Consider the following 144,179-nt stretch of genomic DNA (forward strand, 5'->3'; position numbering starts at 1 on the left):
GGGAAAATGTCCAGGCAGGAGCTCTACATCACTCAAAAAGGCTGAATTGATAGCAAGAGAGGGACAAGCAGACACCCTTGTCCTTGGACATCATGACCTTGATTCGACTGTGTCAATGGCAGCACGGTAACCTGCTCAGCGGCCAAGGCAGGCTCCCTACTCTCCTGACCTGAGTCCTGCAAGGTCCACACACCACAGACACAGACCCAGAACACCATGACCCAGCTCTTGGCTGTGTGCAGCACTGTTGGCGTTTAGTCTCCCAAAGCAATGAGCAGCTCTGACTTTGCACCATGGCACTCCGTACACCCTTTCCCACTTTTCCTGGGTGCTCAACTCTGTTCCTTCCATCATTCCTCTCCCACAAATTACTTCTGGATACTTCCAGGCAGCAGAGGGCAATGGTTAAGCATCCAGGCTGTGGAGTTCCACTGCCTAGGTCATAACTCGGCCTCCCTTCTGCCTGGGTGTAGTGGACACTGTGGGGTGCCCTTGGACATCCCCTCAGGATCAAGCCACTCTGTTCCCCAGCTGCAGGGAATGCCATGCCAACCACACTGCAGCCCATGGCAAAAGGAAACATCAGTACTACTGCTCCTGTTTTACTTAAAAATTTGGGAAATGTTTGTTTGTGGGGGGTTGCATTAATTTTAATATTTTAATAATTTTGGATCAAAATATTACTTATCTTGATTGCTGAGGCTTGGCAGCCCCTGAAATTTATTTTGCACCTGAGTGAGTGCCTTACTTCTCCTATCCTGGTCTCAGCCCTGGCAGGGAGTGTTGGCTGCTGCTGACGCACAGCTGAGCACCTCTCCAGGAATAACCCCGGACCAGAGGAAGCTTCTTTACCCCAGCTTATGCCCCTCGGATGTGAGGGGCTGCCCACATCCAGTGACTGGTCAATGAGGAGGTTCAATGACCCAGCCCCAGCACTCCACTGCAACAACCCTAAAGGGCCATCCCAGCCCTAGAGCTCCCCATGGGCTTGTGTGTGTTGGTTTCATTGCCTGCCACAACAAAGTACCACAAACTGGGTGATTCAGAACAACATGCATTTATTGTCTCACAGTTCTGAGGCCCAGAAGTTGGAAATCAAGGTGTGAGTAGAGCCATCCTCCCTCTGCAGGCTCTAGGAAAGGGTGTGTTCCAGGCCTCTCTCCTTGCTCCTGGTAGTTCTTTGACTTGAGGCAGCATCAGTCCTATCTTCACAAGGTGTTCTTTTTATAAGGGCACCACTCATACTGGAGTAGGGGCTCATCCTACTCCCGAATCACCTCATCTAAACTAATTACCTCTGCAACAACCCTGTTTCTAAATAAGGTCACATTGAGAGGTTCTGGAGGTTAGGACTTTGACATAAGTTTGAGGGGACACAATTCAGCCCATGACGTCAGCTGAACTGCACCACAGCCAACCTCTCCCTCTGCCCAGCCCTGTCCCGCCTTTCCTCACTCCCTTACAGGTGTGAACCCCAGGGTAGCTTGCCAATTACTTTCAGTTATTTAAAAAGACCCACCTACTCCAAAGTTAATCCAGCTTGAAACTTCAACCTCATGTCCAATTTAACACTCACATGACCTCCTCCACCCAGTATTTTGGACTTGGACAGGAGGGATCACGGTTTCTTATTCTTCCCCTTACTTCAGCCCTTACCCTGCCTTTTTCTTCTTTTGCCCTTGATCTTTGACCCTGTCCTCCCTCAGGCATCAGGGTGGGGAGAAGCAGCTCTCACCTTCCTGAAGCTGCCGAGGTCTTCTCTTTACTAACAATGACCTGCCATGCATAGCCCTTTGTGACAGGCCTCTTGGGCACACGTGGGAGTTGTCGAGGGAGTTTTGGGTAAGGGAAGTGGGTTCCTGGCCTGGGCACCCACCCCAGCCAGCTCTTGCCTCTGGGTGGGTATCAACCCAGCTACCTCCCATCATCTCTGCTTGGCCCCCAGGGAGCTTCCCACCGCCTTGCTCCCCAAACCGCGGGAGTGCAGGGCACAGCGTCAACTCCTCTCTCTGCCCACCTGCATCTCTCCTCGAGACTCTTCTCCCCTCCTGAGTGACACCCAGGGAGGAGATCAGCGGGTCTGCAGCATGAGCATGAGCAATCAGAAAACGAGATGTCAGGCCCCCTTCCAGCAGCCATGCCCAATCTCCACGAGGGCTTCTTTAAAAGCCCCAAGGGAATCGCAGCAGTCTCCACTGAACCAACAAACCTCAAATTCTTGCTGGTTCCTTTCCCTCCCCTGCCTTTCGTACCCAGTTGATTCCTCGTGTTGCCTGGGCTGGAGCGGGATTGGGGGAGAGGTGAGGAGAGTCTCTGGGGTGAGGAGGGGCATCTCTTGGTGGACCGCAGAGGCACCTGACAGCCAACTGTGCACATCTCTCTTCAGGACCTCTGTCTTCACCTGTGTTGCAGGCCTAGTTGCTGATCCCAATGTTACAGAAAAGGACCACTCAACATTCCATTCTAGGATTCTCCAAGGGATCTGAGTCCTGTGGCCCAGGAGACAGTCTCTAAGGTAGTGTGTCAACAGCCAGAGTCTCTCTCCATGAGGACAGGCTGCCGTTGTTGTCACTGTTGCCCTGACCTCAACAGGAAAGTGGTCTGTACTTTACTCATCCAGGGAGATGCATCACCCCTGTCATTTCAGCATGGCTTCCAGTAGCACACCTGGCTAATGACTCTCAAGAGCACTGAGTCTGCACAAGCTCAGTTTTCTGCAGACTCCATGCACTTTCTGAGTCTAAAGTGGCTGCTTTAAAGTTAGCACTTCCTAACCTGATCAGGGATTGGTGACTGCCAGGCTGGTACCAGAGGCATCCCACCTCCTGCACCCACCCAGGAACTCACATTGGCTTGTTGTCTAGGACCATCTTCAGTGCAAAACCCCAACGCAGGCACCATCCCCAGCTTTGCCTCACTGAGGCCATCATAATAAGAGTCACTTCAGGAAACATCATTTATTGAGCCCTCGCTGTGTGCCAAGAACTTTGTATGCACTATCTCATTTTGTTCTCATAAAAAACTGAAGAAGGAGGTATTATGATTTTTCTCATCTCACAGACGGGGAAACTGAGTCTGGACAAAGTTAAATCACTCGCCGCGAGTCATACATCCAACAGCGGTGGCGTCTGGATTTGAATTCGGTTCTCTCCGACATTAAAGTCAATGCTTCGTCCTTCTGCTTCCCTGGGGCTTTGTGCAGGTGCGCCGTCTCCCAGAAGGAGGAAGAGGAGCGTGGCAGTGCTGCAGCCCTCAGCTCCCCCAGCTTCAGCACCTGCCCTTGCAGAAGTGCAGTGACGCTGGGACGTCCTGAAGGACGTTCTCAGTGGGTGGTGTTTCCCTGGGCCCAGGGTCCTCAGTCAGATACTCTTGGATCTCCTCTCCTTTTCCAGTCTTCAAACAGTGAGAAATCAATGCCCCACGGATTCTGTTTCCTTTGAATTCCAAGCACATAGGTAGACAAGGAATTGGTATTGCAGGGTGAGCACTGAGGACTCCGGCAGCTGGTCCATGTGAGAGGGCCGAGCAGATGATGCCCCTTGGAATGAAGGGCTGCTCTGTCACACACGTAAATCTGCAGGCACTGCTTGGACGCTCACACCTAGTAACTCCCACATTTTTTGAACATGACAAGTGGAAATAAGGAAAATTAGAGACTGGATTAATATTTTATCTCATTTATTCCTTAGGAAAAAACCTGTGTGAAGATCAAGAAGATGAATTTGACCTTGAAATTAGCATGCAGATCCTTCTCATCTGATAGATCCCAAAGTGTCCCAACCTCTACTCCCTGGCGTAATTCTTCTTGTTGCTTGTTCTAGGTTTGGTACAGTTGTGGTACCTTCTCCCCTGCCTCAACTTCAAGTTAAGCTCTTTGTTGAGTGGCTTTCTCTCCTTGGCATCTGTTCAAACATTAGCCCAAGGTTAGAAACTTTGGGTTTCATAGGAACTCACTCTTTCTGTGGAGAAAATATTGTTCCTGGAGCCCTTTGCAAATGGTGCTCTCTGTCTGTGTTGCCTTTTCAGGAAATTTTAAAACCCAAGAGAGAAGGAGGAATTCGGGAGCCAATCCCAGGTTGGGCCTCCAGATGGCTAGTTCTCTCTGGGAACAAAGTGAGTTTGAATAAAGAACAAATATTATCCCTTCTAGGAGAAAAACAGATTCCTCCAATTCCCACCCCACCTTCTCCCCAGATTCCAGGAGCTTAGTCCTAGAGCTTGGGGTGGGATGGGACACTTAATCTCCCCTTGACCCAGTGGCAAATTACGAACAATAACCATGGAGTTTGGAGTCAGTTAGGCCGGGACTCAATGACTACAGTCCAGCTCTGTCATGTACTAACTGTGAGCTTGAGGAAGGAACTTGGTCCCTCTGTTCCTATGGTCGGGACAATGCAGGGGCATTTGCAATTTTATCAGCATTGGATTCTAAAGTCAATGTCTAAGGAAGGAATCCCTATGGGTTGGAGCTACCCTTGAAACTCCCTTAAACCAGTCACAGTTCAGTAATAGAATCTCCCTTCTCACTGGAGATCAACACAGCATCTCTTACTACACAGATCGGGTTTCTTCAGCTCATCAAGAGGGGATATGGTTGCTTTGTCTTTGTGACAAATATCCTTCTTAAAATATTTTAATCAAATTCTACACAGTGAGATGCTCACCTTTTTGAAGGCACGTGGGAACTGAACCTAAGTGGGGAGAAAAGAAAGTTTGTCTCCTGTCTCACCCTTTCTCTCTGCAGGCATCTTCCAGTGGAAAGACAGTGGAATAGCCTTCACTGCATGTGTCTCTCTCTTTACTGAGTGTATGCACTTAGTTATGGGTTGAATTGTGTCCTCCCAAAAAATATATCTCAAAGTTGTAACCTCTATTACCTCAGAATATGACATTATTTGGAGATAGGGCCTTTACAGAGGTAATCAGCTTTAAATGAAGTCATTAGGGTGGGCCCTAATCCAATACGACCAATGTCATTATAAAAAGGGGAAATCTGGACACAGAGACGTACAAAGGGAAGGTGATATGGAGACACAGGGGAAAGAGGGCCATCTACAAGCCAAGGATTGCCCAAGGCTACCAAGCTGGGAGAGAGGCATAGCACACATTCCCCCTCACGGCCCTCAGAATGAACCAAGCTTGCAAAACCTTGATTTCAGACTGCCAGCCCCCAGAACCACAAGATAATACATTTCTGATTAAGCCACCCAGTTTGTGGTACTTTGTTATGGCAGCCCCCAGGAAGCTAATACACTGCTGTATTTGCAAAAGTCAAATGTGCTTTTGATGAGAACCCCCTGAAATACCTACTTTGTAGGAAGTTTGTGAGGATCCAATGAGCTAATATATATGCAGTTCTTAGTTCTGAACCTAGGACATATGAAATATAGAGTCTGAGCTCTCTATTATTACCCCCTTTAATTCAGGTAAAGAGCACTGGCCAAGGAGCCGTGAGTCCTTTGGTGTTGGTGATCAGAAGTGAGTAAGTGAGGGACATCTCCGAGCTCAGTTTCCTCCTGGGCAAAATGGAAGTTTGGACATGTGCATCTCCTTCCAGCACCAACACTCTGGAGCTCCATAACACAAGCCACAGGACATCAAGCAAGATGCTGTGTTCAACTTCAGGGTCTGCTTGACCATGAATGGGGCACCAGGGCAATCACACTGTAAATATTTCAAGGTCATTCTTGTCCAGAAATTGCTGGCCAGAAGCTGACATACATTGACCTCCTTGGGCTTGTTGTACAGAAATGAAAAATTCAAAAGGACAAAATTCTGTGTCTTGAGATTGAAGCCTGTAATACCTCTCCCTTTCCCATCTGTTAACTGCTATTGCTTCGCTTCTCTGGTTTGTGATGTTTGTAGAGAAAAGTTGCTTTTTCTACTGATTTGCATTTTTTTTTCCAGACAGAAAATATGGATTCCACTGTATTCTAAAAAGTCTTCAGCTGGGTGAGGCCAAAGCATTGGAATCCCTTCACCTAAGACAGTCCTTACCCCATTTCCCCCAATCATCACCATGTTCTATTTCCTAATAAATACAGTTGTTCCCATCAATCTAAGAACCTAAACAGAGCCAGCTTCCTCATCAGCTGGGCTCAGGGCAAGATGAAAATGCTGTGCCCTGGCCATGGGCAGGGAGGTCAATCTCCCCTTCCCATAGGCCTTGGCTCCCCAACCCCCCACAGACAAGCTACCCCCAAAGGGTCACAATTTCTGCACCTGCATGAGCTCAGCATCTGAACTGAGGACAAAAGAGAGGCCCCAGCTGAGCCATCTGCCAAATACAACCATGGCCTTGCTAGCCAGGATGGGATAGCAGCCACCAACTTCAGATGCTGATGGGCACACAACTGACATTTGTCCTCTCTGTGCCCATACTGGGGCCCTGCCAGAGGCAATAGCAGGACACAGCCCTCCCTGTCAACACCCAGGGGGAGAGTGGCAGTGGTTGACAGGGGGACAGGGAGAAGGAGAGGGAGGCTGGGCAGGGCTTGAGATGCAAGGCGACTGAGAAGTGGGCAGCTGACAACCTGTCCAGAGGAGGCAGGGAGGCCATGAGAGGTGGCACTGTGCTGGCCCAAGGCTCCAAGTCCCCAGCACATGTGCCATTGTCCCATTGGTCTTCACTTACAAAACACAGACCCAAAGACCAAACAACTAAGGAATTTAAGACTCAGCAACCACAGATCATCAAACCCCACATACGAGGCCTTTCTGGGCTGGCCTGTGGGACACATGGCTGAATGCCCCAACATACCCATTGTTCAAAACAAAGGCGATTGAGCTCATTGCTTGATAGCTACAGAGCCTGGCAGAGAGGCGAAGGCCTGAGCTTTGGACGGGGCCAGGCATCAGTTCAAACTCTGGTTCTCCCCCTTTTTCCTGGGTGATCTGAAGATGGAAACCAATTGCACAGCACAGAGGCTGCACTAGTGAGGGCTCAGTAAGTGGTAGCTGTCCCTGGTGGAGTGATGGGGTCCTACAACAGTGCTTCAGAAGCTGAGTCCAGTCCTACAAGGTGCTCCTGTGAGTCTGGTAGGAATCCAGGAAACGGAGAGAAGAGGATATAGTCACACAGAAAAGACTGCGCAGAGACCAGCTTATAAGGGCCTGGGAGAAAGTAAGAGAACATCATCCTTCTATTTAGCGAGCAGTGAAGTCACAAAGCTGTGACTGGTTGCCTTGGACTGAGTGTCCCTCCAAAACTTGACCCCCACCGTGACAATGTTAAGAGGGTAGGAAATTCTATTATGGTAATTGAAGAGGTGATTAGATTGTAGGACCATGCCATAGTGAATGGATTAAAAACAGTGGGCATGGGCGTGGTTCTGAGGGCTTTATCAGGAGTGTGAATAAGGAAATTAGTCTCTCTTTCTCTGCCCCATAATTTTCTGCCATGTGAGACCCCTGGGTCACTGTTGCCACCACCAAGACCTTCACCAGCTGTGTTCCCTGGACTTTGGATTTCCCAGCCTCTGAAACTGTAAGCGATAAATTTTGTTTTCTTTATAAATCACCCAGTTCTGTATACACAGGTCAAAAAAGACACTCATGGTAGTCTCTAAAAATGAAAAAATAGACATCCAGTGGGGGGTGGGGGTGAGGGGTAGGGACAATGACAAGAAATAATCAGTCATTTGGGGAAAATTAAGCTTGTTGTCTGTGAATTTAAATATCCTTTTGAATATAGCCAAAATGCTTTGGAATCCAGTGCTTGAAAGTAATTATGGTGATGGATTTTGCATTTTGTCACACAATGCAATTAAGGGGTAGGATTCGGCCAGATTCTTAGGTCTATTAAGAGGTCGGGATGGAAGCTGTCTATGTTCTCAGTGACTCGAATGAGACCGTGTCTTATTTGTGGTGCTCTCCTGCAAAATGGGCCATCCAGCCGTGATCTGGGCCTGGGCACCCAGCTCGGCCACACACCACAGAAAGCAGCCGACAGCAGAGCTACAACTGTCCAGCCTGTTCCCCCGTGACTCTGCAGCACTTTAATACATCACTATTGTGGCCCCTGTCACCTTTGACAGCAAATATGATTTTAGCTGTCAGGCAGCTGACAGAAAACAAAACATTATTTACAGCCGAATTCGGCCTATAGAAGCGCACACCTGGCTCCCAGCGGCAAGAGCTCTAGAAACACACCCAAGGGCAGAATTTGGCTGGGCTGGCTGAGATTGGGTGAGCCCCACTCCCAGGGCTTGCTGCTGGAGGGAGGGGAAAATGGGGATGTACTACTATAATTTCTGAAATACACTTGAGAATTTTATTATTAATAATATGTTCTGCCATAATTATACTGCTAGCAATAAATTGCTTACTGAAATGAGGCTTTTTGTTGTTGTTGCTAATTCCAAGGGGAAAATTTCTTTCTAGTGTCTGCTTTGCAGATTGAGTCTTCTAAAGTGACATGGGGGACACGATTTGAAAGTCTCAAATTCTGGGCTGACCCCATGGCTCACTCGGGAGAGTGCGGCGCTGGGAGTGCAGCAGCGCTCCCGCCGCGGGTTCCGATCCTATATAGGGATGGCCGGTTCGCTCGCTGGCTGAGAGCAGTCACAAAAAAAGGACCAAAAAAAAAAAAAAAGAAAGTCTCAAATTCTCACACTGGCTGCTTGAGGTTGGAGGGCATAGAAAGTGGTTGGAAGAAACATCTGGGAAAAGATTGAAACTCAGAGGCATCAATATCCATTTTCCAGCTTGGCAATGCGCTCTCAGAATTGAACGGTGTCAGTGTATATGTGTATGTGTTTGTATGTGTCCTAAAGGACACAAATTTGCAACCAAAATAAATAGAATGAGCTGTTTGCGAAACTGGAAAATGTTGGCTGTTTTTTTTTTTTTTTTTTTTACTTTTATTTGCATTTATTTCATGCTGAATTTATTCTCACACCATAAGTTTGTGTTTCTTAAGTTTCTTCTGGGGTATCTTTTTCATCTGTGCAACATCCTCTTCTGGTTTGGGAACAATTTGTTCCTTTTCAGTGAGGATCATCTCAATGTGGCAGGGGAAGCTCGTGTATGGGTTGATCCAATCATGAGCTCTGTAAGTGCGGCAGCACATCTTGGGTGCTTTGTTCACCTGGCTATGCTCAATAACCAGAGAATCTACATCTAAACCCTTAAGTTTGGCATTAAACTCTGCATTTTTAAGCATGTGCAGCAAAAATATAGCACTCTTTTTGGGCCACCGACCCTGCGTCCAACCCCACTATTTGGCCTGGGCACACCTACCAACTCCACCGTTGTAATGCCTGAATGGTACACATTGTTTCTGTAAGGTGACATCCTTCAGATACTTGGTGGCTTTATGGATATGCATACCCTTGATGGCCTGAGCAGTTTCACGAGTGTTCTTAAAGTGAACATGAAGATTTGAACCTCTTGATTTGCATGATTTTGTGGGGTTTTCTGGGTCAAGCAAATCGCAAACCATTTTCAAAGATCACCTTAGGCCGCTTACTCGACTGTGGATTTTTTTAAAGGATGCTCATCAGCTGCACCAGGGCTCTGGGCCCTGACCCCAGGGCAAGAAAATCTGGCTTCTACTCTGGTTTGCTCTTAATTCCTTGTGCAACCACTATTCTATATAGGGTGGTAATAAAGCACTGTCAGTAGCTGGACCAGTTAGGCCTACCTGGGTTCAAATCCTGGTTTCTTCATTTACCAGCTTTCTGACCTTGGGCAAGTCACCTAATCTTGGTAAGCCTCAGCTCTCTCATCTGTAAATGCACATGGTAAGTATACCTACTGCAGAAGGTGCCAAATTCAATGAGATAAAGTATGTTAAGGTGCAAAACACAGTGACAAGCATAAAGTAGCTACTCAATAAATGGTGCTATACATGCCAAATATTGGTTCGTTCAATAAGCAATCATTGAGCACCTCTTATGAGCAGGCACATCGAATTATACAGAGGTTAAGAGTACGGGCCCTGCTTTCAAGGAGCTTAGCAGGGAAACAGATTACAAGGTGAGAAGAGGTAAGACCTAGGAGAGTAACATCTGGACAAAGTGCTGCGGAGTTGGGAAGATGAGGAAGGAAAACAAGTCAGGGAAGTGTGCCTATCGCTTAATCTTTTTTTTTTTTTTTTGGTTGTTTAATTCTATTTTTAGTTGTATGTCTACTTGGTGTTCACTTAATCTACTTATTATCTCCCCATCTATACAAGGGAATAAGGACCCTCTCTGTCCTTACCTTTTGGAGTTGGTATGAGACCCCAATCAAATTATAGATATAAACCAATATTGGAAAATGCAACACACTCTAAAATCCAGTGAGTACGATGAGGGTGATGATGACAGTGTCATTAGGAAGAGTGAGAAGGATTCCTGGAAACGTTGTAAATTGGCAGTTTGGGAAAACCATAGGCAGTTAGTCCCCAAGTGCTCCAACTTCACAGAAGATCACCTGGGGCTCTAGAATTGAGTCAGTATTTCAAATTCCCAACTTCACTGTAGTGCAGGCCTTCAATAGAAACATTCAACTGCATACACACTTATAAATGAGAAGCGGAAAAATTGCATGGAAAACGTGGTATAGAACAAAAACTTGTCTCTCCCCAGAAGCTTCCCACTGCTGAAAGAGCTGCTTACTGAACCTCCCAGGGAGTTCAAGAACATGGGTCGATTAGAAACCCAAGTGCAGTCTATGCAGCCACCAGACCTTGTGATGACTCTGGCTTGAATCACAAGTTTGATCATTAATAGCCTCAATTTTATTTAAAAATATATCCTCCCATTTGTGTATTATCCAATACAGCTTCCACACCTATTTATATGTGCCTGGAAGGGATAAAGAGGGAAAGTGTTCATTAATAAATAAGCCACAGACACAGATTGCTATCTTCCTATTTCATCCATTTAATCCTTAACAAGCATTTATTGAAGGGTGTTAGGAATTGAATTGTGTCCTCCAAAATTCATACATTCAAGTCCTAACCCCTAGTACCTTAGAATGTGACTGCATTTGGAGATAGGGTCTTTAAAGAGGTAATTAAATGAGGTCACTGAGCAAGCCCTAATCCAATCTGATTGGTGTGCTTATAAGAAGAGAACATTTGGACAGAGATGGGTACAGAGGGAAGATGCTGTGAAGACACAGGGAGAAGACGGCCACCTGCAAGCCAAGGAGAGAGGCATCAGGAGAAACCAGCCCTGTGGACACCTTGATCTCGGGCTTCCACCCTCCAGAACTGTGAGACGATAAATGTCTGTTGTTTAAGCCACCCAGCCTGTGTTATCTTGTTATGGCAGCCCTAGCAGACTAATTACAGGGCTCTTATGTGCCAGGCACATTGCCAGGCATTGGAGAGACAAGGAAGAATGGAACATACACACCTCAGAGAATTCATAATCTAGTGAGGGCGGCAAAAACTTACAAACACGGTGTGGCTGAGGCTGGGCTTGAACCCCACCAGGAAGGAACAGGGGCAAAAAGAAGAGCATGACTGCTCTGTATTGGGGTGGTGGGGCAGGGCGGAGGGCTGGAATGCCAGCATAAAGGGCTCCAAACTGTGCCATGCCTGGCTCGTTCCTCAGTCCCAGTTTTGTGTGGGACAATCTTTAATTAAGGAAACAATTCTTGGTGTAGCAGCTAGGTTATTTACCTCCTGGACTTGTCCTTTGGGGCAGTAAATAAGCATTGAATTCATGGGACTGCAAGGTCTCTTAGAGTTTTCTGATTCCATTGGGGAGCCTGCTGAGAGGCAAAGTCACTGCCATTCCAGATGGCCAATCAATGGGATCAGGAACATCTGCCTAGGGACAGCCTCAAGGCAGAAGGAAGGAGGGAAGGAGGGAAGGAGGGAGGATCTGTGTTCACATTTCATACAACTCTGAAGATAAAGGCTGTGTCCACCCCAAACATCCATACACCATGTGGGTAAAGTCAATTGTTAGAATGTTTGATCTATAAGCAGCCAAGTAAATATCAGAGGGTTGCTTTTATTTTCTCTGTCGCCCTCCCTTTCCATCTCCTGTCTGTTCCACAGCGGATGTGCAACCGTGACATACTTGTATGTTGTGTGTGTGGTTGTTGGGAGCAACAAAAGGCTGGTCCAAGACAAATAGTCAAAGAGCTAAATAAATTTCAAGATTCAAATTCAATTGGAAACTGGAGTTTTAGCCCAAATTAATACCTGTGTAATTACTTGTGCTTCTATCAACTTCTATTTATGACCGGTAGTACCATAAGCTTTAGCTCACAACAGACCATTTTATTCATATCCATTTAGGGTTAAGAAAATTATCTTTTTAAGATTATCAGAGGAATCCAAGGAGGAGGTGATTTCCCCCTCCTGTGCTTGAACTTGGGAAGACTTTCAACATAATGGTTGACATATAAAAGACATTTATAATAATTACTTAGGCACTAATGGCAGTTTGGACAATAAGAAGCCTGGTTCCAAACTTCCTTGATAGCAGTGTTTGCTGTGACTAAGGGCCATGTAGACGGTAGGCACTGACTTTGACTAACCTTTGCACTTGTAATAAAAATGCAATAAAGTAATTGGTTAAAATAGAGACATGTCTGATAAACAATATTTGCTTTTTAAGGTAACTGGCTAAAATAGGAGCATATCTGATAAATGACTTTATGGGGGAGCAGAAGGCCATGCCTTACTAATTAGTCAAGATTCTGTTTCCTACATGGCTTCTTTCTTTACAATGGAAGCAATGGAATGATGAAAACGTTCTATAGTACTAAAAAACATATAACACAGGTACTCATCAAAGAACAGACAGTCGTTTACATGTTATAACACATATTTTTAGATTCTCTTGCTTCACAACACTGGAAGATCAGCATTCTACAGCATATTTAATCACAAAACTGTGATTCTCATCAGGACACCGATATACTTTGACCTTCTTTGCCATAAAGCAGAAGACACTGACATGTAGGAAGAGACTATAAATCCTCCCATTTCTTTATTCATTGTGATCAACACCAGAGTTGGAAAACCATGAATGTCTTGATCAATTTTATTTTTCTCGAGAATTTACATTTGGTCCCTTTTAAAAAGTTCCAATTTTTAACTAGAATTTTATTTTTTAACAATTAAATATATAAGGATGACATTTAGTATAATTATAGGTAGACCAGAATACATTTAACATCACAAAAGTCATAAGAATAAGAACAAGGGCATTATAAATAAGCATGCACTGATCATTCACCTTTTTGTGTCCCCCAGTAGCAATCAATGAACCTAGAAGGCAGCCATATTGGCTCTGGACACTGGATAAAAGGAAGGCCCCAAGCGTCCAGGAATTGTGCTCACTAAGCTGCTCTGGGCTTGTCCGCCGTCATTAACTTCACTGCAGATACTTGAGATTACGATCTTTTCCTGCTGAGATAAACTATCTCTTCCGAAGAGGCTCCCAACCTTGGGCTGACTTGTGGGGAGCTGCAGCAAGTGAAATAATCTTTGGGGACCTGCTCTTACAGCAAAGGAGCCGTTCTTTACAGAACCCAGAAAAGGGAGATAAAATTCCCAAGTCATGGTACAACCTGATCTCGAACCGAACCTGAGAACCTCAAATATGAGTAACAGCCGAGACAAGGTAAGCCCTCTCCTTCACAATCAATTGCAACTTAGGGAGTGTCTGCATAGATATAACACTCTTCTTGGAAGTGTGCCACCCAGATGAAACCTTTTAGATGCCTGATCCTTCCAACCATGTCACGTGCTCTCTTTCTCTCATAGCTAGAAACAGACGTATTTTTCAAGACTTGATCATTTAATGAGGACTCTCAATGAACCAGAACTCACTTATTTAGAATCTTTGGTTAACTGGACAGTCTCCCCTTGAATAAAAACTTTTAATAATTTGCGTAGTACCTACCACGTGCCAGGCACCACACGAAGCACTCTACATTTAAGCTGCATGATAACTATACGAGACATGCTCTGTAATTATCTCAGTTTCATAGATGACAAGGCTGAAGCTCAGAGATGTCACTACATGCACCCCTGCAGGACTAGAGGGTGAGCATTAGCCTCAGAACAGATCTTCTTTTTAAGTTCGAAACATCCTCAATTAGTAAAGGTGTAATTCTGGTCCCCAAAGTGGGCTTTTCAAAGGCCAGAGAAAACTTGGAGGCTTGAGGAAGTTTTAAAAACATCAAGTGTGCAAATTGAATGATGAATCTTTAGTTCTCCCAGAAGTGAAATTATCTTATGTTTTCCATTAATTATCTGGTTCTCGACATTCCCTCTACATAGCCCTCCCTGACCCTGTGGTTCAGCCATCTGAGGACTAAAGTGGCCCCACATCCAAAATGACTTCCCATTTTCAGGCACTAGAAGATTTGGGACGCCAGCATCAACACAGAACACTCCAGACTCCCACTCCAGCTCTCAGCGTTATTTAAGCATCATACTGATGCCAAGCTGGACTGAAAGGAAGTCTCAAAGATTACTTTCATAGATGCCCAAATGATTAAGGCTGGTTTCTACTGTCTCCACTTCTAGCCTTAAAAGGAGTAGTCTGACCCCTGTGGGGTCTTTTAAAGCATCCTCAGGCCCTGAAAGAAATAATGGAACTATTTTATCAGCAAGGAGAATAACTAAAGCTGTGAGGGGGACTGGTGACATTGTCAAGTTAAAGGAAGTGAAGTCATTCTCTACTCCTTCCCCACTCACCACGCCCATCCATAATCTGTAGTAGTAATATACACTACTAATGCATTTATTGAGCATTTACTGTCTTCCAGGCTTTATTCAAAGTCCTATACCTGTATTATGCCATTTGATCCTCATAACAACCGTATGAGGTGGATTCTAGTATCACCCCACTTTACAGATCGAAAAACTGGGGTCAATATGTTAAGTAACTTATCTACAGTTAATAGCTGAAGAAAGATTCAGTCTCAGACAAGCTGACCCCAGAACACCTAGGACAAAAGTATGTGCTTGATAAATGACTATAGATTTATTAACTGAGAGATTACTGTGCTTTGGTTATTCTTGTACCATAGGTGCAAAGAACTGAATGTTTGTGTACTCCCGTTCAACAAATTCACATGTTTAAATTCTAACCCTGAATATGATGGTATTAGGTGGTCAAACCTTTGGGAGGTAATTAGGTCTTGAGGGTAGAGCCTTCATAATGGGATCAGAGCCCCTTTGAAATGACCCTCTTTTCTACCATGTGAGGACACATATGGGAAAGTAGTAGTCTGCAACCCAGAACAGGGCACTCACCAGAACACTCGATCTTGACTTGCAGCTTCCAGAACTGTGAGAAATCAATTTCTGTTGTTACAAGCCACTCAGTCTGTGGCACTTTTTTACAGCAGCCCAAACAGACTAAGACAATAAGTAAATGTTAAGTTCATAAAAGACAAACATTTGGCCTGCTCTCTGATAAGGCTGGAATGTCCAGTTACGAAAACACGAGGCCGACCTCTTCTGAGAGAAATGAAGGAAATGATTAGAAGGAGTTGCCAGAGGCTGAAGGGCAGAGCGCGGCACTGTGATGACGCCTGTACCAAACGTTTGGCGGTGTCCCAGGGGCCTGGCTGGTGTCAAACTCCATTTCAAAGACCCCTGGTCTGGGGAAAGTCCACACCTTCTCTACAAATGTCCTCTGAGGGCTGAGGAGAGCTGTCCTCTCACCCTACTGGTTGTATCTGAAGCCAGGAAATTTGGGGACTGGAAAAAGCCCTGGTCCCTCCTCATGTTTTTCCCTTTAGCAGGCCACAGGATGCACATGTGGGAAGCACATCTCAGAAACAGTCATGCTCTCCTAAAGTTCTTAAGAGCTGATAGGCAAGTTAAATAACAGTGCAGTGGCTCATATTCACTGGGGACTGGAAACCCACTCCATACAAATCCACCTCGAGATGTCCCCAGACTGCCTGATGTCCTCCTGAAATGTCTCTCCCTCCTATGGCATATTATGTGCCAATATAATACCAATGTTTCGGACTCTGTGGGATGACTCAATGCTGCTCTGGGCATGCTCAGTGTAAGCCACATTCCTCTTGTCTGCAAATCTGAAAGCGGAGGGGAAAGCTGCCCGGGGGCAGTGCCCCAGACATGGGCTCCTTTCTTTGGGTCTCCACACACTACCCTCCAATTCAGGTACTCTATGGAAGACTCTGGAGGAAAACTCAGCAACGGCAACTTGCTTGTGCTGCCGCCCCCTTTACACTTTCCTACATTTGAATTGTGATAATCGAGCTAAGCTTTCAAAGTTGACATTTTAGTTAAATGTCAATTTCCTAAATCATAAGTTTGCACAAATGGTTAAAACCAAAAGGCAGTAAATACACTAAAGATGGACTTACTCTGCCTAAGTGGTTAATTCTATGGGAGTTCCCTAAGAAAACATTCTTTTCAACACCTGATGAAGCTGACACTTTAGGGAATGTTTACCTTGGGTGATGCACCCAATTCGGAGATTTTTCAAGAGAGATTTTGGGGTCTATGAGCCGCAGACAATGCATATCTCTCTTGTTATCTTCTCAGTGGTCCATTTTTGCCATTATGCCAATTCTCTGACCTCTTCTTCCCTGAGTGTACAGTTAACAACTGAGGATAAAGATACAAAAGCTTACAGGTGACCCCTATATGAGTCTAACTCAATGTGGTGAGAAGCAAGAATTGAGTCATCCAGGTCTCTGATTTGCCCCTACACCATGGAATTGCCAATTTGGTTGATGCTATTTACTAAATTAAATTGTTTTTTCACACTGAATTGACCAGCTCTAGCAACAGCCAGGGCATGAAGACTGTATTAGGAATATTTCTTGTGGTTAACTAGGTTAGGTTCCCCTATGAATTTTCAGACCTTAGGATAGAACAGTCCCTGCTGTAAAATATTTAACCCGACTTCTCACAACCACGTCCCTCTGCAACTGCTGTGAGTTTGGGAGCCTCTCAACCACTCGTCTGTTCCACTGACCTATTTATTTCTGCTTTTGGCTCCTTTTGCAGCAAGGGAAGGAAGAAGGTGTTCTAGCAACCGTAGCTTCATAATCCTAAATCCTTTCTAAAAGGGAAGCAGTAATAAGAAAAATGCAGTTTCATGAATGTTAATCTATTCATGTACACAGGAATCAGCTTGTTAGACAGTTAGTGGCAACCCACAAAGAAACATCAGATTCTTTTTTCCTAGGCCCCTCAGTTTTTGGCTGGTCTCCTGGGATTGTCCAGGTTCTAAATGAGCCATGTGCAGGTTCCCAGAGGCTTCCTGGAATGCAGAAGCAGGTGGAGAACCACAATTAAGGCTCCACTTAAGGCACAAGCACAAAGACAGTTCAAAGTACTTCCCCACCCAGGCAGTTGCTCAGGTGGCAGTGATTGAGGACAAAGAAAAGTGACAGGTGCTAGATACCAGCCTAATGAGAACACGCTAAGACTTTGGGGATCTGCAGGGCAGGAGAGCACTGCTCATCCTCTTGTGCACAGCTAAGTGTGCTCTTGAAGTAAAGTGAATTGCTGATGCACCTGGAGGTGGGCTTCAGAGCAGAAAACCAGGGTGTAGGCCAAACAGACCTACCTCCTCCAACCCCTCTCAGTTCCCCAGCAACACTCAACAGGCTGATTTGGAAAAATGATTTCCCTTACCCTGTGCCCAATGTCCTTATATATCAAAGGACATTGCCATATCTGGGCATTTAGACGAGGTTGGGAGAATAACACCAAAGCAATCTCTCTTACACCTATAACCCACCTAGCCTGGGAATTTGCCTCATGGGAATTATGCTCCTCATTTAAACTGAGCCATCAGGAGGCCATGAAACTAGCCTTTGCTCATCCAGGCACTATGAACTCCAAAGCTGATCCAAGACCAAGAGGCATCTGGGGCTACAAAGTTACTCTTTACCTCCCTTTGTAAAGAAGAAAAGAATTGAACTGCTCACATTAACCCCCTCTTCTCTGGCTGGTAGACCTTGAGGAGGAAGAATCACAGAGTTCAGAAGGGCATGACCCCACCTTTCCTAACTTCTACTGTCCCGCCTCTTCCTCTTTACCTCAGCATCCCACGCATTTATCTTTCAAACTAAGGGAATGGCACTGTTAGCCTATTAGGAGTCCTTGACGAATTGATTCAGGAAAATTAATTTCATTGAAATAAGCTCAACCTCCAGAACCCAAACTTTAGCAGCTGGATCCTTGGAAGCCAGTAACTGCTCCATCCCATGGAACCTTCAGTGACATGTGCATGCAAACGGTCAGACACTTTCCTTCCATGTTGGGCATATGAATTGAATCGGATCATTAGTACCACCCTTCCTCACTCTCCACAGCTCAAAAGCTCCCCTAGGAGAAGAACAATCTGAGTTTTCTTGGTTGGTAACAGAACCTGTGGACATTGGCAAGCTGCCTTGTAAGAATTTGAATTGAAAGAGCCTGTAAAGAAGGAAGGAGCCAGAAGAGAGATTTATAAAGCCCTTTCCAGTTTGGCATTCCTTAATTCCATGGCACTCTCTAAAGGAATGACCATTTAAAGTCTCCCGAGGATTTAGGACTTGGGGATATGGATGCTTCTTCTTAGAAACTGGATTTAGAACCAAGATCCAGGCTTCCAAAACTGGCCAACGAACAGAAGAATTAAGGGGAATTGACAGCAACATCTTTTAGAATAATTTGAAGCAATTCTCATATAATTTCTGATTCAGTGGGGATCCAGCCCACCAATAAGACTTTTAAAAAGAATTTAGACTATTTTGCTGTTTAACATGAAATCAAAGAGAGAAATCAGTGTCACGGTCTATGTCTCTGCTACTGCAAATTAGCAGGTACCCTTCTCTCAAGATATCCAAAGGCTTTTGTTGTGCAGCCAAAATTGATCAAAGGTTACTGCAATCTAAAAACAAAAGAAAGAAAGGGAGAGAGAATTCTCCAGTTGCCTGGTTGCTAAGCAACCATAGTCTGTTCTGGTAACTGGGTCCAGGGGGTCTTTGCTTTCGTTTGCCGCTGACTTTCATTCCATATATAATATATACCAGCATGTTTATTCTCCTGTAAATGCCCAGCAAATAAAAAGCGATAAAGCCCTTTCACTGAAATTATTCATGTGCTAAAAGCTTTTATCCACATCACTGGTGTGACTGACAATATCATACCAGCAAGCTTCCCGAATTAGTTCTTGTTCTGGTATTGTACTCCTGGGCTTTCTTTCTTTAATAAAAGGAAAAGAGCTACAGTTTTATTTAAGCTTTCTGTAGTCTGACATTACAGCTCCTCAGTACCAATGATTAAGATGTCATGTCTATTCCAGGCACGTTTATTCTTCTAGTTGCTGTCAACTTTCTAGAGAAACTACCTCTCACATGATTCTCCCCCTTGCCCCCCTTAAAAACTTTGGTCTGCCTTTAGAACCAATCTGTCGAAGAGAACGTGAATGAGTTATTTGTCCATTCTGGGATATTTTAAGGAAACCCAAATGGTATACAATATCCCTAACACTGTTTCTCAAAGCATGTTCCAAGAATAGCTTATATCAATATCAAAATTCAGGGGCTGGACTCAGGAATCTGCATTTTATCAATCATCATGCCCTCCTCCTTACCTGGTAACTGACGCACACTGAAGTTTGAGCACCACTCCTGAGAGAACCCGAATGGTTTATTCATCATTCCTGGGCAAACCTGTATTTTAGAATCAGAGATGAGAAGTCTCTATTTGGGCAAAGACTTCAGGGCCCTTTGGAAATGATTGATTCCTATAACTAATGGCTGTGGTCACTGACTGGCAAGCAGGCTGGTCACCCTCCTGCCAGGGGAGTATGGCATGTTACTAGACAGGAGCCTTCGCGGTGGAGATGGCCACACACGCTGGCCTGGCTTCAGACCACAGCACAGAAGGGGGGAGCTTGTTGGGGAGCTGTGTTGCTGGTCAACCCCTTTCCCCTTTTTCCTTTAACTAAAGATTTTACCTTGACACTAAAGATTGGTCAAAGAGTGTATGTAGTGGGTACAAATCTCTTAAGTCAAAAACTCAAGGGTAAGAAAGTATAACTTTTTTTTTTTTTTTTTTTTTTTTAACCATCTTAACAGGATTTAATTTCTCTATCAATACCCCATTTCTACCTGATGGCCAGAAATGCAATCTTTTAAGTCCAGGAAAACAGTCATATTCGGTGAAGTCTCAAACCATTTCTGGTTTAAAACTTAGTCACATTCAGAATTTCTTGCCCTCCCTTGTGCCCTCCTGGGGCTGATCCTAAGCTCCAGGGGAGGAGGGAGTGGGGTTTGTGTGACATTGCTGTGGCCCATGGGGATGACTCTCTCAGCCTTGATCCATCTCTACCCTCTGCCCCTATGTGGCTATCGTAGGTGGTCTCCTCATCCTCCCTCGTTCTGGCTGCAAGAAGACCTCTTGTGGGCCAGCCAGCCCTCATGCTCCCCAGAGATTGAGCTGGTCCTCACCCCTCCACATGCCTCACCCCATTCGTGTCTACCCTTCCACACCTGCCCTGATGATTTGGAGAACTTGTCAATGAGCATCGCTGGGTCGCTGGGCTTCGTGCTGGATGTGAGTCACATGAGTCCTCTCCACCCTCAGATTTCCAAATTTTAAAAGAGATTCCAAGAAGAGGGAAAGGTCAGACTCCCTACCCTGAACCTAACTCCTATCATCTTTCTCATCAATTTCTCCTCCCTCCAACCTAGAAGCTTCCACTTCCTTGTCTGGGTGAACACAGGGGAGATACATGGCTCATATCAGAACTTGGGCCCTTAGAAGTTTAAATCTAAGAGAAAATAAGGAAGGAAATGAGTAAGGGGCAAGTAAAAGAACTGCAAGGATAACAACCACCACCCACAGAGGATAATCCTTCCATCTCGTCACAACACACATATTCTGGGTCCCTGGCACTACATTTTTTTAAAATATAAACTTATTTATCTGTTTTTTAATTATACTTTTTTATGGGGTACAGTTTGTTGTTTCAATACATGCATTATGGTGCCCAATGAAAATATACACATAGTGTGAATGAAAACATCTTTAAGTGTACTATGACTTCTGGTTATGACAGAGCTCTTTGGTTAAATATCCGGTAAAGTGTCTCTGTAGCAGATGTCAAAGTCTTTCTTATCTTGCTGTCAAGTTGTGGAAGTCAAGGAGGCTTTTGTGATAGTCTCCTAATTGACTGTACTAGTCAGGACTGCCATGACGACATGGGACAAAGCTCTACCTCCAGGCAATTTAAGCTAAAGGGGTGGGGGGTGGGGAACTTATTGACTTGCATAATGTAGACTTGTAGCAGTTTCAGGCACAGCTGGATCCAGCACAAGTGATGTTGTCAGGGCTCAATTCCTCCATCTCTCAGCTCTGCCTATCACTGCCTGTCAGTCTGCCTGCTGTGTTATGTCAGATGGTTGCTGGTAGCTCCAAACTCACATCCCCCTTGCTGAACAATCCCCGTGGAAATAGGGGTTGACATATCTCTGGCAGAAAAGTGCCAAGGAAGGTTCTCATTGCCTTAGCTTGAGGTATGCTCCCAACTCTGCACTAAGCACTGAGCCAGAGGGATGGGTATTTGGACAAAAATTAACAGATTCTGTTCAAGAAGAAGGAGTTCTGTGGCCAGATGAGAAGGAATGTTCTGAACAAATGCCCACCACCCCAGAGACCTCACTGATCTTCTGTCACCCCTCGGCATCAATAGTTCACTCTTCTAAAGCATGAATAAAACCTCATGACTCCTCACCTCAATAGTCATTCCTACATGTAATAAGTATTTGTGGAACACCCACAATGTGCCAGGTGGATCTTGAAAACATCAGCGAGCAAACAGACAAGGTCCTTTTACTTCTACAAGGGCATTTACTTCTGCTCAAGATGCCCCTCCAAGCCCTGCTCCCTGCCCCTCTCTCCAGCCTGGCTTCCTTCTCTGTCCCACCAATCACCAGCTCCAGCCACAGGGGACTCGCCCCCCGCGTCTGTTTCCTTGTGGTTCCATGTTACACTGTCAGTCTGGACCAGGTCTTCTTGTCCACACGTACATTTAAACACTTCCTACCTGCTCTCCCTTTCACACCTGACTCATCCTTCTAGGCCAGAACGAGTGTGTCCTCTTTGTGGAGCCCTCCCCCATCAGCCTTATGAACTAATCGTTCCTCCCTCTGCATGTCCACGACCCCAGAGTTCATCCCCAGGTTTCATACCTCTCTCATCCTGTCCCATATTCTGGTTAGTTGCACATCTGCTTTCTCCAGTGGATTAGTGTCCAGGAGGTAATCCTGTCTTTTTAGTCCTTGATTCTCTCCCCATCCTCTACACCAAGCTCAGCTCAGTTCTGTGCGTAAAAAGTGCTGCATAGTGTCAGCTATGAAGACCAGGTGTCCGCTAAATATTAGTTATATGATATAACAAAGGCTAAGCAAAATATATTTCAGTGGTGTCTGCCCTCACCTTGACCACTGGCTGGTGTTGAGCCAGGCCACCGTGTGATGTACACGTGGTTATAATACATCCCGAGCTTCTCTGGTGAAACAAAGTTGAATGCCATCTTCATCCCCACTTGTAAACATGATGTCCCATAACCTGGTGGTAGAGCCATGTGGCAGAATGTGGGGTAAGGTTTCTCCTGTTGTCCCAGAATTCCAGCAAGGATCCAAGGTTGGGGACAAAAGGTGATAAAATAGCCCACATTTTCAGCTCAGAAAACCCCTGGTAGTTGGAATCCTTCTTCCAGGGTGGACTGAGGGGCATTATTTTGAAATCAGCCCCAATCAGTACACAAAGAGCATTGAACTATAGGAAAGGCTCAGCATTTGGAGAAGGGCATCCTTTTTAAGGATGGGGGAAGGAAAATGTCATGCTTCCCCTCCCTGATCCAAGGGAAGCAGCTCCATGAAACTTTATGAAAATTGGGGTGTCTGTAGGAAGGACTCTCTTTATGTAACTCAGGTCTCAAAAACAATCTGCAAAACCTCATAAAAACAAGATCCTAAACAACCCATGACCTCCCCACCTCTCTGTTTCCCAGGCATTTTGTGAACTTGAGTGGATTTGAGCATGTTTTGGCCTTTCTCAAGACATCTGTGAGGCCAAACTGGTGAAGGCATTCTTCGCAGTCAACACATATGCAGCACTTTATACTTTTCAAAGGCGTCCACACATAATTGCTCATTTAATTCTCAGGGAAAGTGTAACTTACCCTAGCTTAGACACCAGTTTAAGGTGACCAACTGGAACCTGGTCATCCTAACTCCTGGATCTGCGAGTGCTCCTTACAATGGAAAATGCAGATATGTTCCTGGTTCTATCTTTGGGCTGTGCTCATGCAGCCAATAGACACATGACCAGTGCTTAGGCCTGAGTACAACTGTCTGGTGCAGAGCCAGTGGTGGCCACCTTCCCGTCACTACTGCTCCTTCAACCAAATCTGGAGAATTTTTGTAAAACATGGTATTTCTGCAAGTAGGATCAGTGGCCTATGCAATCACAAAAACTTGTATCTAAGCCATATCTACTTTGTTCCAGGCACTGGGCTGAGCCCATGGCATCCACTCTTTCTTATTCTTTGAAACCCTGGGAAGTAGATATCATAATCTGTCCTTCACAGATGAAGAAACCAAGGCTCAGAGAGGTTAAGCAACATGTCCAAGAGCTCCCAGATAAGAAGTGGTAGGACCTTCCACACTGGCCCAACATTGCTCTACCTCAAATCCAACACTCTGTGAATAGAGGACATGCTTGTCCGGCGTCTAAAATTCCTCCCCATATGCCACTTGAATCAGTTCGTTTCTGTTGATTATGATGGAATACCCAAAACTGGGTGATTTATAAATAAAAAAAATTTATTTCCTACAGTTTCAGAGGCTGGGAAGTCCAAGGTCCCGGGAACACATCTGGTGAGGGCCTTCTTCTGGGTGGTGACTCTCTATAGCAACTCAGGGTGTCACATGGTGACAGAAAACAGCATGAGCAAGAGAGCATCTCCTCCCTGTCCTTATAAAGCCATCAGAACTATGTCCATGACAACTTATTAAACCATCAACCCATTACTCCATGAATGGATTGATCCAATCATGAGGGCATGGTCCTCATGATCCTATCACTCTTAAAGGCCCCACTTTCCACCACCATATTGGGGGTTAAGTTACAACATGAGCTTGGGGGGACATTCAAACCACAGCACCACAACTTTGGGTTGCACTGTTACCTACAAAAGGTCACTGGTCAAATAAAAAGCAGTTGATGTAGAGGTAATACGTAACATGGACAAGTAGGTAAGGAAGGTCTTGAGAGGATGGGACATTGGACAGATGCTCCATGATGGAGAGAAGAAGATTGAGGAAGGTGTGGTGGCTCGGTCAGGTCTAAATAAGATTTCACAGTGGGGCCAGGACCCCAGGGGGTAACAGGAGTGTATTTGAAAACAGCACATAGCAGGATAGCCTGGGAAGGCACAGATGCAAGAAGCTTCCACTGGTTCAGGTTTGGCCCGGGCCAGCCTTCTTTCCCAGAATCAACCTTTGGACAAGCTCAACTCTGTGACTTCCATCTTGCTTCTTCCCCTTCTAACAGGCTGTCATGGCCACTAGCTCAGGAGTAACAGGAATCCTCTCCCCTAGCAGGTCACCATAACCAGCATCCCCAAAGAAAGTGTTAGACACTTTGCAAGCATTGGGTGGTTTAAATAGTCACTGTCTTCACACATAACCCTCTTTTATCACCATCTTTTATAAGGCATTAATTATTTTTCCTTTTCTTTCATTGAAAAAGCTTTCAACCAGAGAGAATCCTAATTAATTTGAAGCAAGAATAATTTTTCCTACATCTTGCTGCTTCCAGTCTGTGATTAAAAGGAGCAATTTCAAAGTGGGCATATTCAAACCTCGCATGTAGTATTGAGTGGCTCTGCTAAATAGCTTTTAGATGTGCTGCTCATGTGTAATTTTGATAAGAGCTGGTGATGGTCTTAATTTCCGATAGAATGCTACAGAATGCTCTTTCTGACTAATAGATATCTTTGTGCAAAAGAAGGACTCAACACCTCATTTAGTCAGATCCAGTTATTTTTGCCATGACATCGCCTGTGATCCTTCTTCTGTAAACTCCCTCACAGGCTGCCTTGGGATGTTATTTCTTTTACACATATCTATTTTGCCTTTTCACCCGGATTATAGTCTTCAGGGTGGGGCCAAGTTTTTTCCTAACACAATACATTGGATTGTCTTGATTAAAAGTACCATGTCAATTCTGCCAGCTTGAATAGAAAATAGAGACCACTTAATTTATACAGAGTCATGTATGTTTTGTGGCCTTTTTGGGGGGCCTGGCACGAGAAGTGGAAAGCCATTCTGACCACAACAGGTGGGTATGCAGGCCTGGTGGGGGTTCGAATCTGGATCTCATTGGCAGTTAGAAGGTTATGGAAGTGAAGGGTACGAATGAAATCGCCTAGGGAAGGAGTGTAATGTGAGACAGGAGTGACAGCTTAGGGATAGTTTCTGAGCAATACTATTTAGTGGCTAGATAGAGGGAATGTGCCCCCAAAGGGACAGAGGAGAATGGCTAAGACAAAGAGAAAGAATAGTACAGCCTACTATGATGGGGAAAGGTGTGGTTTGACACAGGTCAACTGTGTTCAATGCTGTAAGAGAAGGAAAGATGTCCTGTTGGACTTCGCTACGTGGAGTCTTCAGTGAGAAATGCTTTTGTGGAATGGAAGTGAAAGCCAGGAGTGGGTGACATATTAGAGTGAGGTAAAGAAATAGATGCAGCAAATATGAACAAGACTTTCAAGAAGTTTGCCTACGAAGAGGAGGAAAGAACAAAGGAGGTAGATGAAGGGAACCAGGATCAGGGGAAGCTTTTCTCCCACTTTTGGAATGATCACATCATAAAAAAGGAAGGGTTCCAGAGAAATGATAACAGAGAGCATCCTCTTTAAATATTCACCTTCCCCATCTTCCCCCACTCCCAACACACACACATATACACACAGTTATGTAGCACACCAGTTCTTGGTCTTTCTAACAGGAAAATTCTCCAGATAAAAAAGTAAATTCCAAAGCTATTGCTTTGGCATCAACATCCCGCCCAGCTATTGTGATTGGTGGGCCACTTGCATAATGATGTTAGAAATGCCCCTCCTGAGAAGCATAGGGGCCTCCCTCCATGTGGAATGATGGACCCAATCCTTGATGCAAGGACTCCTAATGTTTACATGGCCCTTGTCCCATGAAATCACAGAGGTCTATTTCCACCAGTTTCCCAAACCGTGTGCTTTTTGCCTCTTACAAAAGAACCCCATAGTACATTTTTAAGCAGAAGTTTGCACCGTCTATTTTTAAGTGAGATGACAGAATTGGGCCTGGGCCCCACATACCCCAAGGCAGGCCGGGGTCCTCCCACAAAACAGACAGGCTGCTTCATTCTTCTCCTCTCTTGGTGACGCCAGCTTCATCCCTGACTCACAGAGAATTTTAAATTGAAAAGCTCTGATAGGTTACTTTTCCAGCCACTGCCACGCCCATCATTTACAGATGAGGAAAACTGAGGCCCAGAGACAGTAAATAATTTAGCTAAGTGTGCCCGGTTAGAGCTAAATCCAAGTCCTCCCATTCTCAAACCATCATGCTTCTGTCTGCAACATGTGTCAACACATAGAATAGATGGTCCTGAGTGCATCCTAGCAGCTCAGCAGAAAAGAGTAAAGACCTTCTTTTCTTCAAATCCTCAGACCCCTCCAGAGGCTTGACATTACCCAACTGACTCCCTCTGGAAGAGCCTTAGGTTTCCTAAGCTGTAAATACTGAGTCCTGAGAGGTTTCCTCCCAGAGCTGAGGCACAGCTAATGAAGTCTCACATCTGTGCTGTGTTTGACCTGGAAGAATGAGTTTGCACATTCAGACCCATCAAAATGAGAAGCTTCTTCTTGCCTCAATCTTAATGAGCCAACAAGGCCTCCCAAAAAAGAAATTCCCACAGTGGCAACTGTTGAGGCATGAGTGGTTACTTCTGAAGCCCACGGGCACGTCCAATCCTCTGCCCTCCTGCTGCCAGGCAGAAGGGCTGCCTAACCTTCTTACCCCATCTCTTCCAAAGATGAGAGGCCCTTTTATTGGCTACCAGGCACTCAAAGTCTATCCCCTCCACTTTCAGCCCCACTTGGTCCCTTCACTGGCCAAGACCCATATCTCACCACTCTGGAAGGTTTCAGTGACTTATATTCCTCCTCCAATCCCATCTTCCCAATGGCCTACAGCCCTCTGTTCCCTGCCATGATCCCAGTGAGCTTCATCTCAAAGTCCTGCAGCTCCTTCTTGGTTTCTGTAGCACTCTGCAGGCTTCGCTCCTGGCCTCTCCCCCTCCTCATTCTCCAAGGGCACTCCTGTTTCTAAGATCTTTGTCTAAAGCTTTCAGAGAAATTAAAGAAAGGGGACAGCTAGGTAAAGCAATGTTCCTTTTGCCCTTTAGGCCCCCTGCTACGCTGCCTCTTCTCCTCTAAGTCTTTGCAACCTGATCAACCTGATTGTTACCATCGCATTCACTGAAACTGTGTTCTTTAAGGTCAAATCTCAAGTGCTTTGTCTAACCACCCTGCTGTCATTTCTGTACAGCATTAAACAGTTGACAACACCCCCACGCTGCCATGCTTGCCCCCCACACATACACACAGGCACACAGACACACACAGGTGAGTGCACACACACAGGTGCACAGGTGAGCGCACACACTTTCTTGAAATTCTCTCTCCCTGCTTTCTGTGGCTTTCTCAGCACCTTTCTACCACCTCTCTCTTCTGCAGTCTGATGACTTTCAAACCCGTCCTCTTGAATGTTCTCAACCTCAGCATATCTAAAACCAAACTTGTGGTCTTCCCTTCAAATCTGTTCTCCGCTGTCTTGAATGTTGTTAACATCCCCCAGCTTGCCAGACTGGATACCAAGGAGTCGTCTTTGACACCTCCCTCTTCTCAGCCCATATATCAGTCTCCAGATCCTATTTATCCTTTTTTCACAATGTCCCCCAGACTCATGCTATCCTTTTCATTATCACTCTGTTCTCTCCTTTCTAATCCATCTTGCCCAGCATTGATGGATTAACCTTAACACATTCCTCAAGCCTCACCACCAGTGACTCCCAGTTCTCATATGAAACTGAAGTTGTTGGTCTAAACTTAAAATCCCTAAACATGCTGGCCCTATCCTACTAAATCACCTAGATTTCCCAGTACTCTACAGTAAGAATTCTTTGCTGCAAACTCTACTTCTTGTATTTCTACCCTCATGCAAGTGAACAGGATTTGCTAACTCCCACTACCAATGGGTTAAGATGCTTCTCTCTGCACAGGGGACACCCTGACCCTCCACTCCACTTTGCCTCATTTTACTCATCTTTCAATGCCCTGTTCCAGCCTCACTTCTCCCTCAAAGCACTTGGTCACCATGATCTCATCTCTAATTCTTCTTGCTCTTATTTCTGATGCTTCTTCTATCAGCACGCTGTACTAATTATTTTATGGTGGATGTAACTACCCAATTCAGCATATGTTAAGTTTATTCTGACCAAGTCATCAAACTAAGGAATACAAAAGGTGGGGAGGGGATACAAAGACTGTTTCTAATAGTCTATATCAGTGGCAGGGTTGTAGGTAAGGAGAAGGGTTTTGGTTTTCTCATAATCCCCCTCAGCCACCCTTTCCACTCTTAAACATGAATTATTGATATTTTTTTTCAATTTTAGGTAAAAGCTATGGAACTAATAAAGGTGCAGCATTCTCTTCCACCCAGATGGAAATTCTTGAACCTCCCTTGTTGTCTGTAGACTGAAATGGAAAGGTGGTTCTCATGTAGAGTATACTCACTGACCACAACATAATACAGTTGGAAATCTACATCAAAAAGAAACTACAAAAAATATCCACACCTGAAAACTCTCAAGCAGATTTTCAAATAACTCTCAAGCTTGAGCAGAGATACAAGCAAATTCCAAACTATTTATAACTCGACAAGAGCACTACATGACAAAACTTATGGGAAGCAGCCAAAATGGTACTCAAAGGCCAATGAATAGCAATAAAAAAGTTTGTTAGCACAAAAGATAGATTGACGCAATGAAGTCAACTTTCAAATCAGAAAGTGCAAAAACAACAAAATAATCCAGGAAAGTAGAAGAAAGGAAGTAAAAAAGAATTTTAAGAGAAATTAATTATTATTAATCAATAAAAACAAAACTGTTCCTTTAATGAGACTGATCTTCAGCAAATTCAACTAAGACAGAAAGCACACAATAACATGACACCTGAGAAAGGCAAGAAGCTAAATTTCAGCCTGAATTTCATTTATAAAGCAAAGAACTATGCAGCCTTAGGCAAGTTTCTTAACTTCTCTCAGCACAGGCCCACCATCTACAAAATGCAGATACAAAAATCTAGGCTCACAAGTTGTTGTCATAATTAGACAAGATAGCATATGCAAAGGACTTAGCACAATGCCTGTCTCACCAAAGCAGACAAAAACAGTTGCTATCATAATGTCATGGACTTAAACAAATAGAATAGTGGGTCTTATTCCTGGCTTTGCAACAGGATTATCTGCGGTAATTTTTAAAATTCTTGTTGATTGACAATTTTTATGGCCATCTGATTTTCTCATCAGAAGGATCATTTTTATAATTCTTCAAAATCTATTGTTAACATAACTGTGCATCCTAAATGCTCCTAAACTTGGGGATGTCTGATTCTGTAATCTTTTTCCCCCAGGTGTTTCTTTTTCTGGTTTCTTCCCATACAAGCTTTAAGATTGGGAAAGTCTAAAATTGGAAATTTTTCAGCTTTTTCTTATTCCTTATAAATAAGACTCTATTCAATGGTTAGTTTGGGCAACAAAATAAATAAAATCACTCCAAAAAAAAAAAAGCTGTCTTAGTTTGGATTCCCCTAGAAGCAGTCCTTGACAATAATTTTGTACAAGTAGTTTATTTGGGAGGTGTTCCCAGAAAGCATCAGTAGGAGAGTGATAAACTGAGCAATGGAAGAGAAGAAGGCCAATAAAGTGCATTAATGCCCAGGTTGTCACTGTGGGAAATTAGGGCTCAACATCTTTGAGGACCTCTGGGACAGTGCATAGAACACATGTCAGAATAGTCCTACTCAAGGAGTAAAAAGCTTACCCACCAGCTCCCATTTGGCCTAAGTCGAGGAGGCCTCTTGAATAATTCACTCCAGTGGCAGAGAAAACTATTGAGCATAATCATGTTTTCTTGCAGTAGGCAGCCATTGGCATTTAGGAGACCAGGAGTGCCAACGGGCTATGGGCATCTGCTATTGAAGCCAAGTAGTATTAAGCCAACACTCATGCATGGGATGGCCTGTCTGTGCCCTCAGGTTTAGAAACAAGTAAGAGGTGAGCAACATGCTCCCGAAGTTCTTTCGCACTTCCACTCCACTCTACATAAGTCTTTATTGAGCCACCCTAGTCTTTAGGAAGCTCTTCACAAAAACGAAAAAAAAAAAAAAAAAAAAAAAACCTGTTTTTAAATAAAAGTAATTGGAATTTAATACAAGTACTCTACAGGGTGCTTTGTGGCATACATGCTATTAATTGTTCCCTTACCTTTTATGTTTGTCTGCTGCAAAAATATTCTTTCTTGAATGAAAATCTGATCACAGGGTATCTGTGTGATTGGAACGTATACAGGATCAGGATGCTGTGAAAGATTAATGATATAGGCAGGGTCCAGCATATTTAGCAATTAATACAACAATCTAGAAACACCATGCTCAGAGGTATTCAAGAGAATTTGCTGCCTTTTTAAAGTTAGTTTTTTCACAACTTAACAGCAAAAATAATACTCACATATTTCTTTCTTTCAAGAATCTCTCAGAAATCTCTCATCACCCTTAATTTTTTTCTCATAGTTTCTGCTATGGTTTAAATGTGTCTCCTCTAAAATTCAGGCATTACCAATATGACAGTATTAAGAGGTGGGGCATGTAAGCAGTGATTAGGTCATGAGGGCTTCTACTTCACAACTGGGATTAAGGCCTTTGTAAAAGAGGCTTCACCTGAGGGCCGGCCCGTGGCTCACTCGGGAGAGTGCAGTGCTGATAACACCAAGGCCCCGGTTCGGATCCCATATAGGGATGGCCGGTTCGCTCACTGGCTGAGCGTGGTGCTCACAAAAGAGGCTTCACCTGGCATTTGGCCTCTCTTGCCTTTCTGACTTCTGACATACAGATTCAGCCAGAAGGCCCTCACCAGATGCCAATGCCTTGGCCTTGAACTTCCAGTCTCCAGAACTGTGAGAAATAAATTTCTGCTGTTATATAAGCCACTCAGCCTATAGTACTTTGTAATAGCAGCACAAACAAACTAAGAAATTGGTACCAGAGGAGTGAGATATTGCTATAACAAATACCTAAAGATGTGGAAGTGGTTTTGAAAGTGGGTAATGAGTAGAGGCTGGAACATTTTTAAAGTGAGTGCTGGAAAAGCCTGTGTTACCATGAATGTAGTATTAAGGGTGATTCTAATGAGAATTCAGAAGAGAAGAGCTGTAGGGAAAGCCTAATTCTTTTTAGAGATTACATAAGTGGTCTTGAACATATGGTTGGTAAAAATACAAACAGTGAAGACCATTCATTCTGATGAGATGGAAATCAGGAATGTCTTATTAGAAACTTGGGGACAGGCCATCCTTGTTACAAAATGGCAAAACACTTGGCTGAACTATGTCCATGACTTAGGACTTTGTAGAAGACAGAATATAAGAGTAATGACTAGGATATTTGGCAGAAGAAATCTCTAAGAAGCAAAGTGTTCAGGATGCTACATGGCTTCTCTTAACTGCTTACAGGAAAATGTGAGAAGATAGAAATGATTTACAGATGGAATTAATAATTAAAAGGGAAGCAGAACATGAATATTTGGAAAATTCTCAGCCTGGCCATGTAAGTAATATAAAAGCATGTTGAGGAGAGAAAACCAAGGGTGGGACAAGTGGCCATTTGATAAGGAGATTAATATGGATAGAATGAAGCCAGGTTCTATTCATCAAGACAATGGAAGAATGACTCCAAAGGCATATAGAGATGTTTCAGGCTGTCATACCCATCACAGCCCACACTGCTAGAGTCTTGGGGGAAGAATGGCTTGGGGAAAGGGCCAAGGCCACCTACGGGACCTTACAGCTTGCCACCCAGGCCTTCCCTGAGTCTCTGCTACCCAAATTCCAGCACAGTGCTCCTCAACCACTCCAGCTATGGTTCAAGGGCCCAAATGTGGTTAAGGCTGCTACTCCAAAGGGCACAAATGGTGAGCCTTAGCAGCATCCATATGGTGATAATTCTGTAGGCATGCAGAGCACAAGAGCTGTGGAGACATGATTTCTTCCACCTAGATTTCAGAGGATATCCTGAATAGCCTTGGGGCTGAGGCAGAGTCCTGCCATAGGGTTGGAGCCAGCATAGAGTCCCCACTAGGGCAATGCTTACTGGAGCCATGGGGGCAATGTTGCCTCCAAGATCACAGACCTATAGAGCCACCAGTATGCAACACCAACTGTGGAGAGCTGTAGTCACCTAACCCTAACCTGTGAAAGTCACGGAGGCAGAGCCCCCTGGAGCCTTGGGGACCCAGTCCCCTCCCCAGTGCATCTAAAAGGTAAGACATGAAGTCAAAGAAGGTTATTCTTCAGTCTTAAGATCTAATGCTGTTTTCCCTATTAGGTTTGAAACTTGGGGGCTGTTACTCCTTTCTTCTCATTTTTCTCCCTTTTAGAATGGAAATGTCTATCCTATGCCTGTTCCACAATTGTACTTTGTAAGCACATAACCTGTTTGATTTCACAGGCTTGGAACTGGAAAGGAATTTGCCTCAAGATGAATTGTGCCTTGAGTCTCACTGTATCTGATTTAGATAAGACTCTGGACTTTAGACTTTTGAGTTGATGTTGGAACAAGTTAAGACTCTTGGAGCCACTGAGATGGAATGAATGTATTTTGTATATGAGAAGGACATGAATTTTGGGGTCTGTGGGTGAAATGTTATAGTTTAAATGTGTTCTCTCAAAAATTCAGGTATTTCCAATATGATGGTATTAAGAGGTAAGGCTTTTAAAAGGTGATTAGGTCATGAGGGCTCCTCCTTCATGAAAGGGATATATAAAAGAGGTTTCATCCAGCATTTGACTCCTCTTGCCCTTTTAGCTTCTGCCATGTGAGGATACAATAAAAAGGCCCTTGCCAGATGCTCGTGTCTTGATCTTGGACTTCCTTGCCTCCAGAACTGTGATAAAATAAATTTCTATTCTTTATAAATTATGCAGTCTCAGTTATTTTGTTACAGTAGCACAAATGAACTAAGACCATTTCTTTATAGGAAAAAGAATAAAGATGTCCCCATTTTTGGACTGAAATATATAGGCATTTAGAGCTAAAATAAGTTGCAAGAGGTGGCAAAAGATCTCTCTATAATCACCTTCACTTAATAGGAACATCCTCAACAGTTTCCTCTGCTGAAGAGCTGACTTTGGCTGAATTCTCACCAGCTTTGAACACTGGTCAGATGTGAGCATAATGGCCCATCCTGATAGAAAGAAGGCCACACCTTGTCATGGAAACAGGGCAAGTTCTAAGCTTCATCAGAAAGCCTTAGGACATGGGATGTGACTTGGGGTAAACTGGACTGACTCTATAGATAATGATATATTTTAGATATGTTTGTCCCCCAAAGCTTATGTTGAAATCCCCAATGTGGCTGTGTTGGGAGGTGTTTGGGTCATGGGGACAGATACTTCATGAAAAGATTAATGCCCTCCATGGAGGGGAGCTTTCACTAGAATGGATTAGTTCCCATCAGGGTTGGTTGTTAAAGGGAGCTTGGCACCTGCCCCCACCCATGTCCTCTTGCCATGTGATCTTTGCACCTGCTGGCAGCCCTGTCATTTTCTACCATAAATAGAAGTAGCCTGAGACCCATTCCAGATGCAGCTGCCACAGAATCATGAGCCAAATAGACCTTTTTTATTTATAAATTACGCAGTCTCAGGTATTCTGTTATAACAGCACAAAAAGAAACTAATACAGATAAAGATGTAAGAACTTCTATTTCTCAATGAGAATTTTACTCCAAGGAGCTAGACACTCTCAGTTGCTTAAACCATATCCAGAGGTTCCCATGGAAAGTGCCTTCACAGCACAATAGAATACCATCTAGCAAAGAAAATAAACAAGCTCAACTTTAAGCAACAGTATGAATGAATCTCACAACTGTATTGTTGTGCAAAAGTCACCAGACTCAAGAGCAGGTATGCTGCATGATTCTATGTATATAAAGTTCAAAAACAGGAAAATTAAAAATGCTGTTAAAAGTCAGCATAGTGATTACTCTTGCAGAGAGTTGTCAATGACTGAAAGTATTTGAGGACTTTTAGGGATACTGGTGGTTTTCTGTTTCTTGATCTAGACGCTGGTTCCATAGGCGTATTCAATTTGTGAAAATGTATCAACCTATATGTGCATAATTTTTTCACTTTCTGTATTTATGTTGTATTTTTTAAATTGAGTTTATCTTTTTAGTTTTAGAGTCACAGCAAAATTGAGCAGAAGGTACAGTTTCCATATACCGCCCCCCCATAAGCCCACAACCTCCCCCATTCTCAAAACCCCACCAGAGTGGTACACTAGTTAACAATTGATGAATCTACATTGACACATCATTATCACTCAAAGCCCATAGTTTACATTAGGCTTCACTCTTGTGTTGTACATTCTACAGGTTTTGAAAAATGTATAATGACATATTCACCATTACAGTATCATACAGAATAGTTTCACTGCCCTAAAAATCCTCTGTGCGCTTCCTATTTATCCCTCCCCTGCCCCCAACCCTTGACAGCCACTAAATTTTTACTATCTCCATAGTTTTGCCTTTTCCAGAATGTCATATGGTTGGAATCATACAACACGTAGCCTTTTCAGATTGGCTTCTTTCACTTAGCAACATGCATGTAAGGTTCCTCCATGTCTGTTCATGGCTTGTTAGCTCATTCCTTTTTAGTGCTAAATAATATTTCATTGTCATTGTACCACAGTTTATCTATCCATTCACCACTGAAGGACATCTTGGTTGCTTCCAAGTTTTGGTAATTACGACTAAAGCTGCTATAAACATTCATGTGCAGGTTTTTATGTGGACATAAGTTTCCAACTCATTTGAATAAATACCAAGGAATGCAATTGCTGGATCGTATGGTAAGAATATGCTTAATTTTGTAAAAAAACTGCCAAACTGTCTTCCAGAATACCTGTACCATTTTCCATTCCCATCAGCAATGAATTGTATATTATATTTTAATGAAAAGTTAAAAAAAAAAAAAAAGCTAGTTGAGGGGGCTGGACGATTGGTTCAGTTGGTTAAAGTGCTGTGTTGGTAACACCAAGGTCAAGGGTTCGGATCTCCTCACAGCCAGCTGCCAAAAAAAAAATAAAAACAAAAGCCTAACCCAAATCTAAACAAACTAGATTATTTAAAGGAATGTAACACAGATTCTGAATGTAAATCTAAAAAGAGTTTTCAAAAGTATTCTGATCAAAAGCACTATTTTTAGAATAAGTACATAGTCTCCTTCCTTTGAGCCTCATTGGAGTGGGTGTTCCACCAGTCTTGTTAAAACCACAGTAAGAGCTGGTATGGCTTTTTTAAAGTTTTTTTTAATTTAATTTTATTTTGTTTTACTTCTCAAAATACATTGTACTTGATTATCATGCTCCTTTACCCGTTCCTCTCCACCCCTCCCCTCCCCGCCCCCCACATTGTAACTGTGCACTTGGCTTAAATAGTTCAAGGAATTTTTGTGGTTATTCTGTCTTCTTCCCCCCACCCTTTATTTGTTTGTGTGTTTATTTATTTATTAATGTTTAGCTCCCACAAATAAGTGAGAACATGTGGTATTTTTCTTTCTGTGCCTGACTTGTTTCACTTAATATAATTTTCTCTAAGTCCATCCATGTTGTTGCAAATGGTAGTATTTCATTCTTTTTATAGCAGAGTAGTATTCCATTGTGTAGACGTACCACAGTTTCCTTATCTGCTCATCAGTTCATGGACATTTGGGCTGGTTCCAGCTCTTGGCTATTGTATATAGAGCTGCAATAAACATTGGAATACAGGTATCCCTGCGGCATGATGATTTCCATTCCTCTGGGTATATTCCCAGCAGTGGGATTGCAGGGTCATATGGTATATCTATCTGTAATTATTTGAGAAACCTTCATATCATTTTCCATAAAGGCTGCACTATTTTGCAGCCCCACCAACAGCGGATGAGAGTTCCCTTTTCTCCGCAACCTCTCCAGCATTTATCATTCGCAGTCTTTTGGATATTAGCCATCCTAACTGGAGTGAGATGGTATCTCAGTGTGGTTTTGATTTGCATTTCCCAGATGTTGAGTGATATTGAGCACTTTTTCATGTGTCTGTCAGCCATGTTTTAAAATCACAATAGGGCAGTCTCCCAAATCCAAATGCAGCCTTCAGTTCCTAGTAGACTCTTGAGACCTGTGTAGACACAGCTGTTAGCCAAAATGGTTTGTCTTCTCAGTCTAAGGCAAGTGAGGGCCTGAAGTCCTCTCATTTCAGACCATGTATTTAGATGTCAGACTCTCACTATTTGCTATTCAGGAAGTCTATAATGCTCCCAACCCCCATCTTTAAAAAATAAAAGATATTATTTTCTGTTCATGACAATGAACTAACCAACAAGGAGAGAGAAGCAATCAATAACGAAACCAGCAAGATGTAAACTTCTAATGAGCATCTTGGGGTTGAAAGGTTATTCTCCTTGGATTCAGAGAGGAGGTATCTATTTCTTGAAATATAGTAAGTTAGAAACAGTAGTAATAGTAATATTGAGATTTGCAGGATCCCTTTAACTTTTTAGAGAATTGGCATATACATTTATGCATTCATTCAATATGCTTCATAGTGGAGTCACATTTTATGAGGGGCGCTAGATGCTGAAGAAAGTGCATGAGATAAACATTGCCCTTAAAAATTCCTTAGCCGTATTGTATATAGGGTCTCTGCATTCACAAGATAGCTGGCTTGCATTTAGACAATGTTGTATTACAAACATGTATCTTTAAACACTAGGCTGATAACCACTCTAAGCAGGGAGCAAGGGGACAGAGACTGACAAAAGAACAGCAGGGTCAAGTCTCCCATCTCATACTCTCTTTCTAGACAGGGTTCAGCAAACATTTTCTGAAAAGGGCCAGAGAGCAAATATTTTAGGCTTTGCAGTCTCTGTCACAAGAACTCAACTCTGTTATTGAATGGCACAAAAGCCCCCATGGACCACGTGTAAAGGAAGGCACATGGCTGTGTCCCAATAAAACCTCATTTGCAAAACAGGCAGTGGGCAGGGTTTGGCCCACAGTCTGTAGTTTGCAGGCCCCTATTCAAGATGTACACCCTGGGACAGGCAGGCAGAATCACAGGCACTATTTTGATTGTTTTCTTTCTCTCTTTCTCTGTGCAGCTCAATTTACAGAAACGAAATACACAGATGATGTGAGCCTGCTATACTGAACACTTGTGTCAGGAACTAGGGTGCTGAGACATAGGGAGAACCACGTGCTGCTCTCACAGGGATCTTAGTTCTGCAAGAGACAGTACATGGTCCATTAAAGATCCATAGCTATTCTTTTGTTGAATAGTTATCTCTGGGGTGCAGCTGCCCAGCCAAGAACTACAGTCCCCAGCCTCCTTTACATGTAGGTAGAACTACGTGACTGTTCTCACCAATGAAATGTGAGCAGAAGTCACAGGAGCCTCTTATAAGCCAAGATGGCTAAGAAGCAGGTATGCCTTCTCTGCACGTTCGTTCCATGTTTTCCAGCTGGATGTATATGATTCCGAGGGTCTAGAGGATGACAAAGCCACAATATAGAATGAATCTGAGTCTCTGAATTTTTTCATGGAGGTGCCCATCATTCAAGTGATTGATAAATACAGTTCTATTGCATTAAGCCTCTAAAACTTGGGAGTTATTATTGTCATGGCCACTAGCATTACCCTACTTGGAACAAGAGTCTAGCAGAAAACACAAACCATGTAAACTGTCATCACCCAGCATAGTGAGAGCTATATAAACCACGTGCTGTGACAGTACTGGGGAGGGAATGAGGGGAGAGAAGACTTCTAATGAGAATTCAGGCAAGATATACCACAGAGTCAGTGAGTCTGGAAGGATTAGCCCCTGGGATCTTCACACACAACCCTGTCATCCCCATTTGACATATTAGAATTCTGAGGGTTGGAGAGGTTAAATGACTTGGCCAAAGTCAGCCTGCTGGTCATTGGCAGAGCCAGGACTCCTGACTCAATTTCAGTGGCCTAACGCCTGCATGACATTGTCAGAAACTCATAATCTGGAGAACTGATTGGACTGGCCAGGATAGGGTTTAACTGGAAGCTGGTTCCCCTCCACCAGACAGCTAGCGCCCTGCTTCCAGAAGCAATCCTACTCAGAGATTCATGAATAAGCCAACTCCTTTTCTTCCTCAGGGGCAAGTGAATCAGGACATGTGACCTTAGGTGGTACGAAGGGTCTGGTCCACAGGGCAAAGGTGCTCCCCGAAGTGAAGCCTCTTTGCCCAGCGCAGACGCTGACCAACCCTGTCCCCATCCGACAGCAAGCCTGGCAGTGTGGGAGTAGGAAGGCAGACAAGAGAAGGGAGCACGGCACGGAAGGGGGGAAGAGATGAACGGTTTCTATTTTTTACTATGAAAGAGTTTTTTTTGACACATCAAATAAAAGAATTTTAATACATCTGCACACACTAAAATGCCAGTTTCCCTAGTGCAGCTCTTCCCTCCTCCAACATTCTTTCTGGCAAGATAAACAGCCCACACTTCACCTTGCTTTTTCTCTCCCCTGAGCATCTCAAAAGCAGATTTCTTTGCCTTTTTTCCTATCGAATGAAGCAGGTCTTGACTCAGGGGGCTACAAACTACAGGGTGAATATGCACAGATACACACACACACACCACTGCACTGCACACCACAACGCAGCTCTCCAGAACACGCTGCTTTTGCCCATTTGAATTATGCTGAAAACAAACCCATCGCCTTCATGCTCACGCAAGTATACAACTTAAGATATTTTGCAACCTTGCATCAGATAAAAACCAGATCTAAATCAACAAGTCTGTTTTAAAGAGCAGCAGCATTTCAACCAGAGCAGATTGAATGAAGACATTTTAAAATACATTAACCATCTCAATCTTTCTCTCCATCCCTGCACTCCCCTGTTTGTACCCACATGCGAAAAACAATTTGTCTCAACAAACTTGAAAGTAGCTGGAATACTGGTGGAGGGTAAATGGATGTTAGTTACCTTTTTGGCCATGAGTACAATTTTAAAATCTACATTCTACCTAGTAATTCTACTTCTATGTATTTATCCTAGGAAATAATCACAAAGCATGCAAAAGTTTATTTACAAGAATGTCCATCACAGATTTTGTAATAGCAAAACAAAACAAACAGAAAAACACTTAAATATCCAACAGAAGACAACAATAGTTTTTGAACTATGGTACATTTCTATAAAATGGAATATTATGAAATCACTACAAACAATACTGTTTACATTTAACATAGAAAAATGTTAAGTAAAAACCAACTGATAAAGCAGTACATGTAGAGTGTATACAACAGAAATACATATGTTGGTGTTGGAAAAGTCTGGCAAGATATTCACTAAAACATTCACAGTGGGTTATCTTTGATTCATGGAAATTCATATGGTATTAACTTTTGGTTTTCTTATCCATATTCTCTACTTGTTTTTCATTACAGGAATATTACTTGTACTACAAAAAGTAATAAAAAATTAATGAATGAATAAAACTAGTTGTGACTCTAAGATTTTTTAATCACCATAATGCCAGTGGCCTGGTATGGCTCAATTTTTCACTGACCTGTCAGCCACTGCAGTAGGATCAGAGTTGCCTGAATGGAAATGTTCAAAGTGTGCTGCTAACTGAAGTTCAAGACCCTAGTCCTGGGTCTGGGCTTCCAAGGCCCCTTGTTGCGACACTTCTATGAGACTTTATAACATAAATATATATTTGTAAATACAGGTATAGTAACTGGAAGATATTTCTATTTCACTGTTCCCTAGATAGGCAGAGAGGAAAACAGAAGCCCTAGAAAGAGGGTTCTACTGTGGGATTTTTGGTTTTTTGTTTTTGTTTTGGAGCAGAGAGAACAAAGAACAACCTTCAGTCAGCAGGTCATTTGATGGATGTCCTAGCCATCTGAGAGTGGCCTGGAGCACTTTGGATCCTGGGAAGCCAGCCAGGAACTGGCCAGCCAGGAGGGCTGCTGAGGCAGGAGGCCTGGACTCAGGGCTCCCTTCAGCAAAGGCTGCGGTGGTGGTGGTAGAGAAAGGTTGCAAGATCCATCTGTTCAGTCAGCAAGCTCCCAGATGATGCTTAGAGTTTGATATGGATCATTCCAGCCTCCCTCAAATCAATCAACAAGTATTGATTGAGTGCCTACTGTTTGCTGGGCTTGACGCAAGGCATTTTGGGAGATGCAGAATTATTACAGAACAAGGTCTCTGTCCTCCTCAATTAGTGTCCCAAGCCCATGCATAGCAAAGTGGGAACTGCCTGAATAAGACAATGCAAGCTGCAGAAATGCAGACGGGGAAGGGGGAGAGCACACTGAGATCGCTGAGTCCAGGAGGACTCCAGACAGGAGAGAGGACTTAAGCTGGGGCCGGGGGCCAGGGAATATTACTGGTTGAGAAAATATGAATATGTATTAAGGGGACACCACCTACAACAACAAAACACTCTGAAATACCAGTGCCTTAAACAATAGAAATTTCTTTCTAGCTCGTGTAAAGGCCATTTGGCAGTGAGGCTGGGGTGGGACTCTTCTCCATACAGTCATTCAGGGCCTCAGGCTGCCAGAGTTTCCACTGTCTTCAACATATGCCCTTTAAGGCCACCCACGGCCTCAACATCCAGCCAGCAGACAGGGAAAAGGTGGGCAAGGACCTCACAGGAGGTTTACACAGTCCAGGCCTGCAGTTTGCTCATATCACGTCTCCCACATCCTGTTGGCCTAAAGTCAATTTTTGTCCTGCCTAGATACAAAGGGAAGGAGAACCACAGTTCCTAGTGGGTCAGCCACTATCCAGCAACAACTCTCTGAAAGGTGGGATACGAAAATTTGGTGGAAGTCCAGCCATGGTAGACAAAGGCCAGAGGTGGGATTCAGCCTGGCAGGGTGTGAAGCTGCAGGAGATGGTCACTTTGGAATAGTCAGAGTCTGACATGGACTAGTGAGACTTGGGTTGGGAAGAAAGAGACTCTAGCAACAAGTCTCAGAGGAAGAATTTATCAAGGCTTATGATTCGAGACAAATTGTAAGCATGGACAGTTCAATTCAGGCAGAGGCCTGCTTTGGTGACAAGCTCTGTCAGGTTTGGGAACTTAAATGACTTCAGGGAGGGTCTGAACTCCCTAATACCTCAGCAATGACCACTTGATGTCTCCAACAGGGCCCAACATCCATTTGCATTACATGCTTGACCAGGAGTTTGCAACCCCTTCCTTCAACATAACTTGGATCTTAGAGAATGTTCACATTCCTGATGAACCAAAGAGAGACCAAGAGGAGGGTATTAGTCTGTTTTTGTGTTGCTGTAACAGAATACCAAGACTGGGTAACTTGTAAAGAAAAAAGGCATATTTGACTCATGATACTGGGATGGCTGAATCTGGCATGGGCCTCAGGCTGCTTCTATTCATAGCAGAAAACAGCAGGTAGCAGCAGGTCCAAAGAGATCACATGGTGAGAGGAAGCAAGAAAGAGAGGGAAGAGAGGTGCCAAGGTCTTTTAAACAACCAGCTCTCACAGGAACTAATAGAGCAAGAACTCATTCACTACCCTCCACCCCAGGGATGGCATTAATCTATTCCTGAGGGATCTGTCCCCATGACCCAAACAGCTCTCAGCACTACCACATTGGGAATCAGATTTCAATGTAGGCTTTGGCAGGACAACATATCCAAACTATCAAGAAGTTTCATTGGAACAGAAAGTCCTAGGGGGTTAGCTACCCTGTGAAAACCTGGTGAGTGGGCTTTCAGGAAGGCCCAGAGCACCATACCCCTGAGACTGTGGGGGACCTGCCTGTGAATATTAGCTGTAAAGCCTCATCAGGATTTAAGTCGCACCCTACCCAAGGCAAGAGAGGTGATGAGGTGCTATCCTATAACTCTATGAAGTCATGTTTACGTTTTCGATGTTGGCGCCATGGATAGAGGCTTTAGACAAGTCACTGGACTTCCCCAGGCCTCAGCTTTCTACAAAACAAGTGAGTTTGACACCATGATCTCTAAGCCCCTTCCCAGCTGTAGCATCCTGTGAACATGAATTCTTTCCACACAGGCAGCCCACATATGCCTTAATAAGGTCCTAGAAATTTAGAATTCAAAAACTGAAATCAAAATAGGGGCAGAGGAAAAGAACCTTACAGATTGTTATGCTAACACTTACCAAAATGTGTTTCAGGAATATTAGTTCTGTAGATTCTTAGTAGGTATGCATATTTATATCTATATATCTACATAAATATCATATATAGATAGGTATTATATATGCGTGTATATTTTGAGAGAGAGAGAGAAAGCTGGCATTCATTCAGTATGCCAATATATACGGATGTCAGCTTTTATTTACTGTATAGGGTACTTTAAAAAGTTCGTGGAAAAATACATTTAATAGATAATATGAATCTTTCCATGAATTTTTGAAGTACCCTTATATATAGCAAAAGCTGATATCCATACAATACTCCAGGCACTATGCAAAGAGCTTTTTATGCACTGGTTCTTTTAATTTTTTAAGCTCCCTAGCAACACTATTATCATCACCTTCCCCATTTTAAACTGAAGAAACTGATGTTTAGAGAGGTGAGCACCTGCCCCCGGCCACAGCAATTACCACTGGAAGGGAAGGACTCAGCATCTCTGACTCTAGACTGTGCTTGCAGACACCACACTTTCCTGCTTCCTGAGGGTTCTTCGGTCACGTCAGCTTGGGGGTTACTGGGTTAAACAAAGTTAGACTGGTTTGTTTACTACAAAACTTCTCAGAGCCCTGCCTGCCTATCACATTGTGCACAGAGTGGCATAGTATTTACAAGCACAGACTCTGAGGAAAGATCGACTGGCCTTGAACCCCAGCTCTGCCCCTTACTGGCTGTGTGACTTTGGGCATATTGCTTAACCTCTCTGAACCTCATCTGTAAAATAAGAATCTGATTACAGAACTTGCTTCACAGAGCTGCCTGTAAGAATTTTAAAAGTTAATATGTTTTGAGATCAAAACCAAGTGTAATTTAAGTATTGGCTATTACTACAGTGGGCAGTGTTGTTGACTAAATTAATTCTGGAGCCCAGTTTTCACAGAGCATCTGTTGACAGTAGTGGCATCATCTGGACCATCCTTCTCAGTCGACAATGAGGAGGTGAAGGGAATAGACCTGGGTCAGGGCCACATAGGCTTCTAGTGTGAGAGCCCGTGGAGCTAGACATCTGGTCCCCAGCCTCCCAGCAAGTGCTATAGCCCCACAAACCCACCCTGCTCTCTCTAGCACATTCAGACATTTTCTGCAAACCTACTTACAGAGTGGTGACTAAACGTAAAATTACTCAGCTGCGGCTCCCCACCCCACCCCCTGTAAGTGTCCATCCAAAGCCCAACACAGGGACTTGTGCAAAAGGAGAATGAAGGAGACGTGCAATGAAGTCTTCTGCAACCACCATTGCCTCCCCAGAGGGAAGGCTCTCTGACAGCCCAACTGCTCTGGCATTTGAGCTGCCTTAGGCAAAATGACACTGCCTGCCAGGAGCACTGGGCACTTGCAGGCACCGGCAGCAGACACCCTGCAGCTGGGGCAGGGGCTTCTGTCCCAGTACTACCCAGAGCATGCCCTGGGAGCTGGGGCTGCTCACCAGAAGGTGGGGAAAAGAGGAAGAAGAAAAATCCCTCTCAGGCTTTCAGAGGGAAGCACTTTAGAAAATAAAAAGGATTAAATGTGACAAAGACCATAAATTGAAAGTAAAATCAGACAGGGGTTAGGATGAAAATCATCCTATTCAAATGATGTTCCTCCAATTTGTGTGATTTCTTTGTGATGCTCTGTGTCTTACTGCTCAGACCTGTGCAACAGGAATGTGTGTGTGTGTGCAAGGGGGATGTGTGTGTGTGTTTGTGCAAGGGAGATGTGTATGTTTGTGCAAGAGGAGTGTGTGTGTATGGAGAGAGAGAGAGAAGTAAGAGTGAGGGAGTGAGAACAAGGGCACAGGGAGAGCTGGAAAGAAGCTTCGGAGCTTCAGGGCCATTCTGTGGCTCAGGCCAAAGCATTGTTTCACCTGCTGCCAATGGTCCAGTCACGCCTGTCTGAAAGGTCTGATACCAGCACCCAACCTGCTAGTCTTTCCTCATCTTGACTGTACATGAGAGAGCTCAGAAGTTCAGGAACAGGGTCCTTTTTGTGCTCTGGATATGATACACCTCCAATTCTAGGTTATCAATTACTCTTATTACTTATTGGGTGCTGAGTATACTGAGCAGCTCCCTGGACCGACACTGCAGTGAGTATTCTTTAAGGCAGCAGACCCCAAGGGCTCACCGTCTACCGAATGGCCACAGGAATGGTTTGCGGACATTGGCTTGGTTAAAGGATCAATGAACTTCACAAATAAAGTCTGTGAGGTCTCCTCAGCCACTCTTGCCCACCTTTGGGAATACACACATGAGAGGAGCCTGTGAGCAGCTGAGAAAGAAATATCTTCCTCAGGTCTGCCAACCAAGTAATTAAAGCCCAGGGTAATCCAGCCTCCACACTGCATGCTTCACATGTACAAACTGATGCAATTAACCAAGCATTTCCTGGGATCCTTCTCTTGAATTCAGATAAGGGTTTTTTTGTTGGTTTTTTTTTTTTTGTTTTTACTACATAGAAAAAGATACTAAATATGTACATTCTATTCATTGTTTTCAATATACCCAGGAGTTTTTGACTGAATTAAGTAGTTCTACTATTATCCCTCTTATTATTTCAGGTTATGTGTAGATTCAGGCAGAATCTACATAGCATAGAGATAAGAAAGATGAGAAAATGTCAAGAACCTTTCAGGTTACCCAATGCAACTCTGTATATCTGTTAAGTCCCCTTATTACCCATCTCTCCCAAGAGATGTTTTAGGATCAGCACATCTATCATGTAGATGGTCACAGCTGACACAGCCATGGACCAGCCGTTATTCAGTAAGTATTTATCAAGTACTTACTATGTGCCAGATACTGTGCTAGACAGTAGGGACCCAGCTACATACAATTAGAATAGTCTCCACCTTCCAGAGTTCCCATCAAAGTTCTCAAGAGCTGAGACTGTAAGACTCAACCCCCTAGTTAGACAGACGAGGATACTGAGACCCAGAGGAGAAAGGACTTGCCCAAAGCCCCCTCACAGGGAGGGCCTGAGCTGGAACCGAAACCCAGGTCTGCCAGTGCTAGGCCACGGCCCGCCCCAGGATGCTGCCCTCTCTACCTCTAATGGAAGAAAATGTCCTCAGTCTGCTTTCCTGTGCATATGGCACGTGGCTGCTCATAGGACCATAACAATAGAGATCCAGAGGAAGGTCATATTGAAAACTATGCTGTTGACGTGTCTTGTTTTGTGTTTGCTACATGCTCATGTAAAGTGGATCACCAGCTTCCAAAGAGCAGCTGCTCAGGCTTGTTAATTACACATAATTCAAAATGCAAAAAAAACCTTTGGAATATTTATAGAGATGGCTTAAGGAAAATCTTTTTCTAGACTGAAAGAGGCTGGCTCTTTTCAGATCCCCAGAAGCTTACAGACAGAGTAAGGAGTGAATTGGCACTGGGTGGGGGGCGTGGGGAGAGGCTGGTCAGGGCAGACCTCAATATGGAAATCACTCCTGGCTAATTCTAGGCCCCTAGTCCATCAGTGCCTTGCTTACCAGCACCTGAGATTTGGAAAATAGAGAGCCAGCAGAGGTGAGCCACAAGAAAAAAGCAAATAATGACACTAGCTAATATTTATTAAGTGCCTTCTGTGTACCTGGATTTCATTACATCAACATGTCATTAAATCCCATTACCACTCTGGGGGTGGATATTAGTTCTCCCCATTATATAAGTTTCAGCCAGTAAGTAGTGACACTTGGCTCCGCACCTGAGTCCATACGATGGTAATGACCATTCTTTGTCCACTACACAGCAATAAAATAGAGAAGTTTTCCTGGGAAGTGGTAAGGAAACAAGGAAAGAGTAGGATTAAAGCAAGGGAGAAAGGAGAAGCCTCAGGTGGTGAATCAACAAATGTTCAAGGAGCATATGCCACACAGAAGGCATTCTGCCAGGCATCCGCTGCAGGGATGCCAAGTACCCCACTCCCTCCTGACACCCCCACCTAGGGCGTGGGCCCAGCGTTCACCTACTAGCCAAGCCAGGAACTCCAACATCCGAGACAACTTCCCATCCCTCACCCTCCACCTTCTCTGACATCCTCCTCATTTATCCTTCTGTGTATCATCTGTCTACTGAGCTCATTTGTAAAATGGGGAGAGTCTGGTACCTACTTCATTAATGCAATAATATATACAAAGCAATTAACGCAGCCTCTGGCACATAGCAATTCTCAATAAATGTTAGTTGTCATTATAGTTACCAGCACATTGAAATAACTGATATAATGAAAGTGACACCTGAGTCCTTAAACAATAAGATCAAATATGAGGAAAACCTTGGGATGGCTTGTGGTCAGTTGGTCCACCCACCTTTGCTAACTATACCTTGTGGTTTCAGGTATCTGCATTTTTTCTTATGTGGGATACCATTCTCCTCTCTATCTATTCAGATCTTATAATTTCTTCAAGATCTAATGAAATAAAAGCATTCTAGGAATGAGCCCCAAGACAGGGTATCTTTTAGAGCAGAAATATAAAGCAAGCCACATGTGTAATTTTAAATGTTATGTATAGTAGCCACATTAAAAAATACAATAATAATTATTATTATTTAAAAATTTTGTTTAGCCAAATATATCCAAAACATTATCATTTCAACATGTAATCAATATGAAAATTACTAATGAAGTATTTTACATTCTTTTTTTCGTACCAAGTTTTCAGTATCTAGTGGTTATTTTATACTCATAGCACATCTGAATTTGGACTAGCCATATTTCCAGGGCTTATAGCCACAAGTGGCTAGTGGCTACTGTTTTGGACACTGCACCTTTAGAGCAAGCTGACACTGTTCCTTTAAAAACCAAAACATGTCCTGCATTAATTGTGGATGTGGGGGTGGATCATTAGAGTAGCAGGTGGTCCTGTTGGTCTCTGTCCCCAGGGAATGTGTGAAGGAGCCTGTTTCTGGCCAAAGCAAATCACACAAACCCATCTAAGGCCCTGCTGATAATACATTCATAGAGTTTCACACCCCAGCACACAGACAGACAGGCTTGGCTAAATAGGCTTTTAAAAATACTTTGAGAACTGTAACCACCCCTTCCCAAAACCACTTCACAGATACAACAGCTCTGAATCCCAACATTCCCTTTCAAATGAGCACCAAAAGCACCCATTTTCTCTAGCTTCCTGAAAATGACACGGTTCCAAATAATTTATTTGTATATTACAGGTTTCCTAAGCACCCAGAGTACTCTGGGCATTCTGCTAGATAAGGAAGATATGGTTCCTGGCCTCAAAGCCATCAATGGGGAACACAAGCAATATTAGGACAAGGCTTTTCCTGGTCTTTTTTTGGAATTCCGATCAGAATCATCATGAATATGTCCCAGAATGGAAACTTTTATGACCATCTGGCCTAGGAGCTGGTTTCTGCTTCTGGTTTTGGTTCCATTTGCTCATTTTCTATATAACACCTCCCCTCTGGGGTACCTAGGTTAGCTGCCTGCACTACCTCCACTGCATGTTTCAAAGCCATGGTAGATTCCACAAGGCCACCCGCTAACCTGGAGAAGGGATGCTTACCAAGCTCTGCCTCTGACCCCTGCCCGTTTCCTTCACAAGGGCCAGTCTCCAGACAACTGTGGACTGGTGCCTGTAAGACACTGAGGATAATAAACAGCTCTGCTTGCCTGAAAGTCTATCTTCTATCTTGCTTCTCCTCCTATTGAGGAGGACCACAAGAAGACTCATGAAAGTTTCCATGAAGAAACAGTAAAATGATTGCTGGTAGTAACTGACTCATGAAGAGGCATCAGGTGTAAGCAATCAGGATATGCTAAGTTCAAAGAGCCAAAAGGTCAATTATCTAAGTGATCTCTTATCAATCAGTTCTCGTGACCACATGTGGACACAACCATAGTCTTTAAACTAGGACATCCCAAGAGAAGTCATTTAGTTCTCGCATACTACCATCACCCATTATACCATTAGACTATTTGACTATTACATGTTTCAAAGTTTCAGGATACAAATTATAGTCCATAGAAGAGACTTCTTGAGTAAACCTAAATTTTCCCTACTCTTCTTCTCTGGTGTTAAAATCCATTTCTCCAAATTCACCATCTATGGAAGTAGGAAGCAACTGACCATCATGCTCCAATGGAGAAAGCAGCAAAGTTGGAGAACACAATTTGGCTTCAGGAAAGCCTTGTTTCAAATCCCTACTGCCACAACCACCATCTACTTATTATGTAACCTTGAGTAACTTACTTTTCCCCATGAATCTAAATTTCATTTCTTATCAAGGCTTTCTTAACCCTCATTAAATGGTTTAGTTTTTATCATTCCTCATAGTCTATCCCAAGGTCTTCTAAATTCCTCTCAAAGTGTAACTTATGGCCTTGATGACATAAATAATTTTTAACCAGACTCTTCATAAATGTAAAATTACAGTCAATACAGGAAATTATCACCATCATGGTTGTTTCTTTTTATCTCTCAAAAATGGAGATTAACTCTGTTAATTGTTTCTTTGCTGTGCAGAAGCTTTTTAGTTTGATATAATCCCATTTGTTTATTTTTCCTTTGGTTGCCCGTGCTTTTGGGGTCGTATTCATGAAGTCTGTGCCCAGTCCTATTTCCTGAAGTGTTTCTCCTATGTTTTCTTTAAGAAGTTTTATTGTTTCAGGGTGTATATTTAAATCCTTAATCCATTTTGAGTTGTTGGTGGGACTGCAAAATGGTGCAGCCTCTATGGAAAATGGTATGGAGGTTCCTCAAACAATTGCAGATAGATCTACCATACGATCCAGCTATCCCACTGTTGGGAATATACCCAGAGGAATGGAAATCATCAAGTCAAAGGTATACCTGTTCCCCAATGTTCATCGCAGCACTCTTTACAATAGCCAAGAGTTGGAACCAGCCCAAATGTCCATCATCAGATGAGTGGATACGGAAAATGTGGTACATCTACACAATGGAATACTACTCAGCTATAAAAACGAATGAAATACTGCCATTTGCAACAACATGGATGGACCTTGAGAGAATTATATTAAGTGAAACAAGTCAGGCACAGAAAGAGAAATACCACATGTTCTCACTTATTGGTGGGAGCTAAAAATTAATATATAAATTCACACACACACACACACACACACACAAAAACCGGGGGGGGGGGAGAAGATATAACAACCACAATTACTTGAAGTTGATATGACAAGCAAACAGAAAGGACATTGTTGGGGGGGAGGGGGAGAGGGAGAAGGGAGGGAGGTTTTGGTGATGGGGAGCAATAATCAGCCACAATGTATATAGACAAAATAAAATTAAAAAAAAAAAAAAGAATTCTTCACAAATACTGATAGTCAACTCTGTACCCATAAATATGTATAAATAAAAATAATTTAGAAAAAAAAAGAAAAAAAATGGAGATTAATAATAATTGCTACTCAAACCATACATCTGATAAGGGATTAATATCTAAAACATATAAAGAACTACAACTCGATAGCAAGAAAACAAATAACATGATTTAAAAATGGGCAAAGGGGAAGTTGCTAAACCCTACCCGAGCAAGCAGATTACCCTAAGGCCAGTAGCTCCTGACAGAGACTCCAAAGAAGCTGAGAGAAGGCATCAGAGAAGAACTTTCCAAAGGTAACTTCAAAACTGGAGACTCCAGCTAAGAGAGAGGAAGGAAGAGTTGCTGAGCTCCAGCCATTTATGCTGAATAGAAAAGGTGAGAAGTAGGTTTCAAGAAGGCTGACTAGAGGCACCCAGCTGTCAGCTCTGATACAAAGAAAGTCTAAAACAACAAGTGAACAGTCACACATTAAACAGTTTCTGGGAGAAAACATCAGAATTTGGCAAAAGAGTGAGGAAGACCTCCTGAGGGTCAGAAATTCGTGACGGCAGCATGGAAAGACCTGACCATGACCAGCTTGGAGCCAAGAAAGACTCCTTGCTGTGGGGAAAAGATAGGCAAGGGGAATCGCGAACAGTATGCACACACTGTGGACACCTGCAATCCAAGCTACACGGGAGCTGCACGGCCCTTGCAGGCTTTGAGCCCAGCGTGAGAAGCTACTTGGAGCCCACGTGACTGCATTAATCCAGAGAGGGCATTCATGCTGAACCCCCATCCTCCGAGTCCTGGATTACCACAGGATGTCATCATTTAGGGATCAGAGCCAACACCAGTGTGCATTTTGCCCTAGGGTCTAATAGCCCCAGCATCTCTGCAGTCCTAAGGCCCCCTCATCACTCAGGGATGCTGGCACCAGTCCCCACGAGTGCTTGCACTTTCCAGAGCCTGAAAGCTGACTGATTTGGGACTTCTGCCACCCCCGGTGACCCTGCTCTCTTCAGTGGAGTGTCCGTGCACTCTCCCAGGGGCACAGAGTCTCACTCCAGCTCCAGCAAACCCACCCAAAGCCACCCACCCCAGCTGGGAAGCTGCAGAGAACCTGCACACTTCTGTCAGGGGCACACAGTCCCACCTGTAGCTCCTGCAAGCGTGACCAGGGCCACCCCCATCTGGGGAGCTGCAAAGCACCACAGTTTCTCTCTTGGGGGTGCAGGGTCCAGGCTGCAGCCCCAGTCACCTCTCCCCAGAGTTGGCTGCTGCAGCTAAGGAGCTACAGAGGCAGGGTGCCTCAGTGCTTCTCCCAGGGGTCTGCAGTCCCACCAGTTACCCTGGTGACCCCACCCAATTTAGCAGAGGAATAGTCAATTGCCACACCACCTCTTCCAGAATCCAGAAGTCCCAACAACAACCCCAGTGACCCTAGCCAGGATCTTCTACTTCTGCTGAGGAAGCAGTGAGCACACCAGTGCATCTCCCAGGAGATCAAGGTCCTGCCTACAGCCCCAGCAACGCTGCCCAGTGTCATCCACTAAAGCAAGTAGCTGCTGAGTGCCCCAGTGCCTAGGCCACAAAAGAAGCACTCATGGACACAAATACTTACAGTCAACTCTGTACCCTACAAATATGTATAATCAATTATGTTTATGCACACACACACACATATGTATATATATATGCACACTATAAAGCTATAGTAACCAAAACAGCATGGTACTGGCATAATAACAGACTCATGGACCAATGGAACTGAATAGAGAACCTAGAAATAAATCCACATTATCTACAACCAACTGATCTTTTATAAAGTTGCCAAGAACATACATTGGGGAAAAATACAGCTTATTCAACAAATGGTGCTGGGAAAAATGGATATCCATATGCAGAAGAAATGATTCCTCTCTCTCACCATATACCAAAATCAACTCAAAAGCGATTAAGACTTAAATGTAAGAGCTGAAACTATAGAATTACTAGAAGAAAACATAGAGAAAACAATCCAAGACATCAGAATGGGCAAAAATTTTATGAAGACTTCTAAAACACAGGCAACAAAAGCAAAAATAGACAAATGCGTTTACATCAAACTAAAAAGCTTCTGCACAGCAAAAGAAACAATCAGCAGCACAGAGGCAACCAGCAGAATAGGAGAAAATATTTGCAAACTATTAACCAAGAAGTGATTAGTATCCAGAATATACAAGAAACTTAAACAACTCAACAACAAAAAACAAATAATGCAATTAAAGAATGAGCAAATGACCTAACAAGACATTTCTCAAAAGTAGATATACAAATGACCAATGGGTATATGAGAAAATGCTCAACATCACTAACCATCAGGGAGCTGTGAATCAAAACCACAATGAGGCATCATTTCACCCCAGTTAGAATGGTTAACAAAAAGACAAAAAGTAACAAGTGCTGGTGAAGATGCAGAGAAAAGGACACCCTTATACACTGTTGGTGGAAATGTAAATTAGTACAGCCATTATAGGAAATTGTATGGAGGTTCCTCCAAAAACTAAAAATAGAACTACCATATTATCCAGTAATCCCACTTCCAGGTATTTATTCAAAGGAAAGGAAATCAGCATACCAAAGAGATATCTGCACCCTCATGTTTACTGCAGAACTATTCACAATAGCCAGGATATGGAATCAACTTAAGTACCTGTTAAAGAATGAAGAGGTAAAGAAAATGTAAAATATGTACACAATAAAATGCTATTCAGCCTTCAAAATGAGGAAATCCTGTCATTAGTGACAACATGAATGAACCTAGAGGACATTTGTAGTGGACTGAATTGTCCCCCCAAAACTCACTGAAGCTTGAGTTGTGTCCCCTCAGTTTCATGTATTAGAAACTTGGTCCCCCCTGCTGTGACTGGTAAGAGGGTGGGAAATCCTATTATAGTAATAGAAAGGTGGAGCCTTGAAGAGGTGATTGGATTGTAGGACGATGCACAGTGAATGGATTAAAAATGGTGGTCGGGGCATGGTTCTGAGGGTTTTAAAAGAAGAGGAGAGTCTGTCTTTCTCTCCCTCTGCAATCTCTGCTTCCACCATCTTGCAATGTGAAACCCCTGGGTCACTATCACCACCACCAGACGGACTTTGGACTTCCAAGCCTCAGAAACTGTAAGCAATAAATTTTGTTTTTCTTTATAAATTACCCGATTCCACGTATTTTGTTATAGCAACACAAAATGGACTAATAGAACATTATATTAAGTGAAATAAGCCAGGCACAGAGGGACAAATAGTCATGCACCACACGATGACATTTCAAAGATGGCCCACATATAGGATAGTGGTTATGCCATATAGCTTAGGTGTGTAGTAGGCTACACCATCTAGGTTTGTGGAAGTACCCTCTATGATGTTTGCATGACAAAATTGCCAAATGATGCATTTCTCAGAACGTATTCCCATTGCTAAGCAACGCATAACTGTATTGCATGATCTCATTTACATGTAGAATCTAAAATAGTCGAATTCACAGAAGCAGAGAGTAGAATGTTAGTTACTAGAAGCTGGTGGGGCAAAGGGGACTGGGGAGATGTTCATCAAAGGGTACAAAATTTCTGTTAGACAGGAGGAATAAGTTCGAGAGATCTATTATACAACATGGTGACTGTAATTAAAACAATATATTGTATACTTGAAAAATGCAAAAGAGTAGATTTAAGTGTTCTCACGATAAATAAATATGTGAGGTAATGCACATGTTAATTAGCTTGATTTAGCTATTCCACAATGTATACATATTTCAAAATATCATGTTGTACATCATAAATATATATAATTTTTGTCAATTTAAAAAAGTAATTAAAAACAGAAAAAATAATTGCTACTATTTATCAAGCATTAATATGTGACAGTCATGTTATATTACTTGATCAAACTGTAAGTCAATGAGGAAAGAACCTGTTTTAGAGATTCTTCATTTGTTCACAGATAACTGTTGAGCAACTGCTGTGTACCATGCATTGTCCTAGGTGCTGGGTGTCAGCAGCAAAGAAAACTAGAAGAATTGCTCCCTCCAGGGAACTTCCATCCTGGGTGGGGAGACAGATAAATAAAACAGATAAGTAAAATACACAGAATATCAAATGATGATCAGTGCTACAGCCAAAAATAAAGCAAATCAGCAATCACTGCTAGGGCAGTAAGGCAAGTCCTCCCTGAGGAAGAAGCCAAGACATCAAGTGGAGGAAATGTTTCAAAGAGGAAAGAAGGAGAAGCTGAGGAAATGCAGATCCTGTGGCAAACGAGGAGAGGACCGAGTAGTACTGATCAACAGTTTTAGCAACATGGAAGTTATCAGTGACTTTGAAAAGAGCGATGCCTTTGAATTTGGGGGTATAAAAGCCTTATTACAGTGGATTGAAGAGAGAATGGAGGAAAGCAGTTGGAAAGCAAGTATAGACAATCTTTCAGAGTTTTTGCTACAAAAGGAGCAAAAAGATGAAGCAGCTAAAGATGGATGAGAACGTCTTGTGTAGTATTAAGGATGTGAGAAATTACAGCATGTTTACACAATCACAGGCACAACCCAGTAGGGAGGGGGAAATGTGGTAACGCAGATGAGAGAAGGATAATCTCCAAAACTGTGTCTTCGAACAGGCGAGAGAGGGGACACAACTTGCAATTTTGGACCATGGAGAGGCAGCGATTTCTCAGTGAGAGAGGGAAGGTAGTACTTTCTGGGCACAGATGTAAGCAGGGGAGTAAATCTGGTGGTGGGAATGTGTGCAAGTTCTCTTCTGATGGCTTCTATCTTCTCGGTGAAATAGCAAGCCAAGGTCATCAACTGATAGTGAAGGAGCGGAAGATTCAAGGAGAGAGAGTGGAAAATAGACATGAAAGCGTGAGAATGAGTGGACCCTGGAGATGTGGTAAGACTGCTTACTGGAAGTTAGTGTCATGAATTCAAGGCAAGACTAGTCAATGCGGTTGTGTATATTTCTCCTGTCCCATTCAGCTGTGTAGTTGCAGAGCAAGGGGAGAGTTGGATTTAACTAGGATTGGAATTTTGAGAAAAGAAGCTATCGAGGTGAGGATGTATGCAGATGTAATGATGAGCCGTGGAATTTAAGGTGGGTAAGGACGGAGTGAGGACATGCTGGGGGGAGGTGAAGGACAGTGAGAAGGTGGTAGGCTCAGTCGATTGCAGGTATTGGGTGAGGAAGAGTTATTAGGTTTGGGCAAGAGAGAGAGAGTGAACTGGACAGATGTGATGTGGTGGAACTGAAGGATTGGTGGCTGGTAATGACAGTCAAGGATGTGACTTGAGAAGATGGTAGGGGGAGGGTGAGAGGAATTGGAAGGGAGGAGATCAAGGAGCAGGTAGGCTAAGGCAAGAAAGGACCATCTACTAAGAATTATGGCAGAAATATTCTTGGAAAAAGTAACAGCAAGCTGGGTGGTAAAGCCTTCAAGGAACAAGGAGGATGACTCTGGGGTTAGTGATTGGCTGCAACATCAAAGGGAAGTGAGTGGTACTGTGGGATGACCAAGATCATAGCCAAGATGTTACAGAGCCAACAAGGCACAAGAGCTCAGAGCACAGACCGGAGCCAGTCTGCCTGGGTTTGCATCCCAGCTCTGACACTGATTAGCTGTGTGATGTACCATAGTTCTGTAACCTCTCTGAGCTTCAGTTTCCTGGTCTGTAAATTAGGGTCAGTAATAGTACCAAAACTTAGGATGTCGTGAGAATTGAATGAGAGCAGCACAGCCCCAGTAGCTGGTGAATGTCATCCAATATTGGTCATTATTTCTATGAGAGCAAAAGACTGAGGATGTGGAAAAAGTGGCACAGAGCAATATTTTAATAAGCTTTACAAGGTGACCCACCTAGCAAATTGTTCTGGGACCTTGAACCCAGTTCTGCCCAGCTCTAAAGTCCACTCTGAACCACTAGGCTACCTTATTCAGAATGGTAATGAAAGATAGTTAACAGTCACAGCACCACTGACATGTGACCATCCCAGCACCACCACCGACAGGGCCAACTGCGAGGTATGTGAGAAAGTCCTTTGCTCCCCTCTTCCCTCTCAGTGGTCTGCCCCCCCCTCCATTCTGCCTCCCCTCCCCTCATGGCCCTGGTGGTCTCCCTCCTAAAACCCTCATCTCAGGAAAACATTTGACATTAATTTGTGCTGAGATGTAAAGGACTTGAAATAAGATGCCTCTTTCCCTCAGACCTTGGCTTTGAAACTAAAGAAATCAAGTACAAATAATGGATTTCCCTGATGAGAAGGGGGCCTACTGGGAATACAGCCAGGTACTCTGGGATCCCCTATAAAACCCTGTGCTGCTATTCCTCAGTGGTTTCCTCTGGTGAACTGACAACATTGACCTTGCTGATCAACTGCTGATGGACAGATGTGGGTGAAGTACCCTGACCTCTAGGGTGGATGGTGACAATGGGCAGCAGCCCCAGAAAGACCAAGAAGTAGGGCTCAGCCATCAGAACTGAGGTCCAGTGCCCTGAAAGCAAATCACCTGGACCCAAAGACACAAGGCCACTTGCCAGAGGTCACCCAGAGGCTTGTTGCACAAAGCCACTCGCCTGAGGTCACACAGAGGCTTGCTGGTAGAACAAGGGCTGGAACTCAGGTCATCTGATGGCCAGCCCTGAGCTCTGTCCACAGCCCCACACTGAGAGACAGACTTGGGAACTGAGAGCCAGAGAGGGATAGGGGTGCTGTTATCCACACTTAAAATACCTTTTTTCATGGAAAGACGTAGAGATGAGTCTTCACTTTGCTTCACAGAGAGTTTTGTCATTGCACCATATGCTGTGAAGTCCAAGTATAGATTTTTGTGTGTGGTGGGGGAAATGTGTGTGTGTGTGTGTGTGTGTGTGAGAGAGAGAGAGAGAGAGAGAGTGTGTGTGTGTGTGTGTGTGTGTGTGTGTGTGTGTGTGTGTGTGTGTGTGTGTGTGTGTGGTTATTTAGAGACTGCAAAGGAAACAATCATAAAGTCGAGTTAGAGGCAGAGCAGAGGAGCGAAATTGTTCTCCTTTGCTCTGCAGCATTTCCAGCCCACCCATGCAGGTGGGGAGGAGGTTGTGACAAGGTGGGGCTCATGCTCCCATGTCATGTTCCCAGGTGGATGTGGGCTGAGAAAGGTACAGGTGGAAGAATGTGACAGGGGCAGAGGAGGCGGCGGCGAGGATGGTAACAAGCACTACGTCATACCATGCTTGCTGTGTGCCAGGCACGCTCTACTCTCCACAGCCCTTTGAAGCAGCTGGTATTGTTATCACCATTTTACAGATGTAGAAACTGAAGCACAGAGAAGTTAAGGAGCAGGATAGAAAATAAATCAGATTCCCAGCCTGGGAAGAACAGGAAGCTCTGTTGCCCAATTTCACCTCTCTGTCCTTGCTCACTGGTGCTTGACTTCAGCACACAAGCATGCTTGAGTTCCTCATTTTAATAAGAAGCTTTTCCTTTATCTTGTCCACAACATGCTGCTGCTTCTCTCTTTCCTTTCTCCACTAACTGCCTTGAAAGAGAATCACACGCTCCCTATTCCTGCTTTCTCAACTCCTGATCCCTCCTCACTGGCTGCTTCTATCTCCCTGCTGCACCCTTAGAATGACTCCAAAGGAACAAGTAGTGGTTGAACCCGGTGTTCCCCTGGCCACTCTCTTTCTCACTCTCTCTTTTGCTCTCTCCTCAAGACATTGCTGACCCTGGCCCCACCCGTATCCTACCCCCACCACTTGGAATGACCTCCTCCTTCATCATCAGCAATACCAAGGTCTCCTTCTACCTCTCTGAAACTGCCTTGGTCACCTTCTTACTCCAGAATTAGCCCTTCCCAAAAGTCTCAAGAAGGCTTCTGGGCACAAACACAGGCTTTGGAGTCAACAGAGTCTAAGTCGCATCTCTGCCTCATCAGCAATACCAAGGTCTCCTTCTACCTCTACATAGTTGGCTAACCTATTACCACATGGGCTACTGCTACTACTTGTAGGAGTTCCTTATATATTTTGGATATTAACCTTTCATCAGATATGGCTTGCAAATATTTTCTCCCATTCTGTGGGTTGCCCTCTCATTCTGTTGTTTGCATTGCTGTTCAGAAGCCTTTTGGTTTGATGTAATCATATTTGCCTATTTTTGCTTTTGTTGCTTGTGCTTTTGGTGTCATATCCAAGGAATCATTGCCAAGGCCAATGTGAAGGAGTTCCTCCCTATCTTTTCTTCTATGGATTTTATGGTTTCAGGTCTTAGGTTTAAGTCTTTAATCCATTTTGAGTTGATTTTTGTGTATGGTGTAAGATAATGATCCAATTTCATTCTTTGCATGTGGATATTCAGTTTCCCCAACACCATTTACTAAAGACACTATCCTATCCCCATTGTGTATTCTTGGCACCCTTGTTGAAGAACAGGTGACCAAATATATGTAGATTTATTTCTGGTGTCTCTATTCTGTTCTATTGACCTACATGTCTGTTTTATGCCAGTACCATACTGTTTTGATTACTGTAGCTTTGTAATACAATTAAAAATCAGAAACTGTGATGCCTTCAGCTTTGTTCTTAATCAAAATTGTTTTGGCTATTCAGGGTCTCTTGTGGTTCCAAATAAATTTTATAATTTGTTTTTATTTTTTAAAAAAATACCACTGGGATTTTGATAGGGATTGCATTGATTCTGTAAATCACTTTGGGTAGTCTAGACATTTTAACAATATTCATTCTTCCAATTCATGAACATGGAGTGTCTTTACATTTATGTATGTCTGCTTAATTGTTTCATCAGTGTTTTATAGTTTTCAGTGTACAAGTGTTTCACCTCCTTGGTTAAGTTCATTTTTAAGTATTTTATTCTTTTTGGTACTATTATAAATGGGATTGTTTCCTTAATTTCCTTTTCAGATAATTATTAGTGTATAGAAATGCAACTGATTTTTGTACATTGATAGTTGTATCCTTCAACTTTGCTGAACTCATTTACTAGTTCTAACAGTTTTTGTGTGTGTTTGTGTAGTCTTTAGGGTTTTCTACAGATAAAATCATGTCATCTGCAAACAAAAGTAATTTTACTTCTTCTCTGATCTGGATGCTTTTTATCTCTTTTTCTTGCCTCATTTCTCTCACTAGGACTTGTGGTATTATTTTAGACAGAAGTGGTGGGAGGGGGCATTCTTGCCTTGTTCCAGATTTTAAAGGAAAATCTTTTAGTTTTTTTTACCATTGAAAATGATGTTAGCTCATAAATGATCTTTATTGCATTGAGGTTAGTTTCTTTGTACCTAAAATGTTGGGAGTTTTTGACCATAAAAATGGTGTTCAATACTGTCAAATGCTTTTTCTGCTTCTGTTAAGATGATCTTGTGATTTTTGTCCTTCATTATCTTAATATGGTGTATCACGTTGACTTATTTGCATACGTTGAACCATCCTTGCATCACAGGAGTAGATCCCACTTGGTAATGGTGCATGATCCTTTTAATGTGCTGTTGCATTTGGTTTGCTAATATTTTGTTTAGAATGTTTATATCCATGTTTATCAGGGATATTGGTCTGTAGTTTTCTTTTCTTGTAGTGTTGCTGTCCAGCTTTGGTATCAGGGTGATGCTGGCCTCATAAAAAGAGTTTGGAAGTATGCCCTCTTCTATTTTTTTGAAGAAGGATTGACATTAATTTTTCCTTAAATATTTGATAGAATTCACCTGTGAATCCATCTGGCCCTGGGCTTTTCTTTTTTGGAAGGTTTTTGATTACTAATTCAATCTCCTTATTTGTTATTGGTCTGTTCAGGCTTTCTATTTCTTCCTGATTAAGTCTTAGTAGGTTTTACATTGCTAGGAATTTGTCCATTTCCTCTAAGTTGTCCAATTTATTGAGGAATAATTGTTCATAATAGTCTTATGATCTTTTTCATTTCTGTGGCACCAGCTGTAAAACATCCTTTTGCATTGCTGATTTTGAGTCTTCTCTCTTTTTTTCTTAGTCTAGCTATGGTCTTGTCAATTTGTTTATCTTTTCAAAGAACCAATTCTTAGTTTTGTCCATTTTTCTTTTATTTTTCTAGTCTTTATTGTATTATTTCTGCTCTAATCTTTATTATTTCCTTCCTTCTTCTAACTTTGAGTTCAGTTTGCTATTCTAAGTTTTTTAAGGCATAACATTAGGTTATTTATTTGAGATATTTCTTTTTTAATGTAGGTATTTATCATTCTAAACTTCCCTCTTACATTTAAAGTAATTATTGTTAGGTAAAGTCTTACTATTGCCATTTTATTCATTGTTTTCTGTCTGTTTTGCAGTTCCTTTGTACCTCTCTTCCTCTCTTGATATCTTCTCATGTAATTTGATTTTTTTTTTTTTTGGCAGTGATATACTTTAATTTTCTTTCTCCTTATCTTTTTTGTATCTTCTATAAGTTTTTTTTCTTTGTGGTTACTATGAAGCTGGCATAAAACTTCTTTCTGTTATAGCAGTCTATTTTGAGAAGGTAACTTAATTTCAATTGCATACAAAAACTCTACACTTTTACTCTCCCAACTTCACAGTTTGTTATTAATGTCAGAATTTACTGCTCTTTATATTGTTTATTCATTAACCGATATTTGCAATTATACTTATTCTTAATAATTTTGTCTTTCAACTTTGATGCTAGGGTTAAAAGTGATTTGGGGCATTAGGATCTTTATGGGCATCATGAAGAATATACTTTGAAGACCCTGAGTGAGTATATTGGTAAATTGTTTTGGCACACTGCAATTGGTCAATAAATGAAAGCCATATTATCAACTGCTTTTCCTAAGTGGTCTCATTTCTTCCCATAGCATTGGCTTCTGCTTACTCACTGTTGACTCCCTACTGTTCTTTCCATCCCTACACACCCTTCTAACTTCTGGAACCACATTTTCTTTTTTCTTTTTCTTTTTTTTTTTTTGTCTTTTTCATGACCGGCCGCACCACGTTCAGCCAGTGAGCACACCGGCCATCCCTATATAGGATCCGAACCCGCGGCGGGAGCACTGCTGCGCTCCCAGCGCCACACTCTCCCGAGTGCGCCACAGGGTCGGCCCTGGAAACACATTTTCAATCATCTACTATGAGACTTCTCCTCTTACATGTCCTGTAAGTTTATCAAATTCAATGAAATTAATTATGCTTCTCACGCTTCTTCTAGACTGCACCTACCAGGCCTACCAGGCTCCAGACCGGATCTTACTCCTATTTTCCTACCTTAATTAATGTTGTTAGCACACAACCAGACACCCAAGTGAGAAACATACTCTATTCAACCTGCCACACCCAAGTGGCCACCAAGCTATCCTGGGACTCTGTCTGAAATATATTTTGAATTTAGATCCTCTTTCTCTTTCATCCTTCATATACAGGGAGACTCAGGGGGCTTAAAAGCTCACCTCCCTATATACTGAATATTACCTGAACTGCCTCCAGTGGGACTTTGTTCTTTTAAGCATTGAATGCAAATAACCTTGAAAGATAGTGAGAATACTGGGTCCCTGCTGTGGGAAAAAGACATCACTAAAGAATACGGCCACAAACAGTACTATCTTCTTTCTGAAATTGTCTCCAGGTTACCTTAAAGAGGAAAAAATAGCTCCAAACCATGAACTCCAGAGGCTCTGGTACAATCATCTTCACATATTTAAATCAAGAAAGCAGCATAAATCTTTCCATCCTCTGTCCATCAATTTTTCCATCCACCCATTCAGTCATTGATAAATTGTACCAAGTAATACACAGTAGGTACAAGCCATCATCTTTAAAATTACATTTAAAAAAAACTATCTAGAAGTACATAGAGAGAGATGCAGAGATTATTAAATTTCTTTGTTTTTCACACAGATAGGCTGCTTTTCATTTATTGGGAATTCTCTGTGTGTTGGGTGCTGTCATAGGCATTGGGGATACAGTGGTGACTATACCCAGCTATGGTCTTTGCTGCTGTGGAGCTGCTCAGAGGGACGGGGCAGAACTTCAGGACATGGCTGCTGTTCTCCCCAAGTCTCTCTCTCCATGTTTGCCTTCTGGCACCAGTTTTCTCAAGATTGGGTTATAGTGAAGAGAAAATGTCACTGAAATATATAGCTCAAGGCTCACGTAGGCTAAAATGGAGATTGGTCACTAGCACAGGTGAAGCAGTTCATTACTATTTTAACACACTTTTCTATCCACTTCTACTTAATGCTAAGAGCCCCAAACCAGAGTGGAAAAAGGTAAAACCCCTAGAGTAAATGGGATTATTCCAGGGAAGAAGGGAGGCTCGACTCAACAGCTCTGTTTCCCCCTGGGACTGTGTTTGAATGAAACTGGATACCAGAAACAGGATCAGAGAGAATCAGGGGAGAAGACCCCCCTCAATGGGGTGAATGGAAAGAGTGGCTGTCTCTTCATAGGGAGGACCTGCTAGGATTCTGGTGTGCCTATACCCGTGACTTTGGCAAGGGAATTTCTCTCTCTCCTGACAAGAGACCTTTGCCGAGGGGTTCACACACACGGTCCATTCCATGCCTTACTGTGCCTGGGTTCTTCCCTCTACACCCTGCTCCGGTAGAGGCCTGGACCCTTTAGGAAAACACAACACAGCTATTGGGATACAATATTGAATGTGATATTTGATCCTCCCACCATGACCACACCCAAAAGCATTTTGACACTGTCAGTTTCAGTCACTAGCACTTGGGATGTTCTGTGGCATCAACCTCATTTGAAGGAGACTAATGGACTATCTGGGCAGAAGCCCCATTTGTCAAAATATCTTTTCCTAGCGAGCAGTTCACCATAGTGCCAGGAAGCTTATCTGTACTGATACGCCTTCCCTGGAAAGCAGCATGGCAAAGTGGAAGGGAGCCCATACTAGGAGCCAAAAGGAGTAGGTCTGATCCCAGTTCTACAAATGTCTAGCTGTGTGACCGTGGGCAAGCAGCTTAACCTTTCTGAACCTCAGTTTTCTCATCTAAAAGTAAGGATGATAATACTTGTTCTGCCCACCTAGATATAATGAGGGCCAAATAAAATTATATATGGCACTAGTTCTCAACAAGTAGTAATTCTCAGGAGTGCAGGGCAGGGCAGCCTGGCCACTGAGGAAGGGCAGGTCACCAGCAAGCCAGGGAGCACTTGGAGGAAGATACCCTAAGAGCGAAAGGGCTAAAGCACATGGGCAGGTTAACCCAACATCTCCATTTAGGTTTTTCAAAGACATCTCAAACCCAACTTGACTAATACCAAATTTGTGTTCATCCCAATCTGCTCCTTCTCCATGGTTCTCCACATCAGTGAATGGCACCCTCATCCTTTCATACAGTCACTCAGGCCAGAAACCCAGGAGTCATTCTTAACTCTTTCCTCTCATTCACATTTCTCATCTACCCCATCACCAAATTCAGATGATTTTCCCTTAAAAATATCTACAGATCCATGCATTTCTCTCAATCTCTATCCTAGTCCCAGCCAACACCTGATATTCCTTCTCTCTCTCTCAGGCATGTACACACACACACACACACACACACACACAGAGGCATGCACACACAGGCATAGACACACACTTTAAAGCTGCTAAAAAGTCATCCAAATGCTTTTGAGATGAAAAAACAAAATCCTTAACACAGTCTGGCCCCGGGCCTGACTCTCCAACTTTGTTTCTTGCATTCTTCCCAATCCTTGTGCTGACCAATTGGCTGAGGCTTTTTTTAGTTCCTTGAAACCACCATGCCATAGGGCCTTTAGCATGCCTCCCTTATTCTTAGACACTCTCCCACTCCCTTCTCTTGATTAACTTGATTAACTCCTGTTAATTCCTACCCTTCCTGCATATTTCATCTCCCAACACTGAGTCACTGCTTCCTCAGGGAACTATTTCTGTCATCCTTGACCAAGCCAGTCCCCTCTGTTATTCCTCCTGTGAGCCCACCACACCTTCTTCATAGCACCTACCAAACTGTTAGTTTCACATTTACTTGTAAAAGTCTTGGATCGAAGCTTATGTCCCCAACATTCCATCTGATTTGTTACAGACCATTGTAGTCACAACATTAAACTTTAGAAATATTTGTTGAATGAATGAATATGGTTCCCAAAGGCAAATTTGGAGCCAACTCTAAAACAAACAAACAGAAAACAAAAACAAACCCCTAATGTTCATTTTAATTTTTGAACCTCTTCTGTGCCAAGACACTTTTGGCCTGATGAAATATCTTTATGCTAGAATGTCTGAAATGCTCTCTGATTCCTCTCAGTACATTTAGGCAAAGCATATCTGGTACAAAGAGAGATTATCAGACAATCTGCCTTCCCCAGAACCAAATCCTGTTTTCCTTGGGCACATCCCAGAAGCTGCTGATAAATCTGATAACCCTTCTCTCTGATTTTTTTCTCTCTCAAAAAAAAAAAAAAAAATCCTTATCAAGGCAGCTTCAAGCTGGCAACGGTGTTCCACCTTGGCTATCAGGCTCGCCCTACAGAGGGACTCATTTCAAGTGACTGTCCTGAAAATTATCTGACTGACCTCTGCTTCTCCCATCTGTGAAATCCATAACCAGCAACATGGCAGGGCCCAGGCTCTGCCCACCGAGGTACAGGGGGCAGCCCTGCAGGTGAGGAGGTGATCTTCCCATCTCCTGTGTGGTGGACCCCAGGGAGCCCCTGAAGGGAGCTCAGGCCTTCTCTGCATCCTACTGCAGAGGGCACTTCTCAGACATGGCAACTGTGAGTGATAAATTTTTCCAGAAAAATACTGAGCTTCTGTTCAAATGAGATTTAAGCCAGCATGAAAGATGGAATGTGCTATTTTTTTTCTTTCCTAAGGTCACATCCAGCAAAAATAGGTTACCCATACTGCAATATCTATTGTTTAAGTCCTTATTGTGAACAAAACAAAACAAGTGAGAGAGAGGCACAGGCAGATAGATAGATTGGGAGGAGAGAGAAGGAGAAAGAAATGAAGGAAGCAAAAAGGAGATGGGAATAGGAGAGAGAAAGCAGAAAGATGGAGCTCATTCAGGGGAATTTTTTTTATTAAATTCCAACACAAGGAAGCTCTGTGTACAAGGGCTCCCCGTTTTCTCCTTCTGAGGCCTGAAGGCAAACCAAGATGCTGTGTCAATTACAGGAAAAATCAATGAAGATACTGTTCAGGAGTCCTTTTCACCATTCAGTGCGGATGGTATCCTTCACTTTCTAGCACTGATTCATTTACTTTCAGCCTCTCTGGGGGCTGCTGACATATTGCTATCTCTGAAGAATCTGAAGCAAAATCACCTTTGTTTCTTACTACAACTTGTTCCTCCACACAGTTTGTTAGAGGAGCTGCCACATGACCTCATTAGGCCTGTAGGACTGAAGGGCAGGACCTCGCTGGGCCAACCAGGGGCTTGGCTGTCTCCCTGCACTAACCTGGCCTCTCCTTCAAGGTGCCTGGGGCTCCATAAGGCCTCCAGCCTGCTGGCTGAGAACCTCATCAGTTTTCAAATCCTCCTCCCTCCACCGTACCTGTCTCAACTCTAAAACTACTTCCTGCTCCAGTGCTAATACACTCCTACCTCAATAGCATTGTGGAAGGAAGCTTCTAGAGAAGTAAACCTATTCCAAAGCAATGGCAGTAATGAAGGGAGTCCAGGCATTATAACATAGAAGAACATCCCTGGAGCAGACCTTGTAGATGAAGTAAGTAGCCACCTACGTGGCTGAAATTCACCATCACAAAGTCATTCATTGGAATTAAGTAATGCTCTTGGTCCCTGTCTAGCTCTTAATCCTGTTCATGACACTAATTTTGTAAAGCTAGGTGACCATGCCAGTTGTCAGCCTCTTTTACCTGCCAGTAATCCTGCACTGACTGGGCCAATTGTTGCACTAGGGCTGGGTCTGGAGCTCACAGACCCCTCAAGCCCATTCACAGACTGGGTCACAAACCCTTCACATGCCAGGATCGGTCCCCAGACCCCTCACATACCAGACTGGGTCACCAGACCCCTTTACACAGGTCTGTGAGCTAGGTAACTGGCCAAAAGGTCCTTGGAGCCACAGGTTGGAAAGCATAGCTGTGCCATGTGGACACCCGAGGCAGACGCCTGCCCACCTGCTTCACTAAGACTCCTCTCTCTACTCTCTCTCTCTCTCTCTCCCCCCGAAGAACACAAGAATAGCAACAAAACTAAAAAGATACATTGGCGCACGTGTGCACTAACTCCACACACACACAATTTGCTTACAATGAATGTTGAACCACGCCAAACTGGACTGAGGCGACGGCCCTGACCAAACTATTCTATTTTCCCAACAGTCCCATTTTAGATTTCAAACATTTCTAGGGAGGTTAAATCATCAGTCCCTGTACTGGTTTCTTATGCTATAACAAATTATCACAAACTTATAGCTTAAAACAACACAAACTTATTCTCTCACGTTCTAGAGGTCAGAAGTCTAAAATGGGTCAGCAGGGCTGCAGCTCTTTCTGAAGGTTCCAGGACAGAATTTGTTTCCTTGCTTTTTCTAGTTTCTAGAAGTTTCCTGCATTCCTTGACTCATGGTCTTCTTCCTCTATTTTGAAGGCCAGCAACACAACATCTTCTAGTTTCTCTCTCCCTCTCCCTCCCCACCCCCTGTCTGTCACAGCCTTTTCTAACTCTGTTTCCTTTGTTACATTTCCTTCCCTGCCTTTAGCCCTCTTATGAGGACCCTTGTGATTACATTGGGTTTACTCAGGTAATGCAGGATAATCACCCCATCTCAAAATCCTGAGATTAACCACACTGCAAAGTCCTTTTGCCATGTAAGGTAATAGGTTCACAGGTTCTAGGGATTAAGACATAGACATTCGAGAGAGGCATTATTCTGTCTATCACACTCCCCAAAATTGTAGTACGAGTGAGTGATTCCATCAGATTTCTTCTTTCCAGCTAAATGACAGGGGAGATAAGTGGACAGATGAAGGAACTGGAAGAAGGGGACAGTGGGTACTAAAAAGGGGTAACAAGTGTAAAATTGAGAGGCAGAGGTGATACAGTATTGATTTCAATGACTTTTCTCCTGACTTTATGAGTAGCATAAAAGGATTTTCAGCTGAAGTGGTGTTATAAATTCATGTTTTGCAGTCTCCCCAACCCACCTCCATCCAAGCACAGTAATGACAAAGTGAAATATAATAGAGAAAATTAAAAAGATACAAAATGAGGCATACATCCCCATGGATTAGAATCAGAAAAAAGAAGGAAAAGGGCTAAGGCCCCAAGCTTGCTGGGCCTTGAGTCCAGAAGGATGTACTCAGCCAGCTGAGAAGTTTGGTCCTTATGGAGTAAAAGAAACCAAAAATTCCATGAAGCTGGGCTGACACCTGAAACCAGGGGTGGGCTGGGGGTTCCCTGCTTGTGAAGAGAGGATGGCAGAGCTTTCCTCATACCCTTGCCTGGGGCTGATGCTGAGATAAAGCTGTGCCCCAGGGAGGCCAGGAAAAGCAGACACAACTCCATATCTGGGCCTAGGCCAAGCACCCACTGGCTTGGGGACCAGTTCTGAGATATCAGCAGTATTACTGTGGGCCAGGTCCCAAGCCAACAATCATTTAGTCCTGAGAGGGTATTCCTACTACTAGACAAACTGCTAGACAAAACAGGCATTCTGGTTACTATTATTGCATAATAAACTACCCCAAAATTCTGTAAGGTAAAACAAGTCATTTTACCTTGCTTATAGATTCTGTACCATAAGGATTCAGATGGGGCACAGCAAGCACCTCCAGGGCCTCAGCTGGAGGTGACTCGATGGCTAGAATCACCCGGAGGCACCTTTGTTCACATGTCTGGAGGCTCATTGATAGAGTTTGGATGTGTTGTCCCCATCAAAACTCATGTGGAAATTTGATCTCCAATGTGGCAGTGTTGGAAACTGATTGAGTCATGGGGGTGGATCCCTCATGAATGGATTAATGCTCTCCCTGGGGGAGGAGGACCTGAGTGAGTTCTCACTCTATAAGTTCCCATGAGAGCTGGCTGTTTAAAAGACCCTGGCACCTCTTCTCTCTCTCGCTTGCTTCCTCTCACCATGTGATCTGCTTGTACCTGCCAGCTGCCTGCCACTTTCCACCATGAATAGAAGCAGTCTGAGACCCAGGCCAGACGCAGCTGCCCCAGAAACATAAGCCAAATAAACTTCTGTTCTTTATGATTCAACCAGTTTCAGGTATTTTGTTATAAGCAACACAGACGGACTAATATGCTCTTGCTGGTGCGGCTTGGGACCTCAGCTATTGGCTAGTCTCTACATGTGCTCTCTCCACGTGGGCTAATTGGGGCTTCCTTATAGTGTGGTGGCTGTGTTCCAAAACTGAGAGTGATAGTCCCAAGAGAGCAAAGTGGAAGTGCTTGGAATTATGGTCTAGACTCAGAAGTCCTACCGTGTCACCTCCATCATAATCTACTGGATGAGGGAGTCCCAAAGATCATTTTACAAGCAAGGCAAGCGGACATAGACCCCATCACTTGATTTGAGAACCTTTAGTCAGATTCTAACAAAAGCACGTGAGGTGGGACATATTCTTTGCCTGATAATTTGGGGAGTGGTTCTGAGATATCAGAAATATTATCATGGTTTGGGATCCCCAAGCCAACACTCCAACACTTAGTTCTGATTGAGATACCACAGGAGCCAAGAACAGACACCTGTGAAAGTACTAGATAAAGTAGAGTTAGCCACAGGAAAAGAGTGGGCGGGGGGCAGGGGAGCTTCCCCTTCACTCAAAATGAGTCTGCAAACTAATACTCCAAAACTCAAAAGGAAAACTAATGCTAAAAGTGATAACCAGAAAAATCAACAATTGGAAGATAAAAATCACTTCACACAAAACTGAAATAATTGAGCAATAAAAAATGACTTTTAATTAAATACTTCTGTGATAATGCCCCAAAACAATAAAAGAAATAATATCTGTTTTAAAATAGTAAGAGATTATTGAACCAAAAAGCACAATTAATAAGAACAGGTAATTATGAAAAATAACCATAGAAGTCCTGAAGAAGAAAAAAAAAAAAAAAACAGAGTAGACAAGTAGACAAGATAACTCTAAACTTCAACCTGAAAGAAGATGACATTAAGGAGCAGCAAGAAAAAAATTGAAGGTACATAATTATTAGTTAAGTAAGTTCATAGACAACCTTAGAATACTCTAATGTCGGGTTGGCCCCGTGGCACACTCAGGAGAGTGCGGTGCTTGGGAGTGCAGCGGCACTCCCACCGCGGGTTCGGATCCTATATAGGAATGGCCGGTGCGCTCACTGGCTGAGCACGGTGTGGGCGACACCAAGCCAAGGGTTGCGATCCCCTTACTGGTCACAAAACGACAAAAAAAAAAAAAAAAAAAAAGAATACTCTAATGTCCTAAGAGGGGTGAATAAACCACTTACATCCTTAGTATGAAGACTAAAGGACAAACTAACAAGGTAACAACAAGTACAACCACCATCTAAGAGACAGGCAATATTGAAACACATAACTTGAAAGAAAATGTCAAAAAAAAGTGTGGAAGAATGGCACCACAGGATAGAGTTGGCTTTGTTTTGTTTTTCTTTTTTCATAGATATCCAAGTTAAGTTGTTATTAGTTTAAAATAATCTCTTATAACTATAACATGTGGTATTTTTATGTAAGCCTCATTGTAACCATAAAACAAAAACTTATGAGACACACTAAAAATAAATAGTGAGAAATCAAAATAAGTCATGCACAGAAAGACAAATACCACATGGTCTCTCATGTAAGTAAAGAGTAGGGTATGGTTACCAGAGGCTGGGAAGGGAGGAGAAGGCTTGACTAAGGGGTACAAACCCATGCTATCTATACTAAGTGAATCATTGTGCATTATATGCATGTATTGAAACAACACACTGCATGCCACAAAAATAAAAATAAAAAAATAAAACAGAGATAACTCTAAACTTGATACAATTAAAAAGAGAATTAGAAAACTGGAAGATAGGACAGAATAATTCACTCATACCACAGAGAAACAAAAACATTGAGATATTTAAAAATGATTAAGAGGAGAGTTTTAGTTCTAGTAATAATATTGTAGCTTGTTTCAAACTAACCCTCTCACACATAACAACTGTGAACTCTGTAAAAAAAAAAAAAAAAGATATATATATATATATAATTAATATGTGAAGACACTGAAGAACAACAAAAAGCAGGGAGAATCTGAAAAACATACAAAACCACACTGGATGACAGGTAGTCGTTTTCAGCTGAGAGCAGATCCCAGTCCATACAGTAGCTAGAACTCTAGCAGAAAGCAGCAGTCTTAATAACGTGTCAGAGAACAGAGTTTCAGAACAGCTGGAAATTGAAGGAAGAAATGCTGGAAAGGAGAGAGCCATAGCATGGGGGACCAAAATCTGCATCTAAACTTCCCTTAAATTATTGGCTCACCCCTAAAATGCACATTCATAATAAGGATTCCAGAAAGGCAAGCAGAAATCAATTTGGGAAGCTGAAAAAACTGAGAAGAGATATGAGATGCCCACCACAAGAGAGCCAGAGTTTGGAGTTTGATTCCTATCAAGTTGGGGAGGCTTGGTAAATACCTTGAACTTTACACAGACATTCCCCCCTACTACAGGCAAAACCAAGAGCCTCCACAAGTTCAAAGTGACCATTCAGTGATTTAAGTCCATGTTAGAATTCTTCAGAGGAGGATAACAGTATTCTGATTCCCTACAACATACTAACGACAATGTCCAGTATGCAACCAAAAATCACTAGGCATGTGAAGGCATAGGAAATGTGACTAGTAGTCACGAAAAAAGCAATCCATAGAGTAGACTTCCCCTCACCCCAGATAATACAAGAAAATTAAACAAATTCTGATATTTTTCTACAATGAAATATTACTCAGCTTAAAAAAAGAAAGAAAGAAAGAAAGAAAGAAAGAAAGAAAGAAAGAAAGAAAGAAAGAAAGAAAGAAAGAAAGAAAGAAAGAAAGAAAGAAAGAAAGAAAGAAAGAAAAGAATTAGCTACTGGTGCATGTAACAACATGACTGAATCTCAAAAACATTTTTAGTGAAAAAGACCAAAATGCTATATTCTGCATGATTCTATTTATAAGAAGTTTGAGAACAAGAAAAACTACTCTATGATGAAAAAAATCAGAAGAGCTGTCCATGAGAAATGGGAATTGACTGAAAGGAGGTATAAGGAAATGTTCTAGGTGATGGAAATGTTCTAAATCTTTTTGGGACTGTGGTTACACAGGTGAATACATTTAGCAAATTATACATTTAAGGTCTGAAAATTTCACTGTATATAAATTTTACCTCAATCAAAAAAGAAAAAGAACAGTTAAGAACCATAGAGGATAGACTGAGAAATTCACAAATGCATGTAGTCAGACTTCTAGAAGAACTGAGGAACTGATAGCTGGGCAATATTTGAAGAGGAAATAGCTAAAATTGATGAGACATCATGAGTCTTCAGATTAAAAGTGTACACAAAGAGCCAAGCAGAATAAACAAAGATAAATCCCTACTTAGACATACTGAAACTGCAGAAGATTAAAGACAAAATCATAAAAGCTATGAGAAAAAGACAGAGGGAGAAAAGATTATCTACAAAGTCATGTTCATTAAACTGACTTCCATCTTTTCATCAGCAGCATGGATGCTAGAAAACAATTGAACACTATCTTCTAAGTGCTGAGGGAAAATGTGATAAAAACCACATACTCTGTTAAATGATCATGCAAGAGTAAGGGCAAAATAAAGACATTTGAAAGATACAAAAACTAATAGATTTTTTTTACTACCCACACACCCTGTCTGAATAAACTACTAAAGGGCACTCTTCAACGAAAAGAAAAGCCAAACTAGAGGCAAGGTATGGGCAACCCAGTGAAGCCAGGGACTGTAAAACATATTGACAACTTTCATGAATGAGTACCTATGGTCAGCCAAAAAAGACATTATATTTTACATTTTAAAAAGTAAAATAATATAAAAGTAATATAACAAACAGTCATTGTGGAAAACTTGAAAAATACACAAAATTGCAAAGAAAATATAAAAAACACCCAGAGTCCAGCCCCCAGAGATCACACTGCCATTCCCACTGACCCTGTATCTGTGACTGAAACCCTATCCTAGTGCATATTTTCCCCAAGAAGATTTTTAATGATAAACATCATTACATTGGATGGGTCTTTCCCAATGGATATAACCAATCTGCATATATTTACTATTTTCCATAATGTTGCTATAAAGATCCTTGTGCGTATATTTTTGTATGAATCAATCCCTAGCAAAGGCTGTCCTAGGAAATACTGACCATTGTGGCAAGGCTGGGCCTTATTGAAGCAGATGGATTGTTCAGTTGCCCTCAAATGAAAAGCACTTGGGGAGCATAAACAGCTCTGGATAGAGGCCAAGAGGGTATTTTGAATCGGCCTCTGCCACTAGGCAAGCTAGCCCGTCGCCTCTCTGAGCTCCGGGATCCTTGCATATAACAATGGAGTCAGGCAGAAGATTTGTCACATCCCTCTCTGCTCTAACCTTCAGAGATTCTACACCACAAAGGCAGACAGCCTTCTCCTCAGACTCCCCATAAGCACACCTGATCCAGTTTAAAAAGAATACTCCTCTCTCCGGGAAAGCCCTCAGCTCTGAGACAGAGGAAACTACTCCCCAGTCCCAGTTCCCAGGGCAAGTGATACTGACAGGCAGGAGCTGCTTGCAGAGGGTGGTGAGGCTAAAAGAGAGCAGCACCCCTGGGTGGGGTCGGATTTCTGGGACCCCCAGGATGTGCTCCTGGCAGAGGGCCCTGTGCTGGAGGCAAGTCAGCCTTTCTTACCATCTCTCTCACATGCTCACAGGAGCCAGACGCAGCCTGTCTCCTTGGCCTCTGGCCCTTAGCACAGAACAGCCCCCAACCAATGTTCCAGTGCAGGGCTTCCCACAAGCAGAGGATAGGAAAGGCAAATCCCTGAAGTCTGGAAAGGAGGCATAAAATAATCTACAGCCAAAAAATCTCTGTTTTTTACCTTAAAAAAATGATGTGCTTTAAAAATATTATTCCATAATGTTTCTGCATTTATTTTTAAAATATCTCCTCATTCTTCAAGTAAAATTGATACCCCCAGGAAGAAGCACCACATCACATTCATTTTGTGGTTTAAAATACCGCCAGCATATACCACACTCCCCCCACCCTACAATGGAGGGTACAAGTAGCCCAGTTAGAGAAGCAGGGGCTCCCTCTGGATTCCTCCTTGTTCTCAGCTGCTTGTCCTCAGCAGCCTAGCTGTCCTCAACTTCAGCACCTGCTTCCAGTCCCCAGTTGTTGCTCCTGAAATTATACTCGGCCCTCTCTCAGGGTTAGTGGCCTTGGCTACTTCTTCAGCCCAGCCACCCCCCTTTGTGTCAGAGTAGGACTCCCTGTTACAAATCATAAACCCTCACAATCCCCATTTCCCAGCACCAGTGAGGAGAGGGGACATTTGTGATGCCACCTTCCAAAATTCAGTGCCGTGGGGGACAGTATGGGGTCAGGCCACCCTGGCCAGACCCCTCCCCCCAACATTGGCATCTAAGTAAATCTGGCCAAAGAGACCATCTAGGGCAGCTGGAAAGAAGGCAAGTAGCATGGGGTGGGGAGGGGGGGTGAGCAGAGCAACAAATGAACAACTCACAGAGCAGAGCACAGCCGGGAAAAGTGGGGTGCAGGGACGGCCCTGTGGGTTTCGCTTACAGGGCGCCAAAGCATTCAGAGCCTCCCACTTAATGCTGGTCCTCACCCAACCACGAGCTCATGCACCTGTCCAGAGAGGAGCAAACCCAGCTGTTTGGACCCTTGGAATAGACCGAAAATGGGCAGATTTTACAAAAAATCCTTGTTCAAATCATTGGTGGTATAGATAACTGTGTTTCCTTACCTTTCTGCTCAGGTAATGGCAGCCTGGAATTTTCCATAAGGGTCCACTGAGGGTGCCAGCCAGGAATTTCTTTAAACCAACGGTCTCCAAAGCTTTTGATCACTCACCTCTGTTAATAAAAACTTTAGATGCACTCCCAATATACATTCATTTAAACATTTAGAAATTATAGTCAACTGTCCTTGTATTGACTATAATTTCTAAATGTTTAAATGATCGTATATTGGGAGCACATTACAAAGCATACATAAAAATAGGCATTTTCAAAGGATGAGTTAAAAATTGAATGCCGCTAGAAGGTCTAATGTTTTCTTTCTCTACTCTAGCCAGGCATCAGGTACATCCCACTTTGGGGGCCACCGCTCTAAGCAGCCTCATTGTCACTCTGTCATTCCTCAAACTGTGGTGGAGGCGCCGCACCCAGCTTGCCCATTCATCTCAGCTGTGCTGAGTTGCTACAGACCACGAATGTCTCTGTTACCTGCATAAATGTGTCTGAAGGTGAGAAGGAGAGACCAGAGGATTACCCCTCACCCTCAGACTCAAAGCATCAGCCTACGTGCTGCAACAATTCGAAGCAAAGTGTCGGCCATGACCCTGGCATAGTACAGGGCATTGTGGCAAATACAAACTTAAAGTACTAAATATGCCATAAGGGGCTTCCCTAACGAATACCCAGCCCAAAGTCTAGTGGGAATCAGAAACCACAGTAAGAACATATGCTGTCTTTGAATCAGGCTGGGCTAGACTCTGGGCTGGCTCTCCCACTGGCCAGCTGTGTGACTCTGGTCAGACCACCCCACCTCCCTGAGCCATGGCTACCTCATCTGCCAAATCCAGATACTACAGCACTCAGGGATGGTACAAAATGGACATAAAGTAACTCATGTCAGACATCTATTTCAGAGCATGGTAAATACAGGTTCATCGTCGAGAATATAGCGCTGGGGGGTGCCTGCAAGGATGGGACAGCCCCCAGCAGACTTTCCTCCTTTCAGGAACGCCCTCTGGATTGACCATTCATGAGTGAGTGCCACTATTTCCTGGACAACTGTATTTTCATCCTGGCCCATCTTACAGCTCAGTGAGTACCAGTGATGTTTTGGTTAAGAGGACAGAGTCTGAAAGCAGACTCCCAGGCTCCAAGTCCTGCACTACCAAGGCCAGCTGAGCAGCTTCTGTTTCCTCATTTATAAAACGGGGATGTATGCGCTCATTCAACAAGCTTTTATTTTACACCTACCGTGTACCTGGCACTATTCTGACACATTGAACAATGCTGGGGATACAGCAGTGAACAAAACAGAGAAAGGTCCCAGGTCTAGAGCAAAGTATGTATGAGATGAGCCTGAAAAATCTTGTCACCTCTGAAAACAAGGCTGTTGTCAAATGTGCCAAAAGTTCTCAGGCGTCAAATTTCTCAGGAGTCAACTTACACTGACCAACTAAAACCCAATAAGATTTTTTTACATTTTTTAAATTTTAAAGTAGATGTTTTCTAAATGGTCATATTTTGAGGATGATAGATGTATTATTCTGAAAATTGAAAAAAATAAAATTGAGCATTTAATCTGCCTTTCCTGAATGAGCTTAATAGGATAATTTAATAGTTGATGAAGGGAAGTTTCACTCTACAGGAGTATTCCAGATAATAGGTGAAAAAGAAATGATAGGCTTCACCGTCTTATAACCCCCTTATGAATGAATGGATCTGGACCATGATCATTAGCGGCTCACACCACAAAACGAGAGACCACTAGACACCATAGGACTCCTGACACAGCACAGCCTCTGAAGTGTTTCTAGCAAAACACAAAAACCAAACCTGAATATGAAGAAGCCTCAAGATCTAACTACCAGTTTGCAGAAAATAGAGAGGGATGTGTTAAATGAAATCACAGGAATGCAATAAGCAAGATCCAGGACAAAGCATCCAGTTTCTTCAACAATAAATTGCAAAGGGGATGGCAAGGAGAGAGGGAGGAGGAAACCTATAAATTTGAAAATATCAATCAAATGCAGTCTATGAATCTTACATGTTCTGATACAAACAAACCCACTACTAAAAAATAATTTATGTGTTTAATGGGTGCAGAGTTTCAGTTTGGGATGATGAAAAAGTTCTGGAGATAGACAGTGGTGATGGTTGTACAAAAGTGTGAATGAACTCAATGCTACTGATCTGTACTCATAAAAATGGTTTAAATGGTAAATTTCATGTTATGTGTATTTTACTACAATAAAAAATTATTTATGAGACTACTGGAGAAATGCGAACACTGACTGAATATTTGATGATATTAATGGATGACTATGGCTATATTTTAAGTGTCGTTATCTTTTAGAGGTACATATCAAAGTATTTATGGATTAAATGACATGATAACTGTGATTTGCCTCAAATTAATCCAGTGATGGTGGATAGGGTGGTATAAATAATGCAAAATTGATCAGAAATTGGTGATTATTGTAGCTGGATGATGGATACAAGGGGTTTATTGTATATTTGAGAGCTTGTTTGGAGGTTCTAGCAGGGAAACACAGCTACTTGTGCACCCTTGACCAAAAAACAGCCCTCTCCTCTATGGGGGATGGTCATCCTCTTCAACAGAGCGTGCAGCCTCGGAAGGGATGCATATGGAGCAGTAACGGAGAAAGGGGACACTTGGTGTAGCATTCGGATTGGTGGAATCAACCCTGGTGATCAATGGGGTGACAGATGTCATAGCCTGATAGCCCTCACATCCAGTTTATTGTATATTTGAAGTGTTCCATAATATGAAGTTCGAAGAAAAATCCCTGCCCTCATAGAGTTTACATTTCACTGGTAGAAAATAAACGAATAAGTAAAATATATAGAATGTCAGGTGGTGATCAGCGTTATGGAGGAAAACTAAGTCAGGAATATAGAAGGAGGTACAGGCTGGAAATATGAGTGTACTTCAAAAAGTTCAAAGAAAAATAGAATTAAAAGATAATACAAATCTTCCCATAAGCTTTTCAAAGTACCCTTATATAAGTTTGGAAACTTTCAGCATATGTAGATATTTAAAACCATGAGACTGGTTCAGTTCATCTAGGGAATGCGTATAGATAGGAAATAGTAATTTGAGTTCTGGGTTTGGGGGTCCTCCAAGGTTGAGAGGTTGAAGAGATGAGGAGAATCTGGAAAATAATTCTGGGAAGGAAAAGTCAATTAGGGAAGAAGAAAACCCACAGGAGCATGAAGTGCCTGGGTTCAGAGATAAACACATTTCAATGAAGGAGTGATGACCTGTGTCAAATGATGCTAAAAGCCTGGTGAATTTAGGGCTGAAGATGGAACATTAGATTTAGCAACATGGAAGTCACTGTTGATCTTGGCAGGAGTGGATTCTGTGGAACAGTGTAGGCAAAAGCCTCAGGAGGGCATGTTCAGGAGGAAATTGGAGACATCAAGAATATAAAACTCTCTTGAGGAGTTAGGCTATAAAAAGGACAGAAAACCAGGGTGGTAGCTAGAAGAGTATGTGAAATCAAGACAGGAAATATTTTTAAGATGGGAGAAATTAAGAAGGTTGGTAGTGAACCAGCAGAGGGCAACGACGTGGCGGTGGAGGAGAGGAGTTGGGTGACACAGGGCCCCAGAGTAGGCAAGAGTGGATAGGGCCTAGCGCACAAGAACAATGGCTGCCATCTTCCACCGCGACGGGAGGGGAGGGGTAGACGGTGGCATGTTGACACCCTCTGCTCAAATGGTAGAAGGCCTACAGCTGTGGGAGTCCTGTTCTGGTTGCTTCTGTTTTCTCAGAGCAGTCATCAACTGAGAAGAATGAGGAAGGAGGTGCAAGGTTTAAGGAGAAAGGAGAAGGCATGACAGTCAGCCACGTGAATGGGGCAGAGTGACTGGACCTGGAAGACATAGGTGGATTGTTGTGGTAACACCTCAACCTGCCTCATAAAGTTGTTGCAAGAATTTAGTCAGATAACACATGGAAAGCGCTTAGAATAGTGCCCAACATAATAAACACAAAATAAATATTATCTGGTGTTTTTTATTATTCTTCTTAAGTCCTCTTAATTTTCAAGAATTGCTACTGTTTCTAATATCACAGGGTTGACTGAAGCCCTAGGTTGTCTCCATTTTATGGTTCCTGGGATGAACCCCTGAAAAACAGCTCCTTTATTTCAAAACCAATGGAGCCTTTGCCTGCCTAGGACATCTCCTTGCACATGTCTAGAGAGGAACCATCCCGGCAAGGCAGCCTTTGCTGGCAGGAGGCATAGCAACAGAACACTGTGTCCTGCTGAAAGGAAAGGCCATTTAGATCAGGCAGCTCCTCGCTGGTAATTCCAGTCTCGGTCTTGGGATTTCATCAGGACCTGGTGTAGCTCTTGGGTTCCCAGTTCCCAGGAGCTTTAGAGTGATGTTGCACGTGGTATAAATAAGGAATAATGAGCAGCTGGATTGTGTGCAGACTCAGGGGATTCTGTGCAAGGATCCTTGATGATGAGCTGCTGGCCATGAGAGGGGGCTAGCTTATGAAGATGAAGATGAACCATCCATGTGGGCACAGGAGCAACATGGCTGGGGAGATTTGGGGGGTGATGGGAGGAAGTACAGAGCCAGGAGTCCAAAGGCTGGGGATATAATCCTTGCTCTGCTACAATGAACCAAGTCACCTTGAACTATTCAGATTCCTTTTGTGTACATAAGAATTATGATGATGATGATGATGATGACGACGATAGCGACGACAGGGATAGCTTTACTCTGGTTCAAATGAAACACAGCCTCTGTAATTCTGAAGTCTATGCTCCAAAAGGAAAGGAGATTGGAAGAGGCAAGATTCCTGCGACAGCTCTCTTCTGACTGCGCTCCGATAGCTTCTCTCCATTCTGCTCCACTCTGCTTTGTTGCCCGGCATGGGTGTCTGGATCTGAGCTGCATCAATGGGCTTCCTTGTCTTCTGGCTTTAGATTGGGTTCAGCTGGAGATCAGAGGCTGGGAGTAGCATAAAGTCAGATATTTATATGTCATAGGTTGGCTGCGTTCTTCACTGAAGGCCACAGCTCCCGTAAGTTGTCACCTTCATCACCTACCCTCTCTAGGTTCTGTGGCTGCTTCCTCTCCTGCCCTTCAGTAGGGGAGGAGTAGCTCCCCATTGCCGTTAGCCCCATGATGCCTCACCATCCCTCAGTGGCTTCCTTGAGTCCTACCTGTATTAAACTCTCTTTCTTCACACAGTATCAAGAGTGACTTCCACAACTATAAATCCAATCCTGCTGCTCCACTGCTTAAGACTATCCAAGGGCTTCCCACTGCAATGAGAATAAAGTCCAAACCCACATGACACAAGGGCCTATGGGATCTGGTGCCAACCCCGTCCCTGACTTCCTCCACCACACTAACCTTTCTGTACCTCCAACACACCAAGCAAAGTCCTGCCACTGGACCATGGCACTTACTGCTCCCTCTTCCTCGAATACCTGGCTGGCTCCTTGCTCTCACATCCTCAGAGAGGCCTTTTCTGACTTCCCACTCTATCACCTCTCCTCTGACGTTTTCTACATGGCACTTAGCACCATGTAAAATAATCTTGTTTACTTATCATCTGCATCTGTCACTCACATAATATTACTGCCAGGAAAGTGGAAGCTTGTCTGTTTCATTCACCACTAGATCCCCAGGGCATGGAACACTGCTGGGCACATGGTATATTCTCATTACATATGTATTTTTTGAATGAAGGGATAGTATTCAGGTGAGCTTGAAGATGCTTTGGGAAAATGTATTGGGAGCAGGGATAGGTTCTTCAAGCAAAGTAGAGGTCAGATGCAAAGGTAAGGTGGAAATAAGCAAAGCTAATGCTTTATGTTGTTGAACTGACAAAAGCTGGCTGGCCAGAAAGGAAGAAATGGATCCACATGCAGGGGGAATGTTGGGCATCAGTCTCAGAAGCCATTGGAATCAGAGTAGAGAGGACCTGGATGGCTGGTCTCTAGAGTCTGGACTCCCCATAGGGGAATGGGAGTGAAACAGAGCTCCCTACACCCTCATAATATACGCTATCTGCTTCTGTAGAGTTGCTTGCTTAACCTAAGTAACTCCATTTTACCCCTGTCTGACCTGCAGACGACCCCCCGTTCTGCATGAGAAACTGTTGACCTTCTCATAGAAACAAAAACCGTTGCATAGAAACAGGAGCCATACACAGTGAACTATTACATGGGAACAGGAACCATACACAATGAAAATTTGTATGCTTGATTGCTCTAACGGCTCATTCTTTGCTTCTGTGACCTAGCTCCCTAGCTTGCTTTGTGCACCTGGACAAACCCATGTGCCAACGAGATGTGGTTTTTGCCTTTAAAAACCCCACAAGACCAAGGCCCAGGGCCATTCTCCCTTGGTTGCTCCTTGAGAGACAGTCGCTGGTCAGCTGGAGTGAATAAACTGCCCTTTTCTGCACGAGTAAGTGCATTCTTTTGGGAGGGTGCCTCACAACAGGAGGGCAGAATGAATACTGTACTACAAACAGGTTGCTTTGAGAAAACAGTAAGCATGATTATCCAACAACAAAAAAAAGCCTGTGCAAAGATGGACCACAGCATCCCATCCCATGCATCTGTAGAATGCTTTTCACAGCACCCAAACTACACCCATACTCGATGGGTCTAGCAGCCCACTTAAGATGGAAGTGGTAGAGAAGACAGCTGTGCACAGGTTCACACACTCTCCAGGTGATCTGTGCCTGTAATACACATCCAGGCAGTTGACTTTTGGCCATGACCATTGGGAAGAAAGGGAAAAGGGGAGGAAGTTTGACAAGGTTTGGAGGACGCCTGTGGGCTGAAGAATGGGCAGAGAGAGCAGCATGGGGTAGGGACATGGTGCTGGCCTCTAAGGGGCCATGAGGGCTTTATTCCCAGGAACCTTGGGAGCTCCTGTCCTTTGCACAGACTGCACGGGGGCAGGGAACTGTCCAGAGTTTCCTCACTCCCGTATCCCCTCCCCACTCTCTCCCTCTGCCTTTCCTTCATCTCCTGCCATGGGTCTCTACCTCCTGTCCTCCCCACCCCCTCTCCATTTCCTTCTCCCTTTCATCTTTCTTCCACTCACCACCTGCCCTCATTCTACCCCATCTTTGCCCCATCCTTGAGAGGTGAGCTGTGTGGACTGTGGGCCTTGGATTCAGATGTCACAGGTTTGCATCCTGGCTCTGTCATTTAGCAGCTGAGCCACGCGAGTGAGTCCTTGACTCTCAGAGTTCTGTTTGCTGTGCAGTGAAAGGAGAGAGTGATGCCTTTTACTGTTCTTCAAAAGGACCCCAAGGTCATGTTGGTGTCAGATGCAAATGAAGCTCTTAATTTATTAATTTGCTCATGGTTTTCTATTCTGTGGCACTGTCTTAGTTTCTTAAGGTTGCCATTAGAAATTACCACAAACTGGGTGACTTAAAACAACAGAAATGTGTTGTCTCACAGTTCTGGAGGCTAGAAGGCCAAAATGAAGGTGCTGGCAGGGTTGGTTTCTTCTGGAGGCTCCCAGGGAGAATCTGTTCCATGGCTCTCTCCTCCCTCACTATGGTTGCTGGCAATCCTTGGCATCCCTTAGCTTGTGGCCACATCACTCCAATCTCTGCCTCCATCATTATGTCTTCCTTCTGTGTCTCTGTGTCCAAATTTTCCTCTTCTTATAAGAACACCAGTCATCGGATAGGAGCCCACCCCAATACAGTATGACCTTGTCTTAACTTAATCACATCTGCAAAGACCTTATTTCCAAATAAGATCACATTCACAGGTACTGGGAGTTAGGACATGAACATATCTTGTGGGGGAAACACAATTCAACCCACAGCACTATCCTAAAAGTTTGTGCCCATTGAAGTGGGCAATGCCTGGGAAGTACAGATAGATTGAGAGGAAGGAACGCCACAGGGAGTCAGAGAAAAGGCTGCATTTGGAAGGAGACCTGACCCTTAAACCCTGTGGGGAACACAGGTACAGGCAAGAACCTGGGCTTCAGGAGGAAGGTGGAAGTGAGTTGAACCTCAGCTCCATCATTTACTGCTGTGAGCTTTAAACTTATTAAGGAATCACAAGCCCCTCCTGCAAAAATGCTCAGAAACACATACACAACACACACACACACACACACACACACACACACACACACACACACACACACACACACACACACAAATGAGCTTATGATTTCAAGGATTCATGGATCTCAAACACCTGAACCTTAGAAGAAGAAATTTGACCTCTACACTTTGTGGCATTAGGCAGTTACTTAGCCTCTTTGAGCCTCGGTGTCTGCATTGACAAGATGGGGACATGGTAATTACCTGCAGGCTGCTGGGAATATCTGTGAGAATTCAGTGTGAGGATGTCTGCAGTGCGCCTGGCACAGGCCCCCTCCAGAGGCCCCCGTGAATGGCAGTCATTGCTCTGAGAGTTCTCTCCCTACCCTTCCTTCCCCCTCCCCCTGCTGCTCCTGCTCCCTGGGCATGGACCTTTTCCCTTTCCCTGATCAGCTGGAGATCTTTCAGCCTATTGAGCTTGGATGAGGTGGGAGCAGGAGCAGAGAAGAAGTGCAAGGCAGTGAGGGAGAGACTACTGCCCTCATCTATCACTACTGAGAAAGTATCTCCTCAAGAGGCCTCAGGGACATCAGACTAGGGACCTGATTTAAAAAAAAAAAAAACGTTGGAGCTTAAACAACATGGCACAGGCACTATGTCAGTATGCCTTGGACAAATTAAACTCAGATTCAACTGATTTAAACAATAAGGAAATATTTTTTCGTATAGCTAGAGGTCCCAGCAAAGGGAAGCTGCAGGATCAGTTAGTCCACTGGCTCATGACATCTTCAAAGACCCAATTCTTTCTGCCTTTCCACTATACCATCCTCAGTGTTAGTTTTATCCCCAGCTATCAGCCCTCATGGTCACAACATGGCTGCTACCATTGCAGACTTCACAACAAACAACAGTGTCCTGGGGAAGAAGAGGGACTGCTCGTCCTCAGGTCTTATTATAAAACCAAGGTAATCTTTCTCAGAAGTCCTCCCAGACAACTCTTTTCATGTCTTATTGGCCAGAAGGGGTTCACGCTGCCCTCAAAGGAATACATGGCAAGAATATGGAATTACCATAATAGGATTAGACTCATCAAGAATTGTTCTTGAGGAGATGGGTGTTGGGGAGTCCACCAACAGTGCCTGTTACAGGTACCAGTCAGGAGCCGCATTCTGTTCTGAGGTATTAGGTAGAAGATGCAAAGCTTTTGGATTAACCAAGTTTCCATGTAATGATCCACATGTGAAATTCAGTATGCAAAAGAACGCTTAGCCCTAAGATGTAGGATAATGAGAAAATGTGTAATTGATGAGAGCAGAGAAAAGAAGTGCCTAATTCTAACTCTGTGTTGGAGAGTGAGGAATGAGGGCAGGAAACTGGGGGTGTTTGCTTAGAAGAGATGCCAGTAATAAAGCAAACATCTTCAGCATTTAGTATAAGCCATGCACAGTGCTACATGTGTCACTTAACTCCACTCATTGAGTCCCTTCAATCACACTCTGACATAATTACTACCAGTTCCCATCTTAAGGTGAGGAAACTGAAGTAGAGAGTGCTTTACCTAGTTCATCAAGTTAATTTACTGGTCCCCGGATTCAAGCCCTGGCACGCGGACTCCAGACCCATTTTGTTACTTAATCCCTGATGCATTCATCCTCTCTTATCTCATTAAAAAAAAAAACATTCCTAAAGGACAAATATGAGTTCCCTGGATGGTTAAGCTAGAGATAAGAAGTCCAGGCAGAAGGGAGAGCAAATAAGAGGGGGTGAGGGAGATAAGAAGGATCAAATACACCTGCTAGAAAGTCATTAACTGGTTCATGCAGGAGGTGGTTAGGACCTTGGTTAGGTGGTACAAAACGAAAGGAAGAGGCAAATTGAAAACATATATTATTTTCAAAGATGGAAATGTTAATAGCAACATTGATATAATTGATTATGGATGAGTGTTGTCAGAACAGAGTCTCATATCAGTGAGCTTAAGAAAAATGATGTGTCTATAAAGAATTCATGGGACCTGGAACTGAATCTAGAAAGCCACTTAGTGTCCAAGCAAGTCAGTTCACAAGGTCACTCTGATAGTTCCTCCATATCTGTCAGTCAATACTCTCAATGTTCTGCCTCCATGTTCCAGAGGGAACTAGGAGCCTTTCTTCTGGTTACCAAACGGGCAATTGGTCAATGGATGGGTGGGCCCACTCCTGACCTATTCAATGCCCACAGCACAGCCTAGCACTCCTTCCCACCAGGGACTGTGGGCACGGAGGGTCTGCTGAAAGGAGAGACTGTGATGCAGAGCAGGATAACAGAGAAGGGAGAGTCAAAGCTGATCCAAAGAACTGGAAGGCTGAGGCTACTGGAAGCAGTGAAGTAGACGGAGAACATTTAAAAGAACTATTTTGTAGGAGGAAGGAAAGTGATGGGTTCTATTCTGAATAGGTTGGTTTTGAGAAGATGGTGGCACATGCAAGAGATGGCATTGCAGGGGCAGGACTGGAACACAGGTCAGGACGGTGTAGACAGAGATGAGTGAGATTCAGTCACATAGATGTGACCATTTCATCAAGTTATTGAGCATGTGTCCGGCACTGTCCTAACTTTGGGAGCTGCAGCAGTGATCAGAGAAAAGCCTCTGCCCTTGCACAGTTTATGTTCTAATGCCCAAACCTTTGAAAATGAATGATCCTTTGCACAAAGTCCTACACTATTCCTTGTATCCTGTGTGGCTGGATAAAAGAGAAAAGAATGAGGCTGAGTTGGGAGGGACAAAACATCATCTTGTGAATAGGAAAACAAGACGGAGAAGGTAGCATCAGAGAAGAACAAGGAACCAAGAGAGTGTCATTGCATGGAAGCCAAAAGGAGAGTGAATTTAAAGAAGAAATTAGTGTCAAATGGCCCCGGGCTAGTAGCAAAGGAAAAGTCATTGAATTTGACATGAAGATCACCATTGGTAAGCTTCTAGCAATGGTATTTGATCCTCACTCTGTGTCAGACTCACCTGAGGATCTTTAAAACACAAAGATGCCTGGGAGCCACCCCAAGATCCTGACTCAATTGGGACCTGGACATTGGTATTATTTTTCAGTGGCTTGGGGACCCTAATGTGCAGATAGAGTCAAGAAACACTGCTTTAAAGAAAGTGATTCCAGCATATGTTTATTAGCTCCACTTAGCCATTCCACAATATATACATATTTCAAAACATCATGTTGTACATGATAAATATATACCATTTTTATTTGTCAATTAAAGTAACTAATTAATTAAAAGAAGTTTACAATTAAAAAAAAAAGAGCGATTCCAGTAGAATGTTATTGGTGGAAGCTAGATGCAGAGAATGAAAGAGGGGTGTGTGTTTTTAGTAGAGAGACTAGCAGTTTTAATGTCAGACATGGATGCTTAGCCTCAGTCTCCTTCTGCCCTACCGTGTGATTTAGCTTCTTTGTGTCTTATCTGTGAAATCAGGATAGAAATACTTGCTGTGCCCAACTCAGAGTTTCCTTGAGAGGTCAAGACAGGATAATAGATGTGAGAGTACTTTGAAAAAAGATTGAAGTGCTATAAAAATGTAAGATTTATACGGTTGTCAGTTTTTCCCCCAAAGATGGACCTAAAGATAGTGATTATCAACTGTAAAGACCTACGTGGAACCAGCATCCTTTTCCACACTGAGCTCCCAAAGACAGTGCCCTTTGATAAGTGCTCACTGCTACTATCTAAAGGTCTAATACTTTTCACAACTCTCACTTTTTCACAGCTAGCCTTGCACCAGATCTATAATAGATGCAGTTTCCAGAGTCTTGCAAATCCTGCCTAAAATTGCTAAACAACACAAGCATCCAGCATAAAACTAAAGAGTTGAAGGATGCTGCTGTAAAGGTTAAAAAGTAAGTTTCATGTTGTAAGGTGCCCATTAAGTTGTCAATCCTATGGTTATAGAGAGAGGGGGAGGCAGAGGACAGATTGAGGCAATGCTGCAGCATCAGGAATGTCTGACTCCCCAGGCAGATGGAGAAGAATTGCTCCAGATCTGAGCCAAAACCAGCAGTAGAATTCAGTGACCACTTTGAGAACTACTTGGGCACCTGGATATACCCACCGATATAATACATGTCATGCCAGGTCCCCAAGAAATGAAGCAATACTTCTCTCAATCTTCTGCAAACTCTGACTGATACTGAGGTAGCACCTGTCTCCAGGTGAGCAGGGGTTCCTGCTTGTAGTGACTAAGGTCCAATAGAGTCTTTCTTTAATTATAGATGGTCATAGATGTGAAGAATACTTTTACAACATGCTGTCTGCTCACTTTTGGTTTGATGTTTTCCTTAGGTAAAAATATTAGAAATACAATTTTTTGTCTATGAAATAGCATACTCAATAATTGAGTTTCTTTTTTCTAATAAGCAGCTTGGATTCAGAGCAAAAGTAAAAAGACAGACAAACTACTAACCAGGAGTTAAGCCAGGTGTTAGATAACTGGTGTAAGTGTCAGAGATATCCTGGGGAAGATCAGTTACTTTCCTCTCCCTCTGAGCCTGCCCTGCTCCTGCTACTCCGGTTGCCACCAGGAAGAAGGTGCTCATGACACTCTTGATCTACCTACACCTGCCCTGTAGTCCCCACCCAAACTCTTCTCCCCCTGGGAAGGCTCACTTCAGAACTGCCCTTCTCAAAACAGAAGTACAGGTGCCCAAAGCCAACCTCTCCTTCATCTTACATCACCTTCAACAGCCCTTGATTCCTTTGCATGTAAAACTGTAAAATAGGAAAAAATAGGATTCTGAAAGATATAAGGGATTCTTCATATGTTTACATCAATTTTCTTGTCCATTGAGAAGTCACTTTCCTTGTGTCCAAACATCCTTTGTAGAAGCTTGTAAAAAGCTTGGCATAAGGAGAAAGGGGTACAGAAGCCAACACAAGAACTACATCTTTGGCTCCTTTTTTAAAAAAATTTTACTTAAATTTATATTTGTGGTACATGCTGCATTGTTTCAATATGTGCCTATACTGTACAATGATTCACTTAGGATAGACAGCATAGTTCTGTACCCTTTGGTCCCTCCTTCTCCTCCCCTCAACCCCAATCCCCTCCCAGTCTCTGGTAACCATTATTCTACTCTCTGCCTCTATGAGAACCACTTTTTTTTTTTTTTTTTGGATTCCACATATGAGTGAGACCATGTAGTATTTGTCTTTCTGTGCCTGACTTACTTCACTTAACACGATGGTTTCCAGTTCCATCCAAGTTGCTGCAAATGATAGGACATCATTTCTTTCTACAGCTGAATAGTATTCCATTGTGTATACATACAACAGGGTTTTTTTTATCCATTTATCCTTTCATGGGCATTTATAGGTTGATTCCATTTCTAGGCTACTGTGAATAGTGTTTTTTAAATGAGAAACATCCACTTGGAAGAAGCATCTTTCTTTTTCCAGTGCACACAGTCTAAGCTTCTGGCGTGGGAGGTAACAAGGTTTGGTGAAAGAGAAATACCTTTGTAGTCTTTCAATCCTATACTAAAATCCCATCTCTTAAAAAGCTGCTGTGATCTTCTCTAAGTTATTTAACCTCCCCAAGTGTCTTTTTCCCGTGTCTACGAAAAGGAATGAAAATCCTATCACATAGCATTATTGTGAGCATGACTTGAGCTAGAACATGCAGGTCCACACTTTGAAACATGGTATAGCTCAATCTTTTTTGTTTGTTTGTTTGTTTGTTTGTTTTGCTCCTATAAACCTAGTTTTTCAATACTAGGAAATCTAGTGACCTTTTGTCTCTGTGAAATCCCTGTGAGCAGAAGACAAGAAATCTCAGCTAGAGGTACGTGCTTATGATTGGTGCAGAGGCTCCAGTGCCCAGGGAAGGAGACACTTAGCAGTTCAGCCTTCAACAACACCTGTCGCTTCCTCTGTGGAAGCAGTACTCCACAGTACATCAGAAAGTGGCAGTGCATTTTTCAAAATTACATGGAAATTTTACCATTTTTATACTGTTATAATAACACACAAACAAAATGGTGAATTTTTTCCCTTCTGCTTTCAAAGATGTGTTGTTGACAATTACAGTTCAGAAGCACAAGGTACAAAAACTGCCCAAAAACTCAAGATGAAAGCTAAAATTAGATTGCTTTTGAAAACACCTCCCCTGACAGTACCCAGGTAATGTTATTGTGGCTGTTCTAGCCGTGGGTGATTTCCTATACCCACAGTCACTGCAGTAAAGAGACACAATAGCTAATAAGAATAGCTTAAAACTTAGCTGTAAGATTATTTTTCAAGTAGCTTCTTCAAGTATACCTCAGCTTCTAAAAAAAAGTAATCGCTGCAAACATTTGAAAAGTCAAAATTCTATGCAAGGGCCTGGGAGATAAACACAATTGAACATAATAGCTCCTTCCAAACCATTTCCTAGGGACTGGACCACAAAAAGCCTTAAGCCTTAAGGTGGCTTTCCAAATATATTTTATTTATTCAGTGAAGAAAAAGACTATTTGAAGTTCTTATTTTCTTTTCACACAGAGACACTTCACTGATCTTTAAGAGAAGCATTTGTATGTAGTTGCAAAATGAGTAATTCCTCAGCTTCTAGAAAATGTAATCGTTGCAAACACCTGAAATGTTAAAATGCTATGCAAAATATCTTTTGCAGAGATACAGACAAAAGCCTTGAAATAAATTTCATTTCAGACTGGTCTCAGCACTTACATTTCAAAAATGAATATGTGCTCATATGCTTAGTATGAATGCATGGAGTATCTCTGGATAGCAACAGCGGCTGTCTCCAGGGAAGGTAACCAAGATGCTGAGAGATAAAGGTGGGAAGGAGTTTTACCGATCACAGTTCATCCTTACCATGTTTTATATTTTGTACTATGTGCATGTATTAACATTAACCTAACTTAATCTAAATGCTTAATTTAATTAACATATAGCCTCTTCAATAGACAAGCCAGTTCATCCGTCCCAGTGGAGCAGATGATCTTTCTCTACAATCAGTACTGGAGACAAGCCTACTCCCTGGTCTGGCCATTAGGTATGCTGGAAAGCAGAAAAATTCCCTGCCTTCTTTTCACACTGAGCACCATGTGTTCTGGGTGCTGCACTGGCACTAAAGGGATACAATGAAAATAAGATGCTGTCTTGGGGCCATCCCCACAGGATGGATAGCCCTTCCTTCCCAGGCTCCAGCCCTACCCAAATTTCTCCCAGCCCCAGAACAGACCACTGCTTTTCAGATATTCCACTCTGGTCTCTTCCTCAATACCCCCATGCCCCCGTCCACCCTTGCTAGTGTGCACTCGCTTCCTCAGAAACCCTGAGACACCATGGCTGAGAGAGATTAAAGCCCCTCTTCCTCTGGGTCCTGGAATACCAGTGGGACACATTGGAGCCAAATCCTCTTCCAGAACACACTAGCTGTGTGACCTTGGCAAGTTACTTAACCTCTCTGAGCCTCAGTTTCTTGATTCTTGAAATGGTGGTAGCCATTATATCCTCAGAGAAACAGAATAGAGATTAAACTAGATCAGTTATTAGAATGCCTAGTAGAATGTCCAACACATAGCAGGTGAGCAACAAACGTGACATGATATCATCATCATTACTAGTAGTAGTATTGGCTGGTTCTCAATGCCAAAGAATAATGCTTTCAATCTCCCCAGGCCTGTACACATTTCCAGCTCTTGGTCCCAAGACTTGCTTACAAGCAATGTGGAGTAGTGGAAAAGGTGGGCTTTACAGCCAGAGGGGCCTTTCCTTGAGCAAGTAACCTCTTTTAATATCAATTTCTTCAACTATAAAGTAAGAATAATTATACCTTTCTCATAGGATCGGGGCAAAGATGACAGATAATGTATAAAAAGCACCTGGCAGTAAGTACTCTATCCATCTTAGCTGCTTTCACTTTTCTCCAAGGGGGCTTATCTATTCCCTGCTCAACAAACCTTTCCCTCTTCTGCCTCCACCTCTTTGTTCAGCCCAGTTACCCTTGCCTGCCCTGCCCTCTCTTACCATCTCCATCTCTAGAAACTTCCATGTATCTTTCTAGTCTCTGTTCCATCTGAGAGCTTTTGTGATGCTTTTTCTAACCACAGTGACTTTTTCCACCACTGAACTCATAAAATGTTTAATTTCTTTGGGGAAATAGCAGGTGGAAACCAAATAGATCCCAAGATCCTTCCTCTGTGACCACTGTTACACTTATTAGCAACCAAGGTGTCAGGCAACAGCATACAGAAAGAATTCCAGTCACATATGTCTAAAAACAGTTTCCCAGTGGACTCTCCCTGAGCTCCCTGCACTATGATCTCCATGTTGTCTGGGAGGGGTTACCTGCCCTCCTGAAAGTCAACTCCCTAATGCCTTATTCAGGAGTGTCTCATAACAGAAAATGGTCAATTGGTTCATTGATAAATTAAGGCACACTGGGTCTTCTAACATGTAGACAGGCTGAAAGGACACTGGACACTTCATCTGACAGCTGCATGAGGAGCCAGTCATTCATCTCCCCATAGACCTAACTCCAGTGGCTTCTACCTCCCATCACTGGAAATCACATTGAGTCATTCCTCCTTACAAACTTTGGACAGTTCTGAGCAGTGCTGCTGGTGGATACCAGCCAACTCCTTAGCATATCCTACAGGTGCTTCACAATCTGACCCAACTCTCTTTCTAAGCTATTCTTTTGGGGCAGTCACCTCCTACCTCTTGCTGTTCCCCAAGCCCACCATAATCTTCCCTGCCTTCCAGTCCTCCCTCCACCTGGAATGTCCATTTTTAACCTCGTTACCTAATGAATCCTACTCATGCTTTAAAACCCAGCTCAAACGCTGCCCCTATAAAGAACTCTGCTAACCTTTTGCAGAGAGAGTTCACTGCCCAGTTCTCTCATTAGTCCTCCATTGTTGAGCTTCTCACATAGCACTTCCATTACGTTTACATCCTTCTCCCCCACAAGACAATAAGCCTCATGAGGCCATGGATGATTTTATAAACCATGAGTCTGCCAAGCATGGTGTCTGATAACCAACACATCTTATTTCATAAACTGATGAAAGAAAACAGAAATAAACAAATAAATGAATGAATGAATGATGCTGTGTATTAGTCCATTTTCTGTTGCTCATAACAGAACACCTGAAACTGGGTAATTTATAGAAAAATGAAAATTATTTCTTGCAGTTTTGGAGGCTGGGAAGTCCATGCTCCAGGTGGCACATTTGGTGAGAGCCTTCTCCTGGGTAGGAACTCTACACGGTCCCTTGGTGACACAGGGTATCACATGATGAGGATGGCATGAGTGAGAGAGCTAATCATCTCAAGTGTTATTCTTAAAAAGCCATCAGAACCACACCCATGACCATCCTCTAAACCATCAGCCCATTACTCCATGGGATGGATCAATCCATTCACCAGGGCACAGTCCCTGCAATCCAGTCACCTCTAAAGGCCCCACCTTCCACCCTCCTAACACAGTTACAATGAGGATTAAGCTTCAATAAGTTGGGAGGGACATTCAATCCACTGCATGCTGTTTCTAACAAAACACACCATTTTTCTCCACCTTCCCATCTACGTGGTGTCTGGAAATTACTGTTGGTAGGTATGGGTTGGTGAGGGACTACACAGGGTAACAAAGCCACGTTTGCAAAAGGTGGACACTTTGGGAGATGGTAGGTAAGTGCCTGTGTCCAAAATAACAACTTCTCTAGAAAACATTAATCCAAAGGGATTTTTCATTTCTGTATTTCCTATTTTCACCATCCTATACTCTCACACAGGGCTGATTTCCAGTGAAATTCGATACACAATATTTTGTTTAAAAGTTCCTAATTATTTTTTAATTTATTAAATAGCTATAATCCCAGGCCTGAAAAATCCCTTATCCTGAGCTGCAGTTGCTTTTTGTAACACCACCACCAGGATTATGCCCCTGGTAATTACTGAGCAATCCATTTTCACCTACAGGCCTGGCACATGTAACAAGAATCCCTGCCTGCCTATGTATTTTCTGGCTAATTTGGTCCCTTTACATCATGTGACCTTCAGTGATCCATATGGAATATGGGAATCATCCTGCTAGGACTTTCTTTAGAAGATTCACAGACATGTGCTAAGTGTAAGTAATATATCAATTTTTAAGTCCAGGCAGAGTGAATCCATATTATATGTCCCAGAAAAGCCTGTAATGCTGCTTTATGAAAGGAACTGGAGAGTTTCTTAATCTTTGCCATTCTCTGTAGGAAAATGCTTCACCCAAGTATATCCATTCCTATGCATTCTGTAGCAGGACATTTATGGAGTCAGAAAAAAACACTACCCCACCCACAACCAGGCACACCATCAGTGCCTCGGGTCCCGTTCAGGGACCTGAGGTATGGAGCTGAGGACCGGACACCCCATCCCACAACCAGGCACACAGCCAGTTTCTTGGGGCCCACCCGGGGTCCTGAGGCATAGAGCCAGGGACCAGACACCCCCCCCCACAACCAGGCACACCACCAGCATCAAGGAGCATGCCAGAAACATCACTTCCATGTGGGTGGCCCACCACAGCCACCACAATAACCAGGGCTGCCGCAAAAGTGGCTAGACACCACAACTACCACGTAGATGGTCCACCAGCCACTGGAGTGTATTGACACAAGGAGAGTCATCAGCAGAGACCACAGAAAAGAAGAAGATGTCTCTCTCCACAGAGCCCATTCCAAAGTGACAGGAGAAGCATCTGCTCTATAATAATATTGGGGGACCTGAACACACCTCTCAGCATTGGACAGATCATCTAGGCAACAAATCAACAGAGTAACCGTTAGTCTTTCAGAAGGAGAGAAGAAATCTAGGGTTATCAGTGGTAGAAGGGAGGAGGGAGAGAGGGATGGGGAGAGATTGGACAAGGGGCATAAAGAGTAAGTACAATTTGTAACTATATTTATACTAGTAATATTGATTTGATCAACATATCTCAACATTAAACCCAAAAATATGTATAATCAATTATGATTCAATAAAAATTTAAAATAAATAAATAAATAGATAAATAAATAAATAAATCTTCTCCAAAGAAAAAAAGAAAGAAAAAGACACTAAAAACTTGCCGAAGCTGTTTAGCTCATATTTATTAACATCTTAATACAGGACAGAGAACAATCTTCCCCCAAACCCTGGCAGGTTTTTATACTGGTTCTGCAAATGTAGAGCCTGAAGCATAGAGATGTTGATAATTTACCCAAGGTCACATGGCTCATGGATACCAGAGTGAGCTTTTGAAGTCAGGTCTGACTAGCTCTGGAGCCTGAGGGTGTATCCACTACCCTGGGCTGACTCTTCATCGTGTGCTCCCCTGACTTTTCTTGTTCAAGAAGAGTTTTTCGAACATGTAAAACTCCTAAGTAGCTCTCATAAGATCTTACTCCTTTTGGCATTTTACACTATACTCATACAATCTTCTCTGTTAAAAGATAATAATTATTTTTGAAAAGATGGTTCAAATATTCATCATATTCACACTTACAAGTCCTTTCTGAAATTTTTTAAGTAAAAGAAAAAGGCCCATAGACGAAAGAAGATTTTTAGATTTTGACCCACATTTTTAGATTTTGGTATAAATGTCTTCTGTGGGTGCAAAGTGACATCTCTTGTTACTGGAAACAGACAGGAACATTTTGTGTGCCACTGTTCACAGCCAGACATATGTTTCACAAGGGAGCTCATCTGATCCTCAGACATTTAGTAAGCATGCTATCTATACGAAACAGTATTGGAGAAAAAAAGACATGGTCCCTGCTCTGCAGGAGCTTACTGCCCAGCAGCTCACTCCTAGCAGGAATTTACAGACCTCAGACAGACCATAACATTAGGTCCACCAAAGCCCATAAAAGGCAAGAAGTTCAGGAGAGAAAGAAATCATAACCACCTTGGAAAAATCTCAACGTGTTTTATTGGAAAAGGCTCTCAAAGGTCTCAAAGGCCAATTTCTTACCTCCAGCTTCTTTCATTAGTGCTTATTGACCAGTACCGGGAGGACCAAGCCAAGGGTAAAGCTAGGGTGGAAGTGGCCATAAGTAATTGCAAAGGACAAGAGCTAAAGAAACATGTGAGTTCCCCCTAAACACCCAATAACTCGACTGAAAATGGATTGATTTGTATTTCCAAAGGATATTAAAACAGGCAACATGTGAATATGCTGAAACAAATTTAAGGTCAAGCAACACAAAGTCCTAGGCACTGAGCTTTCCTTCCCCCCTCAGAGGCAGCCTCTCTTACCTGGTTTTTGAGCTCCTTCCAAAGCGAGTTTTGTTTATAACGCCCTCAACTTCTGGGTGGCTCAGGCCACCTAACCCATCCAGAAGGCCTAAGAAAAGCAGGCTAACTGCTCCAGGCCTCAGCTCAGGGGCCAGCACATTCCACCTGATGTGTGCATGGGGCCAGAGCTGGGAGGACGGGGGCCAGACCCTCCTCACTCCCAGCTCAGCTCACTACTTTCTAGGCACCACCCACCTTTTAGGGATAAGTGAAGTACGTAATGGACGTAGGAGGCAGATAGGGGAGACATTCTCGAAAATTCCAAGGAGGTGTCAAGCGCTCCCAAGGCAGGCCAGCCCAGCCCAGCCCTTCTGGAGCTTCCTTGCCAGAGCCCAGGGCGGGGCCTCGGTGATGCGGAGAGAAGCTTTTAAACGTTCGTCTTTCTAACACCGCTCTCCGGGCATCTCTGAGAAGCAGCCAGCTGTTGTTTATCCTCCAGGGCAGCAAATCCGGTTACTTAGCTCCCTATTCCGTGATATTATAAAGTAAGGAATGGTCCATTAAACTAAGTTTGGACGTGTGTCTCCCCACAGCCACCTCCCTCTCCTGCACCCCCTACCCCGCTTATTTGGGAGATTAGAGTTCATTAATTAAATCCTGTGCTTAGATCGAACTGTAACATTATTCCAATCACATTTATCTTGCAGGCGGCGGCGGAGATGGCAGACTCGCTGGAAACGCGCGGGGGAGCCTGAGCCGGCGGCCGCGGACGCACCGCGCTGCGCGCTCCATCTCCGCGCCGCCGCGCAGACCCTCCATCTTCCTGCTCAGCGCCCCGGCCCCGCTCGCCCCTGCCTGGGGGGTCCCGCTGCCCTCCGGGGCTCCTGCCCGGCCCTCCGCGGCTTCCCTGCCCGAGCCCCCCTCCCCCGCCACACACGCTCACACGCGCGCGCGAACACACACACACACACACACAGACACGCACACACACTGACACGCCAGCGAGCTGCTGGCCGCTCAATGGACCGATTTCCCCAGGTTCCCTGATCTCAGCCCAGCCCGGGATGAGAAATTGCAAAATGGCCCGGGTCGCCAGTGTGCTGGGGCTGGTCATGCTCAGCGTCGCCCTGCTGATTTTATCGCTCATCAGCTACGTGTCCCTGAAAAAGGAGAACATCTTCACCACTCCCAAGTACGCCAGCCCAGGGGCGCCCCGAATGTACATGTTCCACGCGGGATTCCGGTGAGTGCGGCCTCTATTTGAGCGCCCTGGGGTACCTGGTTGATGGTATGTTGGGGGCGGGGGGATGATGGGGGGGCGTTTTGGCTTCTCCGAGACACTTTGAGCAAGATAACTGCGTGGTCCTTCCGCTCCTCTCTCTGATTCTCCCTACCCCCTCCTCTTTATTTTTTAACCCAAAGCCCCTAAAAGCCGTGTGCTAATCGATGCGATTTCATTTCTCGTATTCTTCCTCGGCACCCCTCCCCCCATTCTTGAAATGGGGGGAGGGTTTAAGGAGGGTGACGGAGGACGGAGAGGCAGTGTGTGTGTTTGGGAGGGGCGGTGAGCGGGGAGATGGACAGGCGTGAGGTGAGCGCCCTCCCCGCGCCCTGTCCGCAGACTCGGCGGACGAGGCTCCGGGCGGTGCGGGCGATCCGATGGCGCAGGCGCCGGACTCTCCTCGCACCCTCCTCCTTCCCCCACTCCACCCCCCATCAAATGATGCGCGGGTTTAGTCTCACGAAGCCCCTGAGGCGTTCTCCCTCGACCCACTCCCCGCTGTCACCTCGTCCCCTTCCGGGATTTCTGCAATTCCCCCGCCCCTGCGGGAAGCGCGCCTCCTAAGGGCCGCCTCCCCTCGCCCAGGTCGAAATCGCCGCCGGGCGCGGGGCCGGACTGGGAAGGCGCCAGGCGCAGCTCATCGAGAACCCCCGCCCCTACCTGTGACCCCAGGAGCTCTCCCAGCAGGGCCTCGTGACGGGCAGGTGGCAAATACAAACTGTGGTCCAAACTGGCCCGAGGTGCTGAACCTAGAGAAGCCCCACCTAGGCAGGAGAGCGGAGCTGGCGGGCGGCCTCCGGGGGTCCCCAGTCAAGGGATAGGAAGTGAAATCGGACATAGGCTCGGGAAGGAAGAGGTTAAGGCAGGAGTCACCCCCAGCCTTCCCTGGGTCTCCGGTTTCCTCGGCCCTTTCTCCCAAAATCAATTCTCTCGGGCTCGCGGCGGCGCGGCCGCTGTCCGCGGTGCTGACTCCGCGTCCTCGTCTCGCCCCGGGCTCCGGCGGTGAGCCCGGCGCCCGGCCCTGCTCGCCGCGTGACGGCCATTTTATGGTCTCTCCCGCACCCGGAGGGATGGACAATGGAGATGGGTTTCTTTCCCTAGTTTTCTTTCTTTCTCCCGGGTGTGTGTGGGAGCAGAGAGTGGACCAAATGAGAGGGGGCTCTGGGGCGGCCTGGAGCTAGCGCTTGTGCCGGCTGCCCCCCGCCCCCAGCTGGCTGGGACTTTAATGGCTACCTCGGCTTCCCCGAGCTGAGGCCAGCACGTTTGTCTGTACTCATGCTCCTCTCCAGGTCCCAATTTGCGCTGAAGTTTCTAGACCCGTCGTTTGTGCCCATTACGAATTCTCTCACCCAGGAACTCCAAGAGAAACCTTCTAAGTGGACATTTAATCGGACAGCGTTTTTACATCAAAGGTAGGATAGGAAGAAAACATCCAAAGGTGTTTTTGAATTCTGGAGCTCAAAAAACAAAACAAACAAACAAACAAAAACTCCAAAACAACCCAAACTTATCCCCCTCCACCTTCACCATCTTCTTGGCCTGACTGCACAAAGTCATGATCAGTAACCCTCATATGTATGTGGTGCCCTCTTATAAAAAACATTGGGAGGAACAATTTGAATGGAGGATAAAAGATAATTTCCAATATCCTTCCTAACGTGGTCTTGATTGAACACCATGATTTACAGTGAACAAGTCTGGCTAATCCTGCCAAAGCCATCTATTTAAAAAAAAAAAGTTTAAATGCAAAAAGTCCACCCAATGCATTATGCATTTTCATTCCCTCACTGAAAAGAAAATTTGAAAAAATAAAATAAAATGGTATTGTTTCATTGAAACACGCAGAAAATACCGTAATTCATCTTCACCAAGTTCCTAGTGAAAACTTGGCCCAAATATATGTAGATATTTAAGTACGGTTTTGTTTTGGTTTTGCCTGTTTGTTTTCATTAAACCTTCACAGCTTTTAAGTTATTGTGAAGTTACCTAAATTCATTCTCATTAGCTGTAGCAGCCTCATTTTATACATGAAGGAGATTTTTGTATTTTTTTAGGTGGGGGGAAGAAGGATGAGATTTGTTAAAATTTATTTATTCTTCTCAGTGATTCTGGTCTACTCTTAGCAATCCCAGATAGATCATTACACCTTCCTTCTTGGTGAGATCATTATGCTGCTAAATGGAATGTGAGCCATCTAGTGTATTCATTAGGGGGGTGAATACTTATTTTACTAACCACTCTATTTAGGAAGTTGTGTTTTGGTCATAGCATTTCTAGTTATTACTTCCTCTCTTTTTTAATTTTAATCTACTGGCAGAATTAAAATAAATTCAATGCATATCCACAGTGTCATGAAAATGTTTTTTACCTGAAAAATTGACATACAGTTATATGATTATGATTAAAATTTTTAAAACACTTATGTTTAATTAGAAATTTTAATCATGAAAATTGATCAATTCTAAACCCTAGAAGTGCTTTTTAAAAAAATATTTAGGGATTTTTATCCAATATTAATTTTATAGACAACCCAGAAAATTTTCATGGATAGAACATCTTTCCCCAAAACATATTTCTAGCTTGATAAAAATATTCTTTCCACACTAAGCCATGTGACCCAAATGACTGTCGGAAGACTATTTTCTTCACAAAAGTTCCTTCCTTTTATTCCATTTAGTAGGTAATCTTTAGTTAATTTTTACTAGTTTCATTTTAGTCTTGCTTTACCTTTTTAACAGCTTATAAGAAAAGCACTGCTAACTTTAAAAGTTTTGGATTAAAGATTTCAGTTTATATTGTTCTATACTTTAAAGAATGAAAGTTTAAAAATAAAATGAGTTTTTAAAATAAACGAGTTTTTTAAAAATAAAATTCCAAGCAAAGTTACGATATGCAAAGCATTTTGTTTTATTCCTGCTATTTTTTAGGCAAAAAACATAAGCGATTCAATGTGATTTCTTAGCAATGGAGAATCTAGTAGCAAAGTAACATGTTACTGGTCTCTCAAATATTTTAAATAGTTGAAACTTTAAGATATGTAATTTTACTTAAAGCTCAATATGAAAACAACATGAAATTAGTTCTAAGTATCAGTCTTGCCTTGTTGATGCTCTGAATTGTTAGAATACACGTGTTTTCAAGATTTACAATAGCCTTGTTCTCTAAGGATTAGGTTTCTCCAACTAAATTGTGTTTCTATATAATCAACTAGAAAAATATCCCTGTTTTACTATTCAAAGGACCTTAATGAGATTATCATTTCTATTAAATATTCAACTGCACCCAGTGCTATTAGCATCTTTATATTTTAATAATAGTGCTGCATTGACTTATATCTATTTGGCTTTTATTTAGACACCAGTGATATTTGATATTCCTTGAACACTGCAGTCCAATAGCAAACAAGTAGTCCCTAATTACAAATTCTACATCACTAATGTTTGTGCATTAATGTGAGCTCTTTGGGGCCTTTGTAAATTTTCTCCCTGTATTTTCTGACATAGTTTGTCCTCTGCCTCACCCCTGATCAAATATACTCTTTACATACAGCAGGAAACCAAGGAATGGCAGCTAAAACTGTAAATTGCATTTATAAGCCTCCATGGATTACATTCAGAACTTGACTGAAAGATTAGAATATGTCTGTAGATTCTGAAGTAGTTCACTCTTCAAAGACCACAATTATGAATGTATACTCTTTCTTGGATTCGCTGTGCCTAAGATTCTTGTCTGAATAAAATGGCAGCATAAGACATAAGATGGAAAATCAATTATTTTGAATGGAATGAATTTAATGAATTTTTTTTTATTTTAGGCAAGAAATTCTTCAGCATGTCGATGTAATAAAAAATTTTTCTTTGACCAAGAATAGTGTTCGGATCGGACAACTGATGCACTATGATTATTCCAGCCATAAATATGTTTTCTCTATTAGCAATAACTTTCGATCACTGCTTCCAGATGTGTCACCCATTATGAATAAGCATTATAATATTTGTGCTGTGGTTGGAAATAGTGGGATCCTGACAGGGAGCCAGTGTGGACAAGAAATAGATAAATCAGATTTTGTTTTCCGTTGCAATTTTGCCCCTACGGAGGCTTTCCAAAGAGATGTTGGAAGGAAAACCAACCTTACCACCTTCAACCCCAGCATCCTGGAAAAATATTACAACAATCTTTTGACCATTCAGGACCGTAACAACTTTTTCCTCAGTTTAAAAAAGCTTGATGGGGCCGTTCTTTGGATCCCTGCATTTTTCTTCCACACTTCAGCAACTGTTACCAGAACATTAGTTGACTTTTTCGTTGAACACAGAGGTCAGTTAAAGGTCCAATTGGCTTGGCCTGGAAACATAATGCAACATGTCAACAGGTGTGTATATTTTATTGCATTTTACTCACACCCCACCAAGCAACAAATCAATATTGTAACCTCTTGGGGGTGGGAGCCATCCAATTAGTCAGTTGTGGTTAGTTTAGTACTTTAGAGCAAACTCTTATCTTTTGTAATGAATGAATGAATCATTCTAGGTAAGAAGTGTAATCTACCTCCAGCTGGGAACCAAGTGCCAAATGGTGGGATGGGTGTTTCATCAGTCTCCCCCTCTATTCCTTGCCCCCTCCCTTGGTGGTATGCCTACCGCATAGTCATGGAAATCAACATAAACCAAAAATTTTTTTTAAATGGATAGCTATATTCCAATAATGCCTATAGACAAATTAGACAAATCAAATGGTTTTTTAAAGAAGATGCAATTGCCTTAAAATTTTCCCTTTTATTTGATGTTAGGGTATTTTGCAGATTTCCAAGATTAGCAAGCCACCTAGATAAATCATACATTGTATAATCTGCCTTCATAGTTTGATATTTGAATGCAAAAACATGAAAAAAGATTTTATGAGCTTGTTGTAATCCCTTGTGATGTGATAGAGAGATTGACCAGAGATGCAATATTTTCATTTAGTCTGGTGATTTTCAACTCTGGCTATACATTAGAATCACTTGGTAACCTTTAAAAAATACCATTGCCTGGGATCTACCCCAAGAGATTATAATATAATTTTTCTGGTTCAGAGAGAGGTAGGGACCAGGTCCTGGATATGTTTTAATAACTCCCCAGATGATTCTAATGTACAGTCAGAATGAGAGCTGCTAATCCAGGGCATTTTATAAAGCAAGATTAATTGTAGGATTTTTTTTTTCCTTTAAATCATCTGAGCAAATTATCTCAGCTCTAATTTCCCCTATGTAAGTAGCCCCAGTGTCCTAACACAGCCCCAGATATTATTACAAGTTAGAATGGGTTCTGGGAGACCTGGTAAACAGGGAGTTCTGAAGATTTTTATCCCATAATAGATTATTCCATCCTGTAGTCTCCTAAAGTCTTCCAAATTTAAGATCTGTTTAGTTAACCTATCATAGAAGGAGGAATGTAAACTAATAACCTGGTACATATCTAAAAGGTAGGGTGATGCCATAATTTATAGTCCAAACTGAAACTTTCTCTTTGAAAGGGGTACTATTAATACCTATAACAGGGATAACAGACATGATCTGCGACTGTCCACATTTCCCAAGATGGTCATCTTTTTAAGAGGCAATTTAGCTCAACTCCTAAGTTTAAAGATGAATCAACTGAGGTACAAGGAGCAGGAGTTATCCACCCAAAATGGGCTAAAACTGAATTAGAATTCAGGTTTCCTGCCAACCTATTCCATAGTCTTTTAACCTCATCATTTTGCTCCTACCAAAAGTTGAATGTAAGTTCAACTCTACCAAAAGGATTGTCAGAGTCATCTGACTCCTTATTTAAAAGTATTAAAACCAAGACTGAACTTTTAAATTTCATCTGGAAGGATAAAGGTCTGTCTTTGAAGCCTTCAAGTAGTGAAGAAGGAACTTCATGTGCTTAGATACTTCCAGAAACTGGCCTGTGTGGCCTTCCTGCCACCAAAGGCCTGTGGAATTAAACATAATGCTCCACAACCACGCAGGCTTGAACTAAATACATGGATTCATTGAAAGTAAGAGGAAATACAGTCCATAGACACCTGATTCATAACCAGTTTAACTCTTCCTGCACAGCCAATGACAAATACATATGCACACCATGGAAGTCTCAAATATTTGGCAGTGTGTGTAGGAAGGCTTCAGAATACTATCTAAACATGGAAGGAACAGCACCATGATTTAGCCCTTTTAAAATAAAATTAGAAAGTGTGTAAATACTCCTCTTAGGTCCTGGCATGCTAAAGCAAATTATCTCAGCTCTGATTTCCCCTATGTAAGTAGCCCTAGTGTCCTAACGTAGCCCAGATATTATTACAAGTTAGAGTGGGTTCTGGGAGACCTGGTAAACAGGGAGTTCTAAAGATTTTTATCCCGTAATAGATTATTCCATCCTGTAATCTCCTAAAGTCTTCCAAATTTAAGATCTGTTTGGTTGACCTATCATAGAAGGAGGAATATAAACTAATAAACTGGTATGTATCTAACTGGTATGTATCCCCTACCTTTTAGATACATACCCCTAGCTAGCTAGAATATAAAGGAGCAAGAAATACAATTTTTTATAAGAGGCTGGAAAAAAATAAGACCCCATAATCTTTCCAAACAAAGAAGAATGATTTACTTCTAGGTTTAGGAAAGAAAGTGACAGAGAAGGTGCACTTAGATTAAACAACCTCCTCTAATATATCCAAGGGCCCTGTATATAGGAGAAGCATAGTCATCCTTATCAGTGGTCTTCTGTGGTGTCAACCATTTAATCAGAACCACCAGTGTTAAGGAAGACCCAGAGGCAGAGCAGGGTTCAAAGGTGGGCAGCCATTGTACACGACCACGTGGGATCCCACACTCAGAAGGGCCCTGCACTTGGTTTAATACTCATCTTTCACAGTCTTGAAATTATCAAGAATCTTTGAACAGAGTCCACATTCTTATTTTGCACTGGGTCTCACAAATTATGTAGCCAGTCCTGCCCACAGGTTTTTTGTGTTCTAAAAGATAAATTCAAAGCAAGTACTCTTTAAGTTACATGGGCAAATCCACGTCCCATCTCAGTTGTATTGAACCTATCTGACTGACACCTTCAGCACTGGCCTCTGAATCCATGTGTACTTATTGTTCCACAGGTACTGGAAAAACAAACATTTGTCACCCAAACGGCTGAGTACAGGTATTCTTATGTACACCCTTGCATCAGCAATATGTGAAGAGATCCACTTGTATGGATTTTGGCCTTTTGGATTTGACCCCAACACGAGGGAAGATCTTCCATACCATTACTATGACAAAAAAGGAACCAAATTTACCACCAAGTGGCAGGAATCCCACCAGCTGCCTGCTGAGTTTCAGCTGCTGTACCGGATGCATGGGGAGGGGCTTACCAAGCTGACTTTGTCACACTGTGCCTAAGAACTCCCAATGGAAAGTGCCAAGTGGCATTTAAAAAGTGCCCAAAATCAAATTGAATAGTCTTTGGAATAGAACCCTAGACAATGTCTTATGAGGCTTTTCTGCCATTTCAAAGGAAAGATGTCTCTTCTCCCTCTTTTGCACTGCTCTTTTAAGGGTCTTAGCAGATTTAGCAAGACAGATACGTTGAAGCCAGATAATTTAAACTTGATTGATAAAGGGAATGTTGCATTTGGAACTATGCTGCTAATGAAATGGTATGAAGTATTTTCATGTTTGTATTTTAATAATAAACTGCCTCCCATTTTTATGAGGACTAGAGCTATAGTTTCTACAGCTCTGCTCAGATATAGTCCTCATAATCAGAGCCCTCTGGACAATTGGGGCAGGATCTCAATTTTGCTGGTGGGATCAGACTTCAAAATGGAAACATAAAAAACTGGTTTGCATATCTCATTTCTCTCTCTCTCTCTCTCTCTCTCTCATCTCTATCTCTATCCCTATCTCTATCTCTATCTCTATCTCTGTATCTCTTTCTATCTCTTTATCTCTATTATCTCTCTCCCTCTCCCTGCAATCACTCCTTTGCCCCACCACTGTGGAGTTTAATAATTTGCTAGGAATCCTATTGAATTAGCTTTGATTGTATGTGTTGCATCTGTACTTGATGTGCTCAAGGCTCTGGGTAACTTTGTTTCATGACAAACTGAGAAAATCATGAAGGATCCCCTCATATTACTTTGATAAGAAATGCCTCTTATGAAGTCCTCATTAGTCCATATGGCCATGCTACAGCAGTGTGGTCCCTCTGTGGTGTGTGGCACCTAATGCAGTGCCTCCTTCACTGACACAAAGAAAGTCGGAGTCGTGGGGGGCATTGCATCTCTTGACTTGAGTGCAGATATGCTGTTATGGCAAATAATAGCATGGTTGCCACATCTGCAAGGGCATTCCAGCCTAGGTTTAGTGTGTCCCACAATCACAACCCAAGTACTGGGCTGGGCGTTTTCTCAGAATATAGAAGCAATGAGTCAGCTTAAGATTCTGGGAGACAGAAAGGGAAAGGAAGAAGAATGTTTAGAAGTTGTTATGGAGTCCTATATACCCTAAAGTGTTGTAACTATGTTGCCCATTCGCAGCTTTTGAGAACCAGCAGGGTTAGGGTGGAGGAGAAGCTTCGAGAGGTGAGGTCATTTTCAGGATCGTGTTCACCATCATACATCCACAATTGTTCTCTTCAGGACAATTGTAGACACTAGATATTCCCTCTTTCTGATGAAATCAGATCTATACACGTACGAATTAAACATTTCAAAGGGAAAAGCCATTGTGCACTGGCAAGATTTGGTACTAAATAGCCCTTGGAATTTGAGATTATGTAGCCCTGCCACAAAGGAATTAGTTGGCCATTCTCATTCTCTTTTTCATTATTTCAGCCTCAGGAGTAGAAATCACATCACTCCCAGTCCTGGCTTTTTACTGAGCAGCACTTTATTCTTCCAGTTCAGCCCAAAGTCTGGCCAAGTTGATGTTAAATTTTAATAAGACTTTCTTTCTTCTTTCCAAATGCCAGTCAAGCACATTTGTTATACACTTGAAGGGTAGCTTGTTCTTTTCCAGAAATCTCATCTAGATTGCTTACAGTGTCACAAATACTATTAAAAATCATTGCTGTAGTTCAGTAATCAGGTCACTGCCCCTCTTTGAGAAGGGCCTAAAATTAAACCAAATACAATAAGGAAAGACACAGTTCTTCTGCTCATGTTTTGCCTGGTCCTAAAGCTGTCTTATTCTTTTCAGAAAGCTAACTAATTAGAGTAGCTTACATAGATCCAGATATTAACTAGTGAAAGAAAAACCATTCAGGTTCAAACTTGTAACCAATTGTGATACGTCTTACAACGTCATGTGAATGGCAGTCCTCCAAATGGGAAAAAATAGGAATAGATGTTTTGAGATGGGAAACACTAAAACAGCTCTATACTTGAAACAATTATAAGGGGAAATAAGAAAAATATTTCTAAATTCAATGGTATAATTCAATGGGCGTCAAAACCATTCCGTTTGTTCCCTGTCATTTTAAAGAGGGCAGTGCTACCGTTCTCACGCTGTGTTCCATTAGGATCACTGCAAGATTGATAACTGACAGAAGTATTTAGTGGGCTGTTCCTAAGCACTTAGTTCATTTGGTTACAGCTAAGTGATATTAATGCCAATATTACATGGGCCCAAATTCTGACTCTGGAGTTTTAATCCCTATGTGCCCCTTAGTTTTCACTAAATATAAATACATAGACACTTTGAACCAGGCAAGTTAAAAGAGCAAAAGACCAGAATACCTAAAACCAGTTAACTGTTCCATGGTAGACTATTTAAATTTGATCTCATCATAATGCCGAAGTTTTTTGTTTTTTAAATTCAGAGGGATTTTTAAAATCTCACTGCACTCCTGGCTTCCTCTTAACTTTAGAGTAGGAAGACTTTCTCATCCCTTACCATCATTTCATCTATTATTTTAACAAAAATTCAAAATAATGAAATGGACTTGTCTCCAGAACTAGAAGGGCCTACAGATCAGGCTCAGCCCTATTTCCAGGCAGGACTTCCTGGAGATAATCCCAAAAGACCACTCTTTCCTTTGTAAGAAAAGCAGCTTCTAGCTGATCATACAAAAATCTCTCTTTGTTTTTAACAACTGTTTCAAAGATTAACCTATATATCCACTTTCACAACCAAAAGAGTTGGTGGGTCCCATGTGTCCTCTTTAGAAAGTCAGCATTATAAGCAACCAGAATGTGCTGGCTCTCCTACAGCTCCCAGGCTTGTATAATCAAGGGCAGTGAACTGGGCAGACTGGGCCAATGGGTTCTCCCTCCTGATTCAGCTACAGATACATATCCCTGGCTTTGGAATTGACCTCACTCACTTTGTTGGTTCTAGACTAAGTACATCCTTTTGTCAGGACCTTTCTTTGTTTTTAGGATACTCACAGTAGAGTCCACCTTTAGCTATGAGAATAAAATTCACCACAAAGCCCCCAAGGCTGTCTATACATGACACCAACACAAATGACCAATTAAGTCACAGAGGGGAGAAACAAAACCATAAACATTGATGGCGATCTGATGTTAGAACCTCAGTATTCATCGGTTATTCTATGTGTCATATGCAGACATGTAGATCCAGGGGAGACTGGGTTAAAAAGGGGTATCAAGAATTTCTCCTGCACCCCAAAAAATCTTTCCCATATTTGATAATTAAAACATCTGTGGTTCCTCCACGTTTGTGTCTGTGTCTTAAGTGTCCTTGACTATTGTAAAAGTGCTGTGTGTTGAGTAGTGTTGTGTGCCTAGCAGTGCCGACTGTGACTGCTGTGCTATCTTTCTGTGACCTTGATGTGAGGCACAAGACCATGGGGCTACCAGCAATGATGTACAAAGGTAGAGTCCCCTCCCCATCCCCCTATGCCCAGGCCACCTGTTGTCCACAAATGTGAATGCCAAGAAAAACCTAATTTGGTGGGGAAGCTGGGGAATGGAAGAAAATTTCTTCTGACTTTGGGCTAGGCACTAATTATTAGACATTCTTAGACAACAAAGTGATGTTGACCTGAGGCCAAAGGAATCAAGGGCAACATTGTGGAATGCTAGGACACTGGAAATGGAAGAGGCTTTGAGCTTCTCCAGTCCTAATTCTTGACTTTACGAATGACAAAGTGGAGAAGCAGAGAGGCTAAGTGATTTCCCTAAGATCACACAGATAACTAGTGGAGAAATTATGACTCCTTATCTAGTACTTTTTGGCTTTAGCTGCATCACATGAAAATTAGCTCAAAGGGAAAGTGATTTTGATCTGGAATCCACAGGGCACATAAAATAAGTTAGAAAAGCTGTAAAGGAGGAAAAAGGATTCTCACCCTCCAAAAAATTATTTCTCAATGTAAAACAACAAAGGAGATTCTTACCCCAGTATAAAACAGCCCCCTGGTAATCACTTGTATTCTCCACTGAAATACCTGGGAAATCACGGTTTGGTAAATCACAATTCTGTTACTAATGGTTCATAGTTGACAGCTGGAATCTTAACCAATAATCTATTCAGCTTAAAATCTTGTTTTATGTAATATATATGAATAATTTAGCAGTTGAAACCTGAAAATGGTTATGTATTTCTCCATATGTATAATTTTCAGCAGGGCTCCCTTGAGTTAAGAAATTCCTTCCATATGATAAGTCACTTCAACAGCAGACTTTGAATTATTGCATTTAGTTCAATATGCTAAAAAAGATGTACAAATAGAAATGAATAACTTTGGTGGGTTTTCATGTGCAAAATAACAGACTGAGCAATATTCTGTATAATTCTGGATCCTCAAATTTTCTTTCCCATAATTGTTTGAATGCACTAGGCAAAAGTTTCTGTTTAAGCCTCTAGTTCTCTCTGAATGTGTAGAACCGTCCTTTTGCTTACAGAGAGTTGGAGCTGTGGGTAAGCAGCCAAAGAGCCCAGGTGGGACATCACAGGTGCTGGGATTTAGGGCACCTTGGCCAGCTGATTGACCTGTCTGGACTCTGTGGCGCAAACAAGCAAAGCCACAGATTAGTTGATACCAAGGACCAAAGCCACTAATTACGCCTTGCTCACACTGATTGCTTTGCTACATAGATACAATATTTGAATGTCATTATTGTATTATGCAGTATTTCTGAAAATTTATTTTTATTGTGATGACTTATTACTGAAGACATATGTGTTTGAATAGATGTTTTTACCCTCAGCGAAGCTCATTCTTTCGTTGTTGATTAGAGTGGAATCACAGTAGAGAGCTTGTTGCAGAATAACTGACTCCAGTTTAAGATTACAGTAGGGTTCTGGGGCTAGGACATGGATTATGCTGCTGTTCCACCAGCAAACATAGCTATATGAAATGAGGAACTCTTCAAAATACAATTCTTGCTCCTCACTCCAGAGCTTTGACTTACAATGTCCTGGGGTAAGTCCAACTTACGAAGATTCCCAAGTGATTCTGATATGGCCAGCATTTGGAAACCAGTAATATATATAGCACAGTCATAGATACCATTTTGGCCAAAGTAGCTGAAAGCTTTTCACTCCTTGTGCAATTAGTATCAGGTGTTTCTTGAAGTTATCGTTATACATGGCAATGTAGACACAGTCTTAGTGATTCAACCATTCAACTGCTTTGGCTAAATTGACCTAGTCCCTAATTTGCAAGTGAATAATAATTTGTCAGTTTAGTCAGAATGAATGCAATCCTGAAGAAAAAGTGGGGAACACAGCTTTAATCTACTTTATCCCAAGACCAGCTCTTTATATTTCACTCTTTATAATTCAAACTGAGAGGCATATGTTAGGTCATTAATCTTTATAAATGGATAGACTGAGAAACAGGAAGTTAAATGATTCATTCAGATTCAATTTAGAAATCACAGCCAGAGCCTAAAATATTCCTCAAGGGGTCTGATTTCTCAGCCTCCGGGTAATGCCCAAAATGAAACCAATTGAAAAAGGAAATTCAAGGTATTAAAATTCTAAGACAAATCCAGTAGAAGAGAGGTGGTCAGTTATTACTAGCTGCTGTGTACTGGCCTCTGTTGGATAAGGTGCCAACATCCAAGTAAAGTTTGGGCCAGGTTTCTTTCTATAGCTGTGCACATGCAAAACCTTTAATCACCAGACATACTAAATGGCTTCTTTGATTTCCCTTCTGTGTGATTCAGACAGTTTTAACTTTTTGGTGTGCTGCTAAATGTTTGACAACTGGCTCTGGAGAAGAGTGGAACCCTGATTTGTAGCACTTAACCATTTACATTGTGTAAATACTCTCATCGTAGCCAATTTCAAGCTACTAACTTAACGTCAACCAGTTGAAAAGGTAGCAATATGTTTTCAAGAGTCAGTATAAGTTAGCTCCAGCACAGCACTACCTAAACAATTTGAGTCTGTGAGTACCAGAGAAGTTAGCAGTAGCTTTGGAGGGACTCCCAAATGCCCCCCATTTCCATCATGGTCAGTTGCTTTCCTGATTTCTAAGGGTGACCTTTCAGGTAAACATTTTTTAAGTGCCAGTTAAAACCATGTTTGGCTGAATTTTTTTTTTTTTTTCATATCGTATATTGTATTGCCAGGTTCCCCGATTCTATAGCTTTCACTATTCATTGTCTACTTGCTCCTCATCCTTCTGACACAGCACAAAATTCACAGGCATCTGTAAAATAGTGCCTGCAAAGGAGCAGGGGAAGAACAAGACACCCGCTAAACTTACCTGACTCCACACACCTGGAGAGGCTCTGTGGTGTCACGACATGCTTTGCACTCAGCTAAGCTAGCATAAGGCTGGACCCTGAAGAAAAAAATTTACGAACAAACATTTGGCCACTGCAGTCCTCTGACACTGGGCAGTACAGCAGCTACCATTCATGACCACTAGTTGTGAGTGCACTCCCTACTGAGTGCTTAAAAATCGAATACACTGGGAGTCCACAGAACAAGCTTTGTTTGCAAATTGAAAGTTTTTCTGGTGGGAGTCATTCTTAGGTGTGTTTAATTAAATCCTTTGGAGAGTAATGCTGGAAAAAATGTATGTACTTCATTCCAGGGACACAATGAATGGCCACAGGTTTTATTCTGCATGTAGTAAATAAAATTAGATCATGAAGGACAAAATCTACTTTCCTTGCTGTAGTAAAACATCCTACAGGTTCTGCAAGGCATTTCTAGACTGTACATGTTTGAAACTCAACTTGAACATTTTCCATATTATGTTTAAAAGGGCAGGATATACCTCTGCTTTCTGTTCTTATCAGTCATCAAAATGAGCTTATTTCTCTATACTGAGCAAGCTACACTTGGTTTTTAATGAGTCAGGTACACGTTCAGATGTTTTTCTGTATTCTCAACAAATTGCACATAGCCTGGCACAAAGTAAGCCTTCATCTTCTGGCTGTTTTCCTGACACCAAAGAGATTAAGTCCAAAGCTACAAGCACAAGGTGTTTGACAGGTAGACCTCCTTTTTATTATGAACAAATTCACAGCAAAAAGAGCTACTCCCTTAACATTTTTGGCTAGGAAGGTGGGGAAGAAAAATTGATAGACAATGGGAGAGAGTTTTGGTCAACATATATAGGTGGAATAAAGTCAATGAAGCACTCGCAAAAAGGAGGGGGAAATCTGGAATCTAGACCATTTTGCAAGACTTAGAATAACTGGATTCCATATTAGAAATGCTTTCTAATCACATTTTAAGATCCAGATCTGAGTCTATACTATGCAGAAAAATAGCCTTACAGCCAAGAGCCCTGGAAGGGGTTTATTGATGGGCTGAGATCTAATCACGAAGCATTAGTAATTAGCAATGAAATTCTATGGGGACACAGAACAAATGTATTGAAACATCACAGTGCAGTATTGTTCACTCACGTGGGATAGTCACCTGAGTCCATAGAAGAACTTCACAGATCTAGACATTGTCTTAGGTCTAGATTGCAGATCAACATCCTCAATGTGGAGATGAGACAGCTGAGGTTCAGAAAGTCAGAAGTTGGCTCAGCTAGCCAACTGGAATTAAAGTCTGGGTCTCCCAATCACTGATTCTACTACACCACACCATGTGGCCTCCATTCTTTAGATGGGAAGTTGACAATCCACTGTAAAAGCATAATTAGAAGAGGATACAAAAGAACATTTGTGATATCTTCTCTCACTTAGCCTACTTTGGTTTCACTTCATTTTAGCATAATTTTAAAGCATATTATAGCAGTGTAGAATGTGGAGCAAAGCTCTTTATAGAGTAATGATGAAACCAAAAGGTCAAAAGGCAGGAGAACAGTGGATGTAAGTTATTAAATGAGCAGGAAGCATGTGTCAGGGAAAATATGTGCTTCTTGTATGGTTATTACCATGGAGACCTCCCCCCACACAGCCTTGATGCATTTATTTTGGAAAATGCCATTTTATGCTGAGAGACTGGTGGAAGACTTCACCCCTTCCCAGCCACATCAGAACTTCTCTTGCTCTTTGGAAGAAGCCACAGTCCTTACAAATCAGAATCACCTCTCTTGAGAGAGACAGCCTCACTTGCCCTCAGAAACAAGCTGCTAGACTATGAGGGCCACAGAGACCTGAAGGAAGCTGGCACTGCTGGACTGAGGACCATGTAAATATCTTCTGCCTTCTCGGCAACCAAGGACAATCACTTTCATAGAGGTAATTGCGTGTATATTGTGACTATAGTTTGTGAAGAAAACGCTATGGTTTGCTTCGACAGCTCCCCAAATGCACCTGTGATGTGTGAATGTGCCTGCCTCATTGCCTCATGTGCCAAACACAGTACTGAATGCATTGTTTTTAAATAAACTGTTTTGTTGTGCATTGGAAAACACTGCCGGTTGTCTCTGTCCCATTTGGAAGACCCCACACATGCATGCACAAACACACACTCACACTTCATCCAGTGAAGACACTCAGTGTGTCCTTTTTTATTTTTCATTCTTAGTGTTTTTAAGTCTTCTCTTTGGAGATTTGTAGGACTCCAAAGAAGTTGGGCATGGCTATCTTACATCCATGAACTAGCAGCAAATACCAAAAGCATCCCCGTGCGCGATTTTTCTGTAGGTCTTTTAAATGCAAATCTTTCAACAGGCCTTAACATTATTAATAATAATGCACTACTCTTGAATGTTATGACCACATACATCATTATATTTAATCAGTAATTGGATGAGGGAGAAATGCTGCTGGACTTGGTTCGTGCTGCACGGTTAGTGATGAGTCAAAATGAGAACTCAGCCTGGCTCTCAGTCCAGAGCTCCTTCCCTCTGCAGGTCCACCCATTCCAGTCTCTCATAGGTCACCCCCTCAAAGAGCCTTCCCCGACTGTTGCTATCAGCCTGTAACCCCTTAACCTATGCTATTTTTCTTCACAGTATTTTCTTTTGTCACTTGAAATGACACTATTAATTTGTTCACTCATTGTTTATCTATGTATCCCATCATATTATAAGCTTCACCATCTACAAAGTGGGTAACTTTTGCCTGTCTATTCACACTATGTCCCCCAATGCCTTGAAGAATGTTGGGAGCTTAGCAAGCTCTCAGTTAATATTTGTAGGATGGATGGATGGATGGACAGATGGTTGAACAGATGCACCAGAGTCTGTGTATCTCTTCAACTCTTTTTCATTATCTCCTCATGTTTTGCGACTACAGCACAGACACAAAAAGTCTTGGCTCTTCTCTGACCATGCTGCCTCAGCACCATGAACAATACTAAAAAAGCATTTGTTGACTGAATGTATGAATGAAGTCATAGGAATTATTTTTCTCGATAAACGTGCACCAACGTCAAAAATGTTCCAGCATATTAATGTACCCAAACACATCCTTTTCTTGTCCCTGGCTGATTACAAAGGAAGAAACTCGAGTAGGGTGAAACTACAAGTGTAATTGAAAAGACCCCACCTTCAGTGGACATGGTTGCATCTGAAAGGGCTTGCAGCTCTTTAGTTCAAATCTAAAGCCCTTATTCTTCACTATATACAACACTGGGCAGGATATGAACATGATACAAAATTAGCAAAATCACAATGCCTATCCTGAAGGTACTTAAAAGTCTTATTGGGGAAACAGTTCATTGTATTACAAGAGGAAATCTTTTATCCTGGGAAGCTCCAGGGAATGTTGGGAATGCAAGTGAGAGACAGAGAGAAAGAGAGAGGCAGAGGGAGAAAAGGATGGCTCCATTAAATTCAAGTGAAGGCAATAAAAATTTTAGAGGCCAAATGGCAATGCTCAGGGCTTATATTTTCTGAAAAATATTTGCCAGGTTGATGTTCCTCCCCACTCCCCAACCCCCACCCCCAGAAATGCTAAGTTGTTCTAAAACAAAACAAAACACTTCACTAACTTAGGCAAAACATGAAACTGACACCAGGTTTATTGAAAGCTTTCTGCCTGGGGCTGATTAGTACAAATTAAGTTTTAAAAGTAGAATGATTTTTTTCTAAGAAAATGCATTACCACAGCTTGATCAAGACAAAGAGGATTTTTAAAAAAGAGAAATCCCCCTCATAAAAGTGCCAACCTGACCAAGGTTCCCAGGCCAATGAAGAAGCTCAGCTTTCTGTCTCAGTCCAAGCAAGAGTGTGAGTTTCTTCTCCAGCTGTGTTTCCACAGGGTCCAAGGGTCTGAGGGTGGTTGGTACCAGCCTTAGCTTCAGAGGTATCCCCAATTTTGAATGTGTGATTCTTGGTAAGTGGGGTTAGCTGATGGAATATCCTGCTGTGAACATTAATACCACTCAGAATGTCACGGGTGATTAGGAACTTAGATATTCAACGAATTCAGTGTTCTTATTGTCAGATGAAGAAACAAACTCAGGCTTGGGGAGAGAAAGTGACTTGTCCAAATATTGCTATAGAGAGCAAAAATTTAAGTACTTTATCAATTTTTACAAGAAGAAAAAGAAAGTTATTTTTATGTCAACTAATAACTCTTAACTCTAAATAAGAGTGTTTAAAATGCTGGTCTGCTCATTTTACTTAAATTAATTTTTATTATTACAAAACTATTCATTGAAAAAGTGTTAGAAATAGAGATAAGCAAAAGAATGTAAAAAAATCACCTAAACTTTTCACCTTTTTTTCTGTGTGTGTTTACTATACAACATACACACTGTTGTGTTTTCTGCTTTTTTCTACTTAAAAATATTTCAAGAGCATCTTTCCATGTCATTAAATACTTTATGATAAACTCACAGTATGAAAGCACTATAACTTAACAAATTCTTTATTGGATTTCAAAGGTAAATTTTTTGCAAGTTTTCATTGCTATAAACAATGTTCTGATGAACTTCTTCATAATTAATTGTTTGATTGTTTCCTTGGATAAATCCCGTGAAGTTAATTTTCAAGGGGTATGAACAATTTTTGTAAGAGACATCTTTTTGAAAGCCAGTCAGAAACAGAATCTCAATGACCAAATTTCTAAATCTTTATTTCCCTAGAAAACTTGCAAAAAGGCTAGGAGAAAAGCATGCGTCATCTTTGAGGAATTCCTCAACAGAGGAATAATGTCTTTTGTGTACTAACCTAAGCTAAATAAATAAGCTATTGTTATATGCTACTTAAATTTAGTTACAACCTCTCTTGTTTAGAAGCTGAGACAACTTCACGCACTCCAGGGAGAAGGCCCATCCAATCACATTCTCATTACTAATCAAATAAGAAGCACCCAGGACCATCTGGGAGAGACGGACCTTCAATACAATGATAGATAGCTCTTTTCCTTATTCTGAGAGTATGTTTATTGCTTACTCAATCCTTCCAACCTAATAATGCTTCCAATCCACATTAAGCCCAGGAAGTCAAAAAGAAGAGGTTGAACTAAGCAATCTACCTTGAGGCTACACAAATCCTATAGATCAGTTGTTTTTGTTGAACCTTTTTAAATCAATATCTCCACTTCTATAGGAGAGCTGTAACTTAAAACAAATTCAAAATATGAACACACCAATTTTCAAACCAGATATTATTAGGGCGGCCGAAGGAATCACCACGGAATTTCCTACCTACTGTTGTCTCTCTCTCAAGTAAATCTGTATTTGCACCCCCCCAAAATTGTAAATATACTCATTTCTGTGAGTTTTTGTCACAACTACTCTACTCAACTCTGCAGTTGCAGCACAAAAGCAGCCATAGATAATACATAAATGAATGAGTGTGACTGTTTTACAATAAAACTTTATTTACAAAGACAGGCAGCAGACAGATTTAGTCCATGGGGCTATGGTTTACCAACCCCCGGTTTAGGTAACAAGCTCCTTACTGTATATAAAATATTTCATTTGTCCTTCATTGTGTTAGTTTTCTAGGATGGCAATAATTAATTAGAACAGACTCAGTAGCTTAAAACAACAGAAACTTATTCCCTCACAGTTCTGGAGGCCAGAAGTTTGAACTCTAGGTGTTAGCAAAGTTGATGCCTTCTGGAAGCTCTGAGAGATAATTCATTTCATTGCTTCTGTCCTTTCTACTGGTAGTTGCCAGAACCTTGGCATTCCTTGGCTTATAGATGTATAACCCCAGTCTCTGCCTCCATCTTCACATGGCCTTCTCTGTGTGTCTGTTTCCCCTTCTTTTCTCTCATAAAGACTCACCATGTAATTTAGGGCTCACTCAAATCCAGGATGATTTTTGTCTCAAGATCCTTACTTTAATTATATCTGCAGAGACCTTTATTGCAATAAGGTCACCTTCCAAGTTTCCATGTGGACATATCTTTTGGGGACCACAACACAACCCTCTACATCCATTTACCACAGTATCCATCCACCAGATAATTCAAGGACCAATAGGGTAGAGCCCATGGAATACAATTCAGTGATGCACAGACTCAGATGTACTCCAGGTGTAATTACTCATCTTCAAAGGTAAAAAATCCATCCAGCAAAAGCCTGACAGTATTATTGGGTGACAAAAGTTGTGTCCTCAAATTATATTTACAAAACTCTTCACTATCAGTAGACAGTAAATGGACATACTTCCAACAACAGGTTCAGAAACAAATCAAACATCATTTCCAATATCAACAAATTCTGTAGACATTCCTAATGTACAAGAACTCATTTCCTATACCAAAGCAATGCTAAGTGCCAAGGATATTGATCTTGTGTATGTGAGTTTTCTGGCTGAGGTGCAGGCACCACATTGAAAACAAAATAAAACAAAACAAAATGTGGATGGAGAAAATATGAAAGGTGACCAGCCTATGGCCTGAAGTGATAAGTTCAGAAGAAATGTCTACAGTGTTTCAGTGGACACAGTTATTCAACACCTTAAAGATCAATTTAAAACTCATTCTCATCTTTGCAGTGGGTATCACAGATAGAAAGATATAGATCTAAACAACTTTAGTCACAAACACTAATATGTCTGATTTAGCTTCCAGAAACCTTTGTGACCTAATAAGCAAACAAAGCCTATTGGGAACTAAGGTGGAAATTCAGTCAGAGATATTTTTCTCAGAAATGGGACACATTGAAACTGTCTTTAACAACATGCAGACAATAGTAATGGAGACTGATTGAGTGACTTAAAGGAGAGAAAAGTCCAAGTTCAATAGAAAATCAGAAACTAAAATGGCCACAAGACTTGTTTCCTCCCTTTGGAAGAACTATGTCCTTCAAAATGGAACACTTACAAGAAAGTTTTCTGCCTCCAAGGACGTCAATACCAGAATGACTACTTAGAACCTTCATTCTTAGAAGACAAAACTATATGCAATGTGAAGGCCACTAAGAAGAAATGGCCTAACTGATCCTTCCCGCTGGTAGACTGGGGTATCCAGATGGGAGACACAACACATCACACACACGCAACCTGGATATCTAGACCAGGAAACGATCCTCTTGTGCCAGGGAGTACTACATGGCTTATTAGTTCTCTTTGATCCAGCCCTGACAGAGAAGATTGTCCATGTGATGGGTCCAGCAAACACTAGAGAAGGGAGGAGGGATGATGGAAAAGGCAAGTTTGGGGAGTCTTTGGTATAAAAGGAGGAGGCTTGGGTTGATCTGGATTCTATCTAAAGAAGGGAATCATGAACTGTCAACCAGGGACAAGGGATCAGAGATCATTATAATTCTCTTTGCCTTTTGTAATTCCCTATGTTCCTTATTGCTGAATATCTAGACAATTTCCTTGTTGTGGGTAGAGTTTACTCTCTGACAGCCCATTTAAAAGATCTGCTATGGTCTGAATGTTTGTGTCCCCCCCCCAAATTCATATGCTGAAATCTTAACCCCCTATGTGATGGTATTAGGAGGTAGGGCCTTTGGGATGTAATTAGATCATGAGGGCTCATGAATGGGATTAGTATCCTTATAAAGGGGACCCTAGAGAACTCCCTTAACCCTTTCTACCATGTTAAAACACAGCAAGAAGGTGCCATCTATGAACCAGGAAGTGGGTCCTCACCAGACACCAAATCTGCCTGGATCTTGACCTTGGACTTCTCATCTTCCAGAACTATAAGAAATAAATTTCTGTTGTCTGTAAGATACCTAGTCTATGATATTTTGTTATTATTGCCTGAACAGACTAAGATAAGATCCCAGCATCTGCTTCAGGGTAGTCGTCTTCATTTGATTTCCTTCTGCCTACATGGACCTTCCTCACATATTGACTGTAGTTTTCCACCCACTCAGCTCCCATCTTGGTGGCCCCTTCTCATCTGCTCGTATATGGATTAAGTAACTCCAATTGCAGACTTCATTCACCTTGATTTGTAATCAGAGACCACCCTTGAGATGCACAAGTCATAATCTCAGGTTTGTGATGGTGTCCCACAAGCCTAAGCCAGGCCCTTGGAAAGACTGATCAAGCTTACAGCACCCCAAGACCAAGCCCATCTAGGGAGGACAATCGGACAATTATTTGAATAACCCCAGGATCTGGAAACTAGAAATATGCCCTCCTCTGCTGCCATATGGTATCATTTCCCTTTAGCCTGAAGAACTTCCTTCAGCATTTCTTGCTACTAAAGAAAAATTCTCTCAGCTTTAGTCTCTCTGAAAATATCTTTATTTTATTTTAGTTTTTAGATGCTATTGTCACTAAATATAAAATTCCAGATGAACAGTATTTGTTTTATCCTTCAGTACTTTAAAGTTATGTTTTCATTGTCTCCTATAATCCATTTCCTATGAGAAACCAGGCTATTTTTTTAGTGTTATTCCCTTCTGTGTATTTATTCTTTTTTTCTCTCTCTGACTGTTTTTAAGATGATTTTCTTTATCTTTGGTTTCCACCATCTTGACTAAGATGTGTCTAGGTGTGGTTTTCTTTGAATTGGGGTTCTTGAAGATTCTTGGATCTGTAAATTAATGTCTTTCATCAGTTTGGAGAAATTCTTGGCCATTATGTCTTCAAATATTCTGTCTATCCCATTCTCTCTCTCCTCCCCTTCTGTGATTCCAATTACACATAAAATAGACCACTTTTTGGTTTTGCCCTGATCTAAGATCTTTTCTATTTTCTATTCCACTCATCTTTTCTATTTTTACATAAATTCTTCTTTATGCTTCAGTCTGAGTAATTTCTATTGACTCATTTCAAGTTTACTACTCTTTCCTCTGCTATATCCAGTATGCAGTTAAACATGTCAAATAAATTAATTTCTGATATTATATTTTCCTTTCTATCATTTCTGTATCTTTGTCATACTTTGCATCTCTCTGTTGAAATTCCCCATGTGTTCACACATGTTGTACACCTTTTCCACTAGTTCCTTTAACATATTTGCCATTGTTATTTTAAAGCCCCTGTCTGATCATTTTAACTCTAGTCCTTCTCTGGGCCTAATTTCATTGACAGTTCCCTCCCTTCACTGTGGATCACATTTTCTTGCTTCTTCACGTCTTGTAATTTTTTTTTTTTTTTTGCATGTCAGACAATGTGTATTTTTTAAATGGTAGAGACTGAAGTAAAAATGTTTACCAGAAAAAGGTACACCCTTTCAAGCTGAAGCATGGGGAACTGAGTCAATCTAATCTAGAGTTGAGCTGAGTCTGCACTTTCCTGTAGCTTTAGTTAGTTTCAGTTCATCAATTGGCTTCAGATGTTTTGTAGACAGGATCAAAATTTTTCATTCATCAGGACTTAGGATCTGAATTCTTGCAAGACTCTGAATACCTCTTCACACTTGAAAGCCTAGCTACAAGTTTTCCATCCATAGGCAATATCTCTCTTCTTTACAGCCCTGTTACCAGATTTGGGGGAGCTGTGAAGTTCTCTTTGCTCTCCAGTCCTTCCCTTGGCTTTAAGTATATTGAAATATATCTCTCCCTGTCACACTTTCTTTCCCTCAGCCTTCAGAAGGCTGCTGAAATGCGCTCTATGGAATTCTGAAGTGCCTAGAGGGATTTTTTCTGCCCATACCCTATATTCAGCAAACATTTCCTTTTACTTGTTGGAGGCCAGTACACCTCCAAATGTTCTCCACTCTGCCCCCAGCTTTCAGTAGGATGCTGTAGTACATTCAGTGAAGACCCAGAGTGCTTTAGATAGACTTCTCTCAGGTATTGTGCCCCACCAACAGCCTTCAGTAACATGGCCTTGCACTAGGGAATAATCCATATGCAGGGAGGTTTTCTCTTAGCTTTCCTATTTTGCTCCCAGCCTTTGGTATATGTATGTATTGAATTTTGTTCCCCCAAAATTTATATGTTGAAGTCTTAGCCCTTCAGTGCCTTGGAATATGACGTTATTTGGAAATAGGGTCATTGCAAATGTAATTGATTAGGATAAGGTCACACTGGAGTAGGGTGGGCTCCTAATCAAATATGACCAGTGTCCTTATGAAAAAAGGAAATTGGAACACAGACACAAACACAGAGAGAATGCCATGTGAGGATAAAGGCAAAGATTGTGTGATGCTTCTACAAGCCAAGGAATGCCAAGGATTGCCAGCAACCACCAGAATCTACAGGAGAGGCATGGAACAGATTCTTCCTCACAGCTCTACAAGAAACCAACCTTGCTCCTACCATTATCGCAGACCTCTACTTTCCAGAATGAAGAGACAACAAATTTCTGTTGTGTAAGCCACTCAGCTTGTGGTACTCTGCTATGGCATCCCTAGCTAACTAATACAGTGTACTACCTTCATGCATTCAATGGAGCCCATTAGAAAGCATTTATGGGTAGGTGCAGACCTGATCTGTGGCTATGGCTCCTCAAGATATCAATTGGCCATGCTAGGCCATCTGTGGCCATTAAAAGTTTATTGAGGGCAATAGATTTGAACAGACACTTCATCAAAGAAGATATAAAGATGGCGAATAAGCACATGAAAAGATGTTTGATGTCATTAGCCATTAGGGAAGTGCAAATTAAAATACACTAAATGCCAGTACATGCTAACTTAAATGGTTAAAATTTAAAAGACTGTGCCAAATGTTGGTGAAGACATAGAGAAACTGGTACTCTCCTACAGTACTGGTGGGAATATAGAATGGTACAACCACTTTTGAAAACAATTTGGCAGGTTCTTAAAAAGTTAAACATACACTTGCTCTATGATCCAGCCATTTCATTCCTTGGTATTCACTCAAGAAAATAAAGCATATATGCAAAATCTTTTGCACAAATGCTCACAGAAGCTTCATTTGTAGCAGCCAAAAACTGGAAACAGCCAAAATGCCCATCAACAGAGGAATGGGTAAAAAACTGCAGCATAGCCATACAATGGAATACTACTCAACAATAAAAAGGAATGAACTATTGATACACCCAATATAGATGAACCTCAAAATAATCATGCTGAGTGAAATAAGACAAACCTGAAAGAGTGCATACTGCATGATTCCATTTACATAAAATACTTGAAAATAAAAACTAATCTATAGTGAAGGAAATCAGATCACCAGTTGTCTGGGAGTCGGAGGGTGGAGAAAAAGAGGAGGGGAGGAATGAAAGGGAAGGATTACCAGGGGTTCACAAAGAAATTTTTGGAGGTAATAGATATAGTTATTATTTTGATTGTGGTGAAGTTTTCACGGGTGTACACTAATGTCAAAACTTAACAATTATATACTATATATATTTATGACATTGTATGTCAATTATAGCTCAATAAACTCTAATCATCTTTTCTTAAGTTATTTGAAGTTCAGCTGGCTTCTTATCCCTGCCTTTAGCATGTCCTCCCCTTGCCACTGCTCTATTCTTTCCTTCTAGGTAAAGCTCATCACTTTCCAGAATGTATGTCCTTTAGGTTTCTTTCTGTCCTTAGCTCTCTGACTTTTTATATATATATATAACATAAAATACATCATTTTAACCATTTTTAGGTGTACAGTTCAGGGACATTGTTGTGCGACCATCATCACCACTCACCTCTAGGACATTTTCTTCTTCCCAAACAGAAACTCTGTATTTATTAAACAATAACTCTCTATTCCCATCTCCCACCAGCCCCTGGAAACCATCATTTTACTTTCTGTCTCTCTAAATTTGACTACTCTAGGTAACTCATATAAATGGAATCATATAATATTTCTCTTTTTGTGAGTGGCTTATTTCACTTGGCTTAATGTCCTCAAAGTTCATCCATACTGTAGCATGTGTCAGAATTTCCTTCCTTCGCATAGCTGAATAATACTTAGATATATGTACACTACATTTTGTTTATCCATTCATCTGTTGATGGACATTTGGGTTGCTTACACCTTTTAGCTATTGTCTCTGATGTGTTTTTAAAGTTATAATTTTGTAACTTATCTAGATTCTTCTTTTAAAGGTAGAAGCAATGGTCTCTGCAATTCCTACTCCCTAAACAGAATTAGAAGTCCTCTGTGTATTGAGTTATAAAATCATCTTTTATGTAACACAAAATCCTAGAATTGAGGGAAGGGTATCTACATTTCACCAAACAGAGAAGGTTAATAAATCATGGGAAAGCCCATGATTAATAAATCCTCAGATTTGTAAAGATATTTACGTTTTTCAACATCTGAGATGAAATAACCATGGCACAAACAGGCACACAGTCACAACTGGGGAGATACTAGAGTTCACATGCCTTGATTCTTAGTCTAGTTGTCTTCCTGCTACATTGTGTTGTGTCCATCACATTGATGGGAGATGTAACATCAAACAGAGATACAACATCATAAATTAGTCCATTTTCCCGCAATTTAATAAATAAATTTAACACAATTCCAATAAAAATTCCAACCAGATTTTGGGATTAGAAGGCAGAGAGCAAGGCAAAGAACAACGTGACAAAGTGACCATTAGGTTCAGGCTAAAGAATAATATGAAAAAGTAACCCAAAATTGCTGAAAAACAATTAGCAATGAATGACTAGCCTTGGCAGGTATTAAAATATATAAAAAAGTGGCTACAATTAAAAGTGTATTACTAGTGGATGAGTATACAGAAGAATCTATATATTCTGTTCTTGAACAGAAATTCTGAAAGAAGATCCAAGAATTCAGCATATGATTGTAATGAAATTTTAAATCGGTGATTAAACAAACAGTATTGAGAAAAACAGCTAAGCAGCTGGGAATAAGTAATCAGAAAGTTAAAATACAGTCACCCAGATTCCTGTATCTGAAGAGACGTTGTTGTTGCTTTTGTCTGTACTGTTGTTTTTAACCCAATCTCTCATGTCCTCCTTCCATTGTATTTATTTTTTGTTTCATTTCCCAGGAGATTTTTACCAGATTACGCAAATGTTTGGATAAATAACCACCTTGCTAACAGTCACTTACCCAAAGTAAGTGACATTTTTTACTGGCAGATTTGAAAGAATTGGGATTTCTTTCCTATTACTAGCTGCAATGGAAAAAACTAAGGAATAGTCTTCAGACATTTCCAGTGATGAAATATTATTTACAAATATTCAACAAACATGGATTAAGCCTGTACTATGAACCAAGCAGTGTGCTAGATGTTGAGGATACAGCAATGAGGAAGGCTCAGTCCTATCTTCAAAATGCTGTTTAACCCATCAGTGTAGTTGATGGACTGTCTGCAATATATAAATCACCTCTTTACTTATTGTGAAACCATATAGTTTAGTTATAATTTGGCTATAACAATAACAGCACATTGGGCGAAAATGTAAAATACCAGGTAAAAATCTAAAATTCCAGAAAAAGTATTCATTGTAGCTCTTGCTTGTTAGATCTCTGCAGAGATGAAGCAGGATCATTAGAGTCTGATGCGCTGTCGGATGCTCACTCGAGCAGATTTACTGAACAAGATGGATCCTCTGGATTCTCCCCCTCACCCCACAAAGCAGTCACAGCTGGATGCTTTATCATTTCTCTCTCCTCTCCCTCCACAAATCTGACAAGCTGATCACATTAGGCTGTGACTACAAAATATGGCATAATTGTAGACTGTAATCATCATGATGATAGCTGACTTGATAAGAGAGGTCAAATCCCATTTTTATATCCTGAATTTCTAAAATATTGTTTCGTCAAAAAAATCAATTTCTCATTTTTCTAGCGTTAGCTTGAAAAGGGTATAATTGATCAAGCCTAAATCCCTTACATCACCCAGGACTGTGTGAAAGGCTCATACCCAGCAAGCCACTTGAGTTAGGACCAGGCGAACAGCAGTGTCTCCGGCATCCTACACCCGTGGGCCTGAGCAGCTTCAAAGCAGGAACACGTTTTACATCCTCTGGTTAAGACTGTGGGGAAAACACAGGCTCATGGAATATAGATGCTCAGCTGGCTCATTTGGGTTTTGTGGTCCAATTTGTGGATGAGATATTTATAAAATCCGGTGATTACAATGCCATCTCATTAACATTTGTTAAATGAAAACCGCAAAGTGCAGGATGGGAACTCCAGTCTGAGGGGAGAGGGAGGAAGAAGATGAATAGGGAGACTGGGTTTCCTATCTCAATACAGGCAAATGGAGACACCCAGACACAGAAGACCACTCCTCCTTCTTTAAGATTCTCCTTACTGAAGGAAAAAGAAAAGGGAGAGGAAGGAGGGTAGCTTTTCTATTTGGCAGTTTTGTTTGACCTTTGAGCAAACCCAAACCAAGTCAAGGCCAAGTTGATTTCCTTGCAAATTCAAATTCTTCATTCATTGTATGATTTAGCCAAGAAGACACCTCCTCCACGATGTTTGCCTGGACTAAACTTACCCCTTGAGATCTTTGCATGCTCAATGAGGCCATGTGGACTAAACTGGACTCAGTGTTTTCAGCACAAAGTTGCTGTTGCTGCATTGCGACTGATTTTTGCCTCTGCTCCTGTGAGGAGGCAGTGTGGTTTTATGGGGAACCAAGACTATGCCATCAGAAAAGCCTGGATTCCAGTCCCAGCTCTGGTACATACTGGTCTCAGAACCTCTGATACTATCCACCTTGTGAAGATGTCACATTGGTGGGGATGGGGGAGGAGGGATTATATGAATTATACAATATCTATCTAATGAATGAGCACTCAATCAATGGTAGCTATAATTATTATTATTTTACCAATATTGCTGACTTTTCTCTCCCAGTCAGTCTCACACTCACAGGTGGTTTAGATAATACATTCTGTGTAGAACCAGCAATAGGATTATCCATTCAGTGGACATTCAATAAATACCAACTGAACATGCAAACAATGCAATGTCCAGAGGGAGAACATTTGAAAGTTGGGCTCCATTTTCAATGATCAATCAAATTTAGTGATTATGGCTTTGGTGTGTGCAGAGATTTTACTTGAGGACTTTAACAATTTTCAGACACGTCTTCCTTCTTTGTCAATTATAGAAAAATCTAGATCTCCAGCATTCTCCTCGGCTTACACCCTTCCCCACCCAAGTCCTCATCATGCGTGTGTACACACACAGCAGAGATTGTTTACAGTAACTAAACCTAGACCAGAAACTCCAAATGAAAATGCAGAGGCTCAGCAGCAGAAACTGCTGAACTTCCATCACACAGTCAATTGAAAACTAAATTCCACATTTGTGTCTTTTGCCTACATTTCTGTATCTGGGGATGAGAGGCAGAGGGCCATCCGCTAGAAAGGACTGTTCTGTGACTTTAACTCAGCACTGCCTTTTGTGCTTTTCCTCTGCAGATAAGAGCTGCATTTATAATTAAGCCTCTGCAGCTGGGTAATTGCAGCACACACTGCTGGAGCTCTCAAGTAGAAGCTCAAGCCTGAATCTGTCCTCCTGAGGGCCAGAGACCAAGGGGTGGAAGTTACAAATGAGAAGAGAACTTCCTAACCCCAAAAGCCTGAAAGCAATTGAATGGGCTGCCTCAGGAAGTAACGAAATTTTCAAGATGGTATCACAGCAACTATTAGAGAGATTCTTGCATTGGGAAGAAACATAAGCAGCCAGCCTCTGGAGCTCCTTCACCTTCTCAGATTCAGCAAGCAGGCACCCTGAAAGGCTGGGCATGGAGGTGAAGTGAGCACCATTGAGGAAGTGGTTTTGGAGCCATTAAGAAAAGCTCTGCTACTAAACCTCCCTGCTTATGATAGGGAGAGTCATATGATAGAGTAGATTGTCCTACACAGAATCACATTTTCCTAAAGGATTAGGAAAACAAAATCCCCACAGTATTCATAAAATCCTTTCACTAAGAGAAGAAGTTTGGAAAGAAATTTTTTTTTTTCTTATTCTTCAGCATCAGAAACTTAACGGTCTTGGTCTGTCGCCTGGTGGTTCCTTTCTCACAGCTGGAATATCCTTAAAATTCTCTGTTCTATCTCCCAAACACACACTCGCTTTGCACCTCGGCTTCTCTCTCAATTCTACTTCATTCAGCATAAGTAGAATAAGCAGCAGACAGCCTGGGATGATTTGAAAGACATTCAAATTCCCTCTCACCCAAAGTCTAGCTCCTCTACTTAATTGCAACTGTTTCTGAAACAACTCCTATCAGAGATACAACTTTAGGTTAAAGCAATTCTTCCAGAAGGATCCTGGTAAGTACACAGTAAGCATTATAAACATTATCAACTTCCTAGCAAAGACAGCGTCCTGAAAAGAGTAGGCTCAAGACCAGAAGGTCTAGATGGGGGCAGGGTGGAAAAGAGGCTGAATATGTGAGGTAAAAGGTGGAGCATGGAGTGAGGACGGCTATCCCATGAGGAGCACCAAAGTTGGGGAGGGGAGCAGAGTAGCCAGCTGTCCTGGAGGAGAGTAGAAGAGAGGGCATCAAAATGGAAATAGCAAAGAAGCAAAACCAAGCTTGGCCAGTATTCATCCACTCGTTCATTCATTCATTCATCAAACACTTTCTGAGTGCCTACTTCATAACAGGCACTGTTCTGAGCACAGGCCTTTGATGTCAGCCAGGCCTGTGTTCAGTCACTAGCTCAGTCTATTTGCTGGCAGGTATTTAAATCAATAAGCACTGGTTTTCTCCTTTGTTTTGCCAGAGCATTAAATGAGATAATTGTGCACAAAACAGTCCCTGGCTCTTATTTGTCATTCTTCTCACCCTCCCCTTGCCCTGGTTCTACAGTTTGACTAAGATTGACCCTTGTTTCCATCCTAGAGGCCCTAGCTGTTCCAAATAACCACCCTACACAAAGCACTCAATTTCAGAAATGCATTAAATTCCACTAGCCCTGAGCCTCAAGCAAGCATTCACCTGCAGAACTATCGTATCTCCGGAATTGCAGCAGAACAAGATCCGTAGCCATGCTCAATGGTGAATACTATTTTTCTTTTAAAATAATGAATCACTGAAGATGGAACAAACCACTATACAAATGATCTTAACGACCTATTGGGAGACCATGTAAATCAGACAGCACAATGAACCAGCCAGTGGAAGACGAAAAGGTATCAACATGGTTTACTAAATGATGATGATCCTAGACTTGCTTTGAAAGGGAGAAAGCCTGGTCCAAAGAACACATAAATTTAAATAAATCCTCAAATCACCTCCAAAAGGCTGGAGCCACCATCATATGTGGTTCTTGAAGCTAGGGCTGTAAGATGCCATGCACTAATATAAAAGCAAATGAACAACATGGCAAACATAACGTCTAAGCAGTTGAAAGTGCTACGGCTCTTCCTGCCATTTACCCAGGCCAACTTATGTGCTGTTCTAGATGGAATATGGGATGAGCTATAAGAAGTGTTCTAGTGGTATAGAATTCTGACTACTAATAGTCTAAATATAATTGTATTTATCCTGTCGAATGGACCTTATCGATTCATTAAACAAATATTTACAGAGCATCTATGCTATGTTTTGAATATCCCCTCCAAAATTCATGTTAAAATTTGGTTGCCATTGTGATGGTGCTGGAAGATGAGATATTTACAAAGTAATTAGGCCATGAGTGCTCCACCTTCATGAGTGAATTAATGCCATAATCACAGGAATGGGTTAGTTATTACAGGAGCAGTTTCCTTATAAGAGGATAAGTTTGGCTCCCATTTTTGCTCTGTCTTATGTGCTCACTTCTGTCTTCTACCATGGGATGACCCTCACCAGATGCCAGCATCATGCTCTTGGACTTCCCAGCCTCCAGAATTGTGAGTCAATAAACTTATATTGCTTATAAATTACCCAGTGTATGGTATTCTGTTAGAACAGCAGAAAACAGATTGAGATAACCCACTGTGTGTCAGGCATTGTTATAGGTGCTGAGGATACAACTGAATAAAACGTGATCTTTGACATCCTGGAACTCACATTTTAGGTAAGGGAGGGGAGACAAACAATAAACAAAAGAAGAAAGGGAAGAAAGAAGGAAGGGAGGAAGGTACCTTTTCTTTGCACTTAATCACAATCTAAAATTAAAAGCCGTGGTCATATGTTAGAGTAGCTGACCTGAATGAAAAGAAGCCACCCATGCAAAGATCTGGGTGACAGCATATTAGTTATTGCCTTGCATTTTACAGAATCATGTACTTTTCTTACTAGAAGGGACCTTAGTGATCAAACTCAAAGCCAACATTCTCAATTTATGTATAATGAAATTGAGGCCCAGGGAAGCAACACATCTCCAAAGTCACAGTGCGAATTACTCAGGATTCTCTACACAAGAACTTCTCTGTTTTGCTGGAAGGCTTAAATAGAAAAAAAAAAAAAAAAAAGATAATTATTCCACAAATACATATTGAGCCAGTACTTTTTTTTTTTTTTGAGCGCTGTGATGGCTGCTCTCCAGAAGCCTAAACTCTCTGCAGGGAAAGGAGAAATATACAAATAAAATAAGCCAACATCCATCCTGTACTAACTGTGGGCCTGAATATTTGATACAAGGTAGCAGGGAGAAGGGAAAGGAGAAGGAGTCACATGAGCTGTATTCACCCCAGAAGACTGAATGGAGGAGATGGGATGAGTAGAATTTTAATAAGCAGGAAAGTAGGTGGGCAATCCAAACAGGAGAAACATATTGGAAATGGTTCAGGAAAGAGGGGAAGTGGGGAGAAGATTAGCAGAAATGAGGGAGTAGTTGAGAAGGGGTGAGACATTGAGTAGGACAAAGGCTAGACGGTGGGACCTCAAATGCGAGACAGAGGATTTGGGAGAAGAGGAGCTTCAAAAAATATAAAACATGTCACCAGGTTCACCTCTAAAATGTCCTTGTCTGCCATTCTCTGAACCTGCCACCTCCCAGCTTGCAGACTCTGGCATTTGAGGGTCCTGAAGCTCATCTTCATCTTTTTTTCTTTCCCCCTTTGCCTTGTCTTCACAATAGGTGCTGCACCGGGTACCCTGTACATATCAGCTCAAAATAATAAAAGTAGATACCATTTGTCCAATCATTTATTCGGTATTTAGAGAGTACCTCCTATATGTCAGGCATGATGCTGAGCACTTTACTGACAGTATCTCATTTAACCTTCACAAAAACCCTATGAGGTAGGTACCAGTAATTACAGTCTTTGGCTAGCAAACTGAGTCTCGGACAGGTTAAATAAATTGCCTGAGGCCACACAGCTAGAAGACAGTGGAAATAGGATTTTAATTGGGGTCTTTTGAACACCAAAGCCTAAGCATCTTCTAATTGTTTCTATAAAAACATTCAAGTATAACACCGAGGTCAAGAGTTTGGATATCTGTACCAGCCAGCTGCCAAAAAAAAAAAAAAAAAAAATCAAGCACAAAATTTTATGAAAATAAAAAACAAACTTTGCCTCCTTCATAATTTGGCCTTCGGCCAGTCCTACCTATTTGAACACTGGAGGTATTTTGACTCTCTCTGAAATTCCCTTTTTAGCCCTTGGCCAAATTTTCCAGATGCAGCTCAACTATGGGCAATTGCTACCAACATTTATTCTCGCAATCTATTACTGAATTCTCAACCCAGGAAATATGGGATTTATTTCTGTAGGTCTTTGAACCTTCCCATATGGCATGGTATCATCATATCTTTCTGAAACAAATAAACCAAAAAAAAAATTATTAAAAGATGGAAATGAAATAACAGGAATCAGGCATGAGCAGGTTCAGAGAGCACAGGTAAGTACATGAGCAGGTGGTCCAGACTCACATGTCCTTCGGTACCGTTGTGTCAGCACCATTCCCATAAGAATGAGGGAGTCCCTCATTACCAGTCAATGTAGAGTTGCAGGTGCACTACAACCCATTCATGGATGGCCCAGAAGACAGCAATGAAGGAAAATCTTTCCAGAGGACAGAGCTTCGGACGATGCCCCATCATCCACCTTATGTGGGAAGATAAGTAGTCAAAGGCTAGAAAATACATTAACTCATGGGCAGTGGCCTAACTGGTTGGTCAAGGACCTGGCAGGAGATAATTTGGAAGATTGGAGTCAAGGAGGTCTGAGAAGAGGTATATGAATAACCTTTAGAAGAAGACATGAAGGATGAAAATCTTTGCATTTATTACATGTTAATTTTCACCAGAGAGCATCTCTGGTGGAAGACACGAAAGAACTAAGTTGAAAGAATGCATTGGCCAACTGACTTCAACCTTTGTCATCAGCCACCCCAGTGCTGAGACATTGCATAAGTAAGCATAGTAGCCATGATGGCAGGGATGTAGCCTATGCATGAGCCCAACAGAATGGGAGCCCACTAACCAAGGCTACTTGCTATTGCTAACTGCTACTGTCATCATCAAATATCCAGCCTACCAGCAACAGAGACCAATTCTAAGCCCCCTGTATGGCACCATGCCTCAAAGAAATCAACCAGCCATTTGGCAGCAAGTTAATTGGACCTCTTCTACCCTGAAAAAGTCAACAATTCATCATGGCTGGGATAAATACTTATTCCAGGTATGTGTTTGCCTTTCTTGCCTAGTGGTCTGGACAGTACCACTGTCCAAAGACTTACAAAGTGTTTAATATGCCAACATGGGATTCTACAAAACATGATCTCAGACCAAGTGACATACTTTACAGCAGAGGTGGTGTGGCAGGGGACATATGACCATGGGATCCACTGGTCCTATTACATACTGAACTACTGAGAAGCCTCTGGCCTGAAAGAGCAGTATAATGGCCTCTTGATGATACAGCTGAGGGGCCATCTTGGAGATAATACCCTGCATTGATGGTGATTATCATCCAGGACCCAGTATATACTCTAAGTGACCTATATGATTCTGTGTCCCTAGTAGGTAGAATACGCAATGGACAGCAAGTTTAGGTTTTGTGGGTCTAAAGATCCTAATTCCCAAAGCAGAAACACTTTTACTTGGAAACAAGTTAAGAGTCCCTTTGAACTTTAACCTACAGCTGCCACCCAGTCACTTTGGGATCCTTATGCCAAGAGACCAGCAGGCAAGTAAAGGAATCAACCATCTGGCAAGGGTAATTGATGCTGGTCAATACGAGGGGCTTTGCTTCTGTTAAACAATGGAAGTAGGGAAGAATGTGTTTGGCAAATAGGTGGTCCACTGGGGAGTCTCTTGCTGTTCCCATGCTCACCATTTAATGGTAAATGGATAAAAACAGCAGTGATAGCCTGAGAAGGGTGCAGTAACCAGGGACTCGGTACCCTCTGGGATAAGGGTTTGGTTGCCTCCAGCAAGTAAGCCACCTAGACCAGCACAGGGGCTAGCCAGAGTCGAGAGGAATATAGAATGAGTGGTAAAGAAGGCAATAGTGAAGTTTGAAATCAACTGTGCAGTCTTGAGATCAACTTTAGCAGCAAGAGCTGTAGCATTTCCTTCTAACCCTTCACTAAGTAAGTTTCCAGGAAACAAGACCAACCAAAATTCAATAGAAGATGGTCCCAAATAGGGTAATGAGTTTATAAGAAGTAAGTAGATTTAAGTGACACAAGGGATGGACTGTGATGCACACTAATCTGTCCACCCAGATCCCTTCTTCAGGACTGACACTCAACCCCCAGCTGCTAAGAATACTGAGTTCTGGTGACTCATAGCTGAGTTACTCGCTGGGAATTACCCTCAGCTGCAGAGAACTGCCTCGTTCAGAATGTTGGCCCCTCTTAGGGGACAGCCTATGGCCAATGGCTTATGAAGGGATACAAAGATCTGGTCCCCATGCTTCAATATGGGATAACTCTGAGGGGACATCCCAGCATCAGAGCTCCCTATAGAATCAGCTGATGTTGCTGTGGTTGCCAAAACGGTGCAGCCTCTATGGAAAATGGTATGGAGGTTCCTCAAACAATTGCAGATAGATCTACCATACGACCCAGCTATCCCACTGCTGGGAATATACCCAGAGGAATGGAAATCATCAAGTCAAAGGTATACCTGTTCCCCAATGTTCATCGCAGCACTCTTTACAATAGCCAAGAGTTGGAACCAGCCCAAATGTCCATCATCAGATGAGTGGATTCGGAAAATGTGGTACATCTACACAATGGAATACTACTCAGCTATAAAAACGAATGAAATACTGCCATTTGCAACAACATGGATGGACCTTGAGAAAATTATATTAAGTGAAACAAGTCAGGCACAGAAAGAGAAATACCACATGTTCTCACTTATTGGTGGGAGCTAAAAATAAATAAATAAATTCACACACACACACACCAAAAAAAAAAAACGGGTGGGGGGGGAGAAAACATAACAGCTACAATTCCTTGAAGTTGATATGACAAGCAAACAGAAAGGACATTGTTGGGTGGGAGGGGGGAGAGGGAGGAGGGAGGGAGGTTTCAGTAATGGACCACAATAATCAACCACACTGTATATTGACAAAATTAAATTAAGAAGAAAAAAAAAAAAGAATCAGCTGAGACCTCCTTTGCCACAGGAATGCAGGTCAGTTTCTTCCTCTGCCCAATCTTGCCTTCTCCACTACCTTACAGACAGATCTCCTGAAAACATTCCCAATATACTTTCTGCATGAAACTGTGTCTCAAGGTCTACTTCCCAGTACACAATCTAAGATAGCTGCACTCACATGCATCACCACAGAGACTAGGCAGATGGCACTGGAGAAGACATGAGGAAAGTTACTTGTCTTGGATTTATCTCCTTAAGATACCCATTTAACCAAATCTACCCATCCTCTCAAAATCTAGGTGGGTAATCCTCCATCCATGCCTCATTCTGAATCTATGAGGTTACATGTGTTATTGAATAAAGCCTTTGCAAAAAATCCTGCTTCTTACAACACAAAGCGCCAATAAAGATAGTAAGTTAAGGACATTTTAAAGTCGGAAAGTTAATGTGCTGGTATCAGTGTAGACTGGTCCATGAGAAAGGGTTAAGAAGACTAGGTCATTGAGGTCAAATGACCCTATGGAAGTCATTTAACCTCTATGAGCCTGTTTCCTAATCTATTTAAAAAGCTTGTTCTGGGTACTCTCAGAACTTTCATGACTCTTCCCTGTAAAGATAACAGCACCTACTTCATGGGATTCTTAGAAAGACTAGATGAGATAATATATTACAATATCTGGCATGTAGTAAACACTCCATATATGGCTGATATTAAATGAGAAGATGCTTGTCAAATGACTGAATAATGTGCTACAAAAGTGCCAACAATTATGATTACAACACAATATATTTAATACATAATAACAGTTTACATTTTTTCAGAGGGTTAGCCTTGTCTCCTTTACCATCACAGGGTTCCTCTTTTCTATTTCCTTTATCTTCAAAGCAACTAGTGCAGTGTTTGCCACTTGGTAGATACTTACAACCTTTTTCCTGACTTGTAAGGCAGGAATCAATGAGTAATACTGTGCCTTGGCGCCTTGCAACAACTATAAAGTGCAGATGCTTCTGTAATGCTTTGTAGAAGAGAGATCTTTTTTGTTTTTGTTTTTGTTTTTTGCATTAGACTGAAAAGCGAAGGGGAAGCTACATTTCCTCAAACCACTTGAAACATCACCCAGTGATTCCAAACGCATTCCTGTTTGCCTGAATGCACTCCAATCATGAGTTACTTCTAACCATCTGACATTTCAGGGTGCTGGTGTGTGTGCACCCATTTCCCTTTCTATTTTATTAAGTGAGGAATCAAGGATTACATCTATCCTATGCTCAAACTTTTTAATGGAATCAAAATCCTCTAAGGATTATCTTAAATCCGGGTAATAGTTTTAAGTGGAGCCTGAATTAAGCCAAATGCATGTTTAGAAACATGTCTATCTGCCTCCTTAGAGTGATTTCCTGAATTTGGAGTTTTGTGTCACTTATCCACTTCAATGCTGGCATATGTATTATGAGGAAGCACATTAATCAATATTCAAAAAACACTCAAATGCCAGCATGCCTCTAGATAAGGATGTTTTACACTACCCTAAACTGTGTATTCCTTTCCTGTTGAGTAAAGCTAACTTTTTTCCTTATCCTTCATTCCTTCTCTATGTATGCATTAGTACCCCCAGTCTCTGCATCAGCCAAATACCTTCCTTTTCCAGAATTACCTCAAATCTCACTTCCTACCCATGGTTTCCTCATATACATTAATTTCTAGGACCCATCCTATTTGCGACACTTGGAATTTCCCCTATGTAAATGATCACTGTGGAGTCCCAAGCAGGAACTTTATTCCTCTCAACAGCCTTGGTTCCTCTTTACAGAACTAAGCCCAAGACATGAACAGTCACCCACTCTCATAGAAAAAGTTGTAATAATTACCTGAGATACTGAGTCGCATTTGGTGTTTAGATGACAGGTCTCCATTTCACAGAGGAGACATACTGCAGACTTTTTATACTTATTTCTATTATAAAATGTTGTGTCTTCACATTAATGATGTACCTTGAAATTGCACTGGAAGATCCATAAGGTTCACGCATACTTGATTAAGTTGCGACACTGATCCCCATAAATCACAGCAGCCACGTCTCACACCGACTGTAGTGTAGCATCTGAAAACATATCCTTGCTGGGTTCCATTCCCTTAGTTATTGCTCTGTGCCAAAGTAATATGATTAGAGCATTAGTGCTGAAGTCTCAATGGCTGATTTTGTGTATCTTTTTAGAGTGGTGCCTGTCTTTTCACAAGGTCTTCAGTGGCTGATCTTAAAGAAACTAGAAGGGGTGGAAACTTCAGATGTGGTGGCAAGCCAGGAAAGAGTCATTTCTGAGCAAAAAGTTCAAAAACTCTATCACATCCCATGTAAATTGTCACTTTTATGTCAACCAAATTCTGTAGTTCTCTTAGATGTTGTTTGTGCCAATACGCAAATGGCCCAGCTATTTCAGAGCTAAAGAACAACATTCCCCTTGTTAGCCAGACCAAGAGGTGATACCCAGTGTCCAAGTACCCACTGTGTCACTGTCCCAGGTATTCATGCCTGTCTTCTCCTTTTACTCGAGCTCCTGAGGAATTTCACATCCAACCCTAATACTCATCAATAACAGAACTGGTAATAGATTGACTGTATAAAGTTCTAGTTAAAGGCACAATCCAGCAGACCTCCATTCAAATCCCAATTTCCCGATTTACTAGCAGTATGACCAAATTACTGAATCTAGTCCTCAGTTTTCCCTCCTGTAAAACAGGGATAGTAATTCCTATCTCATAGGTTTGTTGTAAGGAATCACTGAGACTAAATACGTAAAGTCATCAGCTTAGCACAACACAAAGTAAGGGTTCAATTACTGCACTGTTTTAGCCAACGTTTTGTCACCCAGAAAACTAGCCACCACCAAAGTACACCAGCTTCAAAACTATCATCAATCTTGTCTTTTCTGACCTTAGTCTTAAAGATGAAGGTGTGAGGCAGGGGCAGCCTTGAGCCAGAACCAAGAACTGGAATAAGTTATAGTCCTTGCTTTGCCACTTACCAGCTGTGTGAGTTTAAGTGACTCATTGATCCTCTCTAGGCTTCAGTTTCTTCACAGATAAACCAGGAATAACAACACTTGCCATGTCTACCCCCAATGAGTTGTAGTGATACATAAATGAGATAAAGTATACAATAATCCTCTGAAGCTATATAGTCATATATAAATACACTGTTATTATGAAATCTCTAGCAACAGGATCTTTCAGGACACTATTCAAATCTGAAGACCGATTTCCTCTCTCTCTCTCTGATAAATGGAAAGTCTTAGGGCCGGCCCCGTGGCGCACTCGGGTGAGTGTGGCGCTGGGAGCGCAGCAGTGCTCCCGCCGCGGGTTCGGATCCTATGTAAGGATGGCCGGTGCGCTCACTGGCTGAGCGCGGTGTAGCCAGTCACAAAAAGACAAAAAAATAAATAAATAAAAATAAATAAATAAATAAATAAATGGAAAGTCTTCTCAATTAAAGTTGAGATTCTTTTCTGATAAATGGAAAGTCCTCTCAATTAAAGTTGAGATTCTTTTCTGCAGTCTCAATGTTACATGAATTGTCACTGACTAGCTAATTATTTTTAACAACAATAATAGCTCACATTTGTAGAGTACCCTTCCTTCCTATTGCGACATACTTCAAAACTATCACCACCTGGAATTCTCACTGTAAAATCTTTGTCTCATTCAGCTTTGCATCCCAATGATCAGCAGAGTAATTTAAAATTTTTTACATGTGGATTAAATGAATAAATAAATAAATACTAGGGAAAGAGAGAGAGAATGAGAATTAACCAGGAAGCAGGAGACCTATTTCTAGTCCTGTTTCAGACCAGTAATCTGTGTGCTCTTGGACAGGTGACTTAGCCTCTCTGGATCTTATATACCTCATTCATGAAATGAGGATAATTATAGCTTATCTCCTAATACAGAAAGCTAGAAGGGAATACAGTCCTCTTATTTCATGGATGAAAAACAGATACTTAGATAAATTACTTAAGAGCATAAAGTCAGTAAAAGAGGCAGGGCCAAAACCTAAGATTCTAGATTCAAATCTTCACCTGATCTTCTGATTTATTCCAATACAAAATCTAAAATTGTATGAAATAGATTAGGTATTATAATTCTACTTGACAAAATAATCCAAATGAGGCATGAAGAGGTCACATGGTTCAATCATGACATGACTTTGATTTGAACCCAACTGTGCTGATTTTTATATATATAAATATTTTTAAAATTTTTATTGAATCATAATTGATTATACATATTTTGGGGTTAAACATTGACATATGTTGTTCAAACCAATATTACTAGGATATACACTGTTACAAATCATACTTATTCTTTGTGCCCCTTGTCCAATCTTTATTATGTTAGTCCTTCTCCTTAATCCAAGAAGAATTTCCTGTTATTTTTCTACTGTCTTGAAATGGATATTTAGATCAGTTATTTTCAGTCTTTCTTCTCTACAATTTCCATTTACTGCTATAAATTTATCTCTAAACATAGTTTCAGCTGCCTGCCCCCAAATTTTGATTCAATTCCATTAACACCCAATTCAAAATATTTTGTGATTTCTTCTTTGAGCCAAGGGTTACTTAAAAGCATACTGCTTAATTCTAAAACTTTGGAGAATTTTCTAGTTATAATTGTTTTCAGGCTTAAATCCCCTGTTGTCAGAGAAGATACTATCAATGATTAAATTTTGAAATCTGTTGAGACTTGATTTAGGTCCCAGCACAGTGTAAATTTTAGAAAATGTTCCATATGCACTTGAAAATAAGATACATTCTAATTAATGTTAATTACAGGGTTCTATATATGTAAATTAAGTTAAGTTTGTTTATCATGTTGTTTAGATCTTCCATAGCCTTTCTGATATAGTTTTTTTTTGTCTGTCTACCATTATCAGTCATTGACAGAGGCATGTTAAAGCTTCCCACTACAATTGTTTATTTCTCTATTTTTCTTCTTAGTTCTGTCAAACTTTTACTTTGTAATTTAAGGCTATGTTTTGGATGCATATAAATTCATGACTGTTTTTGTTCTTGTGAAATTGACTCTTCTGTCATCATGAAATACTACTTATCTATCCTAGCGTTTCTTTCCTAGCGTCTAGCTTGTTGAATATATTATATATTTTTTCATCCTTTTCTTTCAGTCTTCCTGTGTCTTTATGTTTAAAGTGTATCTCTTATAAATAGCATATGGCAAGGTTATGTTTTTATCCAGTCTTACAATGGCTCTCTTTTAGCTAAAGAATTAAGTCCATTTACATCTAAAGTAATTACTGATGTTACTTGTATTATCCATCTTATTGTTTACTACTTATTCCACCTGCTTGATGTTCCTTTTTCTCTCCTTTCTTCCCTTGTTTTAAATAAGTATTTCCTATTATCCAGTTTGCTCCCTATATTAGATTGTTAGTTATGCACTCTTTTACTATCTTTTAGTGGCTATCCTAAAGAATACAATCAGCATTCTTGACTTATTACAATCAGTGGGCCTCATCTGATCTAAAAGCCCTTAAAAGCAAAACTAAGGTTTCCCTGAAGAAGAAATTCTGCCTCAAAACTTCCGTGTCAGCTCCTTACCAAGAGTTTTCAGGCTGCTGGCCTCTACAGATTTCAGACTTTCTAGCCCCCACAATCACATAAGCCAATCCATTGAAATAAATCTGACTGATCTACCACACAATCTAATTCCCATGAAATACTATGAACGCAGAACACATTAACTCCCTTTACCTACCTCCCATCTTTTATTTCACCATGCATGCTAATTCTATATATTTTACATCTCATGACATGTTATTGTTTTGTGTAAACAATATTGGCTTATATTTATCCACATATTTATTCTTTCTAATACTCTTTACTCCTTCCTGCATTTCTGTGTTTCCATAAGTAATCATCCTTCCTTCTGCCTGAAGAACTCACAGGGCCTGCTGGCAACAAAATCTCTCAACTTTGTTTGTCTAGAAATGTCTTTATTTTGCCTTCTCATTTGAAAGATATTTTTTCACCAGGTATAAAATTCTAGATCTGTTCCCTCATCCCCACCCCCAGCACCTTAAAGATGCCAATTCATTGCCTCTGATTTCCATATTATTGTTCTGCCAATTGGATTTTGGATTATTTTCATGCAGTATATGGTCTTTTTTCCTCAGGCTTCCTTTTAGATTTTTTAGCAACTTTATTATGAGAGTTTTCTTTGCATTCATCCTCTCTGAAGTACACAGAACTTTTAAAACTGTGATGAGGCATTTTGTCTGGAGGAATTTTGGCCATTATCTCTTCAAATATTACTTCTACCACACTTTTTCTCTCCTGCTAATCTGGAACTTCAACTATACATATGTTAAGACTTTTCATTAAGTTCATAAATGTTTTTATACTTTTTCCTGTATTTACATACTTTTTCTCTTTCATGCTTTATCCTGTATATTTTCTACTCAACAGTTTTCTGGTTCCCCAAGAGAGTAACCTGGACTCCTACCATAACCTGCCAATACTGAGGCAGTCTCCCACCCTTTCCTGGAAAGAGTCAGACAAAGCTAGCTAAAACAGAGATTTTAGAATTTTCTGACAAAAATTTTTAAAGCATCATCATAACTATTCTTCATTGGGCAATTATAAGCACACTTGAAACAAATGAACAGACTGCCTAGGAAAGAAATATGAGATATAAAGAAGCAAATGAAAATATAGAAATAAACAATAAAATAACCAAAAAATGTTTAAAAGTCAATGAATGAGCTAAACAGCAAAGTGGAGGAGGTAAAGGAAAGAATCAGTGAAGCAGAAGATAGAACAATAGAAATTACCCAATCTGAACAACAGAAGGAAAAAGAGACTGGAAAAAATGAACACAGCCTCAGGGACTTGTGAGACTATAACAAAAGAACAAATATTCATGTATCAGAGTCCCAGGAAAGAAGGTAGTGCTGTAAAAGCATTTGAAGAAATAATGGCAGGGCACTTCCAAAATGTGGCAAAAGACATATACCTATAGATTTGAGAAACATGGTACACCTCAAGTAGTATGACCCAAAGATGTCCACACCATGATAAATCATAACCAAACTTCTGAAATCTAAAGACAAAGAAAAAAATCTTGAAAGCAGAGAGAGAAATTGAATATTTCCTATAGGGGAAAAACCCATTTAAACAACAGTGGATGTCTCATCAGAAACCATGGAAGCCAGAAAAGAGTGACACAATAATATTCAAGTGCTGAAGGAAAAGAACTGTCAACCTAGAATTACATGTTCAGAGAAAATATCCTTCAGGAATGAAGAAGAAATAAAGGCATTCTCAGATTTTAAAAAAAACCGAAGATAATTTTTTGCCATTAGAATTATTCTAAAAGAATGCCTAAAAAAATCTTCTATGCAGAAAGAATATTATAAAGGAATGAATCTTAAAACATGAGGGAGGAATAAAGAATAATAACAAAGCAAAAATACAAGTAAATACACTAAATTTTTCTGCTGCTGTTGAGTTCTTAAAATCATGATTGACAGTTGAAGCAAAATTTGGAACATCGATGTGACATTAAGTGAATGTAAAGGAAATATTTAAAACAAATATACTACAAATGAGGGAGGGTAAGATATGTAAAAAAAGGTTTCTATATTGTGCTTGAACTGGCAAAATGTTAACACTAGGAGGCTGTGATAAGTTATGTATATGTAATATAATACCTAGGGCAACCATTAACAAAGCTATACAAAGATATACACTTAAAAATATAATAGATACTGTTGCAGCAAAGGTTTCAAGATGGCGGTGGCTACGGTGGTTGGCACAGAGTAGCTGAGGTGGAAAAGGCGGCCACTGGGCTTTAGGTAGCCGGGAAACTTGTGGACCTTCCTCTTGCCATCTCTTAAGGGAGGACTGCTGCTGGTGGCCGGTCGTGCGGGCTGACCACCACTTTGCGCCCGGCAGGAGAGGCTGCCTCATTTACATGCAACAGCTTTGAAGTGTGGAGCAGGAAAAGAACTGTTTCTTAGCTGCAAAAGCGAGTCTCTAAACAGGGAACATGGCAGCAGGGCTGCTGTGGATGCAGACAGGATCCCAGACGCTGGGGCTGCGCTGAAGGCGGCCAGCTGCCCTACTCATGATTCGAGGTTTCAAGCCGGCATAAAAGAAGATTCCTGGGAGCACCTGAGCTGCACTGCGGGACTGAGCGAGCAGTCCGAGGTGGCGGGAACCGAGAACGGGGAAGGCAACAAACCAGAGGCAGAGAGTGAGCGCCCGACCTGGCACAGCCCTGTGAGTGACCCCCGACCCGGCCCTGCTCGGGGTGCTGATGCCCACCCGGCTTCCGCCTGCATCACCAGGCCACTCACCGCCCCGGGGCTGCCTCCATTTTCTCAGGTGTGGCAGCTCTGGCCCGGCTCAGCCAAGCCTGTCCTCCTCACCCAGCTCGGCTCCTCACTGAGCCCTCCCACTTCCTTGCCCCGGTGCGGGGCTTCCCGGGGCCTGCGGGCTGGCCTCCCCTCCCACTCCTTCCGCAGTTCTCTGGCGGGGCTGGTGGCATGGGGCACCCCGGCCAGCGTCGGGAGGGCAAGGAAGTACAGGCAGGCCGACTGTCACTCCACCACACCCTGGACTCCGGCCCCTGGTAAACTTCCTGTTACTGGGAGGCAGACACCATCTCTGCAGCCACCAGTTTGGAAAAACGCCTAACCAATTTCTGGTTAGGAATAGTGTGGTAGGAGAGTTCCCAAGTCCGCTTGAACCTGCCGGAGAGCTGACTGCAGGCGGGCACTGGACTCGGTCCATGCCGGGGGGATACAAAGGTGAACCGTGTGCTGCGGACTAAGAGTGAAAGGATGGAAAAAGATTTACCATGCAAACAGAAAAGAAAAATGAGCTGGAGTAGCTATTCTTATCTGACAAAATAGACTTTAAACTAAAAACCATAAAAAGAGACAATGAGGGACACTACTTAATGATAAAAGGACTGATCCATCAAGAAAACATAACAATCATAAATATGTACGCACCCAATGTTGGAGCAGCCAGATTTATAAAACAAACTCTATTAGACCTAAAGAAGGAAATAGACACTAATACCATAATAGCAGGGGACCTGAACACCCCACTGTCAATATTAGACAGATCATCTAGGCAAAAAATCAGTAGAGAAACACAAGATCTAAACAAGACTCTAGACCAATTGGAATTGGCAGATATCTACAGAACATTCCATCCAACAACCTCAGAATATTCATTCTTCTCATCAGCACATGTATCATTTTCCAGGATAGATCACATATTAGGTCATAAATCAAGTCTCAACAAATTCAAAAAAAATTGGAATTATCCCATGTATTTTCTCAGATCACAATGGATTAAAACTAGAAATTAATAACAAACGAAACTCTGGAAACTATACAAACACATGGAAATTAAACAGCATTCTACTTAATGACATATGGGTCCAAGAAGAAATCAAGCAGAAAATCAAAAAATTTCTTGAAACTAATGAAAATAATGATACATCACACCAAAACCTGTGGGATACTGCAAAAGCAGTATTAAGGGGAAAATTTATTGCATTAAATGCTCACCTCAGAAGAATGGAAAGATGGCAAGTGAACAACCTAACACTTCACCTTAAAGAACTAGAAAAACAAGAACAATCCAAACCTAAAGTTAGCAGACGGAAAGAAATCATTAACATCAGAGCAGAACTGAATGAAATTGAAAACCAAAAAACAATTCAAAAGATCAACGAATCAAAAAGTTGGTTTTTTGAAAAGATAAATAAAATTGACAAACCATTAGCATGGCTAACAAAAAAAAGAAGAGAGAAGACTCAAATAACAAAAATTAGAAATGAAAAAGGCGATATTACAACTGATTCATCTGAAATACAAGGAATCATTCGAGACTACTATAAACAACTATACGCCAACAAATTTGAAAATCTGGAGGAAATGGATAAATTTCTGGACACACACAAGCTCCCAAAACTGAACCGTGAAGACGTAGACAATTTGAACAGACCAATAACAATAAAGGAGATTGAAGCTGTTATCAGAAGGCTCCCAACAAAGAAAAGCCCAGGACCAGATGGATTCACAGCAGAATTTTACCAAACATTCAAACAGGAATTGACACCGATTCTTTACAAACTATTCCAAAAGATTGAAACGGACACAAATCTCCCAAACTCATTCTATGAAGCAAACATCATCCTGATACCAAAACCAGGTAAAGATATAACCAAAAAAGAAAACTACAGGCCGATATCCTTGATGAATATAGATGCAAAAATCCTCACTAAAATACTAGCAAACAGAATACAGCAACACATACGAAAAATTATTCATCACGATCAAGTGGGATTCATCCCAGGGATGCAAGGTTGGTTTAACATACGCAAATCAATAAATGTGATACACCATATTAATAAACTCAAACACAAGGACCATATGATCATATCTATAGATGCTGAAAAAGCATTTGATAAAGTTCAGCACTCATTCATGACAAAGACCCTCTATAAGTTAGGTATAGAGGGAAAGTATCTCAACATAATAAAAGCCATATATGACAAACCCACTGCCAATATCATCCTGAATGGGGAAAAGCTGAAAGCTTTTCCTTTAAGAACAGGCACTAGACAAGGATGCCCACTCTCACCACTCCTATTCAACATAGTGTTGGAAGTACTAGCCAGAGCAATCAGAGAAGAGAAGGAAATAAAGGGCATTCAGACTGGAAAAGATGAAGTCAAACTGTCCCTGTTTGCAGATGACATGATCCTATATATCGAACAGCCTAAAACCTCTACAAAAAAACTGTTGGAATTGATAAATGATTTCAGCACAGTAGCAGGATACAAAATCAACACACAAAAATCAGTAGCATTTCTTTTCTCCAATAGTGAACATGCAGAAGGAGAAATCAAGAAAGCCTGCCCATTTACAATAGCCACCAAAAAAATAAAATACTTAGGAATTGAGTTAACCAAGGAGGTGAAAAATCTCTATAATGAGAACTACAAACCACTGCTGAGAGAAATTAGAGAGGATACAAGAAGATGGAAAGATATTCCATGCTCTTGGATTGGAAGAATCAACATAGTGAAAATGTCCATACTACCCAAAGTGATATACAAATTCAACGCAATCCCCATCAAAATTCCAAAGACATTTTTCTCAGAAATGGAAAAAACTATTCAGACATTTATATGTAACAATAAAAGACCACGAATAGCCAAAGCAATGCTCAGCAAAAAAAATAAAGCTGGAGGCATAACACTTCCTGACTTTAAGCTATACTACAAAGCTATAATAACCAAAACAGTATGGTACTGGCATAAAAACAGACACACTGACCAATGGAATAGAATAGAGAATCCAGAAATCAACCCACACACTTACTGCCATCTGATCTTTGACAAAGGCACCAAGCGTATTCACTGGGGAAGGGACTGCCTCTTCAGCAAGTGGTGTTGGGATAACTGGATATCGATATGCAGGAGAATGAAACTAGATCCATACCTCTCACCGTATACTAAAATCAACTCAAAATGGATTAAGTATTTAAATATACACCCTGAGACAATAAAACTTCTTAAAGAAAACATAGGGGAAACACTTCAGGAAATAGGACTGGGCACAGACTTCATGAATACGACCCCAAAAGCACGGGCAACCAAAGGAAAAATAAACAAATGGGATTATATCAAACTAAAAAGCTTCTGCACAGCAAAAGAAACAATTAAAAGAGTTAAAAGACAACCAACAGAGTGGGAGAAAATATTTGCAAAATATACATCTGACAAAGGATTAATATCCAGAATATATAAGGAACTCAAACAACTTTACAAGAAGAAAACAAGCAACCCAATTAAAAAATGGGCAAAAGAGCTAAGTAGGCATTTCTCTAAGGAAGATATCCAAATGGCCAACAGACATATGAAAAAATGCTCAACATCACTCAGCATCCGGGAAATGCAAATCAAAACCACATTGAGATACCATCTAACCCCAGTTAGGATGGCTAAAATCCAAAAGACTATGAACGATAAATGCTGGCGAGGCTGCGGAGAAAAAGGAACTCTCATACATTGTTGGTGGGACTGCAAAATGGTGCAGCCTCTATGGAAAATGGTATGGAGGTTCCTTAAACAATTGCAAATAGATCGACCATACGACCCAGCCATCCCACTGTTGGGAATATACCCAGAGGAATGGAAATCATCAAGTCGAAGGTATACCTGTTCCCCAATGTTCATCGCAGCACTCTTTACAATAGCCAAGAGTTGGAACCAGCCCAAATGCCCATCATCAGATGAGTGGATACGGAAAATGTGGTACATCTACACAATGGAATACTACTCAGCTATAAAAACGAATGAAATACTGCCATTTGCAACAACATGGATGGACCTTGAGAGAATTATATTAAGTGAAACAAGTCAGGCACAGAAAGAGAAATACCACATGTTTTCACTTATTGGAGGAAGCTAAACATTAATATATAAATTCACACACACACATACACACACACACACACAAATCGGGGGGGGGAGGGAAGAAGATATAACAACCACAATTATTTGAAGTTGATACAACAAGCAAACAGAAAGGACATTGTTGGGGGGGAGGGGGAGAGGGAGAAGGGAGGGAGGTTTTGGTGATGGGGAGCATTAA

At 42.0% G+C, this 144,179-nt stretch overlaps 1 protein-coding gene and 1 pseudogene across 1 annotated transcript; one reads left to right on the forward strand and one right to left on the reverse strand.

Moving 5' to 3' along the window:
* Nucleotides 1–8,893: 8,893 nt before the first annotated feature.
* LOC134361676 (large ribosomal subunit protein uL22-like) lies at nucleotides 8,894–9,438 on the reverse strand (annotated as a pseudogene).
* A 34,413-nt stretch (nucleotides 9,439–43,851) lies between these two features.
* ST8SIA3 (ST8 alpha-N-acetyl-neuraminide alpha-2,8-sialyltransferase 3) lies at nucleotides 43,852–102,784 on the forward strand. Its single transcript, XM_063076687.1, is given in 8 exon segments — nucleotides 43,852–43,980; nucleotides 93,829–93,877; nucleotides 94,842–94,918; nucleotides 94,920–94,974; nucleotides 94,977–95,328; nucleotides 96,657–96,779; nucleotides 99,182–99,739; nucleotides 102,502–102,784. Coding segments are annotated over 8 exon segments (1,626 nt in total).
* The last annotated feature ends 41,395 nt before the right edge of the window (nucleotides 102,785–144,179 follow it).

The sequence above is a fragment of the Cynocephalus volans genome, chromosome 13, assembly GCF_027409185.1.
Source record: "Cynocephalus volans isolate mCynVol1 chromosome 13, mCynVol1.pri, whole genome shotgun sequence".
Classification (NCBI taxonomy): domain Eukaryota; kingdom Metazoa; phylum Chordata; class Mammalia; order Dermoptera; family Cynocephalidae; genus Cynocephalus; species Cynocephalus volans.